The 140,568-nt window shown below is 54.9% G+C and overlaps 4 protein-coding genes across 5 annotated transcripts in view; all 4 read right to left on the bottom strand.

Moving 5' to 3' along the window:
* Nucleotides 1–13,704, bottom strand: part of LOC115639587 (semaphorin-7A-like) — a 21,614-nt gene extending 7,910 nt beyond the window's left edge. The window contains exons 1-10 of the mRNA XM_030542552.1: nt 12,946–13,704; nt 10,171–10,310; nt 9,366–9,428; nt 8,663–8,761; nt 8,107–8,215; nt 7,418–7,516; nt 6,049–6,188; nt 5,510–5,685; nt 3,535–3,643; nt 97–301 (exon numbers count right to left, since the gene is read on the bottom strand). Coding sequence (XP_030398412.1) covers nt 97–301; nt 3,535–3,643; nt 5,510–5,685; nt 6,049–6,188; nt 7,418–7,516; nt 8,107–8,215; nt 8,663–8,761; nt 9,366–9,428; nt 10,171–10,310; nt 12,946–13,024 — 1,219 coding nt within the window. The 5' untranslated portion in view covers nt 13,025–13,704. The remainder of the gene's footprint in view (nt 1–96; nt 302–3,534; nt 3,644–5,509; nt 5,686–6,048; nt 6,189–7,417; nt 7,517–8,106; nt 8,216–8,662; nt 8,762–9,365; nt 9,429–10,170; nt 10,311–12,945) is intronic.
* Nucleotides 13,705–22,723: 9,019 nt separating this feature from the next.
* LINGO4 (leucine rich repeat and Ig domain containing 4) lies at nt 22,724–41,483 on the bottom strand. The gene is made up of 3 exons (XM_030542085.1): nt 41,354–41,483; nt 28,252–28,349; nt 22,724–25,349 (listed from the first exon to the last, which is right to left on the bottom strand). Exon 3 carries the CDS (start codon nt 25,335–25,337, stop codon nt 23,526–23,528), a length of 1,812 nt encoding a protein of 603 aa, XP_030397945.1. The 5' UTR covers nt 25,338–25,349; nt 28,252–28,349; nt 41,354–41,483; the 3' UTR covers nt 22,724–23,525.
* An 8,023-nt stretch (nt 41,484–49,506) lies between these two features.
* RORC (RAR related orphan receptor C) lies at nt 49,507–116,296 on the bottom strand. Of its 2 annotated transcripts, XM_030542043.1 has the most exons (11): nt 116,239–116,296; nt 95,757–95,786; nt 63,182–63,267; nt 62,570–62,711; nt 59,613–60,146; nt 58,614–58,735; nt 56,522–56,654; nt 55,572–55,679; nt 54,191–54,301; nt 52,575–52,684; nt 49,507–51,548 (listed from the first exon to the last, which is right to left on the bottom strand). In XM_030542043.1, the coding sequence occupies exons 1-11, from the start codon at nt 116,282–116,284 to the stop codon at nt 51,387–51,389; spliced, it is 1,584 nt and encodes a 527-aa protein (XP_030397903.1). In that variant the 5' UTR covers nt 116,285–116,296; the 3' UTR covers nt 49,507–51,386. The 2 variants fall into 2 exon arrangements, with proteins under 2 accessions (XP_030397903.1, XP_030397904.1); XM_030542044.1 differs by lacking the exons at nt 95,757–95,786; nt 116,239–116,296 and adding an exon at nt 90,117–90,177.
* Nucleotides 116,297–127,239: 10,943 nt separating this feature from the next.
* C2CD4D (C2 calcium dependent domain containing 4D) lies at nt 127,240–128,858 on the bottom strand. The gene has a single exon (XM_030542045.1). The coding sequence runs from the start codon at nt 128,583–128,585 to the stop codon at nt 127,428–127,430; it is 1,158 nt and encodes a 385-aa protein (XP_030397905.1). The 5' UTR covers nt 128,586–128,858; the 3' UTR covers nt 127,240–127,427.
* Nucleotides 128,859–140,568: the final 11,710 nt, after the last annotated feature.

Below are 140,568 nucleotides of genomic sequence, written 5' to 3'. Positions count from 1 at the left end.
CCTTACGGCCCCACACTGACAAAACCTAAGCACCCAGACATGGCTCCACAAAGGCTGAGTCCCAGAGGGCACATTCCCAGCGCCCGCCACACCTACCCGTCCCAAGGTAGAGGACAGAGCGAGAAGTGTTGCTGGCGTCCAGGACCCTGTCAGCCACCACCTTGGTGTAGGTGTCATTAGTCTGCAGCACATACAGGGGGCGCTGCCCCTCGGGGTAGATGACGGTCTCAATCTCGGGGTAATCTTTGATGATGCTGAGGACGGCTTTGGAGGGGGCATTAGGGGAATTGTAGGGGACACACTATGGAAAGAACAGAAAAGGACGGGAGGTAATGAAGAGGGAGGCCGAGTTCTGCACAGACAGACCCTCAGGCTCCTCCAGTGATGTCTACGAGGAGCCACCCAATGCAGAGCTCATTCTGGGCATTATCCAGCAGAGGGTCAAAGAGAGTTAGGCTCCTAACTCCTACCAGAATCAATGCGAGTGTGGCACATGGCCAGAAAGCGTTAAGCAGCTTGCTGGTTAAATGACCCAGATTCAACCTTTAGAGACATGTTAGAAGAGTCTGTAAATGGTGATTAGGGCCATTCTATGTTAGATAGGCTAGAACTTTGAAATGCAAACCTGGCTTGTTAGAAAACTAGAGGTAACTCTAATTGTATGTGTTGACATATCTTTTGAGATGTCAGCCATGTAAACAGACAGTTCCTGTCTATTATTATAGCTACTGATTCAGAGATATTGACATTTATGAGTCATGTTAACATGTTATGAGTAATGGTCTCAAGTTGCAGTGGGGGAGGTCTAGGCTGGATATTAGGAAACACTATTTCACTAGGAGGGTGGTGAAGCACTGGAATGGGTTACCTAGGGAGGTGGTGGAATCTCCTTCCTTAGAGGTTTTTAAGGTCAGGCTTGACAAAGCCCTGGCTGGGGTGATTTAGTTGGGAATTGGTCCTGCTTTGAGCAGGGGGTTGGACTAGATACCTCCTGAGGTCCCTTCCATCCCTGATATTCTGTGATTCTATGATTTAGACCAGGGGTGGCCAACCTGAGCCTGAGAATGACCCAGAATTTACCAATGTACATTGGCCAAGGAGACACACTATTATGTCAGCAGCCCCCATTAGTTCCCCCACCCCCGCTCCCAGCACCTCCCGCCCACCAGCAGCCCCACCGATCAGCACCTCCTGCTCCCTCCCCACACCTCCTGATCACCTGGAGTGGGGGGGAGGGGGAGGAGTGAGGGCACGGCAGGCTCAGGGGAGGGGGCTGGAAGGGGGGAGTGGGGGCAGGGCCTGTGGCAGAGCCAGGGGTTGAGCACTGAGCATCCCCCAGTGCCCTGGAAAGTTGGCGCCTGTAACTCCAGCCCCGGAGTCGGTGCCTATACAAGGAGCCGCATATTAACTTCTGAAAAGCCGCGTGTGGCTCTGGAACCACAGGTTGGCCAGCCCTGATTTAGGTGAATTTTGGGTGAAATAATGTCATTGTCTCTGTGTCTCTTTAAAGTTTGTGATAAACTGTATATGAACTGCTTAATGGATAAATGATCTAATGTTAATCCAGTTAGTTGATTACTGGTGATGTTTAGGAAACAGCAGGTTACATCAAAAGCCTATTGTTCACCCAGGACTGTATGGTCAAGAGGCAGCTAGAAAACTGTATAAAAGGCTCTTGGGACCTGATCCTTTCATCTCAGATCTGCTTGATGCTTTGTGCAGGGGAAACTTGAGTCATAAGACGGAGATCTCCAGTCCCATCTGGACCACCCTGAATATGAACATAGGTTATAGTCCAGTGGACTAATTCTGAAAGAACTCTTTGCAACTACAAAACTCACCATCTCTACTGTCAATCTGATCTCAGAACTGTACTCACATCTGGATGTATACTGATCTTTTAACCATTCTCTCTCTTTTTAAATACATTTTAGTTTAGTTAATAAGAATTGGCTGTAAGCGTGTATTTGGGTAAGATCTGAAATATTCATTAACCTGAGAGGTAATGTGTCCGATCCTTTGGGATTGGTAGAACTTTCTTCTGTGGTGAATAAGATGTTCAGTATCCTCATCATATTTGATTTGGGTGCCTGGGTGGAGGCCTAAGGCTGGGTTGCTTTAAGGGAACTGAGTTTTGGCTTCTGGGTAACCAGGAAGGTATTGTAGAAGCTGTTTTGAGGCTAGCTTGGTGGATCTAAGTACTGGAATGATCACCAGCTTTGGGGACTGTCTGACCCATTCTTTGCTGTTTGCCCTAATTAAGTAACCACAATGGCTCCCCTGGGACCCTATCACAGCGAGTTAGGCACCAAAATACCTTTGAGGATCTGGACCTAAGTGCTGCTATGGGAGCTGAGTGAAAATTTTCGGGCAACACTTTTTCCTAACAAAAAAAAAAAAGCAGGATGGGCTCAATTGAAACATTTTGTGAACTCGTGTTGGTTTCAGCAAATTGTTCTGGGCTGAAAAAAACCCTAACAATTTTTTCAAAAAATGTTTCGATTCAAACAGACTTTTTGTTTTGAAATTCCCTTTAATTTCGCTTTTAAAAAAGGAAGCAAAAACTCCAAATTTACATGAAACTTTGTTTGCCCCAAAATGAAAATTTTTGACTTTTTGATTTGCCAATTTTTTTTTTAATTTCAATTTTGGGTTGCCCTAAATGATTCTTCCCCCAATTTTCCGGACTTGCCAGTGAACCAAAAAATGTTATTCGCCCAGCTCTTGTGTCCATGAGATTGCAAAGGTCTCTGTGCTAACCCGTCCATCCTCCCTAAACGCTTCCCCGTTCATGTGCACCTGCCCCCTTCAGGCACCCACGTGGGACTCAGGGGGACCAGGTTCCATCCGTAACTTTGCCACTGATCTGCTGGGTTACCTTGGGCCAGTCCCATCCCCTTCCCAGTCCTCCCTCCAGAGCACTGCATTGCAGCTACTAACCCTCTCCCTGCCACAGGTTCAATTTGCTCCAAAGATGTGACAGGGCCCAGGCATCTGGTGCTTGGGGGTCCATTGGAGAAGGAGCTGGCAGAATGGAGGAGACAGCGGCTGTGAGGTGCTGAGGGCAGCAGGAGGTGAGGGGAAGAGATGGCTGGTTTTCGATTAGAGGGATGGGGGGCTGTGGACAGAGGGATGAGTGGGGTTGGACAGGAAGCTTGGCCCTGTGGAGATAATTTGTTGTTTACAAATTCCCATGGAAAGGAGGAAGAGCTCTGGGTTGTGGACGCATTTCATTTGCAAGCGTTTAAAGGGGTGCTCAGTGGACCCCTCCCGCCTAACTTCATGCAGCTCCCAGAAAGCAGAAGGGCAAAGCTGAGCTTTCGAAATGACCCTGCGGCCACTTGCAGACCCCTGTGACTGAGATTGGGCCCTTTGCAGCTACTGACTGGCCCGGGCAGCTCTCTGGTAATTCCCTGCAAGCCACAGAAGCTCAGAGTCCCCACCGCACCTCCGTTCGCTGTCAGAAACGGGGGTCCCTTCGTTACTCCCGGGGAGCTGTTTTGGGACGTGAACCCCACCCCGCGCGGGCCTCACCGTGCCAGGTCGGTGTGCTGGCAGGATGTTGGTGTAGCCTTTAAGCTTGGAGGTTTTGAAGGCACGGGTCACCTTGTCCATGGAGTAGGCGCAAACGGCGGTCGTGCCCCTGCAAGGGGAAAACGCTCCATTCAGGCCTTGGCGGCTGGCAAGGCAGAGCCGGTTACTGCTGGCGCTGGGCGCTTTGTGCTGGGACCTGAGCTCTGAGGTCCACCCAACGGAAATGACTGGCAGGCGCAGGAGACCTGAGCTGGTGTCGAATGGGGGAACCGGGGGCAGAGCTGAGTTATTTTCCCTGCTCGGGGTGGGGGGTGGAGAAGGAGACTGGCCAGCGAGCTTGGACGCCTTGTCATTGTCTTCCACCTCTTTGCCCAATGGATGTCCTGCCTGTCTAAGCAGCTTAGGGTGACCAGACAGCAAGTGTGAAAAATCGGGACAGGAGGTGGGGGTAATAGGAGCCTATACAGTAACTCCTCACTTAAAGTCATCCCGGTTAACATGGTTTCGTTGTTACGTTGCTGATCAATTAGGGAACATGCTCGTTTAAAGTTGTGCCATGCCCCCTTCTAACATTGTTTGGCAGCCGCCTGCTTTGTCCACCGCTTGCAGGAAGAGCAGCCGGTTGGAGCTAGCTGGTGGGGGCTTGGAACCAGGGTGGACCAGCAGCCCCCCTATCAGCTCCCTGATCCCCTAAGTTCCCTGTGCAGCAGCTGCCCAGCAGGCTAGCAATTGCAGCTGTTCCTCCCCCCACTGCCATGTGCTGCTCCTGCCCTTTGCCTTGGATCTGCTCCCTGAGACACCTGCTTGCTGTACGGGGGGGAGGGGAGGAAGAGAGGCGGCTAATGTCAGGCTGTCCACATCCCCCCTGCTCCTGCACCCTGCTTACCCCATCTTCCATAGAGCAGAGGGAGGGGCACATGACAGGGCTCAGGACAGAGGGAGTTTGCTGGCAGCAGCAGCTGTGGTCTCAGCAAGCTGATCTAATTAACAAGGCAGTGTACTTAAAGGGGAAATGCGCATCTCTGTCTCACACACACACAGTGTGTGTCTCTGTCTGCCGTGCTCTCTCCCCTCACTCCATTCCTGCTGCCTTGTAAACCATGAGAGTTAACCCTTGAGGGCTCAGCCAATTGCTAGTTCATCATTTAGCAGTAAGGCATGCCCTGGGAAATATCCCACCCTCTGACTCCGCCACCTCAACCAAGCTTCACAATCATCTTCACTGTGTACCAGTATTAAATTGTTTGTTTAAAACTTATACTCTGTGTGTGTGTGTGTGTGTGTGTGTGTGTGTGTGTGTGTGTAGATAGATGATTAGATAGATAGATAAAAAATATAGTATTTGGCGAAAAAAAATTCCATGGAACCTAACCCCCTCATTTACATTAATTCTTATGGGGAAATTGGATTCACTTAACATTGTTTCACTTAAAGTTGCATTTTTCAGGAACATAACTACAATGTTAAATGAGGAGTTACTGTATAAGAAAAAGACCCCAAAATTGGGACTGTCCCTATAAAATTGGGACATGTGGTCACCCTAAAGCAGTTCCAGGCTGGGTGGCTTCCTGGCCTATTCTTCACAGGCATAGTTTGGGGATGGGCTGGGGAAGGGTGGGTATTGTTCCCCCAAACTGCAAGTCTGGGGCAGGCGTGGAATTTCCCCCCCTACGTTTGGCCCCATTGGCCTGACTGGAGCTGCCCCCACCCCCCATATATAGACATCAAACTACTCCTATGCTATTCTCTCAGTCTGGCGAAGGGGCACTGTGATTCCTATCTGTCTTATGAGACATACTCCATGGGAGAGGGACAACAGGGTTGGCGAGAGCCCCTTCCCCCATGGCCTTGCCTCCTCCCTGCACCCCTAGGCAATGTTCTGCCCCCATCACCAGCCGTGGGGCAGGAGTCTGTGTGACTCCAGCCTGCAGCGTGGCCCCAGCCCTGCCTGGCTCCGACCGTGGCCCCCGCTCACCAGGCGCTGGCGAAGATCCCGTACAGCATCCCTTGGCCCCTCCTCCCCTCACCCAGAACCACGGCATCGTGCAGCTGGTTGAAACGCTGGGGATGGGTGGGGCTGCCGCACACCAGCCTGGCCTGGAGGAACGTGGTCCAGAAATCGACCAGGAGGCTCTTCCCGCCTTCATCCACCTGAGCAGGGTCGAGGAGGAAAAATCCCAGAGCTCTTCAGGCCTAAAGCACGGATGTTCCACCACAACCCTCGCCCCCCACTCCCCCCCACCAGATCCACATGTGGCTTGGACCACGTTGGCCAAAGCGCGCAGCCCTGGCCCGTTATAACAGCAGCTAAAGTTGTTATAACTACACACATGTGGCTCACACACATGGCTCACAAAACTGGTCCTTTTAGCTCCCGCTACACCAGCTCATGCTGCCAGGGCCTGCTGCTGACACCGTGACATCACCCTCGCACCCAGACCAGGCATGAGAATAGAGATCAAGACAAGACATTTGCCTTTCACTGCCAGCTCTCAGCCCGCAAGGTCTCCATACCTTACACACGCGGCCCAGCCGGGCTTTGACCGGCTCGTCATCCAGCCCCGCTGTCTTGTTGACTTCATTGTAGAAGAAGTAGATTTCATCCAGGTGGGACTCCTTTCCCGGCACCAAGGCGGCAGTGACAAACTCTGCCTCTGCGGGAGGAAATGGGGATGGGATGAGAAAAGAGCTCAGAGTGTATAAAGAAACCTGGCTGGAGCCATGTGTGTGCCAGAACCACCACTAATTCCTTGGTTGACTGGCCAAGTTAAGATATGGGCATGGAGGGGGTCATGCGTGTCGCCAACCCCAGGCCCCTCAAAACAATGAGACTGGCTTTAAAATCATGAGGTTGAAAAAAAAATGAATGTGGGGTTCTGGTTATTCTGAGGCATTGTCCAGCTTTTCTCTGCAACCAGGAGAGCTAAATAATTTATATTTTAAAGCAAGCTGAGATTCTCTTGCAATGACAGAACTCAATGAACTGGGGCTTTAAGAAGGAATTTAACTATTGTGAGGCTTGCAAGACGGTTGTGTGAGTTGGCTCTACTGGATTGCGTCTGTTTCATCCCTAGCTCTCCCCAAAGGAAGTCAGTATCATTATCCCAATTTCACAGATAGGGAAACTGAGGCATATGAAGGGAACAGCAGCAGAACCAGGAACAGAATCTAGGTCTCCTGTTCCCCACTCCAGTGCTCTATCCCCTAGGCCATGTTTTGGTTTGGGAATCAGAGCTTCTACTGGCAGAGAATCTGTATCATAGAATCATAGAATATCAGGGTTGGAAGGGACCTCAGGAGGTCATCTAGTCCAACCCCCTGCTCAAAGCAGGACCAATCCCCAACTAAATCATCCCAGTCAGGGTTTCATCAAGCCTGACCTTAAAAACTTCATCATCTCTGCAGTGAGGGGCAGTGTGCCCATCCCTGACGTGCCAGCTTTTTATGGATGCCATCTGCCATGCATGCAAATGTGTCTTTGAAATGTCTTCCTATTATCTTTCCAGCCTAGATTGCTAGAGCTGAAGGGTCTGAAATGCCAACCTGTGGAACTCCTTGATGCAGGGCTTCAGCGAGGTAAACGCCGTTGGGGCTGGACAGTTCTATGGCCAATATAACACATAGCTGTTTCAGCTGAGACTGGGGTAACAGAGTTTGATGCTAAAGGGAACCAGATGATCACTCCAGAGGGATGGAGGGGCACACAACCCTTGACCCATGCAAGGTTTGACCTAGTGCATTGCCCTGGGGTGAAATCTGCCTTCCTCTGCAGCATCAAGGACTGGCTGCTGCTGGAGGTGACGGATCTTTGGGGAAAGCATCGGGCCCAGCCTGGCTGCTCTGACCCTCCCTGGGACTGGTCAATAGGAAAAGCCTCTCTTACTGGCGAGCCATTTGTCTTCTGTTCTCAGCAGCTTCCTTGGGCCATAGCTCCTCTGGATGGTGCTTCTGTCCTGGGACAATGCCGAGTACAGGCTGCCCTCTGCAATATTAACCCAAGACACAACAGGATGGGTATCCTCCACGGGGCGGGGGAGGAGCCCCAGCCCCCTCCCCACCAGCCTCCTGTGGAATATGCCAATATCCACTTTTAAGACAACAGAGGACCCTGCTCTACGGGCAACAAAGAACAAAGCTTGTTCTTCATGGCCAGCCCCAGGTCACACTTGGAGACAGGGGTAAAGGAGGGCTCCCAATTGCCTGCTCTAACCACTAGCCCACATTCCCTCCCAGAGCTGGGAACAGAACCCAGGAGTCCAGGCTCCCCATCACCTCTCAGCAGAGTTCCAAAGCCCATCAGGGATCTCCTTTATTGGCACCAGTCCTGCTCCCAACCTCCCCTGTTGGGACCTCCACTGGACCTTCCCATGAGGCTGGCTCATCTTGGGCAATCACAGGCTGCAGTGGGGAAGCCCACTGCACAGGTCCAATGCCACCTCCCTCTCCAACACCACTGCTCTGGGACTTGGGATCCAAGCAGAGAACACACCCAAGGCGAGGCCCCGGGGGACCCTAGGTGGCTCCCCTCCCCTCACATTCTATCAGGGGATGGAGAGAGGCAGATCTCCTTACCCACGGCAATGGCTGCAGCCGGCTGAGACGGTGATGCCGGGGCGAGGCTCTCCCCACTGATGGCAAGGGCTTGGCCCCGTTTGTCCTGCTGCAGCCTTGTGTCATTGCTCTGAGGGGAGGGTTAGACCCAAGCCAACAGGTTTAATTGTTTCTATAGATCTTACCCAAGATGCTTCACAAACCTCAGCCCAGCTGGCCCCTTGCAGTCTGACACGTCTCTGAGTCTAGTTTCCCCGGTAGGCAGTGCCCATCTTACACACAGGGGGATAGGCCAATGGAGACAGGGCAGGGGACGCGGGAGTCTAGAACCCAGGAGTCCTGGCATCTAACCGCCCCGATTCAACCCCTAAGCCCCACTCCATTCCCAGAGCTGGGAATGGAACCACTTCCTTAAAAGACGCCATAGGAGAATGAGCCCAGATTTGATGGGTCACAGGGCAATATTATAGACCCGGGGATGGAAATGTCCCAGGTCAGTTATGAGTGAGGTGCCTAGCACCCCTATGCTCGTGGGCCATTCTCTATGCATTTCCTCACCCCAGCCTCCCATGCTCACCAGGAACCAGCATTTGGGGGAACCCGCGTTGGTGCCGCAGACGATGATGGAGCTGCTGTTTAGCCTCTGGATCACCCGGATGTAGTTGTCACACTCGGCCTGTGGGCGAACCAGCACAGCTATTAGTGTTCATTACAAGTAGCTGGCATTAACGGCAGGAACAGACCCAGCCTGCAGCCTTTCACTGAGCAGGCAGATCTGAGACGTCCGCTGTGTGTGGTTATATACCCACGATAAATCGGCGATGGGTGACGGAGCCAGGGGCACAGCTGGGATAGAACCCACGAGTTCTATTCCCTGTCCTCTGCTCCCACCACGAGACCCCACTCCCCTCCCACAGCTGGGAACAGAACCCAGGAGTCCTGCCTCCCAGCCCCCCCTTTGCTCTATCCACTAGACCCCACCACTGCCATGCAGCAGCTGCAATGCTGTCTGTGCTGTGGTAGCGGGACACTCTCAGGAAATGGAGAAACTGTGGCGGTGAAGGAAGCTCAAAGAACCTGCCCAGCTCCTTGGAGCTGAGCCCTGGCGCGGTGAAGGGACCACCAGCCTTGCCCAGAGCAGAGACAATGGGTCCCTCCATGCTCAGCACTGTGGGGGGCGTCTCTAAGCCCCCTTAGCCATCTCTGGGGGGCTCAACATGTGGCTGGGGGTGTCGGTCGCTCATGGCTCAGGCCCGTCCCTCACCAGGGCCCCCTCTCACCTGCACTGCTCCAGGCTTGCTCCTGCAGTTCTTCTCTGCCTTCTCGTCGGCCAACAGGGGAATCTGGGAGGCAGACGGAGAGCAAAGCTGGTCAGACCCTGATCTGCACCCGACCCCTGGCCACAGGTGAAAAGGCCCAGCGGGGTAGCCCTCAAGGAGATGGTGCTTCTGATCAGCCACAGGAGGGGTCCCCCAGGCCTCTGACCCTGGCTGTACCCCATCTTCCCACAGACCTCGTGGCCCAGCCCCTCCCCCAGCGACTATGCAAGGGGCGGGGGGATGTGGAATTAACCCCGTGTTTATCGGGGCCCCTTGTGCTCCCAGGGGGACCCCCTGCAAATGGAGATGGCCCTAGATCTCTCTTACCCTGCGGCCTCGAGAGAGGAAAGCCCTGCTGTGGGATAGCAGGTGGCCATCTCGTGGGTACCTGGCCAGCCGGCAGGTGGCCCCTGAGCCCAGCAAGTGAGATCAAAGGGGCTCTCCTTTCAAAGCCCAGCCTGGTCTCGGCTGGGAGCTGCCTTCCCCAGGGTGAGCTGGCAGAGGCTGATGGCCCAAGGAGAGGAAACTCGCCCGTAGGATCTGATGGAGCCTGTCCTTGCTTGGAAGTCTCTTTGTGCCTGAGTCGGTCTTCTCTGGAAGCTGCCGGATCTCTTCGTTGGCTTGTCAGCTCTGGGGCCTCCAGCTGAGGCTGGCTGACCATACACCATCATTGCAGGCTGGTGGTGGGGTAGGGGTGGGGGGTTGGCAGGGGCCAGGACAAACCCAAAGAGAGGAGCTAGAGACCCCTACAGACCCCACCTCTTACCTGGGTCTGGTTGACCTCCGACTCCTTATATGTCAAGATGCGCAGCGCTCCCCTGCCCCCAACGTACAGCTGCTCAGATCCGGCATCATGGAAGAGGACTGTGGACTTCTCCCCATTCTCGAAGCTCAGCACAGGAGAGTCTGGAGGCGGAAGAGGGGGCCAGAACGGGAAAGGAGGGGGATGAAGTTTGCTGAAGGCTAAAATCCAGACTCTACCCCTTGCCCGTCCTTCCCACCGCCAAACTAGCTGGTTTCTTTCCTTTCTAAATAAGGCAAATATGTTGAGATCAGTGCCCCCTCCCACCCCACTTACAGATGGGGAAACTGAGGCACACAGCAGGGCCATAGTTTGGCACCCACAGTGGGCAAGCTGCAGTGCTGGGAAGAGAACCCAGCTCACAGCACAGTTCGCTAGACCGCACAGCTTCTCTTATGGTCACCAGACTCTCACTGAGGCAACTCTTCAGGGCCCATTCTGATGCTTGGGTTCTCTTTCCGGACACTCGGTGCCAAACTGGATGGCAGCTTCTTTGTAGTGTGGACACAAGAGACTGGACTGAGACCTGCCAAACTCATCCCTGGCCTAGTGAAGGCTTAAAGAGACACCCTCGGTCCCTGCTACAGGAGCAGAGGGGAAAAGCTAACTCTGGCCAGCCTAATCCACATATGAACGCACCCCAGTGCACATTGCTCCTCGACCTCAGCTTGTCTATGGGTAGCATGGAAACCTCTGCCTTATGCAGGCCAAATCTGCCCCAGAAGGGCAATAGCCTAGAGCAGGATTTCTCAAAAACCTGGTGTCGGTCCCTGAGATTTCCCTGTCACAGTTCAGGAAGGCAGCAAGCCGGCCCCTGGTACCAAAAAGGTTGAGAAAGGCTGCTCTGGAACCAGGCACCGTGCACAAACAGGTCCACAGGGCTCCAGTAGGGGGCACTGGCGGACAAGCGCACAGCTCTAGTGCTGCGTGCCCACGGTAGCTGATCCAGGTGCCTACCTGCCCTGCTCTGTAGCCAGGATGGCGCCAGGTGCTGTACAAGCCAATGCAGAAAGCTGGTCCCTGTCCCACGGGGACAGCACGCAGCCATGGGCTGCTCCTTGCTGCGGTCATCTTGCTGCCAGCCAAGAAGCCAGACCAGATGCAGCTGGTTCTTGGAGCTGGTACGTGCCCCCAGCCTGGGATTCTGGCTCTCTTGCCTGTGCAGTGACCCGCCCTCTTGGCCTGCCCTTGGCACAGGCTTATCATGCAGCAGGGAGCCCCATTGTGTTTTCACTAGAGTAGTGATCACAGGATGGGTGTGCAGTACTGCAGGCATTTAGGAGTCTGGTCCTGGTACTAAGGATCAGGGAGAGGGGGGCCATCGTGACGCACCCACAGCAGGGATGGGAAGTGGCTGTTGGCTGGGCATCAGGCTACGGAGGGTTAAATCATCTCTGGCTCTGGCAAGGAGAGCACCCCCACCAGCAGCAAAAATTCTCCTCCGCCCTCAGTGGGTGGGGGCTGCAGGCATTGAGAGAGAGCAGACCTGGGGGCCCGATTCTGCCCCCCCGCTGAGCTCAGGGGAGCGGGCCCTGCCTCTGATTCTGACAGACGGCCTCCCACCTCCTCTTATATGGGAGGATTTGGGGGAAACTGAGGGGGGAATTGATTCTTAGATCCCATCACTGGCAACTACTCTAAAATGCGTTCCTACTATGAGATTGCTCCTCAGGGTAGCCCAAGGGGTACAGTAATGAACCCCCTTTTACCTCCATAGCCTCCTCGGCCCTACCACTTACATGTCACTACCAAAGCAATGGATCTTTCTTCCCTCCCAGTGCCTCTTTCAGGGCAAACATTTTCAGCCACGCCCTGCACCAGGCACCCCTTGTGTGTTTTTTTGCTGCCAAGCAAAGACAGGCTCTGATTTCCCACCAGAGCAATGGGCAGAGCTGGAACAGGCCAGGATTTGTGCAATGTGGCTTTTTCATTCTCTGTGCGTCGAGCGGCAAAGGGAATAAAAGACACTCCTCCACTCCGGGAAACTGCAGAGCCATCAGAAAACTGCAGCGGCTGCATTACACAGATGTTGTTTTTTTTCCCCTGGCAAGCCACCAGCACATCACAATGAATGCAGGTCAAGAGGCAGGGGCTTTTTCATTAGGGAGGGTCAGGCTGGATTGTGCTGAGGAATTGGTCTCCTGGTACAGGCTATTTTGGAGAGTAAGGCATGGATCATGCTGCAGCTGAGGGCCTTATCTGCATTGCAGAGGGTGCAGGGTCTAGTCTATAACATCTCTAGGCCACCTTTCAGTAAGGGAGGCACCAGCTGGCTCTTTAAACAGCCAGGAGTTAACCCTGAGCCTGTTAGTTTTTGAATCGGATGGGAAGTGACTCCAAATGAAATCATTGATGAGGCTGCAGTTGTAACACCTGTCAGACCCACAGCCCAGATTGCAGGTTGTCTACAACTGACAGCCAGAAAATAAATAAAAGTTTCCTTGCATCTCTTTAATCAAATCAATGTGTGGGCTGGTCTTCTTGCAGAATATTCCCCCAACAAAACTCCCCTTCCCACCTCAAAAGCTGCTCTCTAAACCCACCATGCCATTCCCCCTTTCCCCCCCATTAAACAATCCCACCTTTCATTTCCCATGGTCAAATCCACAGGAGGCCACTAGGAAATTATCCCTTGCATCACACAAGCCAAGTCAAGCAAACAGCGAAAACAATATGAAATGAAACATACCGAGTGGCTCAGGAATAGGGCACCAGCAGAAGCATCAGATCTTATCTCACCTTTAAGGGTAAACTTCAGTCTTGGTATCTTTTGGGCTGAACAGAACGCCGACAGGAGGAATAAATATAGCGATCTCATATCTGTGCCCGTGCAAGCGTCTCCGGAATGAATTTGCTTTCTGATGTTAAGTGTGCAGAAGGAGGCAGAGCTGGCTCGGTGCTGTCTGTCTAGTTCTGCTCCTGGTTGGCTTTTCTGCAGTTTCGCATTTTATACCTGCTGTCCTGAGCCAGGAGATGTAACGTCAGCATAACTTCCTTCGGGGGGCGGGGGGGGGGAATAATCCCCTCCGAGCTCCACAAAATGGAGCTCCACAAAACAGCTTCAGCACGAAATTGCTCTTGTGGGGGAGGATGGGGAAATCACAGAGTGCAGGAGTGAGCTGCAGCGATCTAGCAAAGTGGTTTTAAAGGCCACCCATTCAGGGGTTGCTCATAGGTCAGCAGGCCTGCCCGGCCCCTGGGATTTCCTAGCCCAAGCATCAGCCCTGTCCCTGCCCCGGAGACGCAGACGCCAGGCTCTGCATTTTGTCCTGGTTTCAGCATGAAACCTCGTTTAGTGCAGAAAGGCCACCTACCCTTGAGCCCAAGCAGTGCCCCCCATCTCTCACCACTGGAGCTGCCTTAGCACGATCACTTGAGGCTGGCAGGGCGATCCCCAGCATATATCTTCCGCAAGGATTCCAGGAGGGCTGCCCAGTAAATGATGCGCTCTGGAACAGAGGAGCGCTGAAGCTGGCAGGAGCTGGTGCTAACCCAGACAGCAGGTGAGTCGTAAAGCCAAGGAGGGACTTTAGTTCCCCTAGTTAAAAGGCATCTGCCAAAGGAACAGGTTGCCATGGTGATGGGCATAGTGCTAGACAGAAGGGGCCTGATTCTTGGCTACACTAGAGGCTCTGGTGGGTCATACAAGGGGCTGAAATTGCCCCCCCCCAAGACTCTCTCCTGTGCAGAGGACCTTTCTGGAGCTGAGATTAGCCTCTGCACTTGCCTGGCACCCAGCCTCTGCTTTCATAGGGAGTAGAGCATAAAATAGAGCAGCCTTGAGGCTGTTCTAACTTGCACTGAGGCTGAGGCAGGGCCTTGCACAGCCCCAGAACACTGGGAGCAGAAATGTGGCTTCAAGGCAAAGCCAGCATTAACCACACCTACTGTATGCAAAGCTCTGTCCCCCTCAAGCCATGGCTGGGCCACATATTGGGGTCGATCAGCTGCTGCGCCTGACAAACCCAAGTCGCTTAGCTCAGGCAGCGAAGGTGCCTGTGTATAGATCCAGAAATCCCAGGTACAGTCAGGGCTGCTGTTGACCCACCCAGGGATGTGGGGTTAATACTGGATTTGTCCCTCCCCTGAGTGCAGAAACAGAGGCAGCCCCATGACATTAAAGCCATTTAAAATCTGGGCATACACACAGCGGCGGGTTACAAGCACTTCTCCCGCTGTGTGATCGCTGCCTTCCCCAGGTGCTGCGACCCAGCCTCCTGCCCTGGGGCCAGAACCAAATGTGGGCCCAGCTGCTGGGACTTAGACTGACCACCTGGCTGGCGAGCAAAATTGGGCAGGGGTCTATGCGAGCCCAACTGTGCCCACAAACTCGACTCTAAAACCAGACCCGGAACCTTTGCTCGTGGCCCGTTTATCTGCTCCACTGATGGCACAAGGAGGCCAAATGCCAAACCTCCAAATGGCCACTCAGGTTAGGACACCTCCATTTTTTGGATGCCCAGGGCCTGCTTTTCAGAGATGTGGGTCTCCTGGCCATCAGCTGGATTTGTGGGTCACTGCGTCCCTGAAGATCAGGCTCTAGATGTCTCAGAGTGGGTTGAACCCGTCAGCTGTGGGAGTCAGTGTCCGGGTTGAGGACTAGAACTGCTGACATCCGAGACTCACCTGCCAACCTCTCCACAAAAGGGAGCGCTTACCCATCGCTGCTCGGAGTCTCATTTTGGGTTAGAGCAAGCAACGCCGCCCCCAGCGTGGTGCTCGTTATCTTTGCACTTTCCCAAAGGGTTATTCCTGCTGGGCCTTGGCCATGACAACGGAGCATTAAGCGAAGCCAGGAAGGTGTTGCATTCTGAATGCCCGAGTGAGCCTTAGACGCTCAAGATGAGGATAAGAACATACTGAGTCAGAGCAAAGGTCCATCTAGCCAGTATCCTGTCTTTCAACAGTGGCCAGGTGCCAGATGCTTCAGAGGGAATGAACAGACCAGGGCAATTTTGAGTGATCCATCCCCTGTTGTCCAGTCTCAATTTCTGGCAGTCAGAGGCTAGGGACACCCAGCACATGGGATGGTGTCCCTGACCATCTTGGCTCATAGCTATTCCTCCTTCAGGAACTTTTCTTTTTTGAACCTAGTTATACTTCTGGCCTTCACAACATCCCCTGGCGGTGAGTTCCACAGGTTGACGGTGAAGACTTGTGTTCTGTGAAGAATACCGTACACTTGTTTTAAATCTGTTGCCTATTCATTTCAGCGGGTGACCCCTGGTTCTTGTGTTCTGTGAAAGGGTAACTAACACAGCTCTATTCACTTTCTCCCCACCTGTCATGATTTTATGGACCTCTAGCCTCCCCCCCTTAGTCGCCTCTTTTCCAAGCTGAACAGTCCTCATCTTTTCAATCTCCCCTCGCACGGAGGCTGTTTCATGCTCTAATCATTTTCATTGCCTTTCTCTGTACCTTCTCAGACAGCATTTCAGCTTCTCCAACCCCTAGGCGATGCTCCCCGATCAGGACTGGTTCTGTTGGAAGTGACTCTGGGTTCGAATGCTTTCCCAGCCTGCCTTCTGCATTTTCAGCAGCATTAGACTGAATAAGCTCCACTCAACCCCCTAACAACTATGTCTGATGTCAGTGCCTGTACCTCTCCTCTTAGCCATGGGGGAGCTGAAAGTGCTTGAGTCTGTATATTAGACAGACTTCTCCGGTGCTGACATGCAGCTGCCTCTGGGGTGCAGCACAGCAGCCATTTTAAATGTGTTATTGAACTGGAGCAAAGGGGGCATTTAGGGAGCCGGGTGACTGCCCCAGGAATGGGCCTGTAATGGGTTATATCCCTCCAGCCCCTCCATGAGGAAAGGGTGGGCATGGTTCCTGCTAGAGTCCAGCCGTGCTGCTCAGAGCATCTGCCTGCCCCCTCCCCCCCCGATGGAGCTCAGTCTGTGCTGCTGGGTGTGTTTGGGGTGTGGGAAATGGAGCTGTTCAGGGCTTTACCTATTGTAAATCTACAGGGGCACCCTGGTCTGTTATTTATTTATTTATTTTGCTGCATTCTGGAAGGCAACACAGGGCAGGGCAGTGACTCAGGCTGTGTCCGCACTCCTGGCTAGTGGTTAGCCCCTGGGGAAGAGGCACCAGGACTCCTGAGTTCTAATCCTAGCTCAGGGAGGGGAGAGGTCTTCTTAGTGGTTGGGGGTGAGCTAGGAGCCCTGGGTTTTATTCTCAGCTCTTGGAGGGGAGTGGTTAAAACATGGGGGTGAGGAGTCAGGACTCCTGGGTTCTCTTCCCAGCTCTGGGAGAGGAGTGTGGGCTAGGGGTTAGAGCGGGGGGCTGGGACCAAGGATTCCTGGGTGCTATTCCCAGCTCTGGGAGGGGCATGGGGTTAGAGCAAGGGGGGGCAGAATGGGACCTGGGATTCCCAGCCCCAGCACTGCCTCACGGTGCGCCTCGTAGCTAGTCCATTCCTCACCCTGCTTTAATTTCTGGGCAGCCGGCGCCTGGCTCAGGAATTGTTCAGTGTTTAAACCCTGGGCAGCAGCATCTCTTCTGCTGACAGTCTGCACCTTTCCTACTGGGCTGACTCTCCCCCCAGTCCTGATTCCATTTCTAAGCCCAGCCCAGTCTCCCTCAGTTATTCACTTCTTATTCCCAGCAGCCTGGGCCGTGTGTGAATGTGGGCTCCCTCGTCTGACCCCCCGCGCACCCTGCAGTTCTGAGAGATTTGCCGTCAGGCAATTAACTGGGTGTCCTGGAACCTCTCTTCCAAATCGCTGCCTGTGTCTTGGATTTAGGCTGAGCCTCAAGAAGCAGCTTCCTTTATTCATTTGCACCGATTTGTCCTGCCTGGCTGTAACGCGGGGCCAGAACATGACCGAGAAGAATCAAGAATAACAAACTCTAAAATCCCTCCAGCCCCTTGTCAGCCCAGAGCTTCCGAACATTTTGCTCACAATGAGGCCTGGAGGAATGAGACCCACCTTCCTCCTGTTGTACAGACAGGGAAACTGAGGCCCGCTGCGTGGTCCAAGGTCACAAATCACAGGGCAGTGTTGGAAAGAGAACTCCGGCGTCCTGGCCTGGGACTGAGCAGCAAAGTTTGTCAGGATGCCCGTGGGGTGGGGGGTGGGGGGAAGCAGAGAGAAGAAACAATTGATCCTTTGCTTGATGGTGTGAATTGTGCTTTGCTGAGATGCGTGTAAAGCTCTTTCCCATCGCATGGTGCAGAGAATAACACACGGACTCTATGGTGTCGTCAACCATTTTCAGCGAGCTAATTAACGTATCTGTTAAACTGCCTTTCCGAGTCTTTGGCTGTAGTGGAAATAGGTGATGGCCCAGCTTCTGGTCTAGCTGTCTGGGGCAGCCGGACGCTCCTTTCCCATTAGAACAGGAGAGGGCAAACTACGGCCTGTGGGCCGGATCCGGCCCGTCAGGGCTTTGGATCCGGCCTGCGGGATTGTCAGCCCCATGGTGCAGCGGGGCTAATACAGGCTTCCTGCCTGCCCTGGCCCCGTGCTGCTCCCAGAAGTGGCTGGCACCAGGTGCCTGGAAGGGGGGACCCTGAGCACTCCTGCCCCCCAACCCCATGCCCTGAGCCCCTCCTGCACCCCGTACCCTCCTGCACCCTAACCCCCTGCCCTGAGCCCCCTTCTGCACCCTGCACCCCCTGCCCTGAGTCCCCTCCTGCACTCCACACCCTCCTGCACCCCAACCCCCTGGCGGGAGCCCCCTGCCACACCCCACACACCTCCCTGCACCCCAGCCCTCTATTCTGAGCCCCTCCTGCACCCTGCACCCCCTGCCCTGAGCCCCCACTGCACCCCACACCCCTCCTGCACCTCAACTCCCTGTCCTGAGCCCCACTGCACCCTGCACCCCTCCTGCACCCTAACCCCCTGCCTGGAGCCCCCTTCTGCACCCCACAACCCTTCTGCATTCCAACCCTCCTGTCCTGAGCCCCTCCTTCACCCTGTACCTCTTGCCCCAATTCTCCTCCCACACTCTGCACTGCCTCCTCCAAACCAACCCCCTGCCTTGAGCCCCTCCTGCACCCTGCACCCCCTGCCCTGAGCCCCCTGCCCCGATTCTCCTCCCACACTCTGCAATGCCTGCTCCACCCCAATCCCCTGCCCTGAGCTCCCTCCTGCATCCTGCACCCCACACCCCTCCTGCACCCAACACCCCTTCCTGCACTCCAACCCCAACCCCTTCCCCTGAACCCCTTCCTGCACCCCACACTCCCTCCCACACCCCGCACTCCCTTCCACACCACAACCCCCTGCCCCAGCCCTACATTCATGGCCCTGCATGCAATTTCCCCACCCAGATGTGGCCCTTGAGCCAAAATGTTTACCCAGCTCTGCATTAGAAGGATGCCAAGTCTTCAGAGGGGTTTGAGAATCCCAGCCGGTGTGACTGGACGTTGCTCAAGAGACCCAACACCTCGGCTGGTGTGGAGAGACGCTGGTGAGTTTTGCTGCTTTACACCAGCTAACGTCTGGCACAATAGACTTTATTCGTTTCCTTGTCTGGCTGTACCCAATTCTTGTCTTTTGCCGTTTACGTTGACTGGAAGCTTTTTGGGGCCGGGGCATTGCCTTTTTTGGGCTGTGTTTGCACAGGGCCTACTATGCTGGGATCCTAATCTCGAGTCGCACTCCTAGAGCACTGAAGTGGGAATTGGGAGACGGGGGTGCTATTCCTTGGGCATCTCATGACCCTGCCCTGTGCCTCAGTTTCCCAAGCTTTAAAGTGAAAATAACAGCACTGACCTGCTTCGTAAAGAACTCTGCTCTCTCTGGATAAAAAGCACGGGGCATAATCATTAACAACATTTCTGGAGTGTGTTCTTTTTTAAACTAGGGATTCGAATAAGGTCTGTGGCGCCACAGGAAATTATTACCCCCCTGTTTCTATTTCTCCTCTCTCACCTGTGTGCTAGATTTCAGGTCCAATCTCTCTTTCGCCCACAGAAGGGCTTTAGAAGCAGCGATTCCCTCGCTGTGCCAGCGTCCTGGCTGCAGAACTGCCACTGAACTAGGCCGTGAGATCTGAAAGGTTAAAATCTAATCCCTGCAAGCAAAGTCTGTCATGCTTATCCGCTACCTCTGTGTGCATCCTGGTTCCTGTGCATCTCCTGCTCTGGTACCTGGCAGGTCTCTTGTGCTCTAAGTGAGATTCCCATGCAGGGATCCAGTGCTTGCTTCCCAGCAGTGGGAGATGTCCTGTTTTCTCTTAGCTCTTCTCAAAGAGAATATTGTCTAGTGGTTGGAGCAGAGCCTTGGGAGCCAGATTTCCCGGGGTCCAGTCCAAGCTCTGGGAGGAGGGTGGACTAGTGGTTTGTGGGTGGTGGAGACAAATGGGAGCTGGGCCAGCTGGGTTCTATTCCTGGCTGTGGGGGACAGTGGTGGGAACAGGGGACCAGTGCAGGATGAGGGTGCAGGATTCCTGGCTTCTCGACCCAGTTCTTGCTGTGTAAACATAGGCAACTCGCGTCCCTGCTCCGTGCCTCAGTTTCCCCACCTGTGAAATGTGACCTACCCCCCAGGTTGTAGTGCGAGAACTAAGACTTATAAGCACCTTGGGATCCTCAGCTATACGATACCTTATAAGGGCATCCCGTGATTGGTCAGCTATACCTTCCACCTGCAGCGATTGTAGAATTCCCCAGCTTTGGGGATTTTGTTGTTTCCACTTGGGGTGTGTGAAAGACCCTTGGAAAACCAACAAAAGCCCCGCTGATGAGTTCACTGGAGGAGCAGGGGATCCAGGCCCCAGGGGTTGGCATGGATGCTACAGCAGAGTAATATTGCTGAGAGTGTGGGTTATACACAACAATCAGAGTGGAGCTGCTTTCGGTGGCCGAACGGGGAGGATGCTGGAGCGGGGAGTCTGTGGAGACCTGGAGTCTAGTCCAGTGGTCTAGCTCCATCTCTGACCTGCTCTATGAGTTCAAGCATGCCCGGGCCCCTCCGTGCCTCAGTTTCCCCATGTATACCTGGTGGATAATGAGCAGTCCTTGGAAATTGCATTGAGAGTCCTGGCTGAAGGCTGGAGTTTCAATGGAGCCCAATGGGCTTTGGCAGTCCGCCCGATGCCTCGGACAATCCCAGCTGGCAAGCCCCTGCCCCCTCCCCGGGAGAGCTATCGGCACCACCAGCAGCTCCGTTCCCAGACGAGCTTCTGAGAGAGGGCCCAGAACAGTTGTCACAATGGTGCACTCTGCCCCCAGTCCAAGGGCTCATGGATTTGGGCCTGGTGAAGAGAAGGAATCCAGCTGAGAAGTTTAAAGCTGGAGGATGAGGGCTTTTGCAGACATGTCTGGTGAGCTAAACTGGCCTTCATCCCTGGTGTTGGGAGCATGTAAGAGGGGGAGCTGGAGTGCTCTGGGCTGCCGCTATTCTCCCCGTTGTATGCCCCCACAGGGAAGCAGTGTATGTTAGAGCAGCCCTAAGGCTGCTCTAACTGACCCCAGGGATTGGCCAAGGCACAGCTTCAGGATACAGAGAGCAAAAAGATGGCTTAAAGCTCACAGCTACTGTTGTGCCTCCTCACCCCGCTCCTGGTCTTTCATCCCTGTCCCTGGTGTGGGAACAGAGCAACTGAGAATCATGGTCTGAGAGCTCCTGCTGTGTGCTGGTACCCAGGCCTAGGAGTCCATTTCCCCCTTAGACAATTAGCCTCCCACCCAAGCACACAAGTGACAGAATTCTCTTGGGATGCAATTAGGAACGTACAGGGCTAAATTCATACCTCAGTCAAGCAGGTATAAACTGCAGGGGACAAAATCCCCCAGGGGATGCCAGCCATGCTTCAACTTCTCCAAGGAGGGAGCGAAAAAATGCAGTTGAGAAAAATGACTGGGGAGCTTCATACGTTTCACAAGCCAGGAGCAGCGTGATGGACCAAGCCCATGACTTTTGGCTCAAGAGCTGGGCTACAAAAGTAGGAGAAAGGGACTGTGTGCATACAGCACCTAGCGCGGGGGCTGGGGGGCTACAGGGCTCCTTCAGGACGCACATTGCTAATGCAAAGCACCTGGCTAGTCGGAGGTAGGAGGGATCAAACCTGGGCTCTCTGCTAAAATAGATCCCGTTAGCACAAGTCCAGGAGCTGACCCATCAACCTCGCTGTGCGGCCAATGCCACCCCTCGAGGAAGCCCGACCGCCACCCTTGAGTGAGTGTGGCTTCCAGCATCACGCCTGGTAACTTGCCACAAAAATATCATCCGTACCCGAAATTCCTTTGCCCCCTGGATTCCCGGAGCTGTTTCTGTTTACCACACCAAGGAAGGAAAGCGATTTGGGACAGACACACCATAAACGTCCCTGGGCTCGGACTTGGGCGCTGCTTGCCCAGGGAGGGATGCTCTCGACCCGGCGGCTGGACAGTGACAGCGCTCCTAGCCCGGCTTTAGCTCCTACGAGCCAATATCTTTGGAAACGATTCCAACAAAATGCAGGGCAAAGGAACGAAAGTTCAATTTCTGTGTCTCCGAGTCATCCCTGGTTCCCTAGGTTGGGAGGCCAGGTCTGGAGCTGCAGGGAAGCCACCCGGCAAAGTTAGTGGGGAAAATAAGGCTCACTCAGGCATGGATGGGAAGGTCAGAGGAGGCGGTGGGGAACTGAAGCCCGAAGCCCCTGCAGCTGGAGCCTGGGCACTGCTGCTGCACAGCCAGATCCTGGACTGGAGCCCAAAGCCCCTGGGCAGAGTCTGCCACCCCAGCCCTGAAGCCCAAAGCCTGAGCCCCACTGCCCCTGGGAAGATAGGGAATTCACTGGCTGCCTTCTCCTCCAGCATTGTAGCCCAGGTGTCTCTAAAGGGGGCAAGGTCCAACCCCTGCTAGCAGCCCCAGCAATCCACAGCAAGGCAGTGCAGCCAGGAGCAACAGGGAGTCAGAGGGGCTGCTATATTCCTCCCTCCAGTCACAGCCAAGGGACCGTGGCCGCAAGAAAAGCCCCTGGTGGCCTCAAGCAGCCACAGTGGCTGTATTTGAGAAACAGACTCTGGTGGTTAGAGCAGAGATGCACATCAGGATTCCTAGAGGCTGCATGGTCTAATCTATTCCCAGCTCTGCTGTGTGAGCTCAAGGCAAATCATGTCCCCACTCTATGCCTCAGTTTCCCCAATTAAGGGTTAATACTAGTGGCACTCACAGTGGTCTACGTTCTGAGAAGCCGTCAGAAACCAGCCAGAGCCACACGCTGTGTGTAACTAGGCCTGGCACATTCCTGTATAGTGACTGAATGTGGTTATTTAGGTCCCAGCTCTGCCTGGGTGGCTTGGTCGTAGTGTTGCAGCATGAAGAGCAAAGGCCAAGCTGACGCCCTGCTTTGTGCCTCAGTTTCCTCATCTGTAGCACGGGGATTGTGCTCTTTACCTGCGTCACAGGGTTGTTATGAGGTATAACCCCGTAATGACTGTGATGGGCTTTGAGCTCTTTGGTTTGCGGTTGCTACAGAAGTGTGGAGTGTTATTTATTGCTCTCAATGATCTGGTTAAGCGTTAGACAAGACTTTCAGCCACAGTGGTTTTAATAGATTGCATTTAGCAGCACGCTTAGTTTTTGCCTGACATGAATAATTCACTGCAGATTGAGGGGTTGTAGAAGGGACTGGGGGGAGGGAAAAGATGAGCATTTTGTCTCCCCTCTGGGAGCCCATTAAGGATCTGGGTGATTTCAGGGACAAAGATGACTCCAGGCCTGGCAAAGACACTTCCAATTTTTAACTCTCCCCCTTCCCCAGTTTACCATCATCATTTTATAGCAGAGCTGCCAAAACCCCTGATAAATTACCCACTCAGACGGTCTTATTTCCTGCCATGGTGTGAGAGCTGTTCTGCTCCAGGGGAAGGAGTCATGATCTTACGACATCCCGCAAGGTCCTTCCTTCTCTACTTCAGGACACGTCCTCTCTCCACATAAACGTTTCCTCCATATTGCCCAGCCAACACACCTCAAACCTGACCACTAACCTCATTCCCCAGAGGTCCCCAATTCTCCAGCCTCTGCCAACCTAGGCGGGGTTAGAACCAGTGACTTAGAGATGAAAGGCTTCATCCAGGCCCAACTCCCCGCACCACCAAGCCTCTAGCTTCTGCCTTAGTGTGTTATCTTTGCACCAGACCTGCAGCGGTATCGTCGCCAGGTCCCTGAGAGTCGGCCAAAAAGGTTCACTATAGACTATTTCTACTTCATGCTGACCACAAGACTCCCTGGCCCCCCGCGCTGCTACACAGGTGGAGCGTGGTGCTGGCATCGGCAGCTCACAAAGATGAACCACTTTTGTAAGTTCGCTGCATTTTTCATTTCCAGGTTTACAAAGCTATGGGGGCCTGAGGCGAGAAAATGGCCACCTCATCACATGAGTTTCATGGCAAACTTGCTGCCGCCGCCGCTGCGCGGCTTGTTCCAGGCCGCGTGGGGATAGTGAGGGATGAACTCGAAGGTGGCGTGATGCTTGACCTTTCCTTTGCTCTTGCTCCAGAAGAAGATGAAGACGAAGCAGACGGCGACCGAGCTGAGGAACGGCAGGATGCCCATGGCCAAGACTCCCACCAGCGTGCCCACGTCGATGAGGGACGGCTGGAAGGCCTCTGAGCTGTTGAAGAACAGGAAGGAGTCATTGCCCAACTGGGTGGAGGGCTTGCTCACGCGAAGGTGCGCCAGTAAAGTGTCGTTCCCTGCTACGTTGCTGGCAACGCAGTGGTAGGTGCCACTGTCCTGGGCTAGGGCGTAGTCGATCTCCAAGGTGCCATCTGCGAAGACCCTCATCCGCCCCTTGTGGTTGGAGTCCAGGCGGATGTTATGAGGTGACACCCAGTAGACAGTTGGGTGTGGATCCCCTTCACTCTTGCAGCTCAGGGTTGCTTTGCCCCCCTCTTCCACACTCACCTGCTGAGGCGTCTTGTCCGGGATCTTAGACTTCCTGCAGGTGAAGTGATTGGGCAGGAGGACATCAGAGAAATCCTTGAAGACTTTCCCTTTGACCGTCGTGGGGCTTGCGCAGGCGGGCTGCTGCCCTCCGAAGTTAAGCCTGCGTCGCCTTCGGATAATCCATAAGAGCCGGCAGTCACAGGCCAGGGGGTTTCTGTCTAACCGTAGGATCTCCAGGTTCCCCACCGAGTGGAAGACCCCTTCTTCCAAGGTCCTCAGGGCATTACCCGAGACATTGAGCAGCCGGAAGTAATTGAGTCCTTGGAAGGCACTGGTGGCGATGGTGGCCAGCCTGCCTCCAGAGAGGTGGAATTCCTGAAGGCGTGAAAGGTCGCTCAGCCTCTTGCCATGGATCACCGAGATGGGATTGTGAGAGAGATCCAGGTACTGGAGATAAACCAAATGCCTGAACGCCTGGTAAGGGACGGCGCTGAGGTTGCACTTGGTGACAGACAAGGAGGTCAAGTTCAGTCCCAAGAGGCTGCGGGGCTCCAGCGTGGCCAGGAAAGGCCAGCGGTCAATCTCCAGCACATTCAAACGGTGCAGCCTCCGGAAGGAGTAGTTGTGGAGGACACTGATGTTGAGCACCTTGAACCGGAGCTCAATCAGGTGGTGAAGCTGGGAGAGGGCAAGCTGGGGCACGCCCGTCAAGTTGCATTTCTCCAGGGTGAGCTGCTGCAGGCGGAGGAGCCCGCTGAAGGCTTGCGGCGAGATGAAGACCAGGTGGTTGTCCCCGGCCTCCAGCTTCCTAAGGTTGAACAAGTCTTTGAAGGAGTGGTCCAGGAAGATGACGATCTTGTTCTTGCTAATGTCAAGGATGGTGAGGTTAGGGAGGCCGGTGAAGATTCCAGGCGGGACAATTTTCAGCTGGTTACTCTTCAGCCTCAGGGTCATCAGCTTCTGCAGGCTGTTAAAGGCTCCGGGCTCAATGTTGGAGATGATGTTTTCGCTCAGGTCCAGCTCCTTCAAGGGCTGCAGACGGGAGAACATGCCCTGGTGCAAGGTCCTGATGCGGTTCTTGCTCAGGTCCAGGAGCTCAGACTCTGGGGGGATCCCGCCCGGCACGGTGGTCAGGCGCCGGCGGTTGCAGAAGACAGACCTGTCCTGGGAGGAGCAGTGGCAGTTGGAAGGGCAGCTCCAGCTGGATCCTGTCAGGAGGGCCTCCAGGGCGAGGAAGAACAGGGGATGCCAACAAGCCCAAGAGAAGGGGGAGTCTAGGAGAGGCCCAGCCACCATCTTACCTGCTTCCTGCAAAACAAGAACATCCCTCAGTTAGAGAACCGAAGCAGATCTGCCCCTAGACAGCACCTGGCCCACGGGCGCCTTGGGAGAACCACACAGCAGACCCATCTGTCTAAGGGCCAGACAGCACAGCTTCACGAACCTAATACCAGTGGGGGGCTGGCTCTTTGTTCTTTCCTTTGGTGCCCACCACCATGGCATCTGGCCAGGGCAAGTCACTGTGCTATCTCCTAAGGACGAAATGTGCCCCAATTTGCCTCCCCATCTGGGAGAGGGTCAGCGTTTGACTCTCTCTCCCTGCAGGGGTGCTCCTAAAGTCACAATTCCTCCACAGCATCTGATATGGTTGCAATCTGTTGACCTCAGAACATTTAAATGATGACAGTCCCTCGTGGGCCCAGGAGTAGAAAGGAACTTGTCCGAGGTCATGCAGCACATCAGTGGCAGAGCCAGGACTAGAACCCGGGTTCCTGAGTCGCTGTCCAGCATTCCGCCCGCTGGATCACACCATGGCTGATCAAATCTTTGCCTTCTGGAGAATGTCAGCTAACCGGCAGCAGAGCTGGCACTACTCATGGGATTTAAATGTCTCTCCGTGACTGACACGCACACCCAAGGCTGTATTTTATTTTCACCCTCTTCATGTTGGCATTTCAGGTGAAGGACAATGGATCTCACTCAGCACTGAAATTCAGTGGCCCTGGGATATGATGTATTATTTTGAAAGCAGAGGACGATGCCGGGAACTTTTCCAGCATCGATTGATTCATTAAAATGCAAGCCCTCCTCTAACGAACGCCCAAGAGGTAGAAAACCATGTTCTCCACAGCTGCCGTTTGATAAGTTTGGAAGGCTTCAGGCATAAATTCTTGCAGCACTGATGGGTGAGGCTATGATTTGGTTGTGGAGGTCACGGAAGTCACGGAATCCGTGACTTCCAGAGACCTCTGTGACTTCAGCCCGTGACAATCAGGAGCTGCAGGGTCCCCGCTGCCCCTGGTGGTGGGGGCCCACCGGAGCTCCGAGCCACAGCCGGCGGTGGGGGTACCTATAGCTCCCAGCTTCTTCAGGTGAAGGGGCGGCCCTGCAACTCTGAGTCTGGGGGGCGGAGGATCCTGGAGCTCCGAGCCAGGGCCCTCGCAGCTGTCCAGCCACCGGCGACAGCGTGGGGATCCAGCAGCTCCCCATTTTGTCATGCATATTTTTAGTAAAAGTCACAGGGCAGGTCACAGGCTTCCGTGAATTTTTCTTTCTTGCCCGTGACCCGTCCATGACTTTTACTAAAAATATCTGTGACAAAATCTTAGCCTTACCGATGGGTTTTATCCACTGTCGTGTGGCATCAAGCATCTGGAAAGTGTCACTAACGGGACCCGGCGTTGGTAAAGAGGCCACCGTCATCCATCCTTGGCACTTGCTGCAAAATGCCTTTTGATGGTACGGAGCTGTATCAGTTTGATCCCAGAGAGGGAGCTGTCCCCAGGGACCGGTGATGCAGCTGCTTTCATTTTTGGCCAAGGCTACATGGGATCTTGCCGTGCAAGTGAGTGACCTGAGACTGAATCCCAGCAGGGAGGGCTGGGGAATGTGGACACAAGAACAAATTGATATAAATTGGACACTAGGAAGTTTAGACTTGAAATTAGACGAAGGTGTCTAACCATTAGAGGAGTGAAGTTCTGGAACAGCCTTCCAAGGGGAGTAGTGGGGGCAAAAGACATATCTGGCTTCAAGACTAGGCTTGATAAGTTTATGGAGGGGATGGTATGATGGGCTAGCCTAATTTTGGCAATTATTTGATCTTTGATTATTAGCAGGTAAATATGCCCAGTGGTCTGGGATGGGATGTTAGCTGGGGTCGGATCTGAGTTACTACAGAGAATTCTTTCCTGGGTGCTGGCCGGTGAGTCTTGCCCACGTGCTCAGGGTTTAACTGATCGCTATATTTGGGGTCGGGAAGGAATTTTCCTCCAGGGCAGATTGGCAGAGGCCCTGGAGGTTTTTCGCCTTCCTCTGCAGCACGGGGCACAGGTCACTTGCTGGAGGATTCTCTGCACCTTGAGGTCTTTAAACCACAATTTGAGGACTTCAATAACTCAGACATAGGTTAGAGGTTTGTTGCAGGAGTGGGTGGGTGAGATTCTGTACCCTGCATTGTGCAGGAGGTCAGACTAGATGACCATAATGGTCCCTTCTGACCGTAAGTCTATGAGTCTATGAAGAAAAAAAGTTTGCCCAAGCTGGAAGTTACCCCTGCTGCTGCCACAGAGATGCCCCCGGGGTTTAGAGTCGTCACTAGTCTGTGCCTGGAGCCCTGGATCTGGCGGGAATGAAACGTGCTTTTCCCAGAGGGGCGGGGAAAACCCTGGCCCACGCTTGGACGTGGCTGCACCCAGGCGGCAGCGGTCGTGTGGCCCTTGACCCGGGGCACTGCTGCTTGTGCGGGAATGCAGAAATAGCCCCTCAAGCGGACCAGTGCCCCATCTAGTGTCTGCCACAGGGAGGTGCAAGAAACCCTGTAGTGCCAGGATAGCCTGCCCCCACCCCTTCCCCAACAAAGGGTTGGCATTAAGCCCTGAACAAGGGGTTTATATCCTCAGCATTGAGAGGGATGCTCTATCCCAGCGCACACGCCCCACTTGCATGGCAGGGGGTTTGGCTTCGGGGCGCGGCAAAGGGGCTTCTCCAGCCGGTAGCTGGCGTGCTTCCAGCTGCAGGGTTAGGTGCCACCGGGAACCTGTGCGAGAGCACAGCATCAAACCCAGGCCTCTCCCGCGCCAGCCCGGCGCGTCAGACACACGCCCTTGCCCCGTTGCATGTGATTTCCCAGAGACGGGCGGCTTTCATCGGTTCATTCCAACCCGCCTTTCCACCCACCATCCAGTGTGCTCCAGGAAGACATACTTGCCTGTAATCATGACCCTGGCGGGATGTCTGTGTGCACGGCCAGCTCAGATGGCGGCAAAGAGATTCTAGTTCGACTCCCCCATTTCCCCAGGGCTCCCGCTGTGGAGAGAGAACAGAAATAGTTTGTGACTCGTTGGAGATGCCCGGCAGTGAGAACCTGCTGCAAGGGAACCGGCTGGTTCTGTAGGACAGAGGCACTGATACACTCGGGTCTCTGTGAGTGCTTGTCTCTTGTGCCCTGTGAGACTGAGCTCCTGGAAACAAAGCGGGCAGGGATCTGACGCTGCAGCCTTAAAGCCCCCCAGGCTTTAAGGGCTGCTGCCATAGCCGCAAGCAGGAGGGTGCATTGCAGAACCACAGCTACTAGAGCAACAGCATTTCCCAGTGGTTAGGGCCCAAGCCTAGGACTGTGAAGACGTGGGTTCATCTCTCTGCTCTGCCACAGACTTCCTGTGTGACCTTGCACAAGTCACTTAGCCTCTCTGCGCCCCTCTGTACATGGGAATAACTGTACCGCCTAGCTCTTCCCCCCTAGAGCTCCAAGCGTGTTACAAAGGAGGTCAGGATCATTATCCCCATTGTACAGATGGGGAAACTGAGGCACAGAGATGGTAAGGGACTTGCCCACGGTCCCCAAGTGGCAGAGCTGAGACTCAAACGCAAGTCTCCTGAGTCCCAGTCCAGTGCCCTATCCCCAGAAACACCCTGTCTTCCCCTGTGATCAGAGAATCCAACAGAGATCTAGACCCCACTGTGCCAGGCGCTGCACTGCCATGGGGAGGGACAGTCCCTGCCCCTGACACTCGCTGTCTGAACAGACAAGACAGGCCAAAAGCAAAGGAATTGGCGGTGACTGTAAGAAAACGAAAGGTTGAGGCCCACAGAGACTAAGTGATTTGGCCAAGGTCACACCTGGAATCTGTAGTGGAGCTGGGAACTGAACTCAAATCTCTTCGCTGGTCAGAGACAAGACCCTGAGTTTGCTCTAATGCCAGGTCATGATGCCTAGTGCCAATTCTCTGCCCCATGGTATATTCACCAGTTGTATCTACCACTGGCCCCCAGGAGATGATTGCCCCCCCAACCCATATCTTCATCTTCCTAGCTATTCAGCTTAGATTTACCTCTCTCTAACTTCATCCCGTTACTCTTCCTCCTTCCTCCCTCTGGGCTGTTCCAACCAACCGCCTCCCCCTCCGCCGATACTTCTCAGCCACTTTGCCCTCCACTAGCGCCTTCCACCCCAAAGCACATTAGAAGTGTACCTAGAGCTGCTGACAAGCAGCCTCTTCTGGGGTGGGGTACAGCAGCCTTTAACAGCACGCAGCAACAGTCTGGCAGGCAGGAGATGGAGACCGCCTATTGCAGTGGTCCCCAAACTTTTCAGGGTCGCCCCCCCACCTCTGTCGGCCCCCCATCCCCTGAAGCCAGGGCTGGGAGCGGGGCCTCAGCTCTGGAGGGAGGCGGGGGAATGTGGACAGGGGTAATGGGGCTGATGCTGGGAGCAGGGGTGGGGCCAAGAGCGAAGCTGCAGCTGGGCCACAGTCAGGGGCAGAGGGTGGATATGGGCACGGGGCTGGGAGCCGCGGCTTGTGAGAAGAGCTGAGAGCAGAGCAGGGCTGGCTGGCTCTCCCTCCCCACCTCCCATGGGGCTGGCCCGGGTCCTGCCATGCCCCCCCGAACATTCCTCCATGCCACCCTAGGGGAGTGCGCCCCACAGTTTGAGAACCTCTGCTCTATACGCAGGGCACTATTATTCAGGCTGGATGCTGGCTTGTAGCACTCGTCTAATACCAGTGACTGTGGCCAGGACAATGCGGAGATGGTTGTTACGTGCCCGCGCTTGTGCAAACACTGAGAGATGGTTGCATCTCCAACCCAGAGGCCTGGCTTCCTCCTAGCCAGCCGGCTGGCAGTTCTCTGTTTGCAGAGGCCGGGACGCTGTGGCTGGCAAGTCAGGCCAAGGAACGCAATCTCCTTTGAGTGCCCCTGTGGCATCTCGCCAGCACATGCATTAAAACGCAGACATCAAAGCGAGGGATGATTAAAAAGGGGGAGAACATTCATCGAGGTGTGGGGGGGTTGGGAGGGGTGGGAGGACAAGAATTCATTGGAATGGGAGCCGTCGCCCTTCCCTACTCGACTAGGATGTCATTGGTGAAATAAGGTCTGGCACGCCTGGTGCTTCCAAATGTTGTCTTTCTTTACCGGCTAGAGGACAGGGCCAGACCCTGATCTCCACGGCACTGGTGTAAATTCAGCGTCACTCTGGCAGGGCTACTCCGGGTAGATCCTGGCACACCGGAGGAGCCAGACTGGGCTGTAGGAATAATTGAAAGGTGTCAGTTTTGTCCCGTTTTCACAAAGGAGCAAGGACTGTAAATCCCCTGTGCAGTTTGGCTGGAGTTTAGTGTCCCCCTGCAAGCTGTCCTCAGAGAGCAGAGGCAGCCTCCCTTTAAAAACATTGTACATTCAGATTCCCAGGGCTCAATAATCCTCCCCCAATCCAGTGTCGACGTACAGAATCCCCTTTGCAACGGGATCCAAGTTCCACTCAATGCCGGTGAAGTCTTCCGGCCACGGAGCAATGACAACGCCCTCGAACTGCAGCTGCTGGAAGAGAAAGGGTCTCTCTCCTGATGTCGTGGCTCAGTTCTCACGCATTCTGTCTGGTGAGAATGCTTGCTGGGGCTTTATGCCAATCGAGTCTTTCCAGGCCTCACTTGTTGCGGTGTCAAGTCGTGTTTAGATTGTACACATGGCAGGAACTGGACTGCGTCTCTCCTTGCTTTTAGGATAAAGAAATATATATATTTGCAGAGGTTCTCAAACTGTGGGGTGCACTCCCCTAGGGTGGCATGGAGGAATGTTTGGGGGGGCATGGCAGGACCCGGGCCAGCCCCATGGGAGGTGGGGAGGGAGCGCCAGCCAGCCCTGCTCTGCTCCCAGCTCTTCTCACAAGCCACGGCTCCCAGCCCCATGCCCATATGACAAAATATGTAGCATTGTTGTGTGCTGCCGTGTTCCACCCCAGAACAGACTGCATTTTGGTGCCAGGCAAAGTGCATTTTTATTCTTGGACAAAACTCCCGGTGACTTGAATGGTAAAGTTGCCTGAGTAAAGACTGCAGGATTTGGTCGTCATGTGCAAAGCTCTTTAGGATCCTTCGGAGGAAAGAAACCTGGGGAATCATTATCCCTACGGCAGCTAACTGTAGTGGCGCAGAGAAAACGGACGATTGAGGAACAGGAGGGGGTGAAGGCTAAGTGAGAGAGATCCTGCATCTTTTCTTAGCAATTATCTCCCAGGGTATGACAAACCCACCTCACCCTGGAGGAATGACGCTAAAGCTACATCTGTCCTACACAGCGCATGCCAACATAGCCTCCCAGTGTATAAATGCAGTGTGCACCGACAGAGGGAATTTTTCCGCCAGTGTAGGAACACGACCTGCCTGAACGACATTAACTAGGCCGTCCGAAGCAGTTTTCTGTGGGTATGGTTGTGTCTACACCAGGACGGGGTGTCACCATAGCTGTGTTGCTGGGCAGGGCTGATTTTTTCATATCCCTGCCCGACACAGTTATGCTGCAGCATTTTCCAATCGAAACCCCCCAAGAGAAACCGTCAATTTCTTGCCTACTCATTTTGCCAAGGAAGGCCAATGCTGACGGGTTGAGAACAACTGATCTGGCCCCTAGACCATTTTGTGCTGGCAACACGGTTTTAATGATTATTTTTTTAAAAGGCCCTTTTCAGTAAAAACACAGTCCGAGTGTCCAGGCTCAGAGCTGCCAACTCCTAAGTAACCCCAGGAGGCAGATGGATGTTGATTAGATTCAGAGGTCTGAGCAGAGGGAAGATTTAATCAGGCTAATGCAGGTGTGTTGGCCAAAGAGAAAAGGGGGTGGGGGGCGGATGGGGACAGCGACTGCAGTGCGCAGGAAGAAATGAGAACTTGGTACTGGCTTAGACCCAGCGGCTCGATCCTGACCTGGGATTCTGCAACGGGCCCGATTCTGCCCTCCATTAGGATTTGCACCCATGTCGCTGAGCTGAGTTGGGAACAGAGAGAGTTTGCCCAGTAGTGGGTTTAAGCAGCACCCTAAGTATCGATTACCTGCCAGGTGGAGCCCATTCGCGGCTGGTGTTTAAAACCATAAATAAAGGCTAGAGAGCTGTTCCCTTTCCATTGACTCAGCAGAGGAACGCCTGCAGGGTGAGAGTCTGGCTGGGGAGGGGTGTGGGAGGCATTCATGATAGGTCTTCACTGGAGGGCTAAGTTGGGCATTGCCTTTTCCCCCTCTCCTGTCCACACACAAAACCCTCTCCCTCAAGTTTGGTGCTAGCTGGCCTGGCTGGGGCTATAAATTAGAGTTCGGGTCCCCCTTTCACTCGGGCTGGGACCTTGCTCACTCGGCAGTGTGGACGCAGGTTAAACCCCTCAAGTGCTGACAGCCCTCCAAAGCCTTCCAACAATTCCTCTCCATGTGCCTAGAAGGTCAGACAAGTTCTCCCCCAATGGACCAGGTAAAAATCACAGAGCGGCTCCGCTCAGGACATCACAAAGCACCATGGGAACCACAAAGCACCACAAAGTCCGCTGAGAAACTCAGCACCAGTTGGGACACCGTAACTCGGGCAGGGCTTTGCTGTGAGGCTGCTCATGTCCGGACTAGGCTAACCCAAGTGCTCAGACCCAGGATAACACTGCAGGGATCTATGGTGAAACTCCGTTTGCCTTACCCAGCCAAGGAGCCTTCTTTGAGGGAAGGGTGGAATCCATCTCTGTGACGAAGGCCCTGCAATGCTGTGATCCTATTTTTGGGCAGCAGCATGTCCGGAGTGGTGCTACACCTTGGATGTCATTTTGAGTAACGAGAGCTCTGCAAAGACCTCCTGCCCTCAATCAAGATAACCTTTAGTTTTCAGGCACCTCCTTATCCAGCGCTCAGGAATGGCTAGCACGCACCCATTCACCCTCCCACCACCACTCTGAGCCCACAGCCTTGTTCTCCAGAGTCTCCGCTTTCCTTTTTTAAGAGGTCAGGCACGGCTGGGAAGAAACACTTTGTTCACTTTTTTGGAGGTTCACCGATGGTCTGAGGAGAACTTGGGACAATCCCTCGGGGAGGTGTGAACTGTGATACCCAGGGACGAGAATTTAAACATCAGCCCAGTTAGCCCTTCTGTTCCTGGTGTGAGAGCAGAGGGAGGGACACAGATCAGGACCATCTAGTGTGAGCGGCGTCTCGCTTTGTGCCCCAAGTGGGTAATGTGCAGGAGGGGCCACCACTTACTTTTCCCCACAACTTGGGAGGAGCAGAGCCCAAGGAGCGTAGCGAGACCCTATCAAGCCCCACTAAGCATGGCCGGCAGCAACACAAGCATATTTTGAATATCTGCATAGACTCTGTTATGAGCGAGGTCTCATTTTGGTGACTTGTATGGGTGGAGCCTATTTAGTGGGTAGAGCCTGGAAAGAGTACCGCCCCCACCCACCTGATTTTCCACAGCAGCTCCAGTCATCTAATACAACTCCTGATCGTCGCCTAGTAGAAAGAGACCCCTCCTCTATCAAATAACTACTCCCTGTCTGATCTAGGCTGAGCAGATGTCCTGATGTCATCAAAACTGTCCCGATTATTAGGGGCTTTGTCTTATATAGGACCTTATTAACCCCTCACCCGCTGCATTATTGCCCTCTTCCCGGTCCTGATTTTTCCCACTTGCTATCTGGTGACCCTAGTCTGATCCCATGTATTCCTTAGAAGTGTTGGGGATTTGTGAATGTGACACCAACCCATAATTCTCTGAATAACCCAGTCAGCCCCATGAGAACCACGATACTACAATACCAGAGAAGCTGATGGATGGAGATGTTGGGGTCCCACTGAAAACCCCGCCATTACCATCCCCAGTGTTCACAAAGCCTGAATCAGGCCCTTGAACAAAATCAGAAAAGTGGCTTAAAAAGCATGAGTTGTTGGATGTTTTTTTTTTTTTAAATAAATGTCTCATAGGGCTTGTCTACATCAGAAAGTTGCAGCGCTGGTGAGGGAGTTACAGCGCTGCAACTTTGAAGGTGTACACATCTGCAGGGCACCACCAGCGCTGCAACTCCCTGTTTGCAGCGCTGGCCGTACTCCCGTTTTGTCTCGGGTGTAGAGGATCCAGCGCTGGTGATCCAGCGCTGGTAATCCAATGTAGACAGTTACCAGCGCTTTTCTTGACCTCCGTGGAAGGAGGAAGCCTCTGGTAATCAAGCTGGTTTCCTTTCCCGGTTTGCTCTCTCGGTCCCGGAGCCAGCCAGCAAACCGCAGGGAAGGAGACCTGCTTGCTCGGGGTTCCGGGACCGAGAGAGCAAACCGGGAAAGGAGACCAGCTTCGCCGCGGTTTGCTCTCGCGTTCCCGGAGCCACCCAGCAAACCGCAGGGAAGGAGACCTGCTTGCTCGGGGTTCCGGGACCGAGAGAGCAAACCGGGAACGCCGCGGTTTGCTCTCTCGGTCCCGGAACCCCGAGCAAGCAGGTCTCCTTCCCTGCGGTTTGCTGGCTGGCTCCGGGACCGAGAGAGCAAACCGCGGCGTTCCCGGTTTGCTCTCTCGGTCCCGGAACCCCGAGCAAGCAGGTCTCCTTCCCTGCGGTTTGCTGGCTGGCTCCGGGACCGAGAGAGCAAACCGCGGGGAAGCTGGTTTCCTTTCCCGGTTTGCTCTCTCGTCCCGGAACCCCCCTTGAAGCCGCCCAACAGCGCTGCAGTGTGGCCACATCTAACACCACTTGCAGCGCTGGTTGCTGTAAGTGTGGCCACTCTGCAGCGCTGGCCCTATACAGCTGTACTAATACAGCTGTAACAACCAGCGCTGCAAAATTTTAGATGTAGACATGGCCATAGACTCAAAAGCTTTAAGGTCAGAAGGGATGTCGAATGCTTCTGATCTGCCGTCTGCTTCGTGAGCCTGTTGGGGGCAGGTGTTCAAGCTTTTCTCCCTAGTCATGGGGCTGGAAACTTGCTTTTTAAAAAAAGTTTAAATAAAAGCTCCCAAAAATCTCAGCTCCAGGAACTGGGGCTACGAAACATCAGAACATTGTGCAACTCACAGGAGTTAAAAAGCCATGTGCTAACTACACCCTCCACCCCTCCCCCTTGTGGCCAGGTGAGGTACTGCACATTATTCCTGCCACCTGGGTCCTCAATAAGGATCCAGGCAAGGAGAAGCCAGAACAAACTAACAAAATGAGTCCGTCCCCTTTAGGATCGCGGGGAAGGGGCGGCTCAGAAGGCCCTTCACTCAGGATTCTGGTGCAGAGCTCCCAAGCTAAAGTCCTCAAAGTCTCTGTGTGTGTGGTCTGAGACAGAGGGCAGCCACTGACGTCAGCACAGGTTCTACAATCCTCTCTCTTGTTCAGCTGCTTGTTCGTGTAGTCCAGTCCAACCTGTTTTGGCTCCAAGCTGCAGCCTGTATCTTGAAGGGGTGGCTAATACACTCCTTGACACGGGGGTGTTTTCCGGAGGAGCCAGAAGGTACGGCCTTCCCCAGTGAACTAGTTTTTTGTCACTAGGGGTATTTGAATGGGAAAATAAGCAAGAAGCCGGGGAAGGGTCAGTCCTGCTCAGATGTCAGTTCAGGGTGATTCCCATCAAGCCAATAGCGTTCTTACAGCTTTACCCCCTCTCCACCGACAGTCCCATGCAACACGTTCCCTCAGAAACGGGTGACTGTTTAATGATGGAACTAGTCAATTAATTAGATACGCTCGAATTGATTAGAATTAATGATGGAACGAGGCTAGAGTGAGGATCTGAACTCCATATCCCAGACTCTCCCACTCCTCACCCAATCACCTCATTAACGTCCAAGGGTCTGACCTTACAACTGGAGGTCCTCAGGCCCTCACAGATCCCCCCCAAACAGTGGGTCTCATCTGCCCCATTTATCCAGTAAGAGCAACTTGCCCTCGATTGAAGAGCAAAGCTGGGGAAAAGAACCCAGGAATCCTGACCCTACAACCTTGCCGGCCTTGTTAAAATACCATAAGCTACATGACATCATTGGAGGACAGCTTGGCTGTACGTGTGAGCACCTGTGTCTTATAATTAGCACCTCTCTGCCAGTCACTAAGTGGCCATTAGTGACTTCACAAATTCGGGAAGGTTATTAACATTCTTCCATTTCCCAAAACTTTGGCCACCTCTCAAATACCCAGTTCTGTCTCACACGAGAGGATCTGACGCACTGCATCCACGCCAGCAGCTCCCCCGGGCTCTGTAATCCTCCTGCCATAATGTAACGTTTTCTGAATGGTCGGTCCAGCTGCAGGGTTGGAAAGCCGCCCCGGGCTGGCTGGGCTTCTGAATCTAGCCAATCGGCTGCTCGGGGGTGGCCCATGCACTGTGAATGGGGCTTTCTAATTTAGCATCGGTATTGCAGCAGTCATGGTCCAGGACCGCTCCGCGCTCGGGGCTGTACAAACAGAACCAAACCAGATGATACCTGCCCCAGTAAGGGTCTAGCGATCCTGGCTGGGACATCAGTTTAATGTGAGGGTTGCTGCATTCGCACTGGGCTAACAGTCCCCGAATTGTCCGCCTGGGCATAGGCTCTAGAGGGGTAGCAGCTGACTTGGCAGATCAGATGAAACAAGTGCCTAGCTCTAGGGTTTGAAAGGCCGAGAGGCAGGTAACTCAGGGCGGGCTGCAGCCTGCTTTTCGTTCAGGGCACCCGCCTGTCTAAAATTCACCTGGGGGCTGTTTTCCAAAGGGCCAATTCCTCCACTCAGTTACACCAGGGTAACCTGTGCGAGCTGATCTCCACCGGCAGGGGATGGGCCCAACGTCTGTCGTCTGCCCCCTTTGCAAGGAATTCTGTTCCACTCCGACATACAGCTACCGCCGTCCAAGGGGTTCAGGGCCCAGTGCTGCTCCATTGACGTCACCCGGAGTTTCTCCCCCTTGATTTCAGCAGGCGCTCCGGACACACCCCAGTCTCCCCTAGCCTAACCCTCTGCACCGTCACCTCCCCTTTACCACTCCCCGAGCCCGCCCTTAGAAGCCACCGCCTTGTCCCAAAAAAGTGGATGCCTGGTCCGGTGCCTCCTCTGACTGATCCCGGCACTACAGTTCCAAGATGTTCGCTAATTAAGCAGGAGCGGGAATTGTTTGATCCATTAATTCACACGGAGGCTAGTCAAAGGCCGTGATCTGGCCCCCCTCGCTGTAGTATCTGAGCATCTCGCCATCTTTATTGTATTTATCCTCACGCACCCCTGTGCGGTCGGGCGGTGCTATTATCCCCATTGTACAGATAGGGAAACTGAGGCACAGAAGGGCTAGATGCACAAAGAGATTTAGGCACCTAAGTCCAACATTTAGGCGCCATTGACATGGTCCTAACGCAATACGTGCCTGTAGAAGATTTGACTGGTGCGCCCCCTCGTGGCTGGGCATAGCATAGCATCTCTTTCCTCTCTAGCACTCCCTGGCAATGGTTGCTCCAGCACTGCAGAGGCCCCATCTCACGATTCAGCCTGCCGGCCAGGTCGCACTTTGGTGCAACCCCTTCTGGGGGACCAGGATGCCCAAGAGAAAGATGAAACAACCTGAGGTCTGCGCCTCGGTCCCACTGGCCTCACAGCCCTTCTCTCTGGGTTTTCCGCCATCCTTCTCCCCTTCTCATGGGCCTCATGCCACCTTCCCCAGCGGCTGGTGCGGGAAGCCTGGCCCAGCCTCTATACTGGGTTCCAAGCCAGGGACCCTGTAACCGGCAGCTGAAGTCTGTCCCGTAGCCTCTGTCAGCAGGGCCTCTCCCACAGCCTCTCTAGGTTCACCCTTCTCTCCGGGCCAGAACCCACAGGGCTCCCCCTAGGAACCCCCAAAGTACAAAACTTAACCCAGCTACTGCCCTCCTGGGGCTTCACCTTCGACTAGGGTGACCAGATGTCCTGAATTTTGGATCTTTTTCTTATATAGGCTCCTATTACCCCCCACCCCGTCTCACTTTTTCACACATGCTGTCTGGCCGCCCTACCTTCGATCTGACCCTCCATCAAGCCCCCTGGAAGCCTAGATCCTGGAGGGCCTGGCCAGCTCCCCTGCCAGTCTCTGTGCCCTCCAAGGCTGAGAGAGAGATTGCAGAATTCCTTCCCTGCGGCTTCTTCCCCACTCAGCCCCTTCCCCAGCCTCTGGGTGCAGCCAGGGAGCAGAACCGGCCTCTCAGGCCCCCATTAACCCGTTCATTGCCAGAGCGAGGGTCCCCCCGTCCCCCTACACTCAAGATTTTTGCGGTCAAGCCTGTGCAAAGCCGAGTCCTGACCCCGCCCCCACAGCTAATGAGCTGCTCAGCCCCCAGGGTGATTTTCAAATGAGGCAATTCCCCACTTGTCTCCCCTACGGGGCGTGATCCAGTAGGTGAGCGCTGTGCACCCCTCACCAGGACACAAGCCACCGAGGGGCAATCAGACAATGACACGTGTGTCTCCCCCGAGCTGACAGAGGAACTCAGCTTCAAATCTCTGCTCGGTCTGATTCGGAGCAGGGGCTTGGGCCCAGAGTCTCCTACTTGCTAATGGTGTACCCCTACCCATGGGGCTGTTGGCTATGCTTGCACCTTCCCCCGCTGGTACCTCTGCTCTGCTTCCTAGCTTATGCAGTTCTGCAGCACCTGGGGCTGCCTTTTCTAGGCACCTACTTCTCCCCATGCAATGCACAGAGACGGAAGTCCCCTATGTGAATCTCGCCCAAAGTGACTTGCTCAAGGTCACTCTGGAAGCCTGTGGCAGAGCTAGGAATTGTACCTGGTTCTCCAAAGCCCTTAGTTAGCGCCCTAACCACTAAACCATCCTTCTCATCTCCTGGGGCCGGGAGGGGGGCGGGGGCCCAGATCCCAGCAGAAGGAGCCAGCCAGAAAATGACTCCCTGGAAGTGGTGACCTGCAGTCTAGGGCAGTGCACAAGAGAGACGCGTTTCTCCCAGAAATCCAGGGGCAGCACAGAGCCACCCAGGATCATTGACCGAGACGGGATTGCACATTACCGACTGCTTTAAATAGCCACCCTTGGCATGATGCTGCATTTACATCATGAAGTTTGATCGGTGCTAATTATAGCCCAAGCGAAGCAAGTTTGCTGCTTTTTCATGATGCCGCTCTCCATATGACAGTTCCTGGCTTTGCCTGGAAACCAGCGAACACCTTAGTATTTGCACTCAGCCCTCAGGAAGCTGCGGCAGTGCCCGGAGGAACTGGCTGAACTCCTTTAAAGGGCCCCGTGGCTGAAGACTTGCAGCCTCCCGCAGATCTCCGCCCTGTTGAAGACTTCCGGACAGTAGTTACCCTCCAGCTGCCCAGGTTTGGGTCTCTCGGTGTCCCAATGCCAGGACAATGGAATACTCAACGAAATGAAAAGGAAAGACCTTTTCACCCAATGTGTGACAAGCCTGTGGAACTCACCACCACAGGATGTGGCTGAAACTAAGAACTTAGCAAGATTCAAAGAGAGACTGGACATTGATACGGATAAGTAGAAGATCCACAGTTAGTGTAGTTATTGCTAACAATCTCTTTGGCAGAGATATTACCCCAGGTGCCTCAGGGCTTAAGCCAATCTCTAAGGCACATCCGATAGCAGCTGTGCTGGCCAGTGTCAGAGACAGGGCCCTGGACTAGATGGCCCTACCCATCCATACTCACACATTACTCCATGAATAGCGTGGTTCGAATCAACTGGATGAGGCTGTAGGAGATAATTGGGTTTATTTAACGCATCAGAACCGAATATCTTAAGTCAGTGCACCCGCCTTTCCTTCTGCACAGCTGAATTCGTGGCTGATCAAAATGTAAATGCCAGTTATTTTTAAAACCCGCCGAGCCAGACCCTCAGCTGATGTACACTGGCAAGTCAAACTCCGAAGCGAGGGGAGCCCTGCCGGTTTGCAAACATTGAGGCTCTCGCCCAACGTGTTAGGTTTATCATCCTCCGGATTAACACTAAAGACTTACGTATTCCTCCAGACGGCAATGCCAAGCTAAGAATCGTGCATTGGAAATTAGGATATTCACACATGGTCTCAGGCGTGTGCCATGACAAAAAAAGAAGATTGATTAACAAGAGGCTAAATCAAAATCACACCGCTTCTCATTCTGAATGGCATTTGACTAAAAGCAGCAGCCCATGGGTGTGTCTGTGAAGTCTCTGTGCTATACTGTAGCATACAAACCAACCCCTTATTTGCAGACCTGCTGCTAAGCATTTTAACCCAGGTTGAACTCGATCACAACCTTACCCTGGATATTAAAAACATATTGAAAAAGTGATCAGTCTGCCAACCGCCAGACAAATACATCGACCAACCTCCCAGGAGAATTTAGCCAGCCCGCAGTTTGGCGACAGGCAACTGGACCCAGTGTCTCCTCTCTGTTTTAAGGTAAGCCTTTTTGTGTTGGAAAGGTCAGAATTTAAAAGTCGGGCTGCACGAGTGCAATGAACCAGCTGCATTTAGGGAACAAGGTTGCATCGCTTTTCCTCATGGCAATCTGCCCCATTTCTGGATCTCAATTGCTACAAAATATTGACCCAGCCGGTATCTCTCTCCTAAGCCACTGGAGTTCCACTCACGGAGTTTTTTTCCAGAAGGGACAGCTGTGATTACTGAGCCTGACATGCCGGTGACAGCTGGGTCCTGGGTCATGGAACAAGCTGGGTTCTGTGTTTTCTAACCCTCTCCATAATTTTCAGTGATGCTTGACTGATACCAGAGTCTTTTTTGGTTCTCAATGGAGCTCTGCAAAGGCTCCTGCAATGCAAGTCCCCCCCCTTTCCCCGACCCATCAGCTCCAAGCACCAATCTCCCCAAAGCCTGGGCTTTTCTGGAGAGGAGGACACCCCCAAACCCACCCCCATGCCCCGTCACACCAGCCTTCGCATGCTCCTGCCCCCATTCCCAAGCCAAAACCCGACCAGGAGGCAAAAGAACCATTTTGCAAAGCAGTTGCCTGCTACCCACTGCTAGCAGGGTCAAGGCAGCCGCTGTGTGTGGCTCAGAACGCAGTGCCTTCGAGCCTCTGTCCATTGCTAACAGGTAGCAGCGGGCGCCCGGCAGCCTCTTACCTGGAGCATCTGGTGCCTGCGGGAGCGAGGATGCTTCTGGGTTGCATGATGACAGTCGTCAGTGTGTCTCTCTCTTATCCCTGCTTTGCTCTGCTGCTGTCTTTCAACCACGTGGCTCTCACTTTTCCCAGGCAATGTGCCACCCCAGGCGAGCTCGCTTGTCTCCTGTTTTCCTGCAGGGAAGATTTCTTCATACAGAATCTCACTCAGAAATCAGCCACCCCCACCCCCACCCGCCCATTCCCTATATAAATGGAAAGGTGGCCAAAATATAGGAGGAGGGACAGGGAGGTAGGCTGCACCTTGCCGGCTGGTCTGGGGCTTGGCTGCAGCATGCATAGAGTTAATCACCTTGAAAGGGCCACTCTTCTTGACTTCTGCAGCTAAGGGGGTCATCAAGGGTCACTGGGTTTCGCAGAGTATTATGGGTTGGAGGCATGCTCCACCCCCCCACCTTAGTTCCTATTTGGTTAAAGATTCTCCCCGCTCCCCCCTACCACCAACTCTCTGCTGTGATGCAGTTAAATAAAGCAGCAAGTTCCCTGCCTGCAATCCTGGGAGCAGACTTATTTTTTTCCTTTTTTTTTGCACTTAGTGGTAGGGCTGCCAACTTTCTAATCGCACAAAACCCAACACCCTTGCCCTGCCCCCTGTCCTGCCCCTTCCCTGAGCCCCCACCCCTGCTCACTCCATTCCCCTCTCCCTTGGTTGTTCTCTCTCCCCCACTCTCACTCGCTCATTTTCAGGGGGCTGGGGCAGAGGGTTGGGGTGCTGGGGGGAGGTGGGGGCTCTGGCTGGAGGTGCGGGCTATGGGGTGGGGCCAGGGACGAGGGGTTTGGGATGCAGGAGGATGCTCTGGGCTGGAGCCAAGGGGTTTGGAGCGCGGGAGGGGATTCTGAGCTGGGGCAGGGGGTTAGGGTGTGGGAAGGAGTTTGGGTGCGGGAGGGGGCTCAGGGCTGGGGCAGGAAATTGGGGTGCAGGGTGTGGGCTCCAGGAGGGAGTTTGGGTGCAGGAGGGAGCTCAGGGCTGGGGTGGGGGATTGGGGTGTGGGAGGGGCTCAGGGCTGGGGTGCGGGAGGGGGTGTGGGCTCCAGGCAGGTCCCGGAAGCAGCAATGTGTCCCTTCGACTTGTGGAAGTGCTGCCAGGCAGCTCTGAGTGCCCTGCCCCCGTCCACAGGTGCCGCCCCTACAACTCCCATTGGCTGTGGTTCCCGGCCAATGGGAGATGCAGAGCTGGCGCTTGGGGTGGGGGGCAGCATGCACAGAGCCCCCCAGCTGTGCCTCCACCTAGGAGCCATGGGGTTTATGCCAGTGGCTTCCAGGAGCCACATGGAGCTGGGTAAGGAGTCTGCCATCCCTGCGCCAACAAGACTTTTAACAGTTCGGTCAGCAATACTGAGCAGAGCCGTCAGACTGGGCATTCCGGTCGAAAAACGGCCACCTGGCAACCCTCCTTAGTGGTCCCTTTATCAAGTCTTCCCTGAGATCTGTGGTCCTCAGCATCTCGCAGGATCGGGCCCCAGTGAGCCAGCAATTTTGTTTTAAACCCTAAGCCGGCCGATTGTCAGCCAGGGGGATTCCCTTGTAACAAAAGAGAATGGGACTGTCCCCTTTTCCTTGTTCCCGCTGAAGCTCTGGTGTTGCTGGCCTGGCATGAAATGTCAGCAGTGCCAGGCCCGAACCCCGGCACCTCTAGGCTCGGCAGTTCATAGCCCCGGCACCTCTGGGTTTGCTGCATCAGTGACGAATGTAAAAAAATTGCTTGAGGCCAGGCACCTCTTTCATAACCAATTAAGCACTGAATATCAGAGCAGCAAAAGCCTATGAACATTGCATTGACTCATGTCGCGTCTGCCAGGGTATGAAGGGAGGGATTGGAAGGGTCAAAATCTACCAGATTGGGAGTTGGTGCCCAATAGAAAGAGTGGCGTTAAAGAGATGTGACTAATGGGATCATGATTCTGTAGGGCCTTTCAGCCTCGAGTGCTTTCCACCCAGGAATCACTCCCACCAGGCTGCAGCCACCTCAGGGGTGGAACGCAGCAGCTAGCAGCGCAAAACAAGGCTGTGCCAAACTTCAGGACAGAGCAAGACAAGTGCCTCGGTGCGCAGCAGCTTCACGCTAGGGACTGAAGCTAGGAATGAGAAGGGACCCCCAACTGTAAACCTTTAAAACATTATAATTAAAAATACCCTCTAGGCTGTTCTCACTCCAAAGTGGGTTTGTGTGGCAAATACTGATTTCCATTTGAGTTCCTGCACGCGGAGAGGGAAAAGACAGTCTTGGGGTTAAGCCAGGGGAGTAGGGCGCAGAAGACCTGGCTTCAGCCCTTTGCTCTGCCGTCAACTCACCGGATGATGCTGGGGAAGCCGCTGCATCTCGGTGCTCCGCAATTCCCCATCTGTAAAATGGGGATCATGTACGTTTCGTCCACTGTTGATCTCAAGCTTTGGAAACGGTCTCCTACCATATGTGTATGTAAAGCGCCCTGATCTCGGTGGAGACTAAGTGACACCAGAAGCTGCTCGGATACCTCATGATAGGCACAGTATAAGAACCCGCGGGGAATAGCAATACAAATATAGGAGTAAAATGGTGCTTTTCTCCCCATAAGACACTTTGGGACTGTTGTTTTCCTCCTTAATCTTTGATATCTCAGGGATGCATTTTCTTCGTAGAATATATCCCAGCCCTTCAGTCCTTAATGAGGACAAGGGCCTTGGACTGAGATGTTCAGTGCAGAGCTCACAAAGCTAATTTGAAACCTTTGGGCTACAATGTTTCCTACCAAGAAGTCTGCAGTGTACCAAAGTGCAGAGCTGAGTATGTAGCTGGAGGGCTGGACATGTGGGTCTAAAGCTGCTGGGATGATGGTGATGTGGCAGGCGCCACCAGGTGGCGCTGTGATGCATGGTCTTCCAAGTTCATTGTTCTTGGTGCGCAAGCAAGGTTTTAGTCTTGGGATTTGAATTTTCCAAATGGGAGGTGTTTAAATACTCAACCAGGATGGTGCATTAAGTTGGCTCTATTGCATTCACCTGTGTTCCATACGTACACGTAGGGGGAGTTGGTAGTGCACCCTATAGTTACATTGTCTAACGTTTTCCATTATAATGGTTTCTTGCTATGTTTTCTTTGAGAAGCTCGTACATCTCCATTGTTTGCAATAAACCTTTGCTTCTCAGCAGGGCGAATGCCCTCAGGCCAGGGAAAAGTTGGCAGCCTAGCAAAATAATTGAACATTATCAAGCCAGGCTCACGCGGTACTGAGAACTGCTGGGGGCTGCAGCATGACCTTCTCTGGGGACACCACATGGGGCAGGAGGCAGACCAGCCTCCCCGGTAAACATCTTCTCCACATCTAGCACGTGAGCCCAGCTCTCTTAAGCACAAGGCAAGTGCTCTAACCACTGGACCATCCTTCCTTATCAGAAATGCAACACCTCCTACCACCCCAGCACACATTGGCTTCATTTAAGGCAGATTTGGGAGGAAAGATGCCCCCTTCTTCAGTAGGACGCCAACACTTTGAACTGGCCAAACCTTTGCTGGTGGGATCTAGCAATATCATGCCCCTAGGCAGTGCTGCGAGCAACCCTGGGGCTGCTCCCACCTCCACTGCAGGGGCAGAGCCCAGGCCTGGCAGGGGAAAGACAGACTCACCATTAGTTGAGAGGCCTCACTGCTCGGTGACACTGCATGAGCTCTTAGTTCCCCTATGATTCTTGAGTGTATTTCTTTCTCACTGGATTCCAGCGAGGGACTCTCCTGCCTATGCCATCTGCCTCCCCACCTGGGTGCTGCCCACAGATCACTGGCTGCCTCTTGCCTTGGTGGGGTCTCTGCCCTGGGCCTATTTGACCCCCCTGTGGTGGCAACTGAGGAAGATCTGTAGCAAGGAACTTGTGGGAGGGCAGGTTGGATCGGGGGGAAGCCAGTGGCCATCCCGATGGTGGAACAGCCTGATACAAAGGTGGGGGGGGGTGCCCTACTGTAGCAAAGACTCTGGCTTCTGCAACATGACTAGACAGCTCCATAGAGTGCAGCCTGCAGCCAGGGCACTGGGACCAGGCTGACAGATGGATCTGATGGGCCAGTGCTCCCCAGCCCCTGTCCTGCCAAAGCGTGAGCAGACTGTAACTCGCTCCACTATTGGTTGTTAGCTCCTCGGTGTCTGGGCGTTGTCTGCACGTGCAGTGCCTGGCGCAGCAGGGCCCCACTCTGGGCCGCCACATGCTACAACACCACAAACATCACGCAAAAGCCCATCCCCTTTTGCCCTGGTCACTGAGTCCCGTCGCCGCGGGGCGCCCCCTGCAGATGGCCGCTGAGGCGCTGTGCTGGTTTCCCACCATCCTAAGGCTGTTTCTTTGGGGGTCACCAACTAGAAATGTCTGAACGCAAACCGGACCCGTCTGCCCCCTCTGGGGCTGTCGTCTTCAAGGTTCAGACTGCAGCCTCCTTTGCTGGGGCCGATAGGGAAACCCAGCTTCCCCCTCACTGCTGGGCTCTGTGGCCCTGCCCTGGACAGCTACAGTTTGACCCGGGCTATGGGGCTTCCTGCTGCCCCTCTGGGTCTCCCCGTCTCTCCCATTTAGTCAGGGTCTCGCCAGTCCCAGGCCCCCTGTCGCTGCTCTCAGCTGCCTTTCCTGCCCTAACTCGCTGTCCAGCTCTGTCCCCAGCTGCCCTGCATCAGGGCTTTAGCCTGGGCTCTTTACGGGCAAGTCCCTGATTCCCCTCAGGTGCGGCTCGTTCTGGGATGAGGATGGCTCAGCCTAGGCCCCCCAGCCTAAGGGGCAAACCACTGTGTTCCCCTCCACCCCACCGCTCTATTTCTGTCTATCTGTTCCACCTTGTCATAAACCTCAATTGGGAGCTCTCTGGGGCAGGTATCTAGTGCAAAGGGGCTGCGAGCCCATCTGGGGAGCCCCCACTGTCGCCAGCCCCAAGCATTTGGAAAATCCCAGGCGCAGCTTAATAATCCTGAGAATTTTAAAAGTAACCATTTGGGCGGCTGTTCCTGAGCCTTTCAAGCCTTCCTCTGCGCACACACAAGGCCAAGCAGCTTTGTTAATGAACTCTCCTGTCATCCCATGACTCTAGAAGCTGGGGCTTTCATAAAACACTTTGATGATCATAGCCACATCTGTACAGTGCCTAGCACAGTGGGGCTCTGATCTGTGACCGGGACTCCTAGGTTCTTGGAGATTTCATAAGAGTTTAAGGCCAGACAGGACCATTAGCCTGGCCCTTTGTGTATCACAGGCCAATAAATGTCCCTTCAAACAGCCCCATATAAGCCCCAAAATTGTAGTTACACTAAAGCATTTTGGTCCTTGTGCAGCACAGGCAGAGACCAGGAAGGGAGCAAAGCGCCATCTGGACCATGCCCAAAGCCCTGGCGGTGGCAGGGAACTGACTTGGTGAGATACGCCCAGCCCAAACCAAGCTCTGTGCCCCAGAGGACGGTGAAAATTAGTGAACAACAAAACAGTCCTAGACTCGTGATAAAACCACAGGAGTTTGCAACCCCATGAATATCCGCAGAGCCATAAATAAGCAGCTGGACTCCATTTCTTGGCAACCTAGTTTATTGAAAATAGCAGAGAAAACTGGACACTTTTCAATAACGTTTTCATTACAATGTGCATTCTGAATAATATATTTTTTTAAACCTTTGCAAGTAAATATATAACCCTGGGCGACAAATAAACAGACAAAATAAAATGCACCATCAGTTGAATTAAATTAAACAAAATCTAAAACCTCTTTTTTTTTTAAAGAATGATCGCTCTATTAAAAAAAATTACAACTTTCAAATATTTACAAACCTGGCATGACGACATATTTAAATATTTAAAACAATTTTACAAAATGACAGTATTGCGGGTTAGATGTATTGGATTATTATTGGTTTTTTTACACTAAAAGAATGCAACCAAAAAGCAATGATAAACGAGACATGAATGCAAAGTGGTTAGCGGCTTGGTGAAGCAGATACCCTGGGTTGCTAGGTTAAGAGTTGGCTATGGATCAAGCTAGAAGATGTTCAGAAAGGACCTAAGGCCAGAGAGGGTCTGATTGTCTATTACTGTGCTGGAAACAGGACTGTCCCGAGTGACGCTCTTAAAGAGGCAGATGGTTTCGAGGGTCGATCAATTTAATTCCTCTGGAATCCAGACAGTGCAAGGTTCGAAGATGCTTAGGAAGTTGGGAGTTTGTTACAAATCTGGGGTGAACTACCATTAATGACCCAGATTCTGATCTTGCTTGCCCCAGTTTTGCATAGGGGTTCCTCCAGGGACTTCAACAGAACTGACTCTTGATTCACACCAGTGGGACAGGAGGATGTTTGCCCAGTTCCCCAATGGTGTTTAGGCGCCCAGCTCTCTTTGAAGTGCTGGGCCTAAGTACCCAAGTCCCTTTTGAAAATGGGACTTAGCTTCCAAGTCACTGAGAACCTGATTTTAAAGGTATTTAGGCACCTAACACCTGTTGGGTTCAAAGGGAGTTAGGCACCCACACACCTTTAAAAATCAGGCCCTTGGGCACTTGTAAATATTCTGTGTGTGTGTCCATGCGCGTAGACCTGTGTCCCAGCCTGATTTCCAGGGATATTGGAGCCCTTTCCCCTTCCATTGACTTCAATGGATGCTCAGAACCTTCTGCAGCATGGCTACACCTCAGGTCTAATCCAGCACCAAAGAACCTACCAGCAGCAACAGGGAACTGGCAAATCCACCCCTGCTTTTGACCACGATTTTGGTCAAAAAATTCAAGTGTTTTTGTCTAAAAAGTCAAAATATCCCCTTTTCATGTTGCTGACCATTTTTAACAAGAATATCTCTGTGGGTTTGGTTCTAAGTTGGGGCGGGGGCTGGTTTTTCTATAGAAAACAGAAACATTTTGATCAGAAACTTCAGAATGTGTGGGGGGGGGAATGATTCCTCGCCACGGCCACAAATTTCCTACAATAAATAACTGGCATTTTCCAGGTGGCTCTAGTTTGCCCATTACCGAATCGCTAGCTTGGCCCAGTGGACCCAAGAAATGCTAGCAAGCATCAGCAGCTCCTCCATGAATTCTGAGTCCAGCACCCACCCAGCAAGACAACCAGCCCGGAGTCCAGGCATGTTTCTCATCGTTAATTTGGCCTTTCTTAGACTCTGGTGACAAACGAAGCGCAACCTTCCTTTTTGTAAAGCTCCTGCTGAATAATCTTAAAAGTGCAAATTGAGAGGAGATGGCTCATTTGGGACTGGAGACCAGCAAAGAATTCTGCTCCCTTGCCAGCTATCGCGGTGTCCTTGCCCCTGGATTTTCATGCAAGATAGGACTGCATCAGCTCAAACAGCAGCAAACACTGGGCAGGTAAATGGAAAGAGGCAGACGATGTCCAGGAGTCAGGAGATGAGATGAAAGGAAGAAGAAAAGGCAGAGAAAAAGCCAAGGACAGAACTGTTGGGCTGTGGGAGGAGAAATATTGCTTGGGCTGCTCAGATCTCGGCTGGACAAAGATTTGGGGCTTGTTACATGAGACACACAGATGGATCAGTGGAGGCGGGTGTGTGTGTGTGTGTGTGTGTGTGTGTGTGTGTGTGTGTGTGTGTGTGTGTGTGTGTGTGTGTGTGAACGTAGCATCTCTGGATCTAAAAGCCAGACCCTGCATTGTCTGAGCTACAGAACACAGGCTGCTGAGCTGCCAGGCTCCTGCAGACTCACAAGCCTCTAGCCCTCTGGAGGGACAGAGATAGGCCTGGCATTAACGCCGGTCGTACAGAGATTTAAGGGCATGGGATGAAGATGAAGATGGGACTCAGCAAATCTTTCCCCGTCTTTAACTTTCCTGCTTTTCTGCTACATGGGCAAAGTGCTTCGAACAGGGCGAAGGATTTGCACGGGCAGGACAGAGGTTGAGGCGGCAAACAGGACACGAAGGCCTTGGCTACACTCACACTTTACAGCGCTGCAACTGGGGTGTGAAACACCCCCCCCGAGCGCTGCAAGATACAGCGCTGTAAAGCGTCAGTGTAATCAGGGCGGCAGCTCTGGGAGCGCGGCTCCCAGCGCTGCACGCTACACCCGTAAGGGATGTGGTTTACATGCAGCGCTGGGAGAGCTCTCTCCCAGCGCTGCCGCTCCGACTACACTCACACTTCGCAGCGCTGCCGGGGCAGCGCTTTGAAATTCCAAATGTAGCCATACCCGAAGGTAGAGGCAAGTATGCAGAGACTAAATATAGGGCAGTACACTGGTCTGTGCTGATGCCTCTCCCCAGGGCTGCCCTTCACCCCCCTAGCCACAGCTTGGCATCTGGAACTCAGACCCTTTGGGTGGGTCTGCCCTGCAATCCCGGGGTGTGACGGCTCTAGCTGGCTGGGGTACCGGGGCAGTGACGCCACGGCAGTGCAGGCTGTACAAGCCAATCCAGAACTGTGGGTCACTGCTCACACTGCTCTGCCTTGGCTGCTATGGGTACCCGAGCTAGCAAGGTTAAATCTGCAATCACCCCCCAATCCTTGCAGCGTAGACTGGCCCTGACCTCACTGCAGCCCTCTCAGTGAAACGCGTTGGCTGCTGGACTCTACGTTGCAGCCCCCGGGGGTCGTGTCCCGTTGTCAGAGGCACAGGCGAGCAGGGTGAGCATTAGCGGGCGGGGGCCAAACACCCCTTCCTTGGGGTTTGCTCCACGGTGCTCGTGCGCAATGGAAGAGCCTAGACAAGGAACATGGGGTTTGATTCTGCAAACCCTCAGCAGTGCCGTCCCCTCACGGCGATGTCACGCAGCATCCATGGGACAATGGCCTGTGAAATCAGTGGGACCAACCGTGGCCTTGAGGTTAGGCGTGTGCCTGAATGATCTACTGGCTTGATCCAGAGTCGGCTGAGGTCCACGGACGGCCTCCCGTCGCAGTGGCTGTACTTCCGAATCCCAGCGGTACAACCCCCCAGCAATTTTCAATCGGAATCGTTTTACTGGGTTGCAAAAGCTCTTTTAGAAAAAGGTGATTTTGAAAATCACTCTCCTTGTAAACAACCATCAGCTCCCGCTCAGTAAAAGCCCCGTACTTAAGAAATTAGAATCTGCTGCTTTCCAAAAATAGCCTTAACATTAAAAACCAGCCTTTTATTATATTAACTTTATACAGTATCTATATATATATATTTTACTATGAGTAAAACCATATCGTTGGGTTTGAAACCCTGAGAATTTCATGGGGATGGAGATTCTTTCCAGCAGGGGGCAGCAGAGTGTGCAGCAAACTTTCTACCAAGCTATAAGAAATACAGGAGCTTGGGCGGGTGGGGGCTGGTCCCCTGATGCTGCAGGATAGACCTAAAGGCAAACGTTTAAAAATAGATCTCTATGTTATGTACAATTATTATCTTAAAACAGCTTGGTTAAAAATTCTCCTGCCACAAATCTGTAAGGAGACCAAAACAAATACAAATAAAAAATGAAAAATGAGGTATTTGAACTACCCGGGCCAATCTCTAGATTCTAATCACTGGAGTAATATGGTGGGCAGTGTATTTTCCTTGGCCCTGAATATGTTACAGCAAAAGCTAGCGAGCTCCTTGATCTCAGCCCCTCTGGGGTCTCGGCTCAGGGCGTCTCCCCAGTAATACTTTGTGCCTCGGTAGCACCTGCCAGCTGAGACCCTCAAAGAGCTTCACGAGGTTGTTTACGCATCGCTCCACCACCTCCATGGAGTGTGTGGGAGGGGGTCTCCCTACCCCCTGCATTAAAGAGAGAGGAACAAGGCCCAGAGAAAGGGGCAGTGACTTGCTCAGGTTGTGGCACAGGCGGGCATGGAACCCAGGAGTCCTGGCTCCCAGCTGTTGGCTCTGATCACTTGGCCACACCCTCTCTTGCACCGCACCCCTCGGCTGTGCTGTTTGGGAGGGGATGGGAGGGAGCAGGTTCTAATTTGGTCCAACCCTCCCCACTACCTCCCATTCCAGGGTAGTGGGGGGCGACAGACCGGCGCGAGATGGGAGTTGGTCTCTGGGCACCGGCCTCCCATGGGGATCATTCTGCCGCCGCTCCCTGGAGCTCGCACTCGGAGCTGAACAGCTCTTTGTAGAGCGGGGGGAACAGGGCGTGGACGATGATGGGGTACATCTGCCGGAAGGACCGCAGCTTCTCCACATGCTGGTAACACAGACTGCGCAGCTTCCCTTTGGGCGGTAGCTACAGGGGAGAGAGGCACGCAGCATAAACATGGATCTCCAGGCCTCCACCCCTCTGCTGAGCACTCACAGACCAACACGGCAGTCCGTTGGCAATGGGGCCTCGGAGACCCAAAGCCGCGCGGTGGGTGAAACAAGTTCAGAAGGACTCAGCTTGATCAGGGCAGTAACTGACCTGGCAACGCCTGGGGTTCTGTGAGCTCTTGTGATGTTGCTGAACATGTCTGGGGGTGCGTGTGCATGTGCATGCGAGAGTGTGTACGTGCATCTGTGACAGTGTGTGTGCATGCATGGTGCACACTGCATGCGAGTGTGCGAGTGTATGCACGTGGCAGTGTGAGCACATGTGCGTGCAAGTGTGTATGCATGTTCATGCATGCATGTGAATGTGTGTGCATGTGAGTGTGCAAGAGTATATGTATGACAGTGTGAGTGCATGTGAGTGTGTGAGTGTGCATGCGTGTGAAAGTGTGTGTGAATGTGTGCATTTGAGTGTGCGAGTGTGACAGAGTGAGAGCGTGTGTGTGCATGCATGGTACACATGTGCATGTGTGTGCATGCGCATGTATGTGTGACAGTGTGTGAGTGTGTATGTGTGTGTGTGCTTGTGCACATGCGCTCTGCTACCTGCTGCCGGTCTGTGAGCATGAGCCCATTTTTGGAACTCTCCACCTCTACCGAACATTTGCATAATCACCCAGAATCCACTAGTGAGAGTCCCTAATGTCCAATCTGAGCGTATCGTCTGCTCAGCGCAGATCTCTCCCCTCAGCCACCCAGCCCCCGATCCACATTGGACACGTGTAACCAGCTACAGGTCCAGCAGCCCAAGCCTCCCTCCCTTTCTGGCTCCTTGCAGCATGGGAGTGCTGGGGGCCCACTAGCACAGTAAAGGGACCCAGAAGCAGGCCCTCAAGTCCTTGCTTCTGGGCTTCACACCACCAGCAGCATTCGAGAAGTGCCTACGCCCTGCGGCGTGTGGCTTGTGACAGAGGAGGCAGGTAAGGCCGTGGGACCGTGCGCCTACCTTGGCCAGGATGCCTTCCCGGTGGGTTTTCCGTAACATGTGTTTAAAGGCCAGTTCCAGGTTATTCTGTAGCCTCTCCACCTTGCCCTTCTCCTGCAGCCATGGCCGATCTGCGCCGAGACAGGAGAAGGCACAGATGAGCATTTCCCATGCCCGACCAGGGGGCGGGGTCTCTCTTGGCCCATGCCCTCCTCTCTTCATGGGCCAATGCTATCTGAACGACGGAGGGAGAGCATTGCCTTCCTAGAGCCTGGAGTTCTGCTGCATGACAGTTTAAGGGGCAGGATGGATGGATCTCAGCCCCCTGTGGTCAGACCAGGCTGGCTGAGCGCTTGGGGTTATCCATGCACTGAGGATTGCAACAGAGTCTGGCCAGCCACAAACACCCCACAGTGGCAACGGAGATTACCGCCGAACTTTTCTGCAGTTTCAGCCCTGGCGTCCTGGCCAAATGCTAGTCAGTGGCCTCCTAATGGGACTGGAGTGACATCTCACCCTCCACAATAACCCTGTCTAGCTCCCTTTCAGGATCTGAGCCCTGGTCCCTGAGGATGGTGGCTCGGGGTTGCATGGCCTGCAGGATGCAGCAGGCTGAGAAGGGGTGACTCTAAAGCCCCATCAGCCTCTCTCTGGTTCCATTCGCATGACCAGATGGGGAAGGAGGGGGGTGGCACTCTCAGCGCTGACTTGGAAATGGGCACCTCAGGGTGAAACCCAGACGCTTGCCCACCTATGCTGGCAGGAGAGCAGAGGACACTGGATTCAGGAAGGAAAAGTTTTGGGGGCAGGGGCTGGTTGAAAATGTTCCATCATTTTTTGATGGAAAATGAGGGTTTTGATTGCAGGAATTTTGTCATTGAAATCTTGATATTTCATCGGTCAAACTGACTGCTCGAAAACCAAACATTTTTTGGCCAGAAACTGAAATAATTCAATTTACAGGGGTGCCGCGGTTCCTCATGGGAGCAGTGGTTTCGGTGCCTTATCCGCCTTGTCTCCTCAATGGACCGGGTTCTCTGGGAGGACTACATTTCCCATGATGCTTCCTTCAGCAAATGAGAGCATGGTGCATCATGGGAGCTGTAGTCCAGCCAGAGAGCACAGCCTATAGAGGAGAAAGGGAGCATAAGGCACTTGAACTACAAATCCCGGGAGGCACCTCAGTACTAGAGATGTAAAAGATTAACCAACCTCAGCTGTTAATCCAAGCAGCCCTGCACTGGCTGGAGGGACCCCAGCCCTGGTCACACCATACTAGCGGGGCTGGTGGGACCCCAGAGCCAGAGTGAGCCCTAGCTCCAGCCCCCACCGTGCCAGACCCACCAGAGCTACCTTGGTTAATGATTAACTTGTTAAACGATATAATTTAATCGTTTAACCGGTGAACTTTTTAAACCACTCTTTACATCCCTACTCGGTGCCATTATGAAGTGAAATATTTCTGGGGTGGGTGGAATGGGGGAGGGGTCAAAAAGTCAACATTTCCCAGGGACCCCCCCTACACCATTTTCTGACCAGCTCTACTTATGTGGCTGTTTGGCAATTAACATCAGGTATCCCCCCACCCACGATGGGGGCTGTGGCCCTAGGACTGAAGGCCAGCAGCAGACGCTCACTTGAGTTGATGAGCACCAAGGCGGTGAAGAGGGCAATCTCGTTTTCGGAGAAGTGCAGCGAGCACAGGCTGTGAGCGAAGTCGAAGATGGAGCTGATCAGCTCGTTGCACCCTGGGAAACAGAGCAGAGCAGTCAGTCACCTGCGGCTTCCTCCTGGGCGGCCCCGCCCCCTCTCCAGCACCACCCAGAGGTGGGATTCGCCTTCCTTTCTAACCAGCCTCCCACAGGCATCGCTGAGGACACATTGTCCCCCCTGGGATCACAGGACAAGCCTCCTCCACCCACTGGGGCTGGGATGGAAGTCCAATCTCCAGGGCTCATATAATCCTCTGCTTCTCTTTTGAGATTGGCAACAAGGGGGATTTGCTGCGCTGTGAACGCCTGGCCACCGGGAACTGGGCAGAGGCCACCGAAGATATTAATATTCCCAGAGGCTTCGGCCCAGTCAGACCCCATTTCGCTAGACGCTGCCCAGACACACAGTAACTGATACCCACTGGCCCAAGGAGCCTAAGCAGCCATTGGCTGGGCCGTAGCGCCACGAGCTAGATTTGAACCAGGGACCTAGAAAGGAAACAGCTCCACAGCTTGTTGCCAACCAGCCCCTTGGATATCAGCCAAGCAAAAATCAAAGCCACTGCTCCGGATCGAACACAGCAGAGGATCACACTGGATGTGACCCACTGCAGGCATCTTCTTCGGGGCCTCAGCAGGCAGCACTGGCTGCTTTGGCTGGGAAGGGCCCATCACCCCCTCATCCCGAGATTATCTCTGCAGAGATATTAATATTGGCAGCTGGCAGAGAGACACCTGTGTTGCCAAGCAGACTCATGTACTGGTGGGGTGCTGGGCACGGCCTGCCGCATTTGAATTGCGGTTACTCCTTGGTGCAGCCTCTTTTTCTTGAGAGAAATTTCTCACCCAGGGTTCGAAGAGAAGCAGAACAGTGAAAATCCCTTTACAATGGAGAGGAGGCTTCCCAACAGCTGGGGTAATAAAGTGGGGGGGGGTCCCAAGAGCGAGAGATCGAGGGCGGCCTTGTGGTTAAGGCACCGGACGGGAACTCAGGGGATGTGGGTTTGAGTGCTGGCTCAGCTGCTGACACCCTGGGCAAGGCGTTTTCAAATACGCTCAGCAACCCAGCTTGGGAACAAAGGGAGGAGCCAGGCAGTGCTGAAAACCTGGCTGCTTCATTTCACTACCAAAATGGGAACAAGTGCCATCTTGGTCTGCTTCTCTGGGCCTCAGTTTCCCCATCTGTAAAAGGAAGATGACTGTGTCGTGTTAGTCTGGGAGCTCTCCGGGGCAGAGACCGTCTCTTGCTCTGTGTCTGGACAAAGTGGGATCTCTGGGCTTTACCATAATACTGCGGAAATCATACCAAGTGATTTGAAGAGCTCTGGGCCTGCATATTTGCCCTCGAAGAAGACTGTCCTGTTCTCCGAATTAAAGGCACGGCACATTCGCACCAGAACCACTTCCATGGCGCCTGCAAAAACAGAGCCGGGAGGGGCAGTGAAGAAGTTGCAAAAGTAAACAGACTTAGTGGAGGTGCCAACACCTCTGCCTTTAGGCATGAAAGCAGGGAGGTCCAGGGAAGTAAGCTAGCCCCAGGCCCGGTATCTCCCGCCCGTTTAGGGGGTAGGGGCCGAGGTTACATCTACACTGCTATCAAATCGGTGCCCACTGCCCGGATGGGCATGGCTGAGCTAGCTTTACCCACGCTAGCATGGCTGAGCTAGCTTTACCCACGCTAGCATGGCTGAAAATAGCAGTGACATGACGTGGCGGCATGGGCCTGGGCTGGCAATGCAAACACATACCCAGGGACCCCCCACACGCTGCTGCGGTTTTGCTGATGTTTAGCCCTGCTAGCTAGATTAAAGCTTGTGCAGGGACACAGTCACCCCATCTCCCCCCAGACTGCAGCGCAGATGTGGCCTGAGTCATGCTGTCCCGTTCAGAGTGGCAGGGAAATTTGCAGTGTATGGTCCACCCTGGAGGTGCAATTGGAGACAGCATCCGTGCAGGACGTGGGCCGAGCCTGTGGCTCCCACCCAAGGACGCTTGTGGTTTGGAGCCCGGCACGGCAGCACCGGTTGCACGACAGGGTCTTGCAGCAGGAGATGGGGCTGAAAGTCAGAGCACAAATCCAGGTGCAAACAGCCCCTGCGGGCCGGGCGCTGTGCCTCCGAATACAAAGCCTGTGGGGTCTGCTTCCCAGGGAGGCTGTTCTCACGGAGAGCTCAAGGGATGGCCTCTTTATTGACCCAGCCGGGGGAAGGGGGCATCCCTGCTGGGGGCCTGGCTGCTGCAGTTCCAGACGCGTACCTGCTTTCAGAAGCACGATCTGGTCGTTTTGGCACAGCTCCATGAAGCCGCCCATCCGCTTGGCAAACTCCACCACGTACTGGATGGCTTCCGTGATGCGGCAGGCACAGCGTTCCCACATCTCCTCCATGGACTGGAAGAGAGAAGGCCACAGCTGCACCACACTGTACGGCTGGCAGCCCCTCGGCCCATGGGCCGAGTCCCATGACACTTGGCTCCTCCACGCCCCGTAGAGCACAGCTGCTCCTTACCCCACCCACCATGCCTGGTGTGGCTGCCCCATAACCCCACATGCCCCATGCCACATGGCATGGCTGCCCCATAACTGTGTGCCATGCCCAGTGCAGCCATCCCATGTGCCCCACCCCATGTGGAGCATGCGCCCCATTAGCCCACTTGTTGGCGAACAATCAAAGAAATGAACTATTTCAATTTGGTAATATAGCTGCTGTGCCTCATGGGAGTTCTAGTCTGGGTGCCTCAGACACCTGTTCCCCTCAAGAGGCCAGGCTCCCTGGTCAGACTACATCTCCCATGATGCACCATGGCAAGGGGAGGCGGGGCATCGTGGGTGTCCCTGGCCCTGGTGGAATGTGGGGGATGAAGTCTGGCCGGAGAGCCCAGACCAGAGAGGAGAACAGAGGCATGAGTTGCCGCGGGGGCATTTCTCAACCAAAATTTTCCATTTTGGGGGCATTCATTTTTGATGAAAAACTGAAATTTCCCGTGAGAAGGGGGCATTTTCCACGCAAAATGTCACTGAGTCAAAACCGCAAGTTTCTGCCCCAAACCATTTACAACGGAATATTTTCAACCAGCCCCTTTACTGCACTTTGCACCTGTGACCTCAGGAGTCCTGCCGGGGCAGTTAACCCTTTAGTCTCCTCCACAGAGGACAGAAGCCCAGCGGTTGCTCATTCATTAGCCATTTTCCTTTCCTTTCCCCACCGGGCCCAAAGCTGGAGTCTGTATTGATCCCAATGTTCCTGTGCCAGGGCCATTATGAATTGCTCTGAAACGACTTGGCCACGTCTGGAAAGCTGATGAAGCATTTCGCGAACCAGACAGAGGTTCCTATTTAGTTAATGGATCTTAATTAGCTGCTGAATCAAACTCATTTTCTTCCCTCTGTCCTATCCCTTGATTTTATTGTGAAGTCCTCAGCTGAACCCAGCCGAGTGAGCAGTGACTCACACAAAACCCTGCACGCTGTCTCGATAAACAATAAAAGGGAGCATCAGCCCTACGCGGCAGATGTTAAACCCCAAAGTGCCACGAAAGGTCAGAGACACCGCGCGCTGGGTCACTCAGCCGAGTCCTCTCTTGCAGCCAGTGCTGAGCAGGCCCTGACCGCAAACTTGCTTGGGCTTTGTGCCAGCTAAGAACTCTTTGCTATAGGCTCTTCCACCGCAGTACAAGAGGAAACACCAGCAGAGGAACTGGTGTCATTTAGGAAGACAATTTTCAGGCAGCCCCTATGGAAAAGTCCTCCAAAATTTAGTAAGGTTCCATAGACCTGAACAGAGGAGATCATCCTCTCTAGAGAATTTTTAAGCCAACCTTATAGAATTTAATATCCTTGCTAGAAAATCCTGCAGGCTGGTCTAGAATGTCTGTAAAAGAACCATCCCTCCCATCTCTGTTTAAATCCCCCTGGGCTATTTCCAGGTGGACAGTCTGATTCTGCTCCTGGGAAAACTGATTCAGTTTGGAACAAGTTGGGCCATAAGGGACTTGCCCAAAGGCCAGAGACTCAATCAGAGCCAAGAGCAGAATATCAGTCGTTTCTCTCAGCAAAACCCTTAGACATGCTGCCTCCTGCCCAGTTACTGACTCAGACTTAACCGGGCCACGTAATGGATCTTGTGGTTGGGAAGCCTTTCCTGCTGTTCTACCTACATTCCCCACTGATCCCTCAGTGAGCTGGAAGGTAGGTGTTTGTCCTAGCTTCATACCCCGGCGGGCTGGTGCCCAGGTTATCTGGCTACCAGCTTGTCCCATGCCGAGCGTCAGTCGAGCATAGAAGTCACTGCACTTATCCTTGGCAGGAGTCTCCACCAGCTCCCAGCCCCATCCCCAACCCCCATCTCACCTTCTTCTGGTAGCTCCTGACTTCCTCCCACGAGAACGTCTCCAGCCTCAGGAGTTGCAGATCTTCCAGGCGCAGCTGGCAGGTCTCCCGGTAGGACTTGAGGACATTCTGGGTCAGGTGCTCTGTGGACAGCAGGCGGCGAGGCTCAGAGGGGAAGCGCGGGGAACGGCTGGGCCTGTCCCTGGGCCACAGCCCTGATTCTCCCTTCAGTTTCTTCTGTGGTTTCCTGAGTCTATCGCTCTGCACTGCCAGCCCTGGCACGCAGGCCTCTGTGTGTAACAATATGCCCCCTCCCCCTAGCTCGGCACTTAGCAGGGTTTGAATCTGCAATGTTAAAGACATGGGCCTCTCCTTTGTCAGTGGGGGAGTAACTCCACTAGCTGGTAGCTGCAGTAGGCTGTTATCTTCTGATATGGAGCAGGATGTTCCCATGGAATGAAAGGGGGTTCCAAAGAGGATGGATCTAGACTGTTCTCAGTGGTACCAGATGACGGAACAAGGAGTAATGGTCTCAAGTTGCAGTGGGGAAGGTTTAGGTTGGATATTAGGAAAAAAATTTTCACTAGGAGGGCGGTGAAGCACTGGAATGGGTTCCCTAGGGAGGTGGTGGAATCTCCTTCCCTAGGGGTTTTTAAGGCCCCGCTTGACAAAGCCCTGGCTGGGATGATTTAGTTGGGAATTGGTCCTGCTTTGAGCAGGGGGTTGGAATAGATACCTCCTGAGGTCCCTTCCAACCCTGGTATTCTCTGATTCTGTGGAATGATGGGAGATGAGTGTAAGAACCATCATCTGAGTTTTCACTGGGGATCAAATCCAAGGCCAAGAGAATGAAGAGCAGCTGAAGCTAAGAGACTGAGCTTGCTGCTTACAGCTGGAGAAGACCCGTAATCCCCGTGTGCATGGTGAACCCCACCCCCACCCCCCAGTAATGCGGCCTGAGTGGGGATCCCTAGAAGGCCGAGGCTGCCCCACCGGGCGTTCCTGCCCCAGGAGACTCACCGATCTCAGTCACCGAGGAATCGGGCGACTCCAGGATGCTGGTGAAGTTGGGACTCGTGTAGAAGTCAACGGTCTCCCCGACGTCGCCCCCGGCCTGGACCCGCTTGCCCCCGCTGATGTCCAGCCGGGAGAGGTCCGGTGATGCCTGCATCTCCAGGGCATAGAAGACGCTGGCCCTGCTCTCCATCTTGATCCGCTCGGGGCTGTAGTCCCTGGCAAAGGGGCCGCGCAGGTTGTCGCTCAGCCGGCTGTGGCCCTTGGCCAGTCCGTTGGGGTAGGCCAGAGCCACTGTCTCGTCCTGAGACTGGCTCAGCCGCGCCTGTCCGTTCAGGAGGGCTGTGGAGCAGCCTGAGGACTCCAGCAGGTCTGGGGAAGAGGCCAGCTTGAGTTGGCCGTTAGCCAGACCCAGGGAGTAGGCCGGGGCCACCGCTTCGCCGCCTTGCTGCTGCTGCTGTTGCTGCTGCTGCAGCTGCTTCTGCACCTCGGCGTGGAGGCTGTCGCGCTGCTTCTTGGACATGCGGCCGAACTTGACAGCTGGAGAATGAAAGGGCAGGGACGAGTCGAGTCAGGGCTGAGACCGACCCTGTGTTCATGGCTGGAGCCGTTGGGAGGGGCCCTGGGCTCCCTCCCTCCAAGCTGCTTCCCCAGAGATCCTGAGCAGCGGCCTCTATCTCCTGGGAAATCCAGGAACCATAACGGGGCAGCGGGTCCCATAAGGAGCCTGCAGCGAGCTGCCAGGGACGGAAAGGGCAGAGGAGCCGCCTCATTGACAAAGGCGGAGTCTGGCTCCTTGTGCCTATCAAGACCCACCAAGTTTGTCCTGTTAAGCGAGGGGCCCGGGCAGCACTTGGATGGGATGGGGGGACACCAATGGTGGTGCAGCAGGGGGGTGACTACCTAGCAGGGGTGCTTTCCCCCCAAGTCAGTAATGAACCCCCATCACTCCCCTCCAGCAGCAAAGCACACCAAGCAGACGGGATGCAACCTGGATCACTAGCGAGCCCTGGGCATTTTCCCTGGAGCAGGGCTGCAATTCGGGTCATTTACATTCTGCCCCGTGGTTCCAATCCCTTTCACTTCTCGCCCCAGGACAACATTGCTCTGTGGCTGCTTGAACAGCTCACGGCCCACCCCAGAGGTGGCTGCATTTCAGAGGTGGCTGATCACCGGGGATATAAAATGCTTTGGGATCCTTGGGGATGAAAGGCCCCAGAGCGGCGATTCGCAGACTTTCTGCCCCCAGAAGCTCCCAGCTTGGCAGCTGCTCCCTCCCCTCCAGCAATCTGGGAAAAGCCGGGGGAGCGACTCCCAGCCTGAGATCCCTCACACTAGGGAAGCGCCCAGGATCTAGGGCGGGGGACGGCTATCTCAGGATCTTGGGGCACTCACTTGGGAGCGGGGACAACGGTGCGTGCTCTGCGTGTGGTCGTGTGGGTCTGTATGTGGTCGCATGCCTGAGCAGGAGCCTCATCTACTCAGCTGCAGAGAGGAACCGTGGTCGCAGAGAGAGGCTGATCGCATGTGCCACGTGGTCGGGCTCTTTGGCTCTCTCGAGCGACCTACATACTCACCACCGAGAGACACCCAGCCAAAGGCTTGAGCTACTTTTTCCATCCTCCTTGGATTGGGTTGGTGGGGTGTGTGTGTTTGTGTGACTTTCACTCTCCTCTGGTTGGTTTAACCCCCCTGCCTACCTCCGGGCTGTGTGCTGACAGTGCTACCTAACCAGCTCGAACTCTTGCTATCTACACTTCTCTTTCACTTCCTTCGGCCTCCGCTTGTAGGTTTTATAGCACCTTTAATAATCCCCAGCCCAAGGACTCCTCCTCTGCTAAGAAGTCTGGTGTCGAACCTTTTTATGCCCAGGGGGCGGAAGAGAATGAAGGTTCGACCCCTCTCTGGGCTGGAAAGGAGGGCGGATCCCCTGCTCTTGTCCTGGCTCCTGTGTGCCGCTCTGCTGGCGTTCAGAGGCCTTTGCAGCCCGCAAAGGGCTGAGGGGGGATTCTGCTGGCTCTGGCGCTGCCTTCCGCAGACCCCGCTCCCACGTCAAGCCTTGGTGTAGGGGGCATGCTGGGGGCGGGGCCAGAGCACATGCAGCTAATGGCTAAGTTGCCCTGTGCCACAAGTCACAGGTAACTCTGCAGAAGCTGCTATAACTTAGAAAGAGTTTGGCCCACTGGTTCGGGTGCTGGATCTCTCTGTGCCTCAGTTTCCCCATCTGCACAATAGGGATAATAGCACAGACATAGAGGCCAGCCAGGCTGCTCCAGGTTACACTGGGAGATGCTTTCAATCCTAAGAGCAGTGTTGAAGGAAGAGGGTGGGCACCTGGGCGGCAGGTTCTCACCAGCACCTGCAGGGGGTGCAGCTTAAACTCTCACCCACTGAGCCTCTTAAACTGGAGGACTTGGGATTGTGACAGAAGCCGGCTGCCATTTGTCTAGCCGCATGGTGATAAATGACTTGTGGTCAAAGAGAAACATTTCTACAGAAAAGAAATCTTTCCCAATGACATTTTTCAGTTTTTTAAACCAAAAACTGATCAATTTTTGGTCAAGAACTGAACATTTTTAGTTAAAATGTTTTACTTTCAACAAAAAATTGGGTTTTTTTGGTTTGTTTGTTTGTTTGTTTGTTTTTTTACTGAAAACCACATTTAACACACTCCGCCCAAAAACAGTTTTTAGTTTTTTGTTGAAAAACCCAAAAAGCAGCTAATACCAGCCACTGTCAGAGAGGAGAGACTGGGTTAGATGGACTAAACGGCAGAAGCAAAAGAAATCTCCATATTTTTACAGCCAGAGCCAGGTATTTTTAACTTCAGGGCACAAGAAATGAGTCAAATGCAGGGACCTGTGGAGTGGGAGGCAGCAGCTGTTTAAACAGGGATCCTTCACTCAGCACTGAAATGCAGCCACCTCTGGGTTGGAGCATGGCAGCTGTTTCAAACATCTTACCATCTCGGGACATCCCCAGGCTGAGGCATTTCTGCAGCCGGCAGTGCTGGCAGCGGTTGCGGCTGGTCCGGTCGATCTGGCAGTTCTGCTGGCGGGTGCAGGAGTACGTCACGTTGCCCTGCTGGCTTCTGCGGAAAAACCCCTGAAACAACGGGTTGGGGGGAGAGACACACACACACGCTGACCACGGCGGCTCAGCGGCTTCGTGTGAAGCCAACTGGGGATGCCAACGCCCGGGGGAGGAGCATCTGCAGCATAAAATCAACACAGTGGCTGGTGCTGACTGGTCTCAGGGCTGAACAAGCCATGATGGACCGATCTCTGCCTGGGAGTGGCGGTAATGGGCCCGGGGCCAGGGCATGCTTGCTTAGCGGCTGGGCGGGTGCAAGGCAGAGCCAGAACTACAGTGGTCCCGCAGACCCTGGGCAACATCTGCTCCACGGCTGGCTCACGGCCCCTTGCAGGGGCTGGCGCTGTTCCAGGGCTCTGTGTATCTGGGAGTGCTAAGGGAATTGGAAAGGAATCCCACACCCGAGGCACCCCTGGGTGGCAGAGATCAGGCAAGCGGGGGCAGGACGGCGGAGTGGGAGTGGGGTTTGGGGTGTTGTTCACCTTGCAGCCTTCACAGGTGATGACCCCGTAGTGAATCCCTGACGATTTGTCCCCGCAGATCTTACACGGGATCACTTCTATTTGCGCTAGGAGAGAGAGAGAGGGATCATGAGCGCTGCTCCCTGCATGTCCTTGCTTGGCTCTTTGGCACTGTCGTCTAATGCTTCTTAGAGCAGTGGGGTGGCGGTGCTAAGAGTCAGGACTCCTGGGTTCCATTCCCAGCTTTGGGAGGGGAGCAGGGCCTAGTGGGTTAGAGCTGGGGAGGGAGGCTGGGAGCCAGGACTCCTGGGTTCTATTACACATACCCTCTCAATGAACACTAGGGGGTGACCCCATTTAAGAGAGAGCAGAGCTGGGGTCCTTAAATGGCTAAATCAGCCACCAGGATTGCGGGTGGAGCCTTTATATGAATAAACTAGCTTGGCTGGAAGCTGGTGCCCACAGAGAGGAAGGATTTACCTTGCCAACTCCCCAGGAAAGTGCTGCGTGTTACAACAGAGCTTGCCCACACTGGGGCATCCTCGTCTCACATTTCCTCCCATGCCCGGATTCCAGGGACTGGCCAGGGCGCAGGGGCGCTTGCCCGGCTGGATACCAATTTGTAGGGATCGCAGCGCGCTGCGGTAACCCGGCCAGCAACTAGCTGCTGGGGCTGTCACTCAGACAGCATAACTCTGCTAATCCCACCCCTGCCTTACAGCCAGCTGCCAAACTAAGCAGGGAGAGAGGGGCAGAGCCCAGCCACACTCCCAGTGGCCTCGGGAGGGAGAGAGAGGGGTGGATTTCACAGATGGGGAAACTGAGGCACAGGGAGCAGCAAGGACTCGCTCAAACACAAAGCAAGGCAGGGGCAGAGCTGGGAATGGAACCCAGGAATCCTGGCTCCCAGCCCGCTGAGGGTCAGAAACAGAAACCTGCCAGGATCCTGATATCCTAACACCCCATACACCCCATCCCAGTCTCCCTCCGAAGGCAGAGCACAGAAGCCAGGAGTCCCGACACCCAGCCCACTGCTCTAACCACTAGGCAGCGTGGCTCCATAGCACATCCCTCTGCATGACGAAGCCTTCTCCGAGCCAGGCCGTGGTGCAGGGCTGGTGCTGGCTGATCTAGCCAAGGGCGTGGGGTGGGGAAAGCCAGGGAGAAAGGGCGGGTCACAAGAGGGAGCCAGGGCAGGAAGGCGACCCCAGACAATCACCCAAGAGCCACCTAACTATGGTTCCCATCCCCACCCTTCGGTGGGACCGTGGAGAGAACACCACACAGCTGGAGCTCTGGATGGGCCAGGGCACCAATTTCCTGGAGGGCAGGGAGGGCCATGGGGCTGAGGGCCCATCCGGGAGGGCAGAAGAGCATCTTGGGTGCTGGGAAAAGCCGGCAAGTCGCAGACTGGCAATAGCCCTAAGCATCCTGCCCACCTCCCCCGGAGATTATCGTCACATGATGGCCGGTTACATAACCTGGAGATCATCTCATAATCGGCCAGCCAGGCCTGCAGGGGCCCCCTTAACCTCTTCGCAGGCAGCTGCTGCCTGGGCATTCTGCTCGCCAGGGGGTTTTCCTTAAGGAGCTGGACAGGCAGCCCTGGCACTCCCCTCTGAGTGCTGGGAACAGAACCCAGGAGTCCTGGCTCCCAGCCTCCCCGGCACACCCTGCTGTAACCACTGGTGAGAAATACCTGAGACAGACGCAAATCCTCTCAGAAGACATTGAGACACATAGGATCTTGCGGTAATAAGCAGGGGTGTATTGTGGGGATCAAGGCTGGATAAAGGCTTAGACCTCGTTGTCTGTCCTAAGGCCCCAGCTGCTGGAGTTAGGGGATGAGCATTGAAATTCAGCTTTCATTTAAAAAAGAAAAGTTACTCCTCAAGGATGTACAGAAAAGCTTGAAAACGGGCCCCGAGAGCAACCAAAGCCTGCCTGAATCTGCAGACAGCCTACACCAACAGCTCGGAGAGGTGTGAACAGCCTCATTTCCAGGGGAGTCAAACCTGCTGCTGGCCCAAGGAGGGGCGGGGCTGCCGTTTGGGGCGGGGCTATGGCTGTGCATGTGTCAGGCCCCAGACTGCCGTTCAGGGAATCCGGTGCAGGGTAAACTTTTCCCAGAAGGGCAAGAAAATCTACCACTGAAATAACTCCTGCAAACCCCCCAGGCCTGTCACTGCTAGGGGCTGGCGCACAATTTTAAAGGAGGGTTGGGGCTTTGAATAAACAGCCCAGAGCAAACCAAGGAATCGCGCCCAGCTCGTGCATACACACCCAGGGTCCAGCCAGTGTCACTGGGGCTTAGAGTCTTTGGCACCGAGTCTGCTTGTATCCGAGGGTCGAGGCCCATGGGTTGGGAGCTCTGCTGACAGCAAAGCGTTTGTGGGGACTGATACACTGGGTTCCCTGTTGCTTTGTGGCGGGAATGTGATGCCAAAAATTAAGCTGGAAAGGGGGAGAGAGAGGGTATGTGAGGCAGAAGACTGGGAATCTGGGTCCTGGGTTCTATCCCCAGCTCTGAGAGGGGAGTGGGGTCTAGTGGTTAGAGAAGGGAGGCTGGGAGCCAGGACTCCTTGGTTCTATCATCAGCTCTGGGCGGGGAGTGGGGTCTAGTGGTTAGAGCGGGGTGATGGGACATCAGGACTCCTGGGATCCATGTTGAGCTATGGGAGGGGCTGATCCAACAGGGATGAGAAGCAGGATAGCAGCTTCTGCGTCTTCCTAACCCCCCTGGGCCTCTGGTCACGGGGAGCTGTGAGCACCAAAGAGCTCTGAGTCCCTCGGATGAAAGCCCCTTGCAAAGGGCCATGCGTAACCACAGCCCGCACCTTCCAGGCCCAACGGCTGCTTTCCCGAGCGTCTCCTCCCCGTCCCCCGCAGGCAGCCGCCTGGCATCGGCCCAGCTCCTGCTCTGCGATACGCCAGGGGCCATTTGGTTTGTTCTTCCTCTCTAGAGCTACCCTTATCGATGTCTCCCTCCCCCCTCACTGTGTAATGAACCAGGCGATCGGCGCCCTAAATAAGGACCGAGAACTCGTCCCCCCATCGTCTTCGAAACCTCAGCAGGCAGCAGATTGCCTGACGCTAACCCACAACTGGGACGCACCTCCCACCGCGCAGGAAGGCAGAAACTTCTCCAGGGCAGAGAAATCTCACAGCCTCCCCTCCACTGCTCACCACACACCAACAGGTAAAACCCCCTACCTGCTGCTTACAGGCAGGTACCAGTAAACAACTCCCCATCACCCCCCGGCAGGAGCGAGCTAATGGGGCCACAGGGCGGGGGAAGCCCCACAACTTTCCATCGGCACAAACACACTGATACAGGGCTTTACAGGCCCCATGAAGCTAAGGGAGAGAGGCTAGTAAATCACAGGCTCCAGGGCTATTGCATGGGCAGGGGTCAGGAAGCAAGTTGCTTCTCTCCTAGCCTCCAACCAAAGCAGGACATGGGACTAGATGGAATCCACAGGGTTGGAAGTGGGGCCAGATCCTAGCTTCGATGAGTCACAAATGTTTGATCTGCCCTGTCTAGTCCACTCCCTTCGGCCTTTTGAGGTGTGATTCAGCCGGGGGGAGGGGTTTGCCGGGTTGGATCACAGAACCCCCCTGGGGGCTGCCAACTGATGTGCCAAGACTACTTCTGCCACTGCTTTCCCTGCCAGCTTGGGACTCCAGCACCCTGTCTTGTTGAGCCAGACATGCCCGTCTGCTCCAACACAGACCCTGGGTCTGAACCACGTGCCCCAAAGCTGCAGACTTAACTGAAAGCAGCTTAAGAAGTGTTCCTGTCTTTAACGCTCAGATGCCCAACTCCTAATGGGGTCTAAACCCAAATAAAGCTTATGCAGGGTAAACTCAAACTGTTCGCCCTTTATCACACTGATAGAGAGATATGCACAGCTGTTTGCCCCATCACCCCCAGGTATTAATACGTACTCTAGGTTAGTTAATAAGTAAAAAGTGATTTTATTAAATACAAAAAGTAGGATTTAAGTGGTTCCAAGTGGTGACAGACAGAACAAAGTGAAACTACCGAGCAAAATAAAATAAAACACTCAAGTCTAAGCCTAGTACAGTAATAAAACTGAATACAGATACAATAATATATGGAGATCTACCTAGCTCATAGAACTGGAAGGGACCCCAAAAGGTCATCGAGTGCAGGACCAAGTACTGATTTTGCCCCAGATCCCTAGGTCAGTGGCTCTCAAACTTTTTTACTAGTGACCCCTTTCACGTAGCAAGCCTCTGAGTGCGACCCTCCCTTATAAATTAAAAACACTTTTTATATATTTAACACCATCAGAAATGCTGGAGGCAAAGCGGGGTTTTGGGGTGGAGGTTGACAGCTCGCGACCCCGCATGTAATAACCTCGTGGCCCCTGACCCCCAGTTTGAGAACCCCTGCCGTAGGTGGTCCCCTCAAGGATTGAACTCACAACCCTGGGTTTAGCAGGGGGTTGGACTTGATGACCTCCTGAGATCCCTTCCAACCCAGATAGTCTATGATTCTTTCACAGACTGGACGCCTTACTAGTCTGGGCACAATCCTTTCCCCTGGTACAGCCCTTGCCTAGCTACCACCTGAGCTGGAACGATTTCTCATGATGGCTGTCCCCTTTATTCTGTTCCACCCACTTAAATATCTTTTGCATAAGGCGGGAATCCTTTGTCCCTCTGGGTTCCCACCCTTCCTTCTCAATGGAAAAACACCATGTTAAAGATGTTCACATGTCACTGTAAGACCCCCAAGCCTTCATTCCCCCCAGCCTGGCTCACAGGAAGGTCTGCCTGCAAACAGAGCCATCCACAGTCAATTGTCCTGGTTGATGGGAGCCATCAAGATTCCAGAGCACCATCAATGGCCCACACTTTGGATAATTACAATAGGCCCTCAGAGTTATATTTCATATTTCTAGTTTCAGATACATTTATACAAATAGGATGACCAACTCAGTAGAGTATTAGCTTTGTAATGATACCTCACAAGAGATCTTTTGCATGAAGCATATTTTAGTTACATTATATTCACACTCATCAGCATACTTCCAGAAAATCATATAGAGTGCAACGTCACAAGGGGGTCATGGCAAGGTGGGTCCATGGTCTGATCTGCTGCCATGGGGAGCTGGGAGAGCAGGCGGGACGGAGTGCTGAGATGCCCTGGCGTGGCTGCGGCGAGATGGGCTGAACCTCGCTTGACCCAGCCCCTTCCCCTTGGCCTGGCACACCCAGCAACACCAGAGCTCCTAGCCCACTGCAACCGCGGAGGCACCCAGAAGCCTTTTGCACCCTGAAGGCCCCCCCAACCCCCGTCGCCGTTCTATAAGCCACATCCCCTGCTGGGCTGCGGCTCGTTAGAGAGACAGCAGTATTCGTAGGTTACCCCATCCAGGACAGATTTATTAACTAAATTAGCAAGGAGCGACCCAGACTGCGGCTGCAAGGAGACTGACGCAAAAAGGAGCATGTGTGAGAACATCTGCAGTTGGCCCTGGCCCGAGACACTAAGGCCCTGACCCTTGAAGGGATTTAGGTGCCTAACTCCCATTGGTGGAGTCATAATGGAGACTGACTTCCCCTCTCCAGGTGGGTAGGGGGTACCATGTGTCTGACCCTCACTCTGGTGCTGCCTGTGGGAGCTGTGGACAAGCTGTGGCTGTCATTCACCAGGACCAAGTACACTCAGATGATCCAGGCACCCTGGAGAAAACAGGGCTCTGCAGACTATTAAAAAGGAGCAGAGAATTAGCCCAAATGCAGGGACTTCTGTGCCGTTACACCAGGGGTTCCTTTGGTCCCAGTACTGCTGCTTTGTGCTTACATCACACACTGCACGTGTACAATTGGTGCGCACACACCTGCACACTCTCAACTCTCCTTGACCCACTTCTTCCTCCAGCACAGAATTAGCCTGCGGAACTTGCCGAGACAAGATCTCCCCGAAGCCAAGAGCTTCACAGCACAGCAGAAGGGGCTGGACTCTTATGGGGCTAACGAGAATAGCCAGAGTTACAATAGCAAGCGGGGGAAGGGATGTCGACTATCCTGCATCAGGGCAACAGCTAAGCCTAGGATCAGGAAGGGAATTCTTTCAGGTTGCCCTAAAGCAGCTGGGGCCGGCTTTTGCGTGCTGATACATTCCTGTATTTCCTTAAACAACATGGGGGCTAGTAAGTTTGTCTGATAACAATCATCCTCTATCCTACGCATTCCATTTCCTCTCTGCAACCACCCACTGCTCAGACCCAACGAGAAGAAAAAACCACAAGCTTCAATTGATTCGCCCTTAACCTCACAACAGAATGATTGTAATTTTTTTTTTTTTTGGTCTTTTCAATCTATCTATAGCAAATTAAATCGGTGGGAATGGGCTCCGGGTTTGACTCAGAAACAGGAACCCAGTGCCTGACTTAGTCAAAAAACTCAAAAGCCAGAGAGCAAGCTGCCAGTAACTCGCATTTTCAGGTGATGGCTGATGCCAGTAAATTCGACCTGAGAAAGGTCAGCGAGGTCTCAGGCGAAATCCCCCACAGCAACCCCATAATTGACGTGTGATGCCCGCGGGTGTCTGAGTAAGAGGATGAAGCCAAGACTTCGGAGGGGAGGAAGCAACAACGGGCCCCCCTACCAAAAAAAAAAAAATCCTTTGATACCAAAAAAGTGCAGCGTAACCTGGCCGGGGACCAGCCCCGGCCAACGTTCCTGACTTTAACCACCAAGGGGCATCAGCGGGCGGGTCCGTGTCACGCTTCCCGTGGCGTCACGGGAAGTTCCACGCGCCCGCGGTGGGGGTGGAGTAGGGCACATGGAACTTACTGAAATGGGGGTCACGTGGGAAAACATGCTAAGTCATGAGATGCGAGTAACGGAGTGGGGAAGCGGATGCAGCGTGGGACAGGAAAGCAGGGCTCCGGGAGGCCAGTTCTCCCCTCTGCGGCCTTGTCCAGACACACGGGCGACTGCGGTTTAATGCGGAGTGTGGCATTCAACCCGCTCAAACTAAACCAGTGCAACAGGCCGGGAGGGGCTGCTCTTGGTCCCGTTTAAACCGGCCTATGTTGCATCAATTAGGAGCAGACTCAAGCCACCCATCGGCCGAAATAAGCGTGTTAATTAACTCAGCGTGTTAATTAACGGCTGCCCTCGTCACCTCCAGGGACATCCAAAACCAAATGCAGCTCCAGCTAAAGAGCCAGACACACATCCTAAGGGGGCCATGGACCATGCACGGGCCGGCGGCTCCCATGTAGACAAAGCTCGGCACCAGCTGGGGCTCCCAGCTTTAGCATGGCTGGTTAGCCGAGTCTCCAAGGCCCACGTCTTCAAAGGGACGCAGGCTCCTGCCAGTGGAAGTGAGTAGCCCACAGACCATTGAGAATCCAGGCTCACATCCCCTCATCTGCCATGTTGCTATTTAACCCGCTCCTGCCCCCCCAGGCTTTGCTGGCCCATCGGGGATGGCATGGCCTACTTAAACCCGTGCATGCTGCGCCTTCTGTTGGCTTCGTCCGCCTAAGGGGCATACGCTGAGCTGGGGCCGGCCAGGACCTGGCCTGGGAGAAGGGAAAGCCGGGCATGCTCAGCGCTGCTATGGAGCTAAGGGGCATATGCCCTGCAGAGTGGGTGCACTGGAGAGGCACAGAGGTAGCGGGGCCAGAAATGGCTCAAGCCCCGCCACCCCAGTCCGCAGGAGAAGGAGGATGGCCCAGTGGTTAGGCAAGTAGGCCAGGCGTGGGCCTAGCTTGACCACAGGCTCCCTGGGCGACCTTCTCTGTGGCTCGGTTCCCTGTCTGTGCGAGCCAATAGCCTGCTGCCCAGCGGTGTTGTGCAATGTGTCGTGTTTACACTCAAGAGGGGAGGGAGCCCAACAGGGTGACCAGATAGCAAGTGTGAAAAATAGGGACGGGGGTTGGGGAGGTAAAAGGAGCCTACATAAGAAAAAGCCCCAAAAATCGGGACTGTCCCTATAAAATCGGGACGTCTGGTCACCCAAGAGCCCAAGCCCAGATGCTATGGGGATGGGCCCAGGTGGAGAGATTTCTCGCTATTCTTCCTCCTCTCTTATAAGCTACTCAGTTGGTCACGACCCTTTCAGCACCCAGTCACCTCTGCTCCACGGCTTGGAGAGCGACGGGATGCGTGAGGGCAGCCCCGGCCCCCAAGGGGCTCCAGTCTCACACTGGAGCCCCTTGGTGCTATTTCAATACACAGACTAAAATCTGAGGATCCCTTGCAAAACTCTCCAAGCTTACACAGGTGTTCACACTAATTGGAGAGCGGGGGGACTAGTGGTGACAGCAGGGGACTCCAGGGTTCATCTCCCAGCTGTCTGGGACAGTGGAGTCTAGTGGTTAGATCAGAAGACTGGTAATCAGGATGTCTGGGTTCTTTTCTCAGCTCTGGGAGGGAGTGGGTTGAGTAGCTAGCGTAGGGGTGAGGGAATCAGGACACCTTGGCTGCATTGCCCGCTAAATTACTGGGCAAGCCGCTCCCCACTTCCCTGTGCTTCAGCTTCCCCACCTGTAAAATGGAGCTCGTAAGGGTTACAAGGTGCTTTGAGAGCCTCAGCTGAAGGTCACTCCTGGCCTCTACAATGCTGAGCAGTCACTGGTTTCCTTGCCCTGCTCCCAGTCAGCAGCTGAGCCTTTTAGATGAACTGCACAAGAACCTGGTGGATCCATACTTTAACTGGTGGTTTAACAACGCTCCCCCCCCCACAGCATGCACTCCCCCTGCCCCACTTTTCAAAATCATGAGGCTGTGAAGGTTGTGGTTCGGGCTGTGGGGCGCCCAGGGCTGTTTAGCGGTGACCCCCATCCTGAGTTCCAGGAAAGATCGGCATATTTACATATTAATAGAAAACAGAAAAACGTCCGTTCAGCAGCCACCATGGGGAGGGGCTGATCAGATCACAGGTTGTTTTGAAGCTCGGTGTGTTTCCCTTCCCCACTCCTCCGGGCCATGGGCAGAACCTATGGGGCTTTCGTGACCTACCAGCAAACCCATGGCCAGCAAAATAATCCTAGCTTCCTGGCCCTTAGATCTCACTGCACTTTGCATAAGGAGGGAATGCCTCAGATGGGGAAACTGAGGCACAGAGCATGGAAGAGATTTGCCCAAGGTCACACATATTGACAAAATTGGATATAGAACCCATGAGTCCAGACGCCCTGCCCCCTCCTGCTCCAACCACTAGGCACCAATCCCTTCCCACAGCTGGGAAGAGAACCCAGGAGTCCTGACTCCCAGCCCCTTGCCCCTCCTCCAGTTACTAGACCCCACTCCCCACCCCGAACAGGGAAGAGAACCCAGGAGTCCTGCCTTCCAGCCAGTTGCTCTAGTAAACCCTCCTGTTTAATGTCAGATAACTTGATGGTGTTGATTGCTTTAGCTGCTGAAAATTAAGATTTACCTTCACACTTGAAGGCCAAAATTAAACCCCTACACCTCAGATTTTGGTGTCCAATGTGACCTGCTTTGCTGAGTAGCCACAAACCGCACAGCTCAGCATCTTTGCAAACCGGGCCCCTGGCACAGAGGTGGCTCGTTATGAAACGCGGGAGCCTAACATGAGGGGTGGAAATGTCAACCTCGGCACCCGAGCAGAATCTGTCAGAAGGGGGCAGGGCCAGGACTCCTGGGTTCCTTCCACAGGTCTGGGAGTGGAATCTCGTGATTAGAGCAGAGGACTGGGCGTGAGGATTCCTGGGTTCTACTGTCAGCGCTGGGAGAGAGGTCTCGTGGATACGGGAGTCTGGACTCCTGGGTCCCCTCCCTAGCACTGTTGCTGACTTTGCCGCGTGACTTAGCACTAGTCACTGCAGCAGTGTGTGCCTCGGTTTCCCCATCTGAAATAGGGGGACGATAACCATCAGTGGCGTAGCCTTAGCCATGGTTGCAGGGAGGGTGCCTGGCTGCCAGGGATGCGTGGGTGCGGGGTGTGTGTGTGTGTTACATGAGCCTCAGTTAATACCAGGTGACTGATGTGTCCTAACAAAACGTTATAGCACCGGGGCCAAGGCAGACTCGTAAAACAGAACTGAGCAACTCAGTAACCCCGGAGGAAAATCAGGGGCAGGGCAGGGTGGAGGAGGGTTATCCCCTGTGCAAGCAGGTGCCCCTCCCCTCACCTGGCACCAACAGGGGCTGGCTTCCTTGCCAAACTGAGTTGCAGGCTCTTCACAGGCAGGGGCATCCCTGCTGGTTTGTTGATAGAACGCAGCCCCTGGCGGAGTCAGAAATAGAACCCAGGAGTCCTGACCCTTGGCTCTCACCACCAGCCTGGACCAAACTTCCTTCCAGAGCCTGGAACCGAACCCAGGACTCTTGCCTCTCTCAGCCCCACCCCCAAAATCCTTTGCTCTATCCCCTACACTCTCCTCTTTCCCAGTTACCCCCCAACAGGCCTGTCCAATCTGTGTCCCCCATTCCCCACCCAGCGCTAAAGAGCTGACAACCTGAGGGCTGAGTGACTCCGGCAGGGTTGGCTGCCTTCTCGAATGCAGAGCCCGGACCAGTTCAGAGAGGGCACATGCCTGTCTGCTGTTGTGGCCAGCTCCCTGCTTGCTGCCTGCGTGGCACAGAGCCAGGGCAGGCTGACAGCCCCATCTCCCACTGCCCACGTCCATGCACCTTCTGCCACCCCGTCTGCTCGCCACGGAGGGGCCCGAGTCAGACCTGCAAAGGGAGGCTGCAGCTGGAGCTTAGCTGTGGTGCTCATGCTGGCTGGCCGTGAGGCAGGAGGAAATGGCCTACCTGGAGCCAGGTGACACAGGGAGGGTCAGGCCTGGGACTCCCTCCTGCCACAGGGAGCTCGCAGCCTGACACGCGCAGCCTTCTTGGCCTCCCAACAGATCCCTCAGGGGAATTTAACTCGCAGAGGCCGGGGCTAATGTGAGGTGACTTGAGTCCATTCTGTAGTGTGGGCACAGAGGCTGTAGCAGGAAGGCAGCATGGCCTAATGGATAGAGTCCTGGAGCGGGGATCCCCCTACCCTGCATACACAGCTGTGACCGCAGCATGCAGAGAAAACCCCTGGGTTCAATTTGATCTCAGCAGCTCGAATACCATCAGCGATGAAGCCCTGGACGCATGGGCTCACCGCTCGAGGACGTGCCCAGGATTCCCAGTCACGCCTCAGACTGCAGCGTAGACAGACTTTCAGACTCAAGAGATCTGGGGTCTATTCACAGCACTACTGCTGGGTGACCTCGGGCAAGCAATTTCCCCTCCCCGTGCCTCGGTTTCCCCAAAATGGAGCTAATGATCCTGACCTCCTTTGGAAAGGGCTTTGAGATGTACTGTGAAGAGCTCTGTTATCTAGATAAGAGCATGGGGAGGGGTCTTTACTGTTTTCTCCTGAAATCAGCAAAGACGACAGGCTGTGACCTAACGAGGCACCATTTGCAACTCTGCCACCTGGACTGGCCTTAGAAAGCAGCCTGCGATACCCTCCGGCAGATCTCTCCAGTGGTGTAGCCGCCCCGCTGACACTCATGTGCTCTCAGTGTCACCAAGCTGGAGAGACAGGCAAAATGCTCTCCCTTGCACACTTCGATGGGGACACTTGCGAGGAAGCATCACGAGGTGGTTTTTTTACTTCTCTTGCTCGGCACACAATAACTTGGTGCAGGGCCTGGGCCGGGCTGTTTGAGTAAAAGTGACTTATTGGAATGGGTTTGAGCATCCACAAGGGCGGATGACTCGTTAACACTTTCCCCACATTAATCAAACTGAAAACACCCGATTATGAACTCACAACGATGTCAAGGCACATTCCACACCCCCAACTAGTTACTCAGCTTTCTGGGTGTCTGCAGAACAAAGCAGATCCCGAGATCTGGGGGCCCCAAGAGACCCACAGCTTCGAAAACAAGCCCACAGGGTCTAGACGTGGAGGCGGTGTCTCAGGCTGGGTTTTCCCCCCCTAGTCCCCTCAACTTAAAAAGATTGGGGTTGTTTTTAGTTTAGGTTTGGAGATTGAGACAGTGCCTCAGACAGGTGTTGTTCTGGGGGTGCCAAACCAGTCAGGGCAGACAAGACGGGCTGCAGAAAGAAGTCAAATAGCCACCTCCCCTCTCCACTTTACAGGGTAAGGAACCTCCCATGGGTCGGCTGTGCAAAAAAACACAAGTTTAGGGTCCGTGTTTATTGATAGCCCTGGCTGTACGCAACCTCTTTCACTGTCATACTCAGACTCTGAAGTCCCCAGTTCCCACTGACCTGCTTACAGCCAGGTTTTCCGAGCAGCTGATTTTCCAAATCCAATCTACTTAGCACATCTGAAAATCCGGCCTGTCATTTTGGTCTCTAAGTGGGCGCCAAGCTGGTTTTAAATATCTGGCCCCCAGATGGGTCACTCAACACCATTATTATTTCTCGCAAGTCTTTGTTACTGACAGTTTTGAAATAAAATTGCAGCTAAAAGTTGAAATTAAATTTAAAAAAAAAAATTGCCCCCAAAACCGAGCTACAAGCAGGATGTTGACAACGAAAAATGGAGAAAGGCTACTGAGACCCAGCTATACGCTATTGGTGTTATGTGAAAGGCACCCGGATACCATGGCAAAGGGGGATACGAAGATAAAACAGGTTAGACAGGCAGGCGGGCAGATCGACTGATAGACAAGGTAGATAAACTAGATTAGACAGAGTTTAAAATAAAACTTAGAGGTATGTTGAATCCAGATAAATTAGGAATAAAGGGGAGCTTGGGCATCATATTACAGTTGAAAAATGACACAACATTAATATTCACAAAGGAGTCGATTGCCTGGCTTTATGCACTGGGCTGGTGTTGAAAAAAAATCAGGTCATTTGTTACCCAAAATAATCCTCATTCATCAACTAAATACCGTCTACAGGACTTTTGTCGTCCGTTTCAGTTTTGTCCCTGCTTAGGCAATGCAAGATTTAATATACATAAAATTAACAAACCAATCGAAAGCTTTTTTAAAATTCACAACAGAAAAGAGCTGAAACAAGCGGACAGTGGAACAAACTTCCAAGAGAATTTTGCACATAAAAAATGACAAGACTTTACAGGTTTGGCCGCACGAGAAAGTTGCACCATTTTGAGGAAAAAGCTATCCCAAAGGTACTGTTATACCAGTATAACTACATCCACACTAGGGGTTGTACTGATGTAACTATATCTGCAAGCAAGCAAATCAGTCAATCACACTCCAAACCAACCTAAATGATACTGGGACAATTTTGAAGTGAAGACCTGGGCTAAGAGAGAAGCAGCATGCTTATTAGACTGCACATTTCTTAAGCTTCTGCTGTTAACATAGGCAGAGAGATACGGCACTCAGCGGTGTCTACTTTCCATTGTGTATTTGACACAGAGATATTTTCATTTATCTAGGACGTGTGTCTGATCAATCCAGCATCTTGCTCTAAAGTTCAACCCTTCCTTTCTGTTCCTTTTACATGCAAAGGGAGCGGCACAGTTATTACTCTTTGACAAAAGTCTTCGGTTGTGCCTTTGCAGCTGAAGATGTTTTACTGTTTTAAAATAAAAACATTTTAGAACGATGCTGTTTCTCTTACTAAATTCAAGTTTCAACGCTGCAGGATCATGCATTTATTTTGGGGCAGATTTTCAAGTGGTCTGCACCCGCAATAGGGGAGAGATTTCCCCAAAAGACCTCAGCTTGTATTTAGGCACCAAAATAAAGACTCAATTTTCCAGAATTCAGCACCTATAGGAGCTCAACTGTATTGAAAATCTGACTCTAAATTCCACACAAATTAGAAATTAAGAGCCAGATCTCAGAGCCCATAAAGCGAGGCTGATATCACATCAGCTGAGGATCAGGCCCAAAGAATTTTTAAACACCCACTATACACAAGAAAGATGTACCTAGCTCATAGTAATTGCTAGATCGTGTTGTTTTTCCATAGCCGTTGCTCAGAGGGTCTAAGAGTCGCTTCGGTTTGACTGTGAAACTTCACTATCAAACAGTTCACAGTCTCTTATCATCAAAAAGCAATTGATGTTAAACAAACCGATGTTTGAACACAATGGAGGATTGAAGAGCCGACAGATGTGTATCTTGCTAAACCACCGAAATGTGGTGTTTAATTAACACATGATAATTATTCTATAAAGTCAAACTCATTTATGCTAAAACAAAAGCAATTGCATAACCGTGCACAAGATATGGATCTGCTTAATTCTTAAATAAAGTGTTTTAATAATCAGCATATTCTAATTAATACAACAGCACTTCACTACTGTGAAATTGAGTGCATATTTAGGAATCTCATTTTCCCTCTATTTCTTTTTATTTTGTATCTCAAACATTTTTTAAAAATTTACATTAAGCACTACACTAATTAGAAAGATGTTTAGCATTGATACCTGCTGGATTTGAGTAGGACTTAATTAGTCTTTGTAATTGAATGAAAAGGACCATTGGGATAGTTCTCCCCACTAACAGATCCTCAAATATTCTGTGAAAATGAAATGTATTCACAACATAGAAAGTTAACAAAGTCAGCTTTCTGCATTCTGCTGTGTTATTAAACAGCAACTGGCTGAGATATACATTCAGGATATTTTTGTACTGTCCCAACGTTTCTGATTGATGCCGATTTGAAATACTTCTTGGAAAGAAGCGAAAAGATTTTATGTCTTATTTGTTCCATCTTATTAATTTTGGGATTTTGAACACATATAAACATCTTCAGTCAGTTAAGGCGAGAGATGAATTGACCGAGATCAGAGGTTTATTTCAGTAACAGATTGAATCAGACACTAAAAAAAGAAACCCAAAAAGTTATGACATACAAAACCAGATTTTCATGGGCTCTGCTCCCGACACTGTGACCTTGACTGAAGATATAGCCACTTAGTTTGCTGTTTAAATATTTTTGGTGCCCGAAGTTTGTTTTATTTTGCCTCTGGGTAGTAACCATTTGTGACTGTGACTAATTAATTTTAGAGCCATTTTGCAGGGGCATTTTTTAAAATTGTGGTTTCAATTGAAATAAAATGATAATAATTAAATGGGTGCTGGGGTCTTTTGGAAAATCCTGACCTTAGTCAATTTCAAAATAGGTAAGTTACCAATGGTCCGGCAAGACACACACACTAGGTCTCCTAGAGAGAGAATTCAGCTTGAGAATGCAGCAATCTCTAGGATCCATCTCCAAAAAAGTTAGTTAATTTGTTTCTTTTATTACTGACTGACTTGCTTCTCTCTCTCTAGTGACTTGGAATGATCAATCACTAAAGTATCTGAGCGCCTATCATTCTGAGATCAGGAAGCTCAGCCCTCCATAGGATCAGGTTCCCAATTTGCTGAAAAGAATTCAGAACCATGCCGAAGCATCAACAATCTCTCTATGCTCAAACCCCTTACTGCAAACGCATTTCCCCGCCTCCCTCCCAGCCTCCACACTCACAGAAAACTATAACTGTGCCACAAAACCTAGCCAGGCTGACTCCCCCAGTCACAGGATCGAGCTATAGTAGCTAAAGTTTGCATAGAATTCAGGCCACTACATGCATCCAACGAAGTGGGTATTCACCCACGAAAGCTCATGCTCCAATACGTCTGTTAGTCTATAAGGTGCCACGGGACTCTTTGCTGCTTTTACAGGTCAGAAAGGACCATTATGATCCTCTATTCTAGTTTGACCTTTTGCGTCACTTCTGACTGAGCGGGACCTTACCTTTTAGAAACAACGAGGAGTCCGATGGCACCTTAAAGACTCAATCTTATCTTTTAGAAAGGCACCCAGTCTTGATCCGAGAATTTCCACGAGACAGAGAATCCACCACAGCCCTGGGTAAACTGATCAAGTGGTTAGTAACCCTCCCTGCTAAAAATGTGCACTTATTTCTAGTCTGAATTCGTCTAGCTTCAGTTTCCAGACACTGGATTTAATTCTGCTTTTTTCTGCTAGATTAACCAACCACCTACAATCAAAAATCTCTTCCCCAGGTTGTCCATAATCAAGATACCTCTTAATCTTCTCTTGGATAAATGAAATAACTGTAGATTGAGCTTCTTCAGTCTTTCTCTCTCAGGCATGTTTTCCAGAGTTCAACCCATTCTTGTAGATCTACTCCTTACTCTTACACTATAACCCTGCTATTTCATTTCCCCCTTCTCAATCACCAGATCTAATCAATCCACTAAATCATTTGGTCACCAGACCTTAAATAATTTCACTAGATCCCAGGGGACTCTGATTCTAGAAGTCACATCATCATGTCCTCTGTGTGTAATATAAAGAAATAATAACAACCACCCTTAGCTCTTACCTAGCATTTTTCATCCATAGACCTCAATGCATTTTACATTGGAGGGGAGAATATAATTATTTCCTGTTTGCAGAGGTAAAATCGTGCATCAGAAATAAATTAGTCTCCAAGCACATTTGGATTCTGGTGGGGCTAGAGGTCTAGTCTGGTCTAGCCAGGAGGTAGAATCAGGCCCCAAATCGCTACCATTTCTAAGAAAGAAAGAAAGAACGGCTTGCAGAACTATTCCTTGTAAATCTTTTGCAGCCCATATTCATCCAAATCATATCATGTCTGATTTTAACATGACTTCTACTGTAAGAGCTGTAGCTGGAAATACACATGTAGTTGGAGATGAAATTTGACAAAATATGCGTTCCCATTAAAGAGACAATCATGATATTTCACTTACTCCTACAAACCCCACTCCTCTCTGTCCCACCCTGACAACTGACAGGCTTTGGAAAAAAAAATATTGAGTATTTATCTGAATATGGCATCACTAATTGAAATGTGGGAAAGGAAGAGAGATGTATTTTAAAAGCAGTTTCAGGTTGAAGAACCCAACGCATCAATATAGTTTCTGAAACCTCAGCTCTTGCTACCATCCTTTATTCTTCTCTCTATCTGTATCTGTTTATCACCTCCCTTCAAAGCAAAACTCTCCCCCGATGAATACACTTTCATTATATTCTCAGCGCCTCAGATAAGAGACTTGAATATCACTGACAAGGCAACTACATTTTGCCCAAGAGTTAAATATATTTGTGTTAACTGATCACAGGAGATGAAATCACTTTCGCAAATCAGTTCAAACTACGTTATTACAATTGCTTTCACTACAGAATAACATTTCAAATACCCTGATTCGGGGCACAGCTAGCTAGTTTAGTCACTTCTATTTTTGGCTTTAGGAAACTACAATGGTTATTGGGATTCACAACATTAAGAGAAAACCACACAACAAAGAAGATGCTGTATGGGAACCAGTTATCCTAAGAGCTTTGAATTCTTAGATCAGTGGAAATTCTACCAAAGCTAAGGCAGAATTCAGCTGTATCTACTTCTTGGGTTACACACGCGCTAAACCACACCACAAACGCTACAATCCCCAGGCAGAAAATGTGTGGCATGGCCTCACCATGATGGGTTCCTCAAAACTCAGATCATCTTTGTGTTCTGTCTCAGCACCGCACCTAGTACCATGATGACTGGGGCTCCTGAGTGCAACCACAATACACATAATTATAAAGATTGCAAAACATCTTCAATGGAAGTTGAAGCCACTCAGCGCTATGCAGAATCGGGGCCTAACATCAGAGTTCCAGTTCTATCTGCCTCCCAGGCTGGACAAAAATCAGTGACTTTAAAAAACCCTTTAAAAATCATATTTTTAAATTTAAAGTAAAGACAGGTACATTGTTTTTAAAGTGAACTATTTAAAAATAAATTTGCACCTATGTTAAGACCTATGCTCACTATAATCGATTAAAATCATTTCAATGAAATGCAGAAAATAATATTAAGCAGTAAGCACCTGCCAAATTTTAAAGAAAGTCAAACCACTGAACTCGTGTAAGTTACCGGCTAAGTGCCTGCAACCAGAGTCTGAAGTACTTTTAAATTAGCTTTTGATAGCAGCAACCTCTTGAGCACAGGCAGAGAGAACACTGCCATCATTTCAGTTTATTCAGCTAATTCAATGGCTAGTTCATTCAAAGTTAAGAAACCAACTGAGACCAGGAAAGCTTGTCTTTCCTTTTTCCAATCTATGAATAAAAGCTAAGATGTGAGAGGACAAACTCTATTAGTTCTAAAATCTTTCAGGAAAATCAGTTAGTTTGAAATACAAAACACATTTTGATTCACTTATTTTGTTTCTTATGAATCCAGCACATTAGAGGTATTTTTATTTAACTAACTTAAAAAAATGGAAAATGTTGCTTTTATGCAGTTTTGTTTGAATTGCAATTTCCATCCACATACAGCTTGATTCAAATAATGAATAAAAAATTCAACACATATAGTAAATGAGAAAGGCATCAGTCACCATTTTCTAACATCATAAAAAATTAAAAATTTGAATAAAACTAGCTTATGTGCTATAAATAAATTGCTTAAATAAATGTGTGTAGATATAGTGTAGCCTCCTGGTTAGCTAAAACAGCACCAAATTTAGTGTGAAATTTATATTCATTTGCAAAGCAACATGCTATAATGGTTACTAACCAATGAGAATCTTTAGGAAGATAACTGAAAGGGACAAACACAAAGAACAATTAAATTTGATTATTTAAATTAAGGTTTCCTCTTTGCTGATTTAAACCATGCTCAAATAAATGTTTTAGTTGCTAAGGTGCACAAGTCCTCCTGTTCTTTTTGCTGATACAGACTAATACGGCTGCGACTCTGAAACCTCTGATTAAACGTGGTGATTTAAATCACTTCTATTTAAATCAATCCACCCTGATGTCTCCCCATTTTCTACACATGCAACAAGCAAAACCTCAAATCGATTCTATTGAAACTATATGAGTACCTGGAACACACTTAGAAACATTATTATGAGTTGCAATATTTTTCTTTCTGGTAACACAAAACATGAATTGAAAAAAACCCCAACACATCTTGAAGCAAAGGATTTGGGTCAGATCCTCAGAGTGTATAGAGCAGGTTGTTACCTTGATTTCAACGGAACAACACTGATCCACACCAGCTAAGGATTTTGCCTGTTGTTTCTCAAAAGGCTCTTGGAAAGAAAAAAGGGGTCTGAAATTTACAGAGATCCTGTAAGTCGCTGCATCTAGGGAAAGCCAAGGTCAGGTCTGTATCTGGGGGAGTGGGGTTTGAGGTCTTTTATTTTTAAATTCATCAACTCTAAACACACAAATTACTGGAGTAGACAATTATTAATTGGAACGGTTTTTAAGAGAGGCATGAAGTGGGCTGAGAGCGCAGCAGAGGTATTGGGTGAGTACATGTAAGGGAGCAGAAACTGATAATGTATGAGGAAAAACTAGCTTATCTGTACTCAGGAGCCCCAGTTACAGACCAGGACCCAGTTGTGCTGGGCGCTGTACATTATTATTTATTAGGTGTATTACGGTAGCACTAGCAGTCCCAGCCACAGACACAGACACAGAATAAACATTTTAATCCCTTTGCTTGGTGGGTTGATTTCAGGTCTGTGGTTCTGACAGTAGCGCATTCACTCTGCCCAAGTGTATACAACACACACCAGAAGATTAGGGGGAAGAAAACAAGAACAAAACACTAAACCAGATTTTCTAAGGGGCTCCCTCTCCGCAGTGCAGTATTATTCTCCTGGGATGCTGCTGAGGGCTGAGCGGTTGGAAATTGCTGGGAACATCTAACAGCCCAGGAGCCTGATGGAAGCACTGGCCAAAGTCCTGGAGAGGGTGGACTGCAGGAGGCTCAGTGGGGTCTCCCTGCCTTTGGCCTCTAGGAATCTCTGGCTTCGGGCTGCTCATTGCCCTTGAATCCCACTCGACAGGTGGCTGCTTAAGGGAGAGGCGTGAGAGAATCAGGGGAGGCAGCAGCTGTTTAAGAGCCCAGATAGATGGAAGGGTGTGGGCTAAACTGGGGGCATCTGACCCTTTCCATCACCCACTGCCCCACGGGGACTGGAATCCAGACTGAATTTGGAGGCAAGGACAACGAACAATACTGGGTGATTCTCCACAGCTTTTCCCTGGGAAGCTGGGTGTCATCTTTGTGGAGACATGGATGCATGCAGGGGCAACCTCCCCCAGGGCCCAGGAATAGAACCCAGGTGTCCTGGTCCCGGGACAGCAGGGTCTGAAAAGCAGCCCACGGTTGTTATTAGGGCCCTCTCTACTCGGGGTTGCTGCTCCCACGCCCTCAGACGGCTTCAGGAAACCATCTCCTGCCACCCACAGACACACGCGGTGGAGTGGGGCGAGTTATGTCATCAAAGGAACGGCAACAGGCGAGAGTGGGCCTGGAATCGGTTTTGATGGCAAGTGGCAGAGGGACGCAGGAGATTCCCACAACAGTTGGGCAGGCAGACGGGTGGGGAGGAAGACTGCGTTGGTGAATAGGGCTCTGATCCCACATTAGCGAAACCAGCCCAGGCCCGACCCTCAGCTGGCGTAAACAGGGGCAGTTCAAACGAATTTAACCAAGCAATGGAGATGGGAGAATCTGGCCGTAGTTTTACCGCTGTTTGCAGGGGGAGGAGGTTCAAATCCACAGAGCTCCACTGCCTTAAAAGACAATGCCCCTTCCTGCAAAGGGGAATCTGGCTACTGACTGCCGAGCATCACTAGGCACAAACCAAGGAAGGAAGGAGCCCATTGGGCTGATAATCAGAGATTTCTGCAGCTCTTGCTTTGCCTTTTCTGGCCAGTGCAGTTAAAGGCGCTGACACATCTGACCGCCCCAGCCTAAGAGCAGCGCATGAACTGAGCAAAGAGGAGATGAACAGAGAGCCAGACCACACAGTCCCTCCGCAGATCAAAAAAAACCTTAATCAGCAACTTTCCCTCCATCTCTTCAGCACTAACCTGTACGTGTGGCATCGAATGCAGAAAACCCACAACCTTCCCCTCCCGCCCCGAGGTTCCGTTTCGCCTGCTGCCAGGGCCCTCCACGGGCAGTGGCTGCAAGAAGGTGAGGGGCAAAGGGTCTCTGGCTCAGGTGGGCTGAGCCAAGTCAGAGCTGGGGCGTCTGGTTGAACCCAGAGCCGAGAGAAAACCCAGCCCCACCTTGACTTCTACAATGGGCCAGGAAGCTGTTGGTGGCTGGCAGGGGTAGGCTCTTTTGAAAGGATTCCTGGGGTCCATTCCTGCCTCTGAGCGACAGGAGCTAGAAAGGGACTCGTGGGGTTTATTCCAGGCTCTGAGAGGCTGCCTGGTCTTTGTTCTTAAGAGCCAGACTGGAAGCCAAAACTCCTGGGTTCTATTCCCTACTTTGCCCCCGACTTCTTATGAAACCTTGGGCAAGTCACTTCCTAGATCAGTGCCTCAGTTTCCCCTTCCACACTTTGACTGTTTTGTCTATTTAAAGACCGTGAGCTCTTCGAGCAGGGTCTGTCTCTCTCTCTGTGTGTTCGTGGAGCACCTATCACAATTTGGCCCAGATCTTGACTGGGGCCATGAGATGCTATTGAAATATAAAGAAATCATAGTAGCAGAGGGGTAGCCATGTTAGTCTGGATCTGTAAAAGCAGCAGAGCATCCTGTGGCACCCTATAGACTAACAGACATTTTGGAGTATGAGCCTTCGTGGGTGAATACCCATTTGGTCAGATGCATCATAATCATAGGTGGGGAAGTGGGATGAGGTTACAGGTTTCTCAGGACCAAGGTGCTCTACAGAGTATTTGCAGCCCGAGGAGTGGTCAGCCCTGTGTACGTGGGGCAAAGAGGAACAAAGATATCCATCCTCCCCAGAGGAGTTAAATTGTTTCAAACCCCTAAACTCATCTTAAAAAAAAACAAAAAACAAAAAACAAAAAACAAACACATTTAGAAACACAAACCATCAGATTTCCCTCCGTCATGCACAAGAAAGAGTTTTCAGGGCCGGGGGATGGATGTGACAAATTGCCAAACTAGCAAGATCACAAACATTGGCCAGACCCGCCTGGGTACAGGGTCCCCCTGCACAGATCTTGCTGTAGGATTGGAACTTCAAGTACCTATGGGCTGAACTCCGGCTTAAGGTCGCTGCCAAGAGACTGTCGTGTCGGAGCGTTTCTGAGCTCGGACGAGGGCTGAAGGAACAGGATTGCATTCTCAGTAGCGTCTAGACTTGCTCTATGTGGGCCATTCCTTTATCTATTTTAGCTTTGTTAATTTCTTTTTGGATGTTTTAATTTTACCCGATTTTAGGGTCTGCTAAAAGCCTGTGAGAGGGGCGTGACATCGGACACTCAGTACAATTTCACTGGGGTCTTAAATTAGACCATTTGTTCCACTCGCACAGAGGTGAACATGGAACATGCAGGGCCAGAACCCCAGCTGGTGTAAATGGACGTAGTTCCTTTGATGTCAATGGGCCACATCCTCGGCTAGTTCCACTGAGTCAATGGAACAGATCCTCAACCTGAGTAAAACAGCCCCACTCCATTGACGTCAATGGGCCAGCCGCCTAACTGGCGTCAATCCGCATCGCCCCATTGACACGAATGGGGCAGATCCCTCCCAGCTAATGTGACTGAGACGGAGCGACGCCGGTTCACATCAGCCCAGCATCTGGCCTAGTGAGTCTAAAAGGTCCCTGAAGAGTCAGTGATGGAAGAACAGGCTGGAAGCCTGGGTGGGAATTAAAGGTTCTGTGGATGAAATATTTGTTCCCCTGGGGTCAAAGGCCCGATCCTTTCAGGGCGGGTGCTGCGAGGGTGAGATCTCCAGTCCTGGGCTTAGACTCAGCATCAGGGCATGAAGCCGGAAGTGCCCCTCTGAACTATGGGGGGTCCTGGTTCACATAGGGTGGCGTGCCGAACCACAGAACCAAGGAAAGAGAAGCAGGATCCCCAGCAGCTGGGGGCTAGCACGCACAGCAGGGAAATGGAATCAGTGCCCTGATAGGGGCTCGCCATGTCTCTGTTATCTATGGGTTACTTCCTTACGGGATGAGGTCACTGGAGTTACCAGGGTGAGAGGGAATTATCTGGCTCGAGGATCCTAAGCTCGGGATTTGCAAAAGAAGCTGCCAAAATCAGCTGCCTAAATCCTTGAGAAATTCAACGGAGAGGCAGGACAGCCCAGTGGCTAGGGTACTGCTCTGGGACTTGAGGGAGCTGAGCTCAATTCCTGGCTCTCCCAGAGTCTCCCTGGGCGACCGTGTGGTCAGGTCGCTAGGCCGAGGTTTTCAAAGGCGGTTCCTTGTTTTCTGGGCCCCACTTGAGACATTGTAAAGGGGGCTGATTTTCAGACAGTGCTGAGCTTCCGCCCCCCTGGAAATCAGCGCCCTTTGAGGCCTGCAAAGTCAGGTACGCAAATGTTTAAAACTTTGGCCTCGGTCTCGCCCCCGCCCCCAAGGCTTTCCACCTCCCCCACACCATGTCCTTGCATCTGTGCGGCCCCCCCAGGCCAGGTCCTCGTGTCTGTGCCCCCCCGCTTCCCACACAACCCCCCCACACCAGGTCCTCCCATCTGCAACCCCTCTCCAGCTTCCCACATGCCCTCCCCGCGGCCAGGTCCTCACATCTGCATCTCCCCAGCTTCCCCCATGTCCCACCACACCAGGTCCTCGCGTCTGAGCCCCCCACAGCTTCCCACACTGCTCCCCCCACCAAGTCCTACATCTGCGCACTCCCCCAGCTTCCCACATGGCCCTCCTACACCAGGTCCTCACGTCTGTGCCCCCCCAGGCTTTCCACATAGTCCCCCCACACCAGGTCCTAGCAATCTGTGTCCCCCACAGCTTCCCACATGTCCCCACCACACCAGGTCCTCGGGTCTGCGCCCCCTCTCCCCGCTTCCCACACACCCCCCAGACCAGGTCCTCGTGTCAATGCCCTCCCCAGTTTCCCACACGACCTGCCCCCGCCAGGTCCTCGCATTTGAACCCCCCTCCCCAGGCTTTCTATACATTCCCCCCCCCAACCAGGTCCCCATGTCTGTGCCCCCCACCCAGCTTCCCACATGCCTCACTGAGACACTGGTTCCTCGCACCTCCCCCCCCACGCTTTCCAACTCCCCCCCTCCGACACTAGGTCCTCACACCCCTCCCTCAGGTTTCCCACCTCCCCAGGTGCCTGCACCCACCCCCTCAGCTTCCCACAGCCTTCCTCCAGACCCAGCTCCTCACTCCCCAGCTTCCGATCTCCCGACACTGGGTCCTCACACCTTTGTGCCCCCCCCAGGCTACCCATTCCCCTTTCCAGGTCCTCATGCCTCTGCCCCCTCTGCTTCTCACAAGCCCATTTCCTCATGCCCCCCTCAGATCTTCCCCTGACACCAGCTCCCTGTGCCTGCACCACCCCACGCCTTCCCATGTGCCCTCGCACCCATTGGACACTGGTCCTCATGCCTGCCCCCCCCGCAGCTCCCCTCACGGCTCCCCCCAGCCACACCAGCTGCTTGTGCCCCCTCACCCACCCCAGTTTCTCTAAAAATCTAGCCCTGCTCCCAGGCGTGAGTTGCCGGCTCAGCTCTGCTCAGCACCAGGCATCGCTAGGGACACAAGCACAGCGGCTCCAGCCTATGGTGCTGCGCTCCTGCCAGGGCGGCAATCACACTAGTTCTGTCCTTGTCCACTTTCTCCAGGCCTTTCGGCCTGTTCATTAGCCAGCAGGGCTAGGGGAGTCCGGGGACTCGTCCGTCACTGCTCGGAGCCAGGCTAAAGCTGCGAGGCCTGCTGAAGCCAGCTTAGAGCCGGGCTCCCCGCCTCGCCCTCAATACTTCTGCAGGCTGATCTACACCCTGGCACCCCCCTGTTCCACAGCCGGGGGTGACATGCATGTAACTGACACGTATCCCTTCTGAACGGGGGGGAAACAGGACCGGAAGCCAAGCCACATTGAAATGAAAAAGGGAAAGGAGGGGTGTATCGACGCAATAGGAACTCCGCTGTATGGGGCAGCTTTAGATGGGTTCAGCTGCTGCAATGCGCCCTGACCCCCCCCTCAAATACACACACGATAAATCCAGACACACACACACACACACATGACCAAGACAGACACACACACGAAACCAAATACATTATCTATCGAAACCTAGACACACACATATACAAAACAGCAAAGATGTACAAATAAACACACACACAAAGACACACATAGACAAGGTCCCCACACACATTAAAAAAGACACAGACAGGCAGACAGACCCACACAGGCATGTTATATATCAAAACACAGACACGTACGCACAAAAGCAAAGACACACACAAACACACACACACACACAAATACACACACAATTAATCCAGACACACACACACAAGTACACACATTGTTAATCTAGACACACACACACTAAGACACACACATACACATAAAAAAGACAAAAAGATAGACACACACACACAAGACACATTATCTCACACAGATAATGTGCAGCTCCAACCTCGCAGACCAGCTGTTCCAACCCTGCAGACCTCAGGGACGGTCCATAGTTCCCTGCTATGAGAATTCCTCGGGAACCCGCGTGGGTCACGATGCTGGGGTGGCTCTTTCAGAACCGAGAGGCAAGGACGTCCTGGTTAGGGAAACCATTTACATTCCACCTTCCAAACGCCAGCTTCAGAACCCGACAGGCTGGATGCTGTTCTCTGCATCAATGCGGAGTGACCCCACTGATGGCCAGAACATTTACACAGCAGGGGTGACTGAGATCAGGATCCGGTTTGCAGGGGGAACTCAGGCCATGAGGGACGTGGTTGCAGTGACAGACGGAGGGCTTGTCAAACAGCCAGCTGGGCGGTGCAGAAAGGCAGAGAATCGGTAGCCGCCAAGCCTGCCGTCCGTGCCTCAGCCCTAGTGAGAGGGGAGAGCTCGATCTTCGTGGTCCATTTGGACCATGACCCCTCTGGGATGCTAATGACCCAGAAGCCCATGGACATCTGGCCAGAGCCCTGCCACCCAGTCAGAGCACCATTCCCTAGCATGCATGTCGGCAAACAGACTCGGCAACCACACGCACCCGACACCCTGAGCTGCTCTGAAAAGCTGCATTCAGATGGGTTGTGGCTGGTAGAAGCCCTCACTTCACCCCCGAGCCAGGTCTTCCCCACCTGAAGGAAGATTTTGGATGGGAATTGTACATAGCACCTTCCGTCTCAGGGGCAGGAAACGGCCTGCCAATGCAAATCGACTCAACCTCGCAATAACCCCGCAGCGAGCCGGTCGGACTTTTATCACCATTTTACAGATGGGAAAACTGAGGCACAGAGAGGGGTTGCGCTTTGTTCAAGGTCCCACAGTGAGCGAGTGGCAGAACCAGGGACAGAACCCAGGTGTCCTGACTCCCTGGCTCCACTCTGCTCCAACCACTAACCCCTACTCCCCTCCCAGAACCAAGGACAGAACCCAGGTGTCCTAACTCCCAGCCTCCACTGTCTGACTCACTACCTGCTAGATCCTACTGCCCTCCCAGAGCAAGGAACAAGGGGCCAAGATTTCCAAAAGGAATTACTGTTTCGGGGAGCCCCTTAAAGGAGCCTAATCTACATGGGGCAGCTCTCCTGAATGGTCTGAGTCCAGCTCCGTCACAGTGTGTCAGGTCAGGCTCCCAAAATCACTAGCCCCTTTGACAATCTTGGCAGGATACTTGACCGCCACCTGTCTGCTACATACCAAATCCCACACCTTCCTAGAGAGGGCCAAGAGAAACCTGGAGCCTTGATTCTCACATCCCAGCTCTAAGTACTAAACCCTGCTCCCTGACCACCAATCTCCCCTGCTCTAACCACTAGACCCTGCTCCCTGCTAGAGCAGGGCACAAGAAGCCAGGAGTCCTGATTTCCGATCTCCCCTGCTCTAACCACTAGACCCTGCCCCCCACTAGAGCAGGGCACAAGAACCCAGGTATCTCGCCTGCCAGCCCTGGGCCATAACCCCCTCTCGCCGCCACAGGCAGGCATACAGGGCTGCGTCTGTGCCACACACCAGGGCTGTTCAGCTCAGAGCCCGCCAGCTCGCTGCTCCAGGTGGCCCTTTATCTCCCATCTCCCCCCAAAACCACTCACCTCTCATGGTGCCGGCGGGGCGAGCGGCTCTGCGGGGCGGCTTCGGCTGGGGAGGGCACCAGCAGCACCTGCCTCTGGCTGCCAGCTGGGAGCTCAGCACGGGGCCTGGGATGCCATGCTCTGCCCAGGGCTGCTTGCATTAGAAAGCAGCCTCACCAGCACAGGTGGCTTTGCAAGACCGGTTGACAGGCGTCCCCCCCGGCCAATCAGGGCCCCCGCCATGCACTGGGGCTAACCAATGGCAGCTGACTGGAAAGTTCCAAAGCCACAAGCCACAAGAGGTCGAGTTTCCATTGCTGAGTGCGAAGGGCTGGGGGAGAGGGGGGTGGCACGGCCGGGGGTTCGAGCCCTGGGCCCAGCCAGCCTGTGCTTCTCCGGGGAGAGCCCGTGACTCTCTCCTGCATTAAAACCTGTGCCCCCTTCTCCAGTATAGGGCTCTTCCCAACACACTCCCAGCCCCGTGGGTCGGCGCCAGCAGTGCTTGATTTGTAACGGAAGAGGTGCTGGGGCTCTAGGGTGACCAAATTACATGAACAAAATATTGAGACACATGGGGGGCAGGTCCAGAGTGCCGTCGAAGCAAAAAAAAAAAAAAAAAAAAAAAAAGCCCTGAGCCAGAATATTGGACGAATGGCGTCCTGACCATACATCCATCGGGATGCGGGACAAATGACTGAATATCAGGACGGTCGCAATTTTATCAGGACATCTGGTCACCCTACAGGGCTCAAGCAAATATTTTACCTTCATAACTGAACTGCCAAGCCCAGATGTGCTGGGCTCTGAACTGCCAGGCCCAGAGGAGCTGGGGCTCAGCCCTGGCAAACTCTGGCACAAATTAAGCACTGGGCACCAGGGTCCTCATTTCAAAACTAGGGAATCTGAGGCACTGCACAAAGTGTGTGTGTGTGGGGGGGTGACTTGCCCTGTAACATGTGAGGTCAAGCTACGATCAGAATACCTGGCCTCTGGTCAACTTCCAGCTTTCCCCTCTCAAACCTCTCTAGACTCCATCCTTTGTACAGAGCAGAGAAAAGAGTGCAGGAGTCTTGACTCGACGTCGCTGGCGCTACCCACTAGCCCCCCACTCTCCTCCCAGAGCTGGCAAGAGACAAATCCAGGAGTTCTGGTTCCCAGCTGCCCTATTTTAATCACTTCCCTTCCAGGGCTGAGGAGAGAACCCGGGAGTTCTGGCTCCTGGCAGCGTGCTCTAACCACTAGGAAGCATTCCCCTCCCAGAGTCAGGAGCAGAACACAGGCTCCTCAATCCCTCAGTGAATTTAACCAAGTCTTCTTTTATATCATAGAATATCAGGGTTGGAAGAGACCTCAGGGGGTTCCAGTCCAAGCCCCTGCTCAAAGCAGGACCAACTCCAACTAAATCATGTGTTTATATAGATATACACATCTTCCCCTCCGCCCCTCCCCCTCCCGGCAACTTCTGGTGTCATTTTGTGACCTGCTTTCCCTCCAGCCACAGCCCAGAGGGCAGAATCATCAACTTCGCTCCCATGGCCCTGGCTTGGCCATGTGGTGAGTTATTAGTGGTGTCAGGCTTGAAGCCGCTACACCGATTGGCAGGGTGGGAGGACGTGGAGGCCGGCGGGGCCACGGTGAGCGGCTGTGCGGTTTGCGTGCTGTCTTTTCTCCACCAGTAGAGGAAAAGGTAACCCACGTGCGGATCAAGCCCAAGGCGTGAGACACAACAGTGCCTCAGCTCTGCATCCCGGAGCCTCAGTGACACAGGGAAAACCACCCGCCCCGACGTGAACGGCAGCACCGCAGCCGCCCTGTCTACAGCACCCTGCACACTTCAGGAACTCTGGGCATGTGACGGCGCTGCAATGCGGCCACCTCTGGTGTGGAACGTGGCAGCCGTTCAACACAACAGGGTGAGTCAAGGGAACCGAGAAGAATTTTGTATGCATCGGAATATTATCGAGGCCAAATGGAATGAACTAGGGTTTTATAGACAGGGGGGAGGTATCAGAGGTTAACATGGGTTTTACTGGGTGCGAGGCAAATCTACACCACTATTGGTCCAAATGGAGTAACTGAAAAAATACTAAATACAATCCCAGCCCTTTAAAATCCCTCCAGTTCTCGCCTGGAGAATTACACGGAGTTCCAGGGCCACAGCTCTTTATATACCGATCCTCCCTGTGCTGCTCATGCTCCCCCACGGTCGCCACCTGGCATACACAGTGCACTGATCCTGGCCGGGCCGTGGCACGGTGTGGGAATCAAGTCAGCACGTCTAACCCTGGAGCGCCAGCGATACGGGAAACGCCGCAGACCCAGATCAACAGTCCCAGGCACAGCCGCTTCCCTGGCAAGCTCAGGGCGAGTGGAGACTCTGCAAGGCACCAGAGCCGCCATCAGGGGGTGGCAGGGAGATGACGGACAACAGACTAAGCAACGGCAAGCGTCTCTGCTCTGCTCTAACCAGGTCTGGCCAAGGAGAAGCATAAGTGCATTCAGCTGCTGGGAGGCCCATGTCATCCTGTTTTACAAGGTGGGGAAAAGGAGTTTCAGAGCACAGGAAAGGGATTTGCCCAAGGTAACACAGCAAGTCCCAGGCAGAGCTGGGAACAGAACCCAGGAGTCCTGCTTCTCAGTATCCTCTGCGATAACCACTAGACTGCACACCCTTCCTACAGCCGGGACTAGAATCCAGGAGTCCTGCCACCCAGCCCCTTCAGCTGACCCCTAGGCAGCGCTGCCTCCCTGACGGTGTGCATGGCGAAGCTCAGTAGACACCCTCCGTGTGCCTGGCTGCAGGGGAAGGGTTGGGCGGAAGGAGGGTGCTCGCACACCTGCCGTGGAAACCCTTGTGGTTTGCCCTGCACCTGCACAGAAAGATTTCCGGCCAGTTCCCAACCTCGGCACCAGGGGCCCGATGCATCGGCAGGGCACACAGCTCCTGGGGGCACAGACGCCTGCTGTCTCTGAAGAGCAGCAAAGCAGGCCCTGGCCGAGGGGCACCCCACAACAATACAGGCCTCCTGAAATGCCTAGGCCCTGCAGGGGGTGAAATGGGTGCCCATGGCTCACCAAGTCCTTTGGTCTCTCAGCTCAGGGTCCTCGTCCTGGGGGAGGTGCAAGGAGAGGTCACCTAGGAGCCAGGTGGGACCTGGCCCCCCTCAGCTCACGGAAGCAGGGCTCGAACCGGAGAGGCGGCAGGTTCTCCAGCCCCACGACAACCCCTTGCGCCAGCCAGGGCCCTGCTAACGCCTGCCCTCACCCACCCCCTCCCAGGCACAACGCAGACACCAACGGAGCCGCACAGCCCGCTGGGAAGGGCTCAGCTGATACAACGCCCACTGCCTTGGTATGGTCCACAGCCCCCCAGCCAGATCCCCACCCCCACCCCCGGGACCCTCCTGAGGAAGTGGCCTGCACCCCCCCACCCTGCACCCAGCTCAGCCCCGGGGCAGCTGTGCTTTGGTTCTCTCCCTGTGGCGAGGTGGGGGGAAGGGGACCAGCCTCTGCAGCAGGTGGGCTGGGGGGAGAGCACCCCCCCTCCAGACTTCCTTCACCCCCCACCCCCCGGGCCTCAGGAGCATTCACACCTCGGGACGAGTTAACCGCAGCGCTGTGAAAACCAAGCTCACCGCAGCGCCTGCCTTTGCCTTGGCCCCTCCCCCACCGCGCACGGCAGGGGCTCTGGCTGAGGGAGCCCCCAGGCAGAGCCAGGGAGAAATGGGCCCCCCTCCCCTCCTGCTGCCAGAAACAGCGAGGCCCAGCCAGCTCCAGCAGCAGGGGGTTAAACAGGGCAGCCCGCCGAGAAAAGGAAAGGCAGGGGCAGTGCACCTCCGGGACACCCTGCTGAAGACAGGCGGGCACCCAGCCCTGGAGCTTGCCAAGGCACGGCTGGCTCTGAGCATCTCAGGGCTGGTAGCCACAGCTTGCCCCGAAAGCCCAGTCTAAGCCAGTGGCGAGGCCAGGAGTGGGTGCAGGATGGAGGCTTTGGTCTTCAGGGGCAGGTTGTTGCAGTCACCAGGGTCTGCCACTAGGGGGTGAAACAACCATTGGCACTAAGACCCTGTAGCTGGGTGTGCGTTAAGACCTCACAGCTGGTTGCACCCTTAATCTCCCTTCCCAGATGGGTTGAGACCCTCCATCTGCCACCTAACACCACAATGCCCTTGAGCAGGCACCGAACCCACAGCCCCCTTGTTCCGAATGCACAAGCCTCAGCTGCAGCTCATCTGTTAGCCCAGAGGCAGCGGCCAACTCAACCTCTTTGCATAATCCAGCCACCAGAAGGAGACAGAGCACACCAGATGATACTCTAATGATGGCAACTCCCACGCTTCAGGCCTTCATGGTCAGGAAGGAATTGCTGGGTGGCATCACAGGGCTGGACACGTGGCCTTTCTGTGCGGCACCAAGCGCTGGCTGCTGCTGTGGGGTTTGGCAGGCACAGATGTCAGAGAAATCTGGCATGCAAGAGACTTGCGAAGCCGATATTGCAAGGATGGTATTTACTCAGCCCTGTTTGGAAATATCCTCAGCGTTGTCCCTGTTTTCGTCGGCCCAGCCAAAGAGAAGTTGGAACAGCAAGTACAGGAGGAGCTGGGTGTAATATGCAAGATCTATCCGCTCCTCTTGGGAGCGAGGAGGGGCAGTGTCTGGGTTCTCGCCCCTCCTGGGTGGGGCAGTTCCTAAAGACATATGCTCAGCTCTGGCACCCCCTGCGTGGGGAGGAACCTGGGGCACTCTGGACCAATCTTCCACTTCCGCTTTGAGTAGCTTGTGTCGGCCAAGCTCATTGGACCCCCTCCATTTTCACCACCCGCTCCCAAGGTGCCACTCTCCCCTCCATGTCAACTCCCACCCTTCCCTCCTCGCTCATACCAGGGGCTCTGAGTGCCCTCTTCCCTCCCATGCCAAGGGCTCTTTGTCCCCTATCACCCCCTTCCCCTTAAGGCTCCCTAACATTTGACTGTCACATGACTGTTCAGGGGGGCTGTATCTCGGGAACCCCTGGCTCAAATAACTCCCATTTTGGACCAGCAGCCCTGCCCCCCAGCCCCATCCCACCCCGGCGAGGCCCAGCAGGTGGGTTTTACAGCCCTGAGACAAAGCCGGCTGCTAAGTGGTAAGTGAGTTTCAATGGTAACTCTACCCTGCTGTCACACAGGGTGACCAGACGGCATAAGCCCGTTTCAGGCATGAGCTGGCTGCATCTACATTGTGAGAAGGGGCCACACACTAATATCAACCAGCTACTGAGCTCCTGGGTATTACAAGACTCTACAATTAATTAACCACCCTCTCCCTTGCTTATTAGCCCTTTATAAACAGAACCGTAGTCATGAGCAAGGAACAGCCCAGCTCCCGAGAGTCAGCCAGGTATCACTGCCCACACTGTACAGGAGAGAAACTGAGGCATGGTGCGGGTGCCTGGCTTGATTTCAACAATATCAGGAGTCCTAGTCCCCCGTGCTCAGCCCACTAGGCCACGCTCCCTCTGCTACAGCATATCCCCACATGAGCCAAGAGGGTCTAGGCTGTGCTGGGCTTTGCAGATCTTCCTTGTGCCTCAACTAGGGGCAGGGCCCGAGATCCCTATTGGGGCAGGATGCCTGGGACAGTGCAAAGGGGGGGAGGCTCATTGGTGGGAATTGTACTTACATGTGTGCGTCTTCTTCACGACGATCGGGCCTGCAACCAAGAGAGAGACAGGGTGAGACGGCAGCAGCAGCAGGACCCCTGCAGGCATCCCCCCCACAAGCCTGCCATCTCTCCCAAATGGCTACTGAAGCTGCCTGGTGAAATTGAGGCACCAAGAGGGCCTACCAGCCCCTTAGAATAGAACCGAGGGGACTGATTACCAGTCCTCCCAGCCTCCATTTCCCCTCAACTAACCCGCTAGCCCCCACTCCCATCCCAGAGCTGGGAATAGAACCCAGGAGTCCTGGCTCTCAGCCCCCACCGCTCTAACCACTAGACCCTCCAGGAAAAATGCTCTACAACTCATTCCCCACCCCAATTTATCCAGCACCTCCTGCTTTGAGTGCAAATGCCCCAGGGGCCAGGCCTCACTGCAGACCTTACAGCAGAGACCAGACAGAGCGTTGGGGAATGACCCAAACACACCGCTCGGTGTGTCAAAACAATATTATTATCGCTGTTTGCACTGGGGTAGCGCCAAGGTGTGTCATTCATGAACCAGGTCCCCATGGTGCTAGGTGCTGTACATTATTGATTAGGTGTATTACAGTAGCACCCACGAGCCCCAGTCACAAACCAGGCCCCCCTGGCACCAGGGTTTGTACATTATTGACTAGGTGTATTACAGTAGCACCCAGGAGTCCCAGTCACAAACCAGGGCCCCCTGGCGCCAGGCGCTGTACATTATTGATTAGGTATATTACGGTAGCACCCAGGAGCCCCAGTCACAAACCAGGCCCCCCAGCACCAGGTGCTGTACAAACGCAGAACAAAAAGACGGCCTCCACTTCAACGAGTTGACAATCCAAATGCAAGATCAGCCAGACCCAGTCAGCTGGGGGAGCGCAGTGAGCACCCTGCTGCTCAGGCTGGGAGGCCGGGCTTGCAGCATGGCCACAGGCCAGAGCCAGTGGAGGAGTTCTGAAGGTGTAAGGAGGGCCGGGTGGGAGAAGATGAGCTCGTTTCGCGGACATTTGCAGCGAGCTCCTTCCAGACGCACGGGGCAGCACGGGAGAGTGCACCAAGGGGCTGGTGTGAGAACGGATCAGGTGGGTGCTAGAGGCTGGGACCATGGGCTGAGCGGAGGGGGGAGTGAATGCAGGATGGCAGGGAGGGAGGGGACAGGCTGCCAAGGGCCTGGAAGGGCAGCCAAGCAGCTTGTGGTGGACGGGGCAGCCAGAGGAGGGAAGCGGAGAGGGGGGTGAGATAGGAAAGCCCCAGGCTCAGAGGATGAGCTTGTAGCGGCCTGCACATTCCAAGGCCAGAGAGGAGCGGGGCAGGGTGGTGCCGCAAGACACTGAGGGCCGGGGCGAGCTGAGAGGAAAGCCCAGAGCTTCTCATTATTCAGTGAGAGCCATCGCTTACTGACTGATCTCTCCCCATAAGCCCATGCCCACTACCCTGATTAATAACTCATGGCCGCGTAGGCATTATCAGACTGATTAATAATTAACTCAGGAATAAGCTATGCCACATTGTTCCAGGTGGGACGGTAGCGGAGCTCAGAAACCCTCTGCACTCACACAGTCATTAGGGGGCAAGCTTGGGAATCGAGAGACCCGAGTTCAAGTCCCTGATCTTCCACAGACTTCCTGCGTGACTTTGGGCAACTCACTTAGCTTCTCTGTGCCTCAATTTCCTCTTGGACGATGAGACTAACTGCACTGTCTTGCCTCCCAAGGGGGGGGTGAAGCACTTGGTTACTAAGATAAGGGGGGCCAGGTAAGTACCTTAGATAGATGGGAGTGCACAGAGTTGATGGAGAGATGAAGCTGTCTGGGTAGACAATCAGACAGGCGGAGCTGCATGGGGGTGGACAGAGGGGGTGGACGGGGATGGACGGCTCGTTTTCTCTCAGGGCAGGGCGGAGGGGGACATAACCAGGCAGGGACAACCTGCTTGGTCGTCCAGCTTCCCCGGGGACTGGAGAGATGCTAAAACCGCACAGAAAGGCCTCGTGCTCCCAGCCAGCAGAGGGCATTGAGGGCTCTGTGCGGGGCAGAAATCCTGCTGCCTGCCTGCCTGCCTGGGACTGGATAGATTCTGGGGGCACCTGAGAGATGGTGAGAGAGGCATCAGCATCGATATCCCCTGGAATCGCACATCTCGCTGGAGGGGCTCCAAGTGCACTACAAGCTTAGGGCAGGATCAGCCCTCCGACATGCCCAAGGTCATGAGTCTGTGGCAAAGCTGGGAATGGAACCCAGGAGTCCTGACTCCCAGTCCCACTGCTCTAACCACTGGATCCCACTCCCTCCCTCTGCAGAGCTTGGCCAAGCCTGCTATGCTCTAGGACCCTGCGGGATCAGTTCTACTAGGGAGCATGTGGGGCAGACCACAGCCCAGCCCAGCCTGCCTGCGCCCCACAGCACCTGGACCCGGGCAGCACGAAACCTCGTGCCCCCTGGGACTGAGCCACAGAGACGCAGCATCCTCCCCCTCAGGCTCCGCCAGCACCCACCCCCTTCCCCTCCTCTGCACTTTGTAATTTACTTAGAGAGTTTCCACTTCCCCTCCCCCTCCAGGAACCAAGGTACACCCCAGAGCTGGGGGATGGGGGTAGGTCTGGGATAGCGGGTGGGGGCTGGGATTTAGGGGGCATCGGCAGACCTAGGGAGCCCACATCTGGGATAGTGAGAGAAATATCTCAATCCTGGGCCACAGTCCCCTCCTATCCCAGCCCCGCCCCCCAGCTCTGCCCTTGCCCCTCAGTCCCAACCTGTAGCCCCCTCCTATCCCAGCCCTGACCCCTGCTCTGCCCGTGCCCCTCAATCCCAACCCACAGCCCCCTGCTATCCCAGCCCTGCCCATGCCCCTCAAACCCAACCCACAGCCCCCTCCTATGAAAGCCCCACCCCCCAGCTCTGTCAGTGCCCCTCAATCCCGACCCACCGACTATAACAAAGGGTTAATTGCGCCTCCACCCCCACCCCCGAAAGGGAAAATCAATCTGATTAGCCTGCTGAGCACTGCGGCCTGGAGAAAGCCGCACGTTCGCCACGCCACCCTCCTAAGCAGCTTTGCTATTTTCGCTCCTCGCCTTAACCCCCATGGCTCTGGGGCCATTTCTGAGCAGGGCTGGAGACGGTTCCTCAGCATGGGGCGGCTGAGCGGGCAGAGCTCCCCCCAAAGGGACCCACCCAGGATGGGCAGTTGGGGCTGCAAGGTGCACTCAGGGCCCTGTGTGTCCTCCGCTGCGGCCAGGAGAGTCCAGCCCTGTCCGCAGGGGAAGTGGGTCTGGCCTCAGGCCTGGCCCTTTCTCCTCCAAACAGCTGGCGGTTTGGGGGGCTGGAAGGGGTGGGGCTGCCTTACTAGGAGCTGAGACCGTCCTGGCTCACTTTGCCAAAGCTGGAAGTGGGGACATCCCTCACATCCGCTCCCCGATTCACAGACCTCTCCCCATCTGGGATGTGCTCCCCACTCAAGGGCAAAGACATTTCACAGCAGCCGGAACTATCAAGGGGTCTGATCCCCCTCGGGGGGGAGGGAGGGTAAGAGGGGCACTGATCCCCCTCGAGGTGGGTCAGCCATGGCACCGGGCATCTGACGGGCAGAGAATTCCAGAGTCTACTCCTGCAGATTTTAGTTTATTTCCCTTTTCCAAGCCCCCCTCCCACTCCCACAGGCCGGAGCAGAGCTGGCCCAGTTTAGCCAGTGCCCGTGGGCCTTTCACAGTGTGTGTGTGGGCGGGCCGTTTTTGAATTTGTGGCAGGAACCACAGTGCTCTAGTCCAATCAGGCAGCCCAGCCAGTGGCAGGCGGCCCCCGCCTCCAATCAGAAGGGCTCACGTACCAGCCACATGCAGGGCCACGAGTTAGTGGCACAAGATAGTGAAGAATTGGAGAAAAATCTCAGGCCAAAAGAGATGAGATCCCCTCCCCAGGTCTTGGTACCCCATGGCAGGGGGCTCCGTGGGACAGCAGCTGTCTCACTCTGGACCATGGGGGGCCTGATCTCAGCCCTGGGGCCTGTACAGCCCAATCCTGGGTCCCGTATGGCCCCTGGCTCCCCTGATCTCGGAACTGGAGCCCGTACAACCTCTGGTCCCTGTGGGGAGCCTGATCTTGGTCCGGGTTTGGGCAGCGCCTGGCACAAGGGGGACCCCGATCTTGGGGTGGGGGTAGATCTATGCAGCACCTAACATAACAAGGACCCTGCTCTAGGTCAGGGTGTAGCACTCAGCACCCTGATCCTGGTCGGGGCCCCTAGGCACGCCTGTATCGTCAGACCCACCCAGTGTCTGACCCTCTGTGCCACCCCGTGCCCACTCAGCTGCCTGCTGCCCCCTGCTGGGCCAGGTTTGAATAAGGGGAAGCAGGGCAGGCCCAGGGAGCATGGCCCAATCCCTACACTGGCCTCGCCTGAACTCCCTGCTTACATAACCCAGCTCCTAGGCCTTGGCCGCCTGCCAGCCACACGTGTCTGAGTCACAGCGGAGGGAGGCACCTGAACAGACATGGGGCCTGGGATCCTTTGCAGCCATCGCCTGCACACCCGGCAGCCACACTGCCTCCCTAGAGCTTTTATCCCAGTCTGGAGCCACATGCTGAGATGCAGCCACCTCTGGGGTGGGGTGCCAGGGCTGTCCATACAGGGGATCCCCCAGCGAGCACTGAGATGCAGCCACCTCTGGGGTGAGGTGCCAGGGCTGTTCATACAGGGATCCCTCACCTGGCGCTGAGATGCAGCCACCTCTGGGGTGGGGTACCAGGGCTGTTCATACAGGGATCCCTCACCTGGTGCTGAGATGCAGCCACCTCTGAGGTGGGGTGCCAGGGCTGTTCATACAGGGATCCCTCGCCCGGCGCTGAGATGCAGCCACCTCGGGGGTAAGGAAAAGGGGCTTTACAGCAGTCTCACAGCAACGCTGCACAGAAGCTCAGGGGACAGGGGAAGGGGCAGTACCAGGCTCCCCTCCAGCTGAGCGATAGGGACGCCAACCCAACCTGAGCTGCAGCACCCCAGAGAGTGATGCTCTAAGGAGGCTGCTGGGCCCAGACAGCCCCTGTGGTGCCCCTTGGCTCGCCAGCTCCCAGCCTGCCCCCTCCGGGTAGTCGCAGCTATTGGTTGGGGCTGATGTGTGGGCTGGTGCCCTGTTTGCTCGCCGAGTGCCCCTGCCGTCCTCCGGGAACTGACTGGCAGCACCGGCTCTTCCAAGGGAGCGCCAGAGGGTTTTTGCTCCTGACACAAGCAGCCTCGCGTCGGCCGGCAGCGCTGCCGGGAGCTCGTGGGCCTGGGCCGGAGCTGCCTGTGGTCACTGGAGCTGTGCCAGGGCTGCTGAGAGGGGACTGGCCTGGGTGCAATTCCTGCTCCACGGCCCTCTGCAGCCCCCCTACCACATGCTGGCGTGAGGGCTCTGCCAGCCGCCGGGCACCACTGAGAACTGCTGCCCGCTCCCCCCAGCCCTGGCCTGGGCTTTTACATGCTGGACTGGCAGCTCTGCAGACAACAGGGGAGCTTCCTGCCACTCCCCTGCCAACCTGGAGGGACCCCCCACACACACCTGGGGTGCTCACTCTTGACGGCCGCTCCAGTCCTTGAGTCACCTAGTGCCTACAAGGTGGGCTGGGGGTGAGCTCGCAATCTAGGGATTAAAGGATCTGTCTTCCCTCTCCCCGCATCCTCAGTCCCAAGAACCAACACAGGACAGATGCCCCAATTCAGACTGTCAGCTCCTAGTGCCCTGGGTTCTGGTCCATGCCTGGAGTTCAGTGCAGTCAGTAATAACAACACCTCGCTAGGGGAGTGTGGGGTTCTGTCCCCCTCCTAGTAGCTGGTCTGTCTAAGAGGATAAGAGTCTACTACAGCTACCAGTTAATGGTGTTGCTTCTTTAGCTCCAGGGGTAGAAGATGGTGCTAGTAGCACAGAAGGTTCCAGGTTCATACCCTGCCAGTAGCTCACTGCTGGGAGCCCAAAGCCCTGCCCACATGGCAGAGGGGAAAAAATTGTCAAAAATTGTCATGATCTGAGGCCCCTGCAAAATCCATGATCTGAGGCCCCTGCAAAAGCCCACAGAGAACCACATCCCAGGTCACTATAATTTATATTACAGCAGAGCTTGGAAAAGTCATATCAGGCACTGCCGAGACACAAAGCGAGAGACAGTCCTTGTTCCACCTGAGATCAGGGCCTCGTTGTGCCACGTGCTACACAGACACAAAGCGAGAGACGGTCCCTGCCCCAGCTGGGATCAGGGCCCCGGAGCACTGGGTGCTGCACAGACACAAGTCAAGACAGTCCCTGTTCACAGAGCTCACAATCTACTACGCAAAGGCAGGCTGATTTCTCCCCATTTTACAGATCGGGGAACTGATGCCAGTGAGAGGAAGGGACTTGCCAGGGCTCGTACAAGAAGTCAGTGTCAGAGTCAGGACTCAAACCCATCTCTCTAGAACCCCAGGCCCGCGGCCAGCTACCCTCTCTCCACCCAGGAGAGCTGCTCCCATGGCGTAATGGTCGGCACTCAGGACTCTGGCTCCTGCAATCTGCACAGGGAGTATCCAGAACCCACAGTTTATGTATAATCTCACACCTAGGCAAACAACACGCCCTTGGTAGGCAGCTATTACATAATGACCAACACACACACACACCCTGCTGGCTCCCAGGGCTTCGCTGGCACAGGGATCAGACCTCTCCCCAGGCAGGGGGAGGATCCCGTAGGAGCGGGGCTGTCGGGGATGTGCCAATTGGTGGTGTGCAAGATGCTGCAGCAGCTGACGGCTGGAAGAGGGGGGTGGGATGCAGACCCAAGGCTGCTTTGCTGGTCCCGCAGGTGAGAGCAGCTTGTTGGACAGCGACCAAGCCGCTCCTCAGTTCAGATCCAGATGGGCTGTTTCAGCATCTGAACTATTACTGGTTCCACCTGGTTGCGCGATGGAGGCATAGAAACACCCCAGCCGAGATCAGGGCCGGGGGCGGGCCGGAAACCGAGAATTCCATTTTGTCAACACCTCATAATGAGTCGCATTCGGTTTGATTCCACATCGGGAGGGGCGGGCACAGAGAATCTTCTACAGAACCCCAGAATACCCTGTGCCCTAGTGGTTATGGGGTGCAGAAGGCCCAGGTTCAAATCCCTGCTCTGAATCAGGCAAAGAAGGGATTTGAATCTGTGTCTTATACGCCCCGGGTGAGTGCTCTATCCACTAGGCCATTGGATATTCTGGGGTCATCCCCTCCAGAAATTCCACCCCTGCCTGGCAAAAGTTTCATCAAACCTGGTATGTTTCAGCCAACTTCACTTTAAACAAATTAGCATTTTTTGCCAACAAAAAAAATGTTTCATCGAATAAATTTCCGAACAGCTCCCATCAACGCACTGGGGTACTGGGTGCTGCACAGACGCACAGCGAGAGACAGTCCCTGCCCCAGCTGGGATCAGGGCCCCATTCTGCCGGGCACTGCCCAGACACACAGCAAGAGACAGTCTCTGCCCCAGCTGGGATCAGGGCCCCATTCTGCCGGGTGCTGCCCAGATACACAGCAAGAGACAGGCCCTGAGACAGGCCCTGCCCCAGCTGAGATCACGGCCCCGTTGTGCCAGGCACCGCACAGACGCACAGCGAGAGACAGTCCCAGCCCCAGCTGAGATCACGGCCCCGTTGTGCCGGGCACTGCACAGACAGACAGCGAGAGACCGTCTCTGCCTCACAGCCTAAACAGACAAGATAGACAACAGGAAGATCACAGTTTTCAACCCTGGAGACCTAAGCCCAGATGTAGTGTTAGCTGCAACGCAGGAGGGTAAATTGGGGTGGATGGATGGCGGAGATTTCACACAGCTGAGAAGTGCGTCTCCACATCTCAGACACCATCCATCGAACAGTCGTCACTCACACCAGGGCGATCACCAGTGAGCTGAGAAACCAGCCGGGAAGAATAACTGGGAGCTTTTCAAACGTGAACCTCACTCCAAGTCACAGCTGGGCAGAGAGAGGGAGTGATTTGCCTGGTATCGTATATTTGTATGTAGTCAATGGTGGAGTGGGAACCCAGGAGTCCTGCCTCCAACCCCCCTCTGCTCTACCCACTAGCAGCTGCTTCCCTCCTGTAGCACATCAGGACCCGAATTGAGATTAGGGCAGGAACAGCAGAGGAGATTGTGGGTCAGATTGGGGTGCACGGGCAGGTCTGGAATAGCAGGGGGCTGTGGGTCATGACTGAAGGGCACCGGCAGAGCAGGGGGGTGGGGTCCCAGGACTGGGGAGCAGAATTGAGGGACACCGGCAGAGCTGTGTGGAGAACCCTGGGCTGGGATAGTGGGCCGAGGGACTCCAGGCTGAAGCCTGCTGTTCACCATGCACAGCGGGGTGTAAACTTGACCCCTTACTGAGCCCATGGCACGGCTCTGCTAGGCCAGACACAGCCTCCTCCAGCCCAACCCTTCCCCGGGCTCAGATGCAAATTCCTGCCAACATCAAGAAGGGGAAAAAACCTAACTAACTAAAAGTCCTGTAGTGAAATTACTGGGGAGCTGCTAACACACGCGCCAGTCGGCATGACAACACCCTGCCCCCCCCGCCACTCCCCACTCCACTGCCACAGGCTGGATTCTGGCTTCCTAGGGCTGGCTGCTGCGTCTAGGCTGCCCAGGGTGGGCTGGGCTGGGGTGGTACGGTCACACGGCCCAGATGTTTGCAATGACACAGCCCAGCTGTGCAGCAGCTGCGTTGCTAAGGGCTTCTGGGAAGGCCAAGCAACCATGCTGGTCAATACAAGGTCCCGGCCACCAGCTCTGCGCCCCGAAGCTCAGGGGTATTAGGAGCAGGATTAGGCTGCAGATGGTGAAATTACAGCCAGGGATAAATGACCCACCCCAGGTCCCGCCTGGTTTGAGAAGGGGATGCTGGGACGGAAGCCCGGCTCCCCAGGGACCCAGGCATATTGCCGGCAGAAAGGGATGTGGGGTGTTGGGGTTACAGCTTGGGGGAGATTCGGCATCGATTCCTGGCTCTGCACTCCCTTTGGCCAATCGCTTCGTCCCCCCGAGCCTCGGTTTCCCCATCTGTAACAGGCGAATCATGACCCTTCTGCTTGGATGGTGAGCTCTTCAAGGCAGGGCCTCCCATCAAGGCATGACCATGTCCCCTGGGGAACAGCACGGGGCCCCTGCCCAAGCCCGTCTAGCAGCCAACGCCTCAGGGGACGGGGCTCCCCCAGGGGAGATGACCCCACTGGATGCTCTCCGCGTTAGCCTAAAGGCTGATCCTTTGGCAGCCAGTTCTGCCGCCTCCGAGGACGTGAGCGTGGCTCTGATGCTCTTCGATCGGGGCTCTGGAGAGAGGCAGATGACCTGGGAAAGGATACTGCTTAGCCATCATTAACCACCTGCCTCTGTTCCGTCAATGTAATAATCTCCCACCTGCAGGAGCGGATGGGGGCCGTGGGGGGTGGGGAGTGGAGAACACTTATCCGCCCAGTAAACTCCTTTCCTTTCTCCTGGCTAATTCCCTGCTGCCAAGCGAGAGGGATGAAAGTAGAAAGGTTTTTGTCAGGCGTCACAAAGCAGCTCGTGGCAAAAATCCCTTTACAAACAGCCTCCCTTTCTCCCCAAGCCAGGTGGCTCAGGGCCACCAAGCCGGTGAGAGGGAAGTGGCTAAAGGCAATGGATCCTGGAGGCCTGGTTGCAAAAGGGACAGGGGGAGACCTCTGGTTTGATTTACGATGCAAGGAAAGTGCAGGTTTCCAGCGCACCCAGCCAGGGCAGGAGACACTCCCTGCTGAGGACAAAGGGCTGGTCTCCGCAGGGAAACTGACGGGAACAATGCAGAGCAGCTCTGCAGAGGTGACACTCTGTTCCGATCCCCCATGCAGGGGAGCCCCCACTTTGAAATGCTCAAGCAACACGTGATGCCTTGGACCCCCTGCACGGGATTGCACTCAGCACCGATCCCTTCCTGGGGTGAAATCTTGCACCCACAACGTTCCCTCTTGGAGCCCATCCCGCCCCCACCCCCAGACTCACCCGCGATGGGACAGGTCTGACAACAGCATTCTGCCCTCCTACCCCATCATTTGATGGAGAGTGAACCAGAGTTTGACAGACAGGAACTCTGTGAATTTCATAATCTCCCCCCTAGGAATATGGGAAAACAGCCCATCTGGTCACCAGTGGGGAAGCTGAGGCACGGAATAATAGTGACTTGAGTGGCAGAGGCAGAACTAGAACACCTGTGCCTTGACTCCTGGCCCCTGTGCCTGTGACCTGAGCATGCTCCATCTCTGGACTGCAGACAGGACCCAGAGGGAGCCAGGACTCCCAGATCCCAGCTGTGGAAGGGACCGGGTATCAGGACTCCTGGCTTCTCTTCTCAGATCGGGGTGGGGAGTGATGTCTAGTGGTTACAGCAGGGGACTGGGAGACAGGACTCCTGAGTTCTATTCTCAGCCTCCCCCCGCCCCCCCCCCCGCCGTTTCTCAGTTTCCTTTTCTGTGCAATGGGCATTAAAGCATGGACCCGTGAGGCCGCAATCCCTGATGTTACACAGCACTGTAAATTCCTAAGGGAAGGTGTCCCGGGGAGGGTGGAGTGGGACAGATGCAGGGGCTTCCCCTTCCCCCAAACAGCCCCTGCTTTGCATGCCACCCGTTCGGCACCTGCCAGTAACTCCTGCACTTCTCTCAGGAGGAAAGAAATGCTATTAGGTGCTGCTGTGGCCCACTGGGGCTTTGACAGCCAAAATTTCCATGGCAGCCTTCCCAGCATTCCATGGTGCTGACTCAGCAGCTCCCAGTGTGGAACAGCCCAGCCTCCCTGTTCTCCAAACGGCCAGCGCCCCACCAGGACTCCGCGCCGGGTGACTCTCCAAAGCCAGCACACCCTCATTCCCCAAGCCGCCCCTGCTGGTCTGACTGGATTTTTGCTTCCCTGGCCTGTTGCTGTGGGCTGTTAAGGAGCGACCAGGTCCCACCCCAGAGCTGGCTGTTATTTCAGCTGGATGAAGCGACAGGCCCCTGGCACAAAGAGCCTCTCAATGCAACACAAACAGGGCTGGAATGGCCCCGCACGGCGGGTTATGAGCTGGCAAGCAGGGGCCTCTCTCCCCACATGCTCATACACAGATTTATCTGCTCCCCAGATGGAAATGCCCAGTAGTTATGCAGCCAAGAGTTTAACAAGTCCTTTACAAAGAAAAATTAACCCGCCAGGGTCCCCTGGCTTTAGATCGAAGCTGGCTGCTTTTCTAAAAGCTCTGCTCTAGTTCAAAGAGGAATTAATTCAGGACAGGTCTCGGGCCCAGTTATCATTCAGGAGGTCAGACGAGATGGTCACAGCTCCAGGTCCCTGCTGGCCCTGAAATTTATGAATCTAAGCTAATCGCTGTTCTGCTCTACAGAAGGGGAAACTGAGGCACAGAGAGACATGATTTCCCCTGAATTACACTGCAAATCAGTGGCAGAGCTGGGACTAGGATGCAGAAGTCCTGGCTCCCATTCCATCTGCTCTAACCCCTAGGCCATATATTCTCCGAGAGGTGAGAATGGGACTCAGGAGTTCAAACCCCCCAGCCCTCCCTTCTTTAACCCATTAGACCCTAATCCCCTCCTAGTGCTGAGAATAGGACCCCGGAGTCCTGACTCCCAGGACCCCCAATCCTATCTAACCACTAGATCCCACTCCCCTGCTTGGACGCCATGCCAAACCTGACTCTGAGGCAATGTAATTGAAATCCCCAGGGAGGCATTTGGCCCAGCACAGCTGGATCTGAAGGTGGAGAGTGGACAAAGCCCTCAGGGGAGGGGACCCACAGAAGGTGGCTCAGGGGTAGCAAAGGACATTGTGGGAGCAGGCGAGGGTGGGATGGGGGAAGCGGGGCAGAGCTGAGGGCAGGCAGTGTCCGTGCAGCAGGGGAGGAGAGCATACCCAGTTGCTGATGCTGATGGTACAGAGCTCAGCCTCTGGAGTGCTAATCTCCAGCTGGCAGCCGCATTCCGCCCCGCTCCCCAGCAGCCTCCTGGCGACACAGCCCAGCCAGGGCAGCTTGGGCACCAGGCCAGCGCCAATGGAGACGGGATCCCAGCCGGCAGTAGGAAGACCCTGACCCCAGCGGATCTCTGCAGTTTCCCTGGCACCACACAAGCCCCTCTGCTTGCCAGGACCACGCCCATCACCAGTCCCTGCCCATTGGCCTGCACCACTCCCCACGCAGCGTTTGCCTTCCATGCAGTGCCAGTGCAGCAAGTGAACCCACGCAGCGCCCACCTCCCAGCCGATCCCCCACACAGCACAGCACCAACACAGAAGAGATAACGCCCTTATCCAAAGGCATGGTCTGCCCACATCTGCAATACTGCAGGCAGTTCTGGTCACCACCACTCCCCCAAAAAAGATTTATTAGAATTGGAAAAGGTGCAGAGAAGGGCAATGAAAATGATTAGGGCGATGGAACAGCTTCCATAGGAGGAGAGATTAAATCGACTGGGGCTTTTTGACTTAGGAAAGAGACAACTAAGGGGGATACGAGAGGTCTATAAAATCATGACTGGTGCAGAGAAAGTGACTAGGGACGTGTTATTTCCCCCTTCCCCTAACACAAGAACTAGCCGTCAGACTATGAAATTAGCAGGCAGCAGGTTTTAAACTAGCATAAGGAAGCACTTCTTCATGCAAGGCACAGTCAGCCTGGGGAACTCACTGCCAGGGGATGCTGTGAAGGCCAAAAGTGTAACTAGGTCCAAAAAGGAACTTGACAAGTTCCTGGAGTGGAGGTCCTTCAACGGCTATTAGCCAAGATGGTTAGGGACGCAACTCCATACTCTGGTTGCCTCTAAACCTCTGAATGCCAGAAGCTGAGACTGGACAACAGGGGTGGATCACCCAATAATTGCCCCGCTCTGTTTATTCACTCTGAAGCACCTGGCATTGGCCATGGTCAGAAGACAGGACGCTGGGCTAGATGGACCATTATTCTGACCCAGTATGGCCGTTCTCATGTTCAACAGCGTGCACCCCATACAGCAACTGTTTGCCAGCCCCCTCCCCCCAGCACCCACCTGCCAGCCTGCACCCCATGCAGCAGCAACCCCCACCCCATGCAGCAACTACACGCCCTGCCCCCATGCAGCACCCGTGCCATGGACAGCACCCACCGGTAGCTCCCACTTGCCAGCTCGCCTTCCTGCCAGCACCTGTGCCCCCACTGCACCTGCCCATCAGCCCATGCCCAGAAAGCTCAGCACCCGCCTGCTGGCCTTTGCCCCACGTAGCATTCACCATGCTCCTATGCCGAGCCCATGCCATGCCCAGCATGTGCCCAGAAGCCCTCACCAAGGACAGCACCCCCCAACCACTCCATGCTCCCGTGCCAAGCACAGCACGCATCCACCCGCTGCCCCCCCCATCATTGCGGGATCCAGCTCCCAAGCACCCAGCCAGCATCTCCTCCCCGCCCCCCACCCCAACGCCAGCCACTTTCGCCAGCCCGTCACTGTGGGGCATGAGAGCCTTCTCCTCCGCATCCAACTCCCCTCTCCAAAACCCCACGTCGCTCTGAGACTTGGCTGAAGGCACCTCTGTCCTTGCCAGCCTGTGACTTGTGAATTCTCCCCCTGGTTGCTATTCACTAGCCCTACAGGCAAGGGGCCGGGGGGCAGGTGTGGGGAGGAGACTGTAGGGGCAGGACAGAGACTAGCCAGCAATGGAGGGGGCACAAATCCATCTAATCCAGCTGCAACAAGAGTGACTCCCATGGGAATGGATAGGAGGGCTCCCACTGGCTCACATGGGGGCCTAGATCTGATGGAGGGACCCTTCATTCCTTGTGGCAGGGACCAGCCCTTTGTCCCAGGCTTGTACAGCCCCTAGCACGAGCGGAGTCCCAGATAACTGAGCAAGATGAGGCTAAAGGGAGCGAGAAGCAAAGCATCGGCATCCCATACGAGAAGCGGACAAAGCATAGAAGGTCAGATCGCGACCTGTCGTACCAGTGTAACGAGATCTCTGGGCATGATGCCAATAGATGCTCGACCTCCTTCCACGCTGGGGCCCCCAGGCCGGGTGGTCCCCTGCCACCTTTAGCAACCCCTCCCCATGTGAAGAACCTCTTTGATTGCACCAGATTATTTTAACTCGCTCCGATAGTTTATGAGCCGCTACCCCACTACTACCGCCTCTCCTAAGCGCCCCCTGGAGTTCTCCACTGTGACCTGCACCCACACACACGAGGGGGTGCCATCTCTACATCTCAGCCCCCAGCGGTGCCAGGTTATCTGCGCTCCCTCCTCTGTGAGACGAAGGCACCACGGGCTTCTTGGGCCTGAAAGATGGAAGGAGCTGGTCTCCGCCCTTTCCAGATGTCCTGAGTCTGGCGCTGGGCTAATGAAGAAGCCCCTTGCCCCTGCAGCTGGGCCGCTGGTAAGGCCAGGGGAGGATGTCCCCCTTGCACGAAGGAAAACGAAGAGCTCCGTCTGCCAGAGGCGCCCACATGCTGATTGTCACAGGCTGCCCAGTGGGTGTGGGCCATTCAGGTGCAGTTTCACACCAATTAAAGAAGGCACGAAGCCTAGAATGGTGGAAGAGGCATCGCAAAGGCGGCACGGGCCGTGCTGCAGCAGCAGGCTGGGAACACAGCTCACCCCACGTTCGCTAGCCCGGGGCGCCTCGGACAAGGCATCTGGCTGAGCAAGGCCAGCGTAGCCCCGATGGGGCTGGTCATCGCTAGCGACACTGCCCAAATCTGGATTGACTAGAAGGGACGGAGAGAGGGGTGCAGACACGCAGCAGCTGTAGGCTGAAGTAGGGCCGGCATGGCTGGAGAGAAGCAGAGGCCCATCTCAGGGCCGCGCGGGGGGGGGGGGGGCAAGTGGGGCAATTTGCCCCAGGCCCCGGGCCCTGCAGGGGCCCCCACAAGAATACAGTATTCTACAATATTGCAACTTTTTTTTATGGAAGGGGCCCCTGAAATTGCTTTGCTCCAGGCCCCCCTGAATCCTCTGGGCGGCCTGGCCCTTCTCGCCCTGTGAGCAGCTCTCTCTTGGCAAAGGGGGAGCCGTGCAGACAGGCCCAATCCTGCCAAATGCCCCCCATCGATTGGGGGAGAGCCGCACCTGGCAGGATCGAATCCCTGGTGCTGCCTGGGTCTCCCACCTCAGCGAGGCCCCAGCTGCTGAAACGGGGGTGACCCCCGGGTGGGGATTACCACGGGATTACGCAGCAGGCAGTGTCGAGCGCCATGAGCCGGCTTTGCCCCCGCGCCACAGCCAGCGCATTAACATAATTAGCTTACATCCCTCTGGTTAAAGATAAAAGTGGGGGGGAGGGAGGGGAGCACATGCAGTTTGCAGGGGATGGTGCCGCTATCACTGGCCATGTTTGTGAAGCGAGCCATAAAACCAGCCTTGAACGGAGCTGGGTGTACCCCTCGGTTTCCACCGGAGCATTATTAGGTGCATTACGGTAGCACCCAGGTGGCCCACTGCACCAGGCATTGTACAGACACAGAGCAAGCGACAGTCCCGAAGAGCTAACAGTCTAAACGGAGAGGGAAACTGAGGCACAGAGGTGCGTAACTTGCCTACGCGGGGAACAGAACCCAGGTCCCCCACGTCAGTGCCCCAGTCACTCGGTCGTGCTGGCATCAGCCACGTTGGCTCTTTCCTGGCTGCAAATTTTTCAGCACGGCCAAAAGCCGGGTCCTCCGTCCCTCCCAAGGGCAACGCTGGGAGCCGAGCTACAGAGATGAGGGATGGGGGCATGGATCAGTCACTGGGGCTTAGGAAACGCAGGGGATCCCAGCTGAAATGAAGCCATGGGAAAATCGTGATCCCAGGGGAGGGCAATGCCCAGGCTTCTGTGCTGGGCTGACCCCACCCTGAGCATTGCATAGGATGCAAAACACAGGCACCTCCCTAGCGGTATGTGCCACTGTGCATCCCAGAGGTGGTTACAGACGCCCTCGCCATCAACCACACCTGGCACATGCTCTCGGCCAGCTGACCAGTCCTCGCTGCTACTCACAACATCAATTAGCTCTTATATAAAACAGCGTTCTTAATACATTGCTACAGCGCCTTTCATCCAGGTCGTGTCATGCTGCTTGTAAAGTACGCTTGGCCAGTGTTATGCCTTTCCTACAGATGGGGAAACTGAGGCATGGCCCCAGTGTCTCAGAGCAAGCCAACAGTAGAGCTGGGAATAGAACCCAGGACTCCTTACTCCCAAACCCCACCCTGCTCTAACCACTAGACCCCACTCCTCTCCCCAAGCTGAGAATATGACCTGACTCCCAATCCTCCCTGCTCTAACCACTTTGCCTTCCTCTGTGTAAATGCAACCAGCCTAGGATCCAAGGGCAGCTAACGCTAATTTCTCTCGCGTTGCAGACACTATCCCAGGAAAGTAACTAGGATCCTTTGGGACCTATCTTAAGAGAGCCTCTTGCCAGGGTTTGGTTTTGTATTGCTGGGCAGCCAGAACCTTAGTCCGCAGGTGTCTGCTGGGACCCCCAAGGGCTCAGGGCATTCATATGCCAAAGCCTCTGCCCTGAGATCTGCACGCCCTGGACGCTCTGTTCTCCCAATGGGAAAGAGGCTTCGTTCCTCCATCACTCCACTCCACCCCACCCCACCCCACCCCACCCCACCCCGGCTTGAACCCAGCGTCTCCAACACAGCCACCCAGGCCCCTCTGTCACTGGGGCTGCAGGAGGAACTCCATCCCCCGGCAGCAGTAGGCTATTATGCATTAGCAGACCAGACACCAGAGGGGGATGCGAGGCAGGCTTTTCCACTGCCCCCAGGAGAGGTCCAGGCCCTGCGGAGGGAGAGGACAAGGGAGGCGTTAGGCTCAGGCTTCATGGTTACTTGAATCTCCCATCGGCCGGGAGCTATCCGGGGTCAGGTGCCTGTCTCCCATTACATAGTATTTGCCTGGAGTATTATCCTCATTGTACAGATGGGGAAACCGAGGCACAGAGCAACTAAGTGAGGCGTCCCAGGTCCCACAGGGAGTCTTTGGAATCAAACCAAGTCCTAGGCTAGTGTGCTAACCACTGGGCCATCCTGCCCCTCCAGTAACATGTTAATGTCCCAGCTGGGCACTGAACAGCTACGGCAATATCCCTCCACCACAGTCCTCCCCAGTGTGCGGGCACCTACACTGCCAGTGCTGGCCCTTTAAAAGGAGACACCCTCCTCAAAGGGAAAACAACAGCCTGGTCTGCATGACAGCAACTCAGTCAGCATTAGGCAACGCCAGCCACTGCCGGTAACCCTGGTGCCTCCCAGCGCATCCACCACTACCCACCTGCTGCTCCTGCATGGCGGCATCAGCCAATGCCCTGGGGCCAAGCACATGTACCGAGATCCCTGGGCACTTCACCAGCATTCACTCAGCCTCATGACACACGCCTCTACCCTCCCGGACAATGACAAAGGGAAGCAGTAAACTGAGGCACAGAGAGAGAACTTGCTCAAGCCCCACAGAGAGTGGAAGAGTTGGGGGAAAAGAACCCAGGAGTCTTGACTCCCCAGCTCCCCCTTTGCTCTATCCATAAGGTCACCCTTTCTCACAGGGTCAGGGATAGAACCCAGGAGTCCTGACTTCCAGTCTCTGTCCCCTTCTATCCACGGGAGCTCCCTCCTTCCCGCCTAGAACCAACACAGAACCTAGAAGCCCTAACACCCAACCACCAGAACTCACTCCCCATCCCAGTGCTCGGAACAGGACCGAGGATTCCTAAAACCCAATCCACTGCTCCAACCGCTAGACCGTGCTCCCATCTCAGGCTGGGAAAGGAGCCCAGCGCCCAGGAATCCCAATGCGCTGCCCCGACCACACTCCCCCATCTCAGCTCTGGGAAGGGGGTCCCACAGCTATAGGGCTGTGTTCCTACATCTAACCACTAGACAACACTGCTCCCAGCACTCAAAGCAGGTCCATAAGGGGATGCAGGAGGGAGACGAGGCACTGATTTTAGCCTTGTAAGCACTGACTCAGTGGGGAAACTGAGGTACAGAGGCTAAGTGAACCCAGGTCACCCAAATGGCCAGGGCCATACCACTAGGCCATCCTGCCTATCCAGGGTTTCACTCAGAGCCCAGCCAAGGTCTGGTCACCCCCCAGCTGGCAATGAACAGCCACAGCAATATCCCTCCACCCCGACCATCCCTAGCTCAGGAGAAGGTTTCTGGGATCGGGGTGGTGCTGTCTGTAAAACCTGCCTGGGGCCTATGGTCCCTCCTCATGGGTCCTTCTAAAGGCACCACAGAGTCAAGCCATAGGCCACCAAGGAAAATCCCCCGCAGGGCCCTTGCCTATCCCAGGCCCCACTCTGCCCTCTGCGCGGGGGAAGCATCTGTTGTCACAGGTGCCAGGCAGCAGGGAGTTTGCTAGCATCAGGCAAAGTTCTGCAAGCTGTACCCCCCGCCCGGCGTCCCTGGCCCCGCAGCGTGCTGGACTCTATGCCCCCCGAGGACACCAAGTGGTGGGGCTAGTCATGCAGAAGGCGTTTAAGAAGCTTCCCTCCAAGAGGCAGAGGAGCCAGGAACAGTAATTCGAAAACCGGACAGGCTGCCACGAGATCTGTATTCACAGTGCAGAAAAGAGCCTATGGTTAGAAGCTCCCTGATTTAACGCCGCGCCGCAGCTACCGTGGAAATCACTTACCGAAGGTTCTGGACAGAAGCAGCTGACTTTGTTTACAACTCAGGGAGAAAAGTGGGGGGGACCTCACAAACTAGAGAGATCTGAACGGTTAAAAAAAAACAACGCAGGGACTTCACACCTCTCGGCACCTCACGGAAAAGGGAAACTTTATTAGATGGATTATGGCAGCACCTAGGAGGGTCCCAGCTGGGATCAGGTCCCCTTTGAGAGACCATCGGTAAACAGGCCAGACAAAGGAAAAGTCGTTGTCCCCACTGTGCAGATGGGGGAAACTGAGGCCCTGAGAAGGGAAGGAATGGAACTAAGCTCTCCTGCTATAGGAGAGTGTCTTAGCCATTAGGCCATCCTCCCTCCCTAAGCAAGCAGGTATGACACAGAGCCCCGCTACGACTCATCTAAAGGAGACTCTTCCCTCTGGCTGAGCAGTATAGGGCGCATGACACACAGTTGCATAGTTCTGATCCCTGTTGGCAGAGGGCAGTGTTGCATACGAACATGTACACTGCAGCGCCCAGGGAACATTCCTGGCTGGCACAGCTCCACTGCCGATGCACCAGGCAGGATAGCAGAGGGGCACATCTACAAAGCAAAACCAAGCCCCGGCAAGCAGAATAAACAACACCGGGCCAGACACCAGGTTGCCAAGTCAACAAAATGGGACAAGACGAAGTGGGGCAAAAAGGTAAAAACTTCCCCCACCCATCTAGGTGCCCCCAGCAGAGGGGTCAGCCTGTCCCCAGATCCCTGGGCATGCTGGGAAGCGCAGGCAGGGCGATCCCTTCGAGCCATCCATCACAGCCAGATTTGGTCCCAGTCTCCTTCCAGTGCCCCCCCGCCCACTCCCATGCACCCACCAGCATGACACCTGCAGCGTTGTTTGGCCCACCTCCCCTGGCAGCTGCCACCGATGCCCACGGTGTCCTGCTGACACCCGCTGGTGCCACGATGCCCAGAGGCCTCTGCCCTGCCAGGGACACCCACTGTTCTCCAGCTTCTCCTACTGCCCTGTCAGCCACCACGATGCCCACCGGCCCCCTCTGCTCCCCCTTGCTAACTGCCCCTCACCACTGACGGCCCCCATCAGTCATATCCCCCTATCACCACGTCGCTTCCTCCTGACAGCTGCCCCAACACCTCTGCTCCTCCTGACAGCTGCCCCGATACCCCCCGTTATCTCCTCGCCAGCTGCCCCAATACCCCCTGTTCCACCTGACAGCTGCCCCGATACCCCCCATCACCCCCTCGCCAGCTGCCCCGATACCTCCACTCCCCTTCACTAAACACCAACTGCCCCAATACCCCTCCCACTCCCTCCTGACAGCTGCCCCGATACCCCCCGTTATCTCCTCGCCAGCTGCCCCAATACCCCCTGTTCCACCTGACAGCTGCCCCGATACCCCCCATCACCCCCTCGCCAGCTGCCCCGATACCTCCACTCCCCTTCACCAAACACCAACTGCCCCAATACCCCTCCCACTCCCTTCTGACAGCTGCCCCGATACCCCTCGATACTCCCTCTGTCACCACCTCGCCAGTTGCCCCAATACCCCCCCACTCCCCTTCACCAAACACCAGCAGCCCCGATGTCCCCCGCTCCCTCCTGACAGCTGCCCCGATACCCCCTCGCTTCTCCCTCGTCAGTTGCCCCAATACCCCCCCACTCCCCTTCACCAAACACCAGCTGCCCCGATACCCCCTCGCTTCTCCCTCGTCAGTTGCCCCAATACCCCCCCGGCTCTCCTTCACCAAACACCAACTGCCCCGATACCCCCATCACCCCCTCGCCGGCTGCCCCGACACCCCCCGCTCTCCCCGTGCGCTCCCCCCAGCCCCACCTCTGCCTGCTCCGTCCCGCTGCCGCTTGCCGCCGCCGGGCTCCATGGGCTCCGCTGCGCGCTGGGGCCGGACCCTCAGCGCCTCTGCCCGGACAGCCGAGTGCAGCCGCCGCTGGGGAGGGAGGGACGCGCCGGGCAGGGGAGAGGAGTCGCTCCCCGAGGAGCCGCGGCTGCAATAGCGGCGGGCGGGCGGCAGAGGCGCCCGGCCCCGCCCCCTGCACCCTCCCATCCCAGCGTCTCCCCAGCCCAGCGTCCCCTCGCTGCATCCCTGCCCCCCGGCACCCCCAGCCCCACACCCCAACATCCCCCTGCACCCTCCCATCCCAGCGTCTCCCCAGCCCCGCACCCCAACATCCCCCTGCACCCTCCCATCCCAGCGTTTCCCCAGCCCCGCCCTCCCAGCTCTGCTGCACCCCTAGCCCAACATCTCCCTGCTGCATCCCTGCCCCCCCCGCCTCGTAGTCTCCAGCACCCCCCAAGTTCAGCATCTCCATAGCCCAGCCCCCTAGCTCAGCACTGCTCTACACCACTCCCACCCCTGCATCTCCCCACTGCATCCCTGGCACCCCCACAGCTCCCTCCCACCCCAGCATTCTCCCACCCATGTCCCCAGCCCTGCCCTGTCCCCTGACCTTCCCATTCCAGCACTGTCCCCAGCTCTGCGTCCTCCATCCCAGCATTTCCTTGCTGCATCCCTTCCCCCCAATCCAGCATCCCCAGCCCAGCCCTGCACCCACCACCCCAGCATCCCCCTCACTGCATCCCTGCATACACCCCAGCATCTCCACAGCCCTGCATGAACCTTGCAGCCTCCTATCCCTCCCCTTACCCCTAGCCTGCATCCTTCTAGCCCAGCCCTGCACCTTCCCATCGCATCCCCCATAGTTGGTACCAAGGCACCCTGGGGCTGCGTCAGTGGGTCCAGTGCAGAACCTGGGGCTGAGGGGGAGCATGTCCCAGGAACCCCCCAGAGAAAGGCTCCTGCCACCCCAACTCAGATTTTTTGTATGGGAGGCCCCATTCTTCCCCCCACCCCCAATTCTCTGCTCCCTGGATATAAAGCTGCAAGCACTGCCCATGCTGGGAATGTGGTTTCCGTGAGCTTCCTAGGGAAGCTGGGGTTTCATGGTCACCGAAGGGGGTGGGGGTCAGGATCCTGGGTTTTAGTCCAAGCTCTGGAAGGAGAATAAAGTCTAATGATTAAAGTGGGGAGGGCAGTCAGGACTTCTATTTCTTCCTCTCCATGTGACCTTGGGGGAAATACTGGCTCTGTGCCTCAGTTTCCCTCCCCTGCTGCTTACAGCCTCTTGTGGAGGGGCTAGGGAATGGCAAAGCACTGACAGACTTCACTATCTTCGCGTGCCAGTCAGCCCCTGCCCCAGCTTCCAGGCCTGGGCACCTGTGCTGCATTGCCCTGACTCATGGCCCTGAGACGTGGGATAAAACGGTGAAAAGCCCTCACCCCCCCACCCCCAGCCCAACCTGCCCCTCCCTGCAGAGGGGACAGGAGGGAAACTGCCGGAGTCCTCTGAGTGCCTGGCAGCAATAGGGGCTACGACTCGCTGTCTCCCATATCGCTGCCCCTGCCATCTGCAATCACCTTTCGAGGGCATTGAGAGACCCATGTGTAAATGCCCTGAGAGGCTTCACCCCGACTCCACTTCCTCCTTCCCCTCTGCCGCTTTCACTCCATAGCTCTCCCCTAGGGACACCCTCCCATCCCCTCCCCACAGTGCTGGAGGGTGGGGTTCAGAGGTCACCCCCACCCTGTGCACGGCAGCACCCAGCTCGGAACATGGCAGGAAGGGAGCCCCGGCCCCCTTAAAGAAGGGGCACAAAACAGCAAAAGCCCCCCTAACTAGGGGGAAGGGGGTGGCAAGGCTCATCAGGGCCTTGATAGACACCAGTGCACAGAGGGTCCAGGGACTCTCCCTGCCCCCCAACCCCCGTGCAACCGAGCAGGGGGCAGATCTAAGGGAAGAGGCCTAGAGGTCATCCCCAGAAGACTCCCCATCCCTGCCCCACAGCCTCACTGGGCTCCCACTCATGGCCTGTCCACCGCAAACTCCCCATGCCGCTGGGAGAGAGGGGCGCTGGAAGGGCAGCTGGGTTCCCTTCCCGGCTGCGTGACTTTGCCTTGGCCATGCCTCAGTTTCCCAGATGTTAAGGGGGGGCAGGATCACCCTGCACGGGGAGGGTATTTACAAAGTGCTTTGAGATCCTTGGCTAGAGGAGGGCGTGGGGCCGCTAATGTCTCTGCCTGCCCGTTCTCCTTCCCAGCCCCCATGACCCCGGCTGCCTGCAGCACCCTTGATTCCCAGAGGGGCTGAGCACCCACGGCCTCCCCTGCCCCCGCACCCCGGGATCCTCCCCAGGGACCAGGCTCCTTGATTGTTTTCCACGCGTGGCTCCCCGGAGCAGTGCTCGATTAGCCGGGCCTGGGCGCCCGTGTTACACAACCAGCGCCGGTGCAGGAGGCTGGACCGGCCCGCGAGCTGCCCGCTCCTCCCCCCGCGCGCCACGCCGCCGCCGCGTGACGGGCCTTGGCCAGCCGGGACCCGCCCCCGGGCGGCACGTGCGGGCAGCGTGGGCAAGGGCTACTCCGGATTTACACCGCCTCCCGCATTGCCTGCCGTGGGCTGCTCCGGATTTATACCACATCCCCCATTTATGTTGCCTTCCAGGGGCAACTGCGGATTTGTACTGCCTCCTTCCCCGCTGCCTGCCAATGGGCTACTCCGGATTTGCACCACATCCCCCCATTTACATTGCCTCCCCATTGCTTGCCGTGAGCAACTCTAGATTTACACCACCTCCCCATGCCTTCCATGGGCTGCTCCGAATTTACACCACATTCCCCAGTTACATTGCCTCCCCATTGCCTTCCAAGGGCTACTCCGGATTGATACTGCCTCCTTCCCCACTGCTTACCAGTGGGCTACTCCGGATTTATACTGCCTCCTTCCCCACTGCCTGTCAATGGGCTACTCCGGATTTGCACCACATCCCCCAGTTACATTGCCTCCCCATTGCCTTCCAAGGGCTACTCCGGATTGATACTGCCTCCTTCCCCACTGTTTACCAATGGGCTACTCCGGATTTATACTGCCTCCTTCCACACTGCCTGTCAATGGGCTACTCCGGATTTGCACCACATCCCCCATTTACATTGCCTCCCCATTGCCTGCCATGGGCTACTCTGGATTTACACCACATCCCCTATTGCTTGCCATGGGCAACTCTAGATTTACACCACGTCCCCCATGCCTTCCATAGGCTACTCTGGATTTACACTGCCTCCCCATTGCCTGCAATGGGCTACTCCAGATTTACACCACGTCCCTCCATTGACTTTCATGGAGCTACCCATTCATTTTCAGGGAGCTACTCCTGATTTACACCATGTCCTTCACTTCACTTCCAGCGAGTTACACTCTGTTTACACTAAGGTAACTGAGAACAGGATTTGGACCCTAGGAAGTGACACAAAAGGCGACAGACATTACCCCATGTTAGCTCTACTGTTTTGGTTTTAATTGTCTTTTCCTTGAGGTAAAATTTGGGTTGAAATGGCAGGGGAAAGGCCCCTGGACCCACCCTCCCAGACAGACATGTAACGAGCCATTTGCCCCAGGTTGTGCAGGGCTGGGAGTAGAACCTAGGAGTCCTGCACTGCCCCACCCCCTCACAGACATGGTAGCACCCAGCCCCAGGTAATTAGGTGGCCCAGTAAAGCACACATGGTCCTTTGCCCTGTCTCAGCCCCAAAGAGCAACCAGTGTAACATGGGGCAGCAGGTGAGTACTGGGGCAGGGGCAGGCCCTACTCTACCAGGCTGCCTGGAATAATCAGGTTCACCTGCCTGGTCATGAGATTCAATCCACCCCCCCAATCCTGTTATCCTAGCCAGCCTCCCGCTATCCCAGCCCTGGTCTCTCTCCCACCCAGCCACAGCCCCCAGCTCTGCCAGTATCCCTCAATCCCAACCTGCCATACTCGCTCCCCCACTATTCCTGTGGTTGGCTTCTCTACTGCTCTGTGATGCTCCTCAATCCCGATTTGCCTCCGTCTGCAGCGTGTAAACATCCCTCACACTGTTGAACAGCCAGGGCAGGGCTGGATCTGAAGGAGGATTCTGGAGTGAGGCTGCTGGACACAGACGGACCCTGTGGTTCTCTCTGGCTCCCTGCTGCTGCTGGTCTCCAAGCCCAGGCTTGCCCAAAGCACTGCTGTTTCCATCTGGAGTGGGAAAGGGGGTCTCCCAGGAACCTTCCTAAGGACAATGCTCCTTACCCAGTCCCACACCCTTGCATGCCCCCATGATTTGGCTAAGCAGGATCTGAATTGGACCCCTCCATGCATCCTGCCCTGGGGTCAAGTCTGCCAGGGACAGGCCGGGCCAGCCAGGTGGCGTCAGGCAAACCTTCCAGTTCTCGTCAGGTGAGTCGCTCGCCAGAGCTACGCCCACCAAGAGACGCAGCTGGCACCCAGCCGGGTGGTGCTGTGGGATCCTGGCCCTGAGCCACCCAGCCAGGGAGAGAGGGCAGGGCAGGGCTGGGCTGCGCAGAGCAGAGCAGGAGGGAAAGGGTGTGGGCTGTGGAGGGGTGTCTCTCACTGGGAACTAGGGGTTGTCTGTGGGGTGGCCGCAAGCACCAGGTTGCAGGACATGGGTTGGCTGTGTTGGGGGGACTAGGGGATATGGAGGTGTGGCAGAGGGGCTGTTTCTGGGCCTGGGTGTGTGTGTGTGTGTGTGTCCCCTTGCGGTAAGCCATGTTGCACAGGGGTGTGTGGATGTCACCCACACCCACTGGGAAGTGTGCAAAACAGGTCCCCTTCTGGGCCTTGGCCCTTCATCTCAAGCTGTACCAGTTTCCCCAGGCATCACTATGTGGATGTGCGAGGCCGGGTGGGTTTGTGCAGGATGTGATTGGTGGGTACTGCTGTGGGGCATGGAGTGGGTTGTGATTGGCAGGTGTGGCCGAGGGTGGGTTTCTGAGGGCTGTAATTGTTGGGTGTGGCTGTGGTGGGTTTGTGGGGGGAGGATGGGATGGGGTGGGGAGGTCAGATAGGCAGGTGTGGTTGTGGTGAGTTTTTGAGGGATGTGATTGGTAGGTGTGGCTGGGGGGTGTGTGGGAGCTGTGATTGGCAGGTATGGTGGGGGGGTTATGGGGGTGTGATTGGTGAGTGTGATCAGGGATGGGTTTGTGGGGGCTGTGATTGGTGGGTGTGGCCAGGTGTGGGTTTGTTTGTGTGTGTGTGTGTGTGTGAGGGCTGTGATGGGTAGGTGTGGCTGGGGGTGGGGCACTGCGTGGAGGTTCATGTCTCTGGTAATGTGCTGTCAGAGCAGTGGGTGAACTGGTTTGGGTGCTGGCATGGAGCAGCCCCAGGAGGTCAGATGCTGCATGTGCCACAGAGAGGGTAGCAGATGGGGCTGGCTCTGCGAGGGCAGTGGGATATAGTAAAGACATCACCCCCAACAGGGCCTTGGGGCTTCTGCACAGCTCCAGTGCCCCATCCTCTGTTACCCAGAATCTCCCAGGACCCCACACCTGGCCCCCACTCCTTGTTACTGGGGTGCTATTGCAGGGCCCCTGTCTCTACCGCTTGCCGGTGGCCCTGCCCTCAGCAGGGAACTTGGGGGCTCAGCTCCTGAGCCCTGGCCACTGTATCACAGGGGTGTTACCTGGCTGAGTTCAGCGATGGGCCTGTGTCCGGGGATCCTAGCAGCTCGCAAGCCCCTGGCCCTGTGCAGCTGGCAGCTTGGACCAGCCCCTGGCACTCTCCTACTCCCTCGTGCTGCAGTGCAGTGTGGGTTTGAACCAGCTGCCAGGCTCCCCCCAAGAGGTGGCTGCAATTCAGCACTGGGAGAGCTGTCCCTGTGCAGCATTATGGGGCTGCTAACACTGGCAGTCACTGTCCGTGACTGGTGCTGCCTGCAGAGAGGCTAAGGGCAGCGTGACCCCCAGAGCCTCGCCTAGAAGGGGCAGGGAATGAGATGTGTCGGTTGGGCAGTGGGTGCTTGATTTACTATTTACTCCAGTGCCCTCCCTGGGGGCATTGCAGCTGCCAGGCTGGCTCAGGCATGGGGCTGAGTTTGGGGGCAGGCTGAGGGCAGCTTGCAAACAATAAGGCCTGGGGCTGATCGATGTGGGGGGGGGGGCCTGTGGAAGAGTTCACGTGTTGACGGTTATGCTTCCAAGAGAGGCTGAGAACCTGTGGTCAGACGTGAATCAGAGATTCCAGCCCGCAGGGGCAGGGACGTGCTAACCCCTGTCCCTTCCCTGGCTACGCAGTAACACGCAAACCAGCTCTGCTCTTGGGGGGGGGCATGTACAGAGGGGTGTGTCCCTCAATCCCGACCCACAGCCCCCTGCCATCCCAGCCCTGGGTCCCCTCTCCCCCCGCACTCTCACAGATCTCCTGACACCTCTTTGTCCTGACCCACAGCTCCCCACCTTCAGGGCCAGAATAGCAGGGGAGTGTGGGTGAGGATTGAGGGGCATTGCCACACCCCCGGGTCCAGAGTAGAGCCACGCAGCGATCTCACGTACATGCTTTGCACCACACTCCGGCGCGTCATGGGAGGGCTGCGATAAGGGTTGGCGGTAAGTGCTGCCCACACGCTGCTAGGCACGCACAGGGTTACAGGAACAGCCCTGGACCCTTATCTGCCCCTGGCATCTCGGCCTGGCCACTCCTGTCTGGCTCATGTGCCCGGCTTGCGGGAAACCACAGCCACCACTTGAAGTCAGATGCAGCCCAACGCCCCTTTCCCAACTCCCTGGGGCGCTGGGTCCCCTGCTCCCTCTCTCTAGCTTAATGCAGTGGCACTGGAGGGGGTGGGAGCTGACTTCCCCCCACCCAGGGAGAAAGGGTGGGGTTGTGAGTCAGGCCCAGGGCTGGGCTCCAGGAACTCTGGGTTCTGTTCCCATGGTGGCCATAGGATCTTGATGTGACCCTAGGGGCATCACCAAATGTCCCAGCTCCTGCCTGGCCCAGCCCAGGGCAGCCCCTGCAGCCAGTCTCAAGGCATCTCTCCTCCTCTGTGGCAGAAGACTTCCCTGCTCACCCACCAGATGAGCCCTGGCCAGGCTACAGGCTCCACCCCATGTGCCAGATGTGGCATGGGCATCCCAGCTGTGCCCAGAGGCCAGCAGTGCGTGGCCACGTGCATTCCAGCTGTGGCCAGCATTCTAGAAATGGAGAGGCTGTGTGAGCCAGATGTGCACAGCTGTACTTGCTCAGCAGATCTCTTCCGTTACCTCTGTGAGCATGGGTGCCGGGTAGCAGTGGGCTGGCCAGACCCTCCTTTAGAAACCAGCTCCCATTTGTGTTTCAAGGCAATTGAATCCAGCAACCTGGCTTCCAGCCCTGCCAGAACTCCCACTCCCACTCCATGCCCTGCACTGGGCCTCCTCACTGCCAGACAGGACTGGCGCTAGGGGTTTTAGCGCCCTAGGCAATTGCCTAGGCTGCCTAAATGGAAGCGCCGGCCCTGCTTCCAGATGATCTTAGGGGCCAGTGGCTAACCAGGTGCTGGCTTGGGTTCCCCCTGCCTAGGCAGCTTACCTGGCCCCAGAGCCCCTACAGCTGCCATCCTAGTACCAGATATTAAAAGGCCAGTTGTAGTCGGACGGCAACCAGCCATGGGGCAACTAAACAAGAAAAGGTGAAATGGATGGGTCAGATTTACAAGCCAGTGGGCGGCCCTGATCTGGGCCAGGGTCCAGGTAGCACCCGACACCATGGGGAGCCCTGTTCTCAGCCAGAGCCACCAGGTGCTGCCCGCTACACATAACAGCAATCTCGCTGGTCTGCTCCTGGGCTCAGCAGGCTGCAGCCTTCCCTTCCCGGAGCACAGGGCCTGTGTTAATGTGCTGCGCTGGAGATCAGCATTTCTTGGAAACCGTCTCCTGATCTGGTGCAACCTTTGGTGCTTGTGTCCTTCAGGCTCTGCCGTAGCGATGGGGAGATAGCAGGGCTCCCTGGGGCCATCCATCAGGGAGGAGCCTTCCCAATCCCTGCGTTGATGGATTTGGCCTGTCAGGGCAGCCCCGTTTCCTTCCCATCACCCCCTTGGGCGTCTTCCCGATCCATGTCCCGTGGGAACTCTCAAGAGCCTGGAGCCTCACCCAGCAGAACAGTCGGTAGAGCTGGGCGCTGATCATGCTGCAGGGCTGGGTGGACCCATATCCCCTTCCCTCCCTTCTGAGCCAGTGGTAGGGGCAAGGTGTATGCCTCCCGGGCACCACTGCAAGCAAGCAAGTGCTTTTCTGCCAACCCTCCATTGTTATTCCTTTGTATTATGGGAGCGCTGACACGCCCAAACTGAGATCAGGGGCCCCCTTCTGACGGGCGCTTGCCAGACACAGAGTAACCGAGATCGGGGCCCCATCATGCCGGGTGCTGCCCAGACACAGAGTAACTGAGATCAGGGCCCACGTTGTGCCAGGTGCTGCCCAGACACAGAGTAACCGACATCAGGGCCCTGTCGTGCCGGGCACTGCCCAGACACAGAGTAATTGAGATCAGGGCCCCGTCGTGCCGGGCGCTGCACAGACAGACAGACAGAGTCCCTGCCCCAAAGAGGTCACAGACAAGCTAAGACAAGATGCAACAAGTGGGTATTAAAAATTCTTTCCCTGGATTTCATCCTCCGTATTTGCACAATAGATCTAGCTCCATTGTTAAGGAAGATTCCCCAAGCTTTACCTGTGTTTATTCCAAGAATTCCCTTTGCCCAGTTCCTTCCAGTTCAGAAGGTTTCGAAAGAGAATGTCTTTGTTAGTGTCTTCCATTGGAGGGTTTCATTCATTAATTCAGCCTCACCACCCCAATAGGAGGATGCCTTTCTACAGATGGGGAAACTGAGGCACAGAGAAGGGAAGCAATTTGTCCAAGGTCTCAGTGAGTCAGTGGGATTGGGAGTCTTGATTCCATGTCACCTCCACTAACCACTAGACCCCTCTCCCCACCCAGAACAAGGAATAGAAACCTGTCCTGACTCCTAAACGGCTATGAGGGGAAACTGAGGCACGGAGAGTCATCCGCCCCTCTCCCCTGCCAGTACTACACAGCAAACCAGTGGAAGAGCTGGGAATGGAACCCAGGAGTCCTAACTCCCCATGCCCCACTCTTCTAACCACCAGACACCCTTGTCCCCCAGATTAAGGAAGAGTCCCCACAGCTGATTCCCCTCTGCTGGGCCGAGGCAAACTGCAGAGAATGGGGCTGCAGCTGGGCTGATCCTTTGCCCAGCAGTGCCCTCTGCTGGGCATCCCACTGAAGGCTGCTTTTGCTGTTGTTTCACTGGGGCTTGGCACACCAGACAGCCACCCCCCAAGGCCAGCAGCCCTCCTGCGGCCAGGCCAGACCAGGCCCGTGGGCCGGCTTCTCCCACTCTGCACATAGTCTGGGGGTTTGAGCCTCTCCATCCTTCCCAGCCTGTTGGCATCTTGCCCATTCAACGCCCTGCCCCACCGGGGGTGGATTTAGGGGCCTTGTCGCTGTCGCTTGCCCCTATAGACCCACCCGAATGTCACAGTCGCACCCTGCTTGTGGGCAGCACTAGAATCGTGCGCTAGAAAGGATGGGATAAAACCGGCCATGCCTCCCCCGCCCTGGTTCTGATCCCCCCCAGCCCAGTACCAATCTGAGCCCCGCATGCCATCCCCCACAGACCCGCTGATGGGAATAGAGGAGGGGGTGACTGGGGGGGCAGTGGTGACATCCTGCTGTTTGCAGAGCAGGGCCTTGGCAAACAAACCTTCCCCTGCCAGCTGCAAAGATCAACAGAGCTGAACATCTGGGAGGGAAATCCATGAAGGTGGGGAGCACAAGGGACTTTGGGGGAGGGAGCTGGGTCAGAGTAGGGAAGAGCCATGGGGCGCAGCAGTGAGACCGGGGGGGGAGGTGAGACGCAGAGGGTTTTGCTGGCTGGGCTCCCTCCCTCCATGAGGCCTGAGTGCCTGCCATGAGCTAAGCCCCCCCGCCCCGCATGTGCCAGGGGCCTGCTCTCTGCTGGCACTGAGCCCCCAGCCCTGTGCCAATGCCCCCTTCCACACCCCAGTGCACTGCCCGCTGCAGGGTTTCCTGCCCTCTTGAGGCAGGGGTGGGGGCCATCAGGATGAAAGTGGTGTGAGATGCTCAGGTCCAATGGCAGTGGGGGGCTCTGTGCCTGCTCCCCCAGGGTCTCATTCCGATCGACGGGGGTGACTTCTCCAGAAACGTTCGCTCTTCCCCGTGTCCCGAGGGGCCGAGCCGCAGGCTGGCTGGTGAAGCTGCTCGTGCAGTGCCGGGCGCGTTCTGGTTGCTGCCGTGCCAGGTGTTTGCTCTCTCTTGAGAACAATGCCACAAAGCCCCTGACGGTGCCCACTCCGGGGTGGCAGAAGTGTTGAATGTGTCGTTACCATCCGCCCCGCCTCTGGGGGGCATTATGGCCGCCCCATTGCAATCCCTCCTGTCTCCCTCTGGGGGTCTCCCCCTGCCTTCAGGGCCCGACGCCCACCCCATGCTGCCATCCCCCCTCCCCTCATTGCAGAGCCCCGGGGCAGGAGGGGGTGGCTGGCTGGCTGGCTGGCTGTCAGCTTTCTCTTCTCCTGTTTGCAAACTCAGCTGTCGAGTCTCTTCTCCCCTTCCCTCCCCCCTCCCTGCAGCAGGAACCGGATCCAGAGGTGGTGCATGGTGCGGGCAGAGAGACACCTCCTCACATTGCTAGGTGGAGAGAAACTGCTGGAGTCAGAGCAGGGGAGGGGAGGCAATGGGAGGGGATGAGGGGATAAGGGGCTGGGCAAAGGGTGGCGCGTGCCACACACTCTCTCCATGAAGCCCTGGCCCTCTCCCTGCTGCAGCCTGCGCCCCTACATGCAGCCACGGCCGGGGTCCCATGCAGCACAGCCTCCTTTTTATTATCAAAAAATAAACAGTTCGCTGGGCGCCAGGCAGCCAGCGCCCCCTGCACAGAGAGCCTTGGGGCCAGCGCTCACCCCTGCTGAGCGCTCCCACACCTGGTGGGCCAGGGCATAGGGGTGCTGAGCCCTTGTCCATCCGGGGCTGGGGCAGCCCAGTCATTTCAGGGGCCGGGTGGGGAAGTTGCTGGGCAGTACCCATATGTCCTCCAGCCCCCCGAAACTTGGCTCTCTGATTCTCCCTCCTCCCAGGCCCCCGCTAGGAGCAAGCGCCACCGGGCCCTAGGGGGGCAGCAGGGCAGGCAGCGGGACCTCGGCCTTGCCCAGCACGGTGTCCCGCCTCACGCCGCAGCCCTTGTTGAGCGCCTTGAGCCGGAGGCGGCGGGTGGGCAGCTCGTGGGGCGCCAGGCCCTCGAAGAAGAAGTCCTCATTGAAGATGGGGCTCCGGCTCCTCTTGACCACGGCGCTGCGCTGCTTCTGCGCCTTGCCCGGTCGCAGCTGCAGGGCCACGCAGCAGCCAACACGCTGGGGGTCGCAGGGCCATGGGTAGAGCCCCTCAGCGCTGACCAGCCGGACGTGCAGGCACCAGCTGGCCGGGACATACTTGGAGGAGAGGCGCAGGCACCCGCCTTGGCTCAGCACCACCGTGTTCTCCTGGGCCACCCGTGCAGGGCGGCAGATGAAATCCAAGTGGGAGAAGGGTGGGGGAGCCAGCCTGGCCACTGCCCCCCAGCTGGGCTCGGTCTGTCGGCGTGGGAAGCTGGGGCTGTCCTCCGTAGAGCTGGCTTCCTCGGCAGACAGCGAGCTGGCCCGGCCCCCCGCTTGGGCATCCAGGGCGCGGCTGCAGAGGGGCCGTCCCCAGTGGGCCTGGCAGGCCAGCGGGTGCCCCAGCACCGGAGAGCTGAAGGGTGAGGAACCTGCAGAGGAGGCCGTGTCACTGTCCAAGGCGTCGGGCTGGGAGACGGGCCACCAGGGCCGCAGCTCTGGGGGCAGGAGCCTGGCGCCGGGCTCGGGGGAGAGGTCAAGGGAGATGCGGTGGGGTGGGCACGTGCTGTGAAAGAGGGACTCCCTTCGGCGCGTGTGGGGGCTCTCGGGCAGGAGGGGGAAGCCCCCTGGGTTGACAAGGTGGGGCATGGAGCAGGCAGGGGGGAGCTGCTGGCCAGCCTCACCCTCTGCCCTGGCCACGGGGTCCTGGTGCAGGCTCTGCCCGTGGGCGACACGCCGATCAGCAGCTCTGATCAGGGCCCTGTGTGTCTCCAGGCTCCCAGTCCCTTGGGGGCTCTGCTGGGAACCAGGGCTCCCACCCAGGGCTCTGCCATACAGGGTGGAGAGTTTGGGGGGGATGAAAAACTTGGGGATCTGGTCGGGGGTGAGGACGTTGGGGCAGGTGGGCAGCGGGCCCGGCTTCCTGTTCGTGGCCCTCGGTCTGGAGAGAAACATCTCAGTGGAGTCGGGGGCTGAGGGAGCCGGGGACTACGGCCCGGGCAGAGTCAGCCGTCGGGGAGCAGGTCGCTGGGCAGCTTCCCCCTCCAGAGGAAACCCAGTCTGAGCCTGAAGTCAAAAGCCTCCTAGGAAAAACCAGACGCAGCAAGTTAAAGCCTTGGAGGGTGGAAGGGGCTGGATCGCCAGCCCTGGAGGCCCCCGTCCTCTCTTCACCCTGGAAAGCTGCTTCTGAAGTGGGGTGGGGCGGGGGCTGGGCTCTCTTGCACCTTACAGCCCCAGAGCTTTTGCCGAGGCAAACGCTAGCACCAGTGTTCGTGCTGTGCACACCCCTACGGACTCACCTCCCAGGAGCTACCCCCAACCAGCAGCCCCCTCAAACCCAGCCCCCTTGAGGCAAACAGCTCCTGGGACCCATTACCAACGGAGCACGGCTCACACCCGAGGGCAGCGGGGCCTCCTGCCCTGCGCGCCAGGAGCTGGGGGGAAGGGGGCAGATGATGCCCTGGCTCAAAGGGTGGTGCTCACACAGCGCAGCTGGAGAAAGGAGCCAGGTGCCATCTCATGGCAGAGCAGAGGGGTCATTGGGCCCAGAAAACAGCTCCCGTGGCCCCTTGCGAACGGATGTTTTCCTCGGCTAGGAACCCATCCAGCTGCTTAGATTCCAGAGCCCCTGGGCTGGCAGTAATCTCCCGGGGCAGGGCAGAGCTGTGCTAGGGGCCTGGGCAATTGAGTGAAGAGCTAGGGCCCTGATACGCGGCCTCATGTTTCAATAGCCAGAGAGGCTAAGAGTTGAGGTGTGATGGAAGAATCTGCCCCATTGCTCAAGTGGCAAAGAAGGACCAGCCGACACATTGCTCTTATCTAGCCCTTGGGTTGGAGGGTCTCAAACCACGCAGGTATCATTGTGCCCATTTCACAGATGGGGTAACTGAGGCAGAGAGGAGAAAGGATTCTCACAAGGTGACCCAGTGGGACTAGAACCTAGGTTTGCAGGACTGTAGGTACTAGACATCACTGCCTCCGTATCTCAGGAGTCTTGGCTCCCTCTCCACCCCACTGCACCCCACTCTTGTCTGAGAGTTGGGGATAAGACCCAGGAGTCCTGACTCCCAGCCCCACCAACTCTAATCTGCTAGCCCCATTCTCCTCCTAGAGCTAGGACTAGAAGCCAGGAGTCCTAACTCCCAGCCCCCCCCCCCCCGCTTTAATCAGCAGCACTGATATTTTAAAATACTGGAGTCATTTTTGCCAGTAGCAATGAGAGATTTTTAAAAGCCCTTAAACCCCACATCCAGGCCCCCCCCCCGCCGCCACCATCTGCGGAGCCAGCGGGCCCCGAGTAGCATTTCCCAACCCCAACCCACAGGGAGAGCCCTCCGTCCTCTGCATGCTGAGCTCCGAAAGGCCGTGTGTCTCCTCCAGACGCCTTGGCCAGGGGAGCTGCCAGTGCTGCCTCGTCAAAGGGTAATCAGCCAACGTGGCACTAGGCCAAAAAACCAACTGCCATGCTTAGAAACTGCACCCCTCACCCCCATCTCTTCTGCCACCCCAGGCCTGAACTGCTCGCCATCAAAGCCCCTTGCTGCATCCTGGCCGGTTTTCCCTCCCGCCCCTGTAGAAGCCAAGCTGGAAAAGGTCTCTGGTGTAATCAGCTCCCTCTTCAAAGTGGGATCAAGGCATGGCCCAGAACAGCAGCCCCTGTCCTTACCTGCCTTCAGCGCTCTCCTCTGCAGGAAGCTCGGCTTCACGCTCTCCCTGCTCTGCCAGAGCAGCTGGGACCCGCCTGCCTTTGCCACGGGGTTTATAGCACTCGGCTCCCAGCGTCACTCTCTGAGCCAGCCGGCTGCTGGGAAGGGAGACAGGGAGCCCACTGCTCACAGATTCCCTTCGCAGCAGGGGGCTCCGTCATAAAGAGCAAGCGCCACCCCAGCGATGGATATTTATGACCACGCATGGATCGAGGAAGGAAGGAAGCAGCCCCTGGGCCGCAGCCTGGCTCTGCACAGACGCCACTCACAGCAGGCAAGATGCCTTTGTTTCCAGTTCGTGGCGGGGCACTTTATCGAGTTTGTTTCGCCTAGGTCACGGGGGGGCAGGGGAGGGTGCCTTGGGCAACGTGGCTGGGAGGAGCGGTACAAAGGGCGTTTTCTTCCCCATGCTGGAGTCGCTTGCTGCGCTTCCCCCGGCCTTGGATTCAAATCTCCCGACTCCAATCCCTGAAATGCCACTTCTCTGGCAAGGTGGAGGCCACCAGACAACGCGGTGTTCCTGAGCCTCCCCACAGGGCAAGAGGAATCCGCTCCACAGTGCTTATGAATGGAGCGCACGGCTCAGTTACAGCATGCTCACATAGAGGATAAGAGCCTACTATAGCCGCAAGCTGATAGACTTACTTGGTCCCAGCTTGTGATGTTAGTGGTGAATATTTCCCCCTCCCCGCCAAACATAAGGGCCTAACTCCCTGTAAATCTCTACATAGCTCAGCTGGGAGAAGCCTGTATTTTGGCTGAGGAGGTTCTGGGTTGAATCCCAGCTGGCAGTGGTTAGTTGCACTAATAGGATAATCCTCTGGGGAAGGAGCAAAGAGCGGGTTCTCTGTTTACCTGAGGCTGACCCCCCTGCTCACCGAGGGTGGCGCTGGCCAAACAATAGCGTGCTGCAGGCCGGTGCAGCTCCTTGGCCAAACTTGTTGGCTTAGTAATGAGCCGTTAGTGGCTGGGTTTGAATCCGGACCCAGCTGGCAGCGAGGGAAAGACTCTGCCGGCCGGAGGCTGCTCAGGAAAACAAGTTGCTGGGTCTCAATCCCCCTGCCATGGGCAGGCGGCCACATCAGAAAACCTCCATTGCGATTGGGTCCATTGGCAGCTGAATGGGCCGTGACGACCGATCTCCCCTACGAGCCATCCCCGCTGATCAGCTTAGGGGCAGCTTGCCCTTCTATTGCCCATGCTAGCCCTTCCCTGGTCCAGGCCCATCTCACTAGCCCCTGCAGCACCAAGAAATCCCTGGGACTTTGCATCTTCCCTCTCTCTCCTTATCGAACGCTTGACAGGCTTTGACTGATGTGATGCCGCTCCTTTTTCGGGCTTTGTTCCCCTCATGCTGCCCCAGGATGTGCTGGGTCACATCCAATAACACAGGACAAAGCAGCTTTTGTGGCTGGATTTCACTTCTGCGTTTGGGACGTGCGCAGAACCTTTGTGCCTTTTGGTAGATCCTAGCAGCACCTGCTCTGAGATTCTTGGCTGAGCCAGCTGGCACGGGAAGGCTAACAGGGCTTAGGGTGCTCACCTGCCTTGTGGGAAACCTGGGTTCAATTCCCCGCTCTGCCACAGACTCCCGGCATGACCCAAGGCAAATCCTGGTGTTGCACTGTGCCTCAGTTTCCCCACGTGTCCCGTGAGACTAGGAGCACTGCCCTGCTTTATTTTCTATGAAAATAACGCCATTAAAGACTGGGAGCTGCTCCGAGAGGAAGGTGATGGGGGCTGTATAAAAACTGTAGACCGGCCTGCTTAAGGCAGGCCTGAAGTTGGCCCAATGTTGCAAGAGGGTGACAAAGGAAGGAGGTTTTCAGGCAGTCCAGTGTTGACAGAGGAAGGGGCACTAACCAGTGGACAGGGAGGATTCACTGTCTTTGGGAGCCGGGAGAGCAAGGTGGGATGGCTTCGGAATGATCTGCTTCTGGACCAGAAGTCCCGGGTTTAGAGCAGGAATCTTGACCACACAGGAGGGGAGAACAGCTGATCACGACACTCCTGGATGTCCTTAGATGAACTTGCTAGGCATCTCATATGGATTGTCACTTTCAGACTCTTCCCCCGGGGGCTGATTGGCAAGGACCAGGCAAGGGGGGCAGCAAATTCACCTTCCCTGCCAGCATATGGCACAGGTCACAGGTATCTCTCACCTCATCACCCTCTGCCTCCTGTGGCCCACAGGTGCTCAGTCTCTGGGGGACTGTGAGACTTGCATCTAATCCAGGCTGCTGGGCTCCATATGAGGGTGACAGTGGGGTTTGGTGGCCCGTGATGCGCAGGTCAGACTCAATGTTGAGGTGGTCCCTGCTGATTTTAGCCTCTGACTCTAACTTCCTTTGCAGATGCCTTCTCAGAATCTGGACTCTGAAATGGAGGCCCCTGCTCCAGCCTCCTTGTCAAAATCTTGGCCCGGGATGGAAGGGAGTGAGCATGGGAGCGGATGAGGATGAATCACATACGACACTTTCTGCCATCTCTGCTCCGCTAGGAGACATTGTCCCACCTCAGGGCACGATGACCTGGCCTCACTTAGTCCCACCTTGGTCACCCCTCGGCTCTGCTGCAGCAACGTGGCAGACCTGGGCACGAAGAAACTGCCCCTCGCTCGGAGCGTTGCCACGCGTCTCCTCAGCAACGTAGGCTGTCACGAGCTCATCACACCTGTCCTCTGCTCGCTGCACCGGCTTCCCACCAACTACCAAATCCAAGGCAAGGTCTCGCTCCTCCTCTACAAGACGCTCCATGGCCTACGGCCAGGGAGGGTGACAGAGCCTGGCTCTGCAGTATGAAGATGGTGGGCGATAACTTCTCTCCCCTGACACACGGGGCGCCGTACAGATGACGTACTCGTCTGAGCGGGAGCAGAATTTTCTCTGGGGGCCAATCCCAGATTGTGGAACGACCCCCACCAGGAACTAAGGGCCATCCAAGAGCAAGGGACATTTCTCTGACCTGTCTTCCCTACCACAGAGCCACGTGTGTGCTACCAAAACCAGACACTTCACTGCGCACACGTCTCTCCCGGGGGAGAGGATGAGCAACCAAGCCACACGAGACAGATATTAGTCACGCTGCTCTCTCAGATACTGCGGTGATGAATGCGGTGTAAGCACCCCCACAGAATAGAAACAAAATAGTTCATCTCGCATCTCCCTCCCCTCCGAGCCCCCAGTGTTCTGCAGACATCACTGAGATAATAAGACAGAAAGTATCATATTGCCTCTCTATAAATCCCTGGTACACCCACATCTTGAATACAGCGTGCAGATGTGGTCGCCCCATCTCAAAAAAGATCTAGAAAGGTTCAGAAAAGGTCAACATAAATGATTAGGGGAATGATTAGGATCCAGTCTCTCGCAGCGCTGTGTGGTGACTCTGCTTCGTACCCCCCATTCAGAAGGCTGCACCCCGGCTCTGGCTGGGCAGGAAGATGCTTTTGAAACAGGAGGGAGGTTAAGACGAGGCCAGACAAGTGACCTTTCGTAGGAGACTTCAACCTGGTCAGGGAAAGAGGCTAAATAAGCCACCCCAGTGTCCTCTTTCAGTCCTGAAGCAAGGATTGCGAACAGCCTGCAGCAGCACCATGCTGTGGGCAGGGGCTCAGAAAATCACGATTTTAGGAGGAGGAAAACTGCCTAGCTTGTGGCTTTGGGCCATTTTTAAGTCCCCACCTCGCGAATATAGGTCAAATGCTTCCCAACGTCGCTGATGCTGGGTGTGTGGGGAACAGGCTGGTGGCAGGGAACAGAGCCAGCCTGGTTAAATAAACCCTGGAAGTGCTGTGCCACTGAACTCCCCTTCTGTCGCACAGACAGTGCAGCAGGCAAACAAAGGCACAGATAAGTGGGAATTGGAGCGCTAATATCCCTCGGAAACTCCCAGCCCCAGAAGTTATTCTCTTCAGAGCAGCAGCAGCTGGGTTTGTTGTTAACGCAGCCCTTAATCCCTTCGCCAAGGGACGTGTCTGTGCTACGTGTAACAGGAAAGGCGCACGAGCCAAACGGCACACGCAGCAAGGGAGACGGGGGTGGATGGGGGTTCTGAGCTCCGGTTAAGAATGCAGACCCAAACAAACGTCTTCAAGGAATCTCTGTGGCACCTCCTGGGCTGAATGCTCCAGCGATCATTCCGCACAGGCCTCTTGGCATGTGGAGTGCTGGAGTGAGAGCACTCGAGCTCGCCCTGTTCATCTCCAAGCAGGTGCAGAGCAGGCTGCCCCCATGCTTCCCGAATCTAGCCCCCGCTGTGGCACACTGAGTGGTGGGGCGTGGTTAACTCATTCAATCCGAGGCACCTCTGCTGCAGCAACCAATGAAGGGATCGGTCACTGGGTGAACTTTTGGGAGGGTGACACCCATCTGCTGAGCTCCAGCTCAAGAGAACAGGCACATTTCACCTCTGAACAGCTGCCCACTGTCGGGGTCAACAATGTGATGCAGGTGTAAAAAAGGCGAATATCATCCTGGGGTGTATTAACAGAGGTGTCGCACGTAAGACGCGGGAGGTCCTTGTCCCCCTCTACTCAGCACTGGTGAGGCCTCAGCCGGAGTCCCGTGTCCAGTTCTGGGTGCCACCCTTTAGGAAGGATGTGGGCAAACTGGAGAGAGTCCAGAAGAGAGAAACAAAAATGATCAAATGTTTAGAAACCCTGATGTGTGAGGGAAGGTTAAAAAAAAAGACAACTGGGCAGGTTTAGTCTCGAGAAAAGACGACAGATGGGGGGGAACCTGATAACAGTCCTCAAATATGTGAAGAGGAGACAGCCATCCACTGTTCTCCAGGTCGACTGGAGGTAGGACAAGAAGTAACGGGTCTAATTTGCAGCAAGGAAGATTTAAGTTAGATTGAGATTAGGAAAGTTTCTAACCCTGAGGTTAGTTCAGCTCTGGAACCGGCGTCCAAGGGAGGTTGTGGAATCTCCGTCACCAGAGGTTTTTAAGATCAGGCTGGACAAACCCTCATCATGGATACTCTAGGTTTACTTGGTCCTGGCTCAGTGCAGGGTGCTGGACTAGGTGACCCCTCGAGGTCCCTTCCTGCCCAACATTGCTATGCTTCTAATCTTCAATGGCTATTATTTGTATTGCAAGGCCAGGTTGCAAAGCTATTTATGTGCCTAAAGACACAGAGAGGCACCTAATGGAATTTCTCAAAGCACCAAACCTCTGTCCTCATCCGAAACACTCCCAGGATAAGCTTGAATCTGCTCTGCTTCGGCTTCACATGCCCCGTCCATTGGCCCACGCGCACTTAGACTGCTGCCAGGTACACAGCAAAGGGGCCCCAGTGAAACAGGTCATGTGTGTCCAAACCCTTAGGGTTGTGAATTCCATAGGAGTTAGGCACCCTGTGAAAACCCAACAAGCACTGCTTGCTAACCATGCAGGTCCCCCCAGTGGCAGATTAGGTGCTCTGGCCCTAGGTGTTGTGCAAGCCCAGACCACAGCCGGCCCCTGCTCCACAAGGCTTACACTCGATGTGTAGGACAGCAGGTGAATAAAGTCAGGCAGATGGGGGAGCACTGGAAGATTTTTCAGAGGTGCCCCACTCCCCTTGGAAATTAGACAATATTAGCCTGCATAGAAAGCCGCACCGCACGGCAGCTGACTAGTCGCGCGCGGGTGAGGGGTTTATTTAAATAGGCAGCATGGTAGAAGGGAGTTTAATGAGAGTCCATACGCACCCGAGCTGGCTTTGAACCCGCCATCTCCAGCCAATAGCCTCCGGCTTCCACAGTGATCATATTCACGCCCACGCAGCTTTCCAGCTGCTGGCCTGCTCCGGAAAGGGATCCGCTGTTCCCAGCAGCCCCTTGACTCGAGTCCCATAGGTTTAAAGGCAAACCTGATCGCCAGCTTGGTCAAAACAAGACCACCGCTCCCCTGGGAAAACCATGGAGCCGTACCAGAAAGCACATGACAAGGAAAGAACATTATTTCCACGCTGAACACCGTCCGACCCGTTTACAAGCCACCACCTTCTCCCCATCCGCTCTGGCCTACAAAACACGTTGTCGGGGCTCAACACGTTAAAATAAAACCCTCCCAGCATCCTGTTTTCCTCCCTCATGCTTCCCCTTGCATCCTCTGTTCTCTGGCTCTCATGCAGGAAGTGTCTTTAATTAAACAGCACCAACAACACTGCCAGCACCAACAACAGTACGTCTTCGCGGTGGGGTTATCACCAGTGATTGGTACCTGGCTTAGCCTAGCCTGGGTGGCAGCTGCCACATGGCAAAGCCCTGCCTAGGTGACCCTGTTCTCAGTGGCGCCGCGCTCCCGTGGGTGTGTCGCTGAGGCTTCTGGAGGTGGATCCACATCAGCTGGAGTCACCTCTTCATGGCTCTAATCCTGGCCATTGTGTTCCAGTGTCCATAGGGATGGTCCCTTCTCAGGGCCATTGTTTAACCTTTCCTGCTCGGCTCCTGCTTTTGATCTAAGGCCATAGCAAGTAACCTGTCTTACACCCCCCCTCCCTCCCGCACACAGACCTGCAACTAATAGAATTTCCTTATTCTCCCCACAATCCGAGCACCGCCCGGGCGATTGGCATTCTGACACACGTGAGCTGGTCGAGAATAAACCCTAGGGCTCCCCGGTTGTGGTTACTGTGACCTGCTACCGCAGGTGAAAACTACAAGCAGCCTTGTCTTCACTAGGGTTTAGTGTGTTAACGTGGTAAAGGAAGCATCCTTTTTCCTCGTGTGGACGCATGCTTGTACAGAAGGCTTAAGCCTGCTCTACGTTACATTGGGAAGGGCTCTGCGATTGCACCCCACAGCTATACTGATAAACACCTCAGCGTGGACCCAGGAACACCGTTGTAGGGCATTTCAGAGCAGCGTGGCTAACCTCACGTCAGCAAAGCGGATTAAACTAGACCAGCACAGGCACTCTTAGACAGATGACCTAGTGTCTACACCAGGCAGGGCTGCTGCTTTAATTCTACCAGCACAATTGATGCGGCAAAACTTGTAAGTGTAGACGAGGCCTTTATTGCACGTAGTAACGATGTAGTAATAATAATCCCCAGCACTTCTTGTCGCACGTGGGTGCTCTGTCCCCTAGGCAGCACTACCTGGCTCGTGGTGCTGTGTGCGGGGAAACAAGTGGACATGGGCTTGTCTTCACTCTACTTCCTTTTTACCTTAAGAGAGACCCAATTAACTCAAAGTAATTCAACACCCGTGGAAAGGCAGGTGCAGACCCGACCCTCCCGTGTTTGATCAAGGCTACATTTTGTTCTTTCCCCTCAGGATCAGCCTCTGAGAAAGAAGACCAAAGGGGTGGGGGTGTGTATGTGCTCACTCTGGTTTTTTTTTACAACTGTGTCAAGTGCCTCCAGTTATTGGCAGCGAGGGAGCTCCAGGTACAGCACAGACAACCCCGTGTGTCAGTAAGGTCAGGTCTAGTCTGCATCGCGCAGGCCAGAGATCGCGTAGATTCCAAGAGCGACACTGGTACGGCTCATAGGACTGGCCAAAGCTAGCCGTTTATAGGAGGGAGGTTACGCCGTGTGCTTCAGGGTTCATGAAGCTATTTGTTAGGGATCAGGCTGAGAGCCGACAGGGGAGGCAGATTATCCCACATCTGTGACTGGGGGGTTCGGATGCCTTCCTCGGAAGATGTCACGCCGGCCACTGTCAAAAATAGGATATTGTTCCAGATGGACCTTGGGTCTGCTCCAGCCTGGCAGTCCCTAGGGTTTTGATGCATTACCTAGAGAAGACATCCCGGGGCATTTGGCAGGAGGGAGGGCACTGTTAGCGGTACACAAAGCCAGGTAGCTACTGATCTCTCATCTTATACTTCCCACCCGTTCGTAAGGGCGGGGACTATCTTTATGTGAGTCTGTGCAGCACCTCGCACCGGGGGGGGTAGGGGGGCTGATCCCTGACTGGGACCTCCAGGTGCTTTTGCAACAGCAACAGAGAGCAGCAGAGACCAGGAAACTCCTAATTATTATTAAGAACCAACCCACTCCTCTCCAGGCAGCTTACTGCAACACAGCACAACGCAAGAGCAATGCTGTTCAGGGGGTTCACCCGGCCACAGTTCCATGCAAGGAGAGGGAGAATAAAATTTTTTTTAAAGAGGACAAGCACATATCTGTTCTAAAATAAACACCTTTAATCCTTGTTGGGCGTGCAGAAACCCTCCCCTTCAGAAAGAGATGTTCCAAACAGTGACAAACAAGGTAACAATCCAACTCAAAACCAAGACTAACGTCTCCCCCTCCAGGCACCTGGATATTTGAGAGAGCAGATTTCCAGTTTTTAAACCCTGTGCACTGGGTGAAGAACAAAGAGTCAATTCATGTCACAGCCCCCGGATTTAGGCTCTAACAGGACTCAATCCCTTGAGAGAGATTCCCCTGCCCACATTCTTGCGCTGGCTGAGAGCCCAACAGTTATTCCAGTTTCACGACCTGATCCGATTTGCCGCGTGCTGCCCTGTGTTTATTTTTGTTCTTCCAGCAGTTCTGAAGGTGGAACTAGCCTGGTCAGTTTCATGCTCTGCTTCTCCTATGGAGCAGGGTGCACTAGACCAGGGCTGCCCGGGAGGTGGGGCAGGGGCACAGGTGGGGCAATTTGCCCCAGGCCCCACAGGTGCCCTGAGAGCCGCTCTGGGTTTTCGATGGCACTTCGGCGTTAGGCCCTTCACTCGCTCCGGGTCTTTGGCAGCCGGTCCTTCAGTGCAGCGAGTGAAGGACCCACCGCTGAAGTGCTGCTGAAGCCTCGGAGCGCCGCCCGGTGAGTACAAGCGCTGCCGCAAGCAGTGGAAAAAGAAAAAAAAAGCCGCTTCGGCAGCAGCTCTACCGCCACCGCTTCATTCTTCAGCGGCAATTTGGCAGCAGGTCCTTCCCCCTGCCACTGAATTGCCGCCGAAGACCCGGCCCTGCCCCAGGCCTCCTGAATCCTCTGGGCGGCCCTGCACTAGGCTGTCTATGGTGAGAATTTTTAGAAGCATTCTCACACCATCGGCGTAGTAACTGCAGGAGCACGGACGCAGCTGGGTGCAGGCAGTGTTAAACCAGGCTGGTGTCTAGACTGAGCAGGGATAGACAGCACCATGGCAGAGATGCCAGAGCCCAATCCACACGAATACTTCCACGGTGCCAGCTGTGGGCAGTTCTCCTGCTGTTGGTTCACGCTGTGATTCCACAGAGCTCGTTAGTTACTGGCAATGAATGCTCAGTTGTGTATATTCATTTATATAACTTAAAATTAATACATAGGCCCCGTCCCAGCATATGGGAGTTCTTTGATCTGCTTGGACTGAGGAACAGAAATTGCTCCCTGGCTCGGTTCCGGGATGAGAGCCTACAGCTGATTAGCTCCATCTAGTTGCAGAGGGGGAGCAGCTGCAGGATGGGAGAAGTGACGCTACCAGGACAAAAGCGGTGAGGTAAGGTTTTGCACAAGGTGAGATGTTTAAAAAACAAACAAACCCTTTCTACTGAGGATTTAAAGTTGTCCTGAAAGCCTGTTCCGTCAGAGCAAGGTGTGGAAATCCCTGGGTCTCACAACCACAAACTTTCCGTGGCGGGCACTGGCAAAAATCACTGCTACTCTGTAGTGAGCAAATTCAAATCCCATTCAAGATTAGCTTTAAGGGTAACTACAGGCAAACTCCTCGGGAGGCTTCTGCAGAACCTTCTGTTCTCGCTAATGTAGCAAGACTGCAGTGAGTTAACTACAAAAATAAATAACAGTGTATATTATATATAACTTCCTTCGCCTCCATTAGCATTTTCTTTGCCTGATATCCCAGACGCAACTAAAGATCTACTATAAATAATTAGCCCTTCTAGTGCTTGACAAAACTGAATTAACCCTCACTGTTCTCCTCCCAGAACAAGCAAGTTTCATCTACCCTTATTTTACAGGCAGGGAAACCCAGGCACACAGAGGGTGACTTTCCCATGACCACCTAGGAGTTTGCCTCCTCTCCCCTCCAAGTCCTCCTCTCCCTCTCCCTCTCTCCCCCCCGGCCCATGACAGCTCACTCCTAAAGGAAAGCAGGCCATGCACTGGCTAGTGATAGTTAAGGTCACAAATCAGCAGCAAACCTGGTGCTCCGAGATCTGCTCCCTGCAGGATTGGGGCCCTGGAGAACAAAGTTGCTGAAGAAGAAAGAGGTTCAGCCTGACTAAGATCTGTTGTTACCCAAATAGCGTGATTGTGAAATGCTGCTGGGGTGCCTCACGCTTCCAGTCTC

This window comes from Gopherus evgoodei, chromosome 24 (genome assembly GCF_007399415.2).
Source record: "Gopherus evgoodei ecotype Sinaloan lineage chromosome 24, rGopEvg1_v1.p, whole genome shotgun sequence".
NCBI classification, from domain to species: Eukaryota; Metazoa; Chordata; order Testudines; family Testudinidae; genus Gopherus; species Gopherus evgoodei.
Note: the sequence above shows the minus strand (reverse complement) of the source record. Positions and strands in the feature narration are given on the sequence as shown.

Excerpts from the sequence above, each read along its gene's own strand:
- LINGO4 (XM_030542085.1), bottom strand. The coding sequence starts at position 25,337 with ATGGTGGCTGGGCCTCTCCTAGACTCCCCCTTCTCTTGGGCTTGTTGG.
- RORC (XM_030542043.1), bottom strand. The coding sequence starts at position 116,284 with ATGGAGCCCGGCGGCGGCAAGCGGCAGCGGGACGGAGCAGGCAGAG. Across the intron at positions 63,268-95,756 it reads CGTGAAGAAGACGCACACAT|CGCAAATAGAAGTGATCCCG; the intron begins GTAAGTACAATT and ends TCTCTCTCCTAG. Across the intron at positions 62,712-63,181 it reads TCACCTGTGAAGGCTGCAAG|GGGTTTTTCCGCAGAAGCCA; the intron begins GTGAACAACACC and ends CCGTTGTTTCAG.
- C2CD4D (XM_030542045.1), bottom strand. The coding sequence starts at position 128,585 with ATGTTTCTCTCCAGACCGAGGGCCACGAACAGGAAGCCGGGCCCGCTG.